Source organism: Takifugu rubripes, chromosome 10 (genome assembly GCF_901000725.2).
Source record: "Takifugu rubripes chromosome 10, fTakRub1.2, whole genome shotgun sequence".
In the NCBI taxonomy this organism is placed as follows: Eukaryota; Metazoa; Chordata; class Actinopteri; order Tetraodontiformes; family Tetraodontidae; genus Takifugu; species Takifugu rubripes.
Genome location: NC_042294.1, coordinates 5,286,692 through 5,426,991, shown reverse-complemented (window position 1 = coordinate 5,426,991; position 140,300 = coordinate 5,286,692). Strand labels below are relative to the sequence as shown.

The 140,300-nt window shown below is 42.1% G+C and overlaps 11 protein-coding genes and 4 long non-coding RNA genes across 37 annotated transcripts in view; 10 read left to right on the top strand and 5 right to left on the bottom strand.

The window, feature by feature from the left end:
- The first annotated feature begins 12,164 nt into the window (after positions 1–12,164).
- LOC115251281 (uncharacterized) lies at positions 12,165–14,812 on the top strand. Its single transcript, XR_003889855.1, has 3 exons — positions 12,165–12,262; positions 13,167–13,254; positions 14,296–14,812. It is a non-coding gene; the product is annotated as an uncharacterized lncRNA (long non-coding RNA).
- Positions 14,813–27,904: 13,092 nt separating this feature from the next.
- tfap2a (transcription factor AP-2 alpha) lies at positions 27,905–39,803 on the bottom strand. 5 transcript variants are annotated; one of them, XM_029842815.1, is made up of 8 exons: positions 38,089–38,328; positions 36,995–37,177; positions 35,306–35,725; positions 34,244–34,295; positions 32,931–33,156; positions 32,121–32,239; positions 30,507–30,648; positions 27,905–29,511 (listed from the first exon to the last, which is right to left on the bottom strand). In XM_029842815.1, exons 1-8 carry the CDS (start codon positions 38,137–38,139, stop codon positions 29,226–29,228), a joined length of 1,479 nt encoding a protein of 492 aa, XP_029698675.1. In that variant the 5' UTR covers positions 38,140–38,328; the 3' UTR covers positions 27,905–29,225. The 5 variants fall into 5 exon arrangements, with proteins under 5 accessions (XP_029698675.1, XP_003967954.1, XP_003967952.2 ...); XM_003967905.3 differs by lacking the exons at positions 36,995–37,177; positions 38,089–38,328 and adding an exon at positions 39,632–39,803; XM_003967903.3 differs by lacking the exon at positions 36,995–37,177 and having other exon boundaries at positions 38,089–38,321.
- Positions 39,804–41,782: 1,979 nt separating this feature from the next.
- tmem14ca (transmembrane protein 14Ca) lies at positions 41,783–43,345 on the top strand. 2 transcript variants are annotated; one of them, XM_003967902.3, is made up of 5 exons: positions 41,783–41,920; positions 42,275–42,359; positions 42,745–42,846; positions 42,922–43,009; positions 43,178–43,345. In XM_003967902.3, exons 2-5 carry the CDS (start codon positions 42,284–42,286, stop codon positions 43,233–43,235), a joined length of 324 nt encoding a protein of 107 aa, XP_003967951.1. In that variant the 5' UTR covers positions 41,783–41,920; positions 42,275–42,283; the 3' UTR covers positions 43,236–43,345. The 2 variants fall into 2 exon arrangements, with proteins under 2 accessions (XP_003967951.1, XP_029698676.1); XM_029842816.1 differs by lacking the exon at positions 41,783–41,920 and adding an exon at positions 42,048–42,072.
- A 104-nt stretch (positions 43,346–43,449) lies between these two features.
- On the bottom strand, positions 43,450–52,458 carry mak (male germ cell-associated kinase). Of its 8 annotated transcripts, XM_029842811.1 has the most exons (16): positions 52,348–52,458; positions 50,514–50,850; positions 49,523–49,577; positions 49,298–49,419; positions 48,248–48,330; positions 47,652–47,784; positions 47,398–47,569; positions 47,028–47,195; positions 46,282–46,506; positions 45,965–46,143; positions 45,735–45,874; positions 45,526–45,573; positions 45,430–45,456; positions 44,331–44,450; positions 44,117–44,176; positions 43,450–43,933 (listed from the first exon to the last, which is right to left on the bottom strand). In XM_029842811.1, the coding sequence occupies exons 2-16, from the start codon at positions 50,612–50,614 to the stop codon at positions 43,773–43,775; spliced, it is 1,794 nt and encodes a 597-aa protein (XP_029698671.1). In that variant the 5' UTR covers positions 50,615–50,850; positions 52,348–52,458; the 3' UTR covers positions 43,450–43,772. The 8 variants fall into 8 exon arrangements, with proteins under 8 accessions (XP_029698671.1, XP_029698669.1, XP_029698667.1 ...); XM_029842809.1 differs by lacking the exon at positions 48,248–48,330 and adding an exon at positions 48,742–48,821 and having other exon boundaries at positions 45,430–45,573; XM_029842807.1 differs by having other exon boundaries at positions 45,430–45,573.
- Positions 52,459–53,332: 874 nt separating this feature from the next.
- Positions 53,333–56,941, top strand: plcxd2 (phosphatidylinositol-specific phospholipase C, X domain containing 2). The gene is made up of 8 exons (XM_003967917.2): positions 53,333–53,435; positions 53,536–53,672; positions 53,802–53,921; positions 54,320–54,373; positions 54,479–54,634; positions 55,412–55,522; positions 55,695–55,825; positions 56,646–56,941. Exons 1-8 carry the CDS (start codon positions 53,333–53,335, stop codon positions 56,803–56,805), a joined length of 972 nt encoding a protein of 323 aa, XP_003967966.1. The 3' UTR covers positions 56,806–56,941.
- A 7,447-nt stretch (positions 56,942–64,388) lies between these two features.
- phldb2b (pleckstrin homology-like domain, family B, member 2b) lies at positions 64,389–89,919 on the top strand. Its single transcript, XM_029843203.1, has 24 exons — positions 64,389–64,402; positions 64,520–64,565; positions 65,638–65,761; positions 66,220–66,318; positions 66,548–66,631; positions 71,369–71,488; positions 73,698–73,882; positions 74,377–75,561; positions 77,635–78,012; positions 78,501–78,659; positions 78,793–78,930; positions 79,919–80,047; positions 80,802–80,957; positions 81,077–81,187; positions 81,267–81,341; positions 81,896–82,039; positions 83,085–83,228; positions 83,383–83,482; positions 84,248–84,398; positions 85,939–86,029; positions 86,215–86,361; positions 86,529–86,748; positions 86,852–86,937; positions 87,011–89,919. The coding sequence occupies exons 6-24, from the start codon at positions 71,434–71,436 to the stop codon at positions 87,149–87,151; spliced, it is 3,795 nt and encodes a 1,264-aa protein (XP_029699063.1). The 5' UTR covers positions 64,389–64,402; positions 64,520–64,565; positions 65,638–65,761; positions 66,220–66,318; positions 66,548–66,631; positions 71,369–71,433; the 3' UTR covers positions 87,152–89,919.
- A 196-nt stretch (positions 89,920–90,115) lies between these two features.
- tlcd4a (TLC domain containing 4a) lies at positions 90,116–100,683 on the top strand. Of its 2 annotated transcripts, XM_003967901.3 has the most exons (7): positions 90,121–90,609; positions 93,458–93,627; positions 94,436–94,525; positions 94,617–94,675; positions 94,804–94,898; positions 98,228–98,301; positions 98,425–100,683. In XM_003967901.3, exons 2-7 carry the CDS (start codon positions 93,473–93,475, stop codon positions 98,741–98,743), a joined length of 792 nt encoding a protein of 263 aa, XP_003967950.1. In that variant the 5' UTR covers positions 90,121–90,609; positions 93,458–93,472; the 3' UTR covers positions 98,744–100,683. The 2 variants fall into 2 exon arrangements, with proteins under 2 accessions (XP_029699064.1, XP_003967950.1); XM_029843204.1 differs by lacking the exon at positions 98,228–98,301 and having other exon boundaries at positions 90,116–90,609.
- A 3,217-nt stretch (positions 100,684–103,900) lies between these two features.
- Positions 103,901–107,737, top strand: LOC101078539 (beta,beta-carotene 15,15'-dioxygenase-like). Its single transcript, XM_003967915.3, has 11 exons — positions 103,901–104,109; positions 104,196–104,324; positions 104,439–104,568; positions 104,847–104,994; positions 105,066–105,219; positions 105,332–105,552; positions 105,656–105,913; positions 105,985–106,090; positions 106,166–106,260; positions 107,354–107,465; positions 107,558–107,737. The coding sequence occupies exons 1-11, from the start codon at positions 104,046–104,048 to the stop codon at positions 107,707–107,709; spliced, it is 1,569 nt and encodes a 522-aa protein (XP_003967964.1). The 5' UTR covers positions 103,901–104,045; the 3' UTR covers positions 107,710–107,737.
- A 672-nt stretch (positions 107,738–108,409) lies between these two features.
- pkia (cAMP-dependent protein kinase inhibitor alpha) lies at positions 108,410–111,465 on the bottom strand. Of its 4 annotated transcripts, XR_003889900.1 has the most exons (4): positions 111,374–111,448; positions 110,789–110,941; positions 109,649–109,835; positions 108,410–109,276 (listed from the first exon to the last, which is right to left on the bottom strand). XR_003889900.1 is itself a non-coding variant. In XM_029843168.1 (2 exons), exons 1-2 carry the CDS (start codon positions 109,806–109,808, stop codon positions 109,200–109,202), a joined length of 237 nt encoding a protein of 78 aa, XP_029699028.1. In that variant the 5' UTR covers positions 109,809–109,835; the 3' UTR covers positions 108,410–109,199. The 4 variants fall into 4 exon arrangements, 1 of the variants encoding a protein (XP_029699028.1); XR_964849.2 differs by lacking the exon at positions 110,789–110,941 and having other exon boundaries at positions 111,374–111,465; XR_003889901.1 differs by lacking the exons at positions 110,789–110,941; positions 111,374–111,448 and adding an exon at positions 110,401–110,504.
- Positions 111,466–111,912: 447 nt separating this feature from the next.
- zc2hc1a (zinc finger, C2HC-type containing 1A) lies at positions 111,913–117,049 on the top strand. Its single transcript, XM_011607841.2, has 9 exons — positions 111,913–112,033; positions 112,330–112,403; positions 112,816–112,929; positions 114,008–114,149; positions 114,355–114,497; positions 115,033–115,138; positions 115,305–115,380; positions 115,590–115,694; positions 116,126–117,049. The coding sequence occupies exons 1-9, from the start codon at positions 112,021–112,023 to the stop codon at positions 116,256–116,258; spliced, it is 906 nt and encodes a 301-aa protein (XP_011606143.1). The 5' UTR covers positions 111,913–112,020; the 3' UTR covers positions 116,259–117,049.
- Positions 117,050–117,072: 23 nt separating this feature from the next.
- Positions 117,073–119,294, bottom strand: LOC115251176 (uncharacterized). Of its 2 annotated transcripts, XR_003889714.1 has the most exons (4): positions 118,944–119,294; positions 118,212–118,803; positions 117,442–118,135; positions 117,073–117,371 (listed from the first exon to the last, which is right to left on the bottom strand). It is a non-coding gene; the product is annotated as an uncharacterized lncRNA (long non-coding RNA). The 2 variants fall into 2 exon arrangements; XR_003889713.1 differs by having other exon boundaries at positions 117,073–118,135.
- Positions 118,700–120,435, top strand: LOC115251177 (uncharacterized). Its single transcript, XR_003889715.1, has 3 exons — positions 118,700–118,815; positions 118,884–119,061; positions 119,208–120,435. It is a non-coding gene; the product is annotated as an uncharacterized lncRNA (long non-coding RNA).
- Positions 120,436–124,280: 3,845 nt separating this feature from the next.
- Positions 124,281–128,033, bottom strand: il-7 (interleukin-7). Of its 2 annotated transcripts, none has more exon segments than NM_001136148.1 (5): positions 124,281–125,276; positions 125,659–125,778; positions 126,117–126,200; positions 126,595–126,723; positions 127,748–127,861. In NM_001136148.1, coding segments are annotated over 5 exon segments (501 nt in total). In that variant the 5' UTR covers positions 127,751–127,861; the 3' UTR covers positions 124,281–125,111.
- LOC105416988 (uncharacterized) lies at positions 126,855–132,991 on the top strand. Of its 2 annotated transcripts, XR_964848.2 has the most exons (3): positions 126,855–127,561; positions 131,490–132,509; positions 132,651–132,991. It is a non-coding gene; the product is annotated as an uncharacterized lncRNA (long non-coding RNA). The 2 variants fall into 2 exon arrangements; XR_003889712.1 differs by lacking the exon at positions 132,651–132,991 and having other exon boundaries at positions 131,490–132,626.
- A 237-nt stretch (positions 132,992–133,228) lies between these two features.
- The window catches only part of ctnnd2a (catenin (cadherin-associated protein), delta 2a), a 143,008-nt gene continuing 135,936 nt past the window's right edge, over positions 133,229–140,300 (top strand). For 2 of the 4 annotated variants that reach the window (XM_029842435.1, XM_029842433.1), the window contains exon 1: positions 133,231–133,760. The gene's annotated coding sequence lies outside the window, so the exon portion shown is untranslated. Of the gene's footprint in view, positions 133,761–140,300 lie in introns of all 4 variants that reach the window. The other 2 variants (XM_029842434.1, XM_011607840.2) reach the window with 2 other exon arrangements.

The window sequence follows — 140,300 nt, the reverse complement described above, 5'->3', positions numbered from 1 at the left end:
AATAAGCCTTAATGTGTCCACGAGGCCCTCTAAATGCAAATACCTCCACACTCACTTACAAATGAGTTCTTCTGATGCAGGCTGCACTGAGCCCCAATGTCTGTAGATTTTGGTTTTTATTCATTGTGAAGACATATAGATCTGGAATTAAACAAACACAGTTACAAAGGCCCTTCCCAGTAAACTTTTAGCTGATGCAACTTTGTAGGGGTGAAGTCCAGATTAGTCCTTTTTGGGAGGTAAATGTAAATGTTGTTCCTTATCATTTTAACAGAAAAATTACTCCTTAGTAGACAGGCTCCCTTTCTGAAGCTTGATATTGAACAGTCCATAACATCTCTTGTGTTTACATAAGTAAATGTGTTATATTACACCCCTAACCCTGCAGGTGAAAGGGAAAGGGAGTGTGAGACAAAGATAAGAGAAAAACAGCACATTGTGGCAGTTACTGGCGCTATTACCTTTGAGTCTGCGTCTCAGCCCAGCCTGTCAGAAAGTAAAAGATGAATCAGTAATGTCATTCCCAACTTCAAATGAACCCGCTCTTCCTTTTATTCTGTCTGTGTTCAGTTTTGGCTCATTCAATCTGCCATAAGGGTGACAAACACAACTCAATCGATTGTTGGTGAGATCAGCAAATTAACAGCCATCTTCCTGCCTCCTCCTTTTGTTTCTTCCTTCAAAATGGACAGGCAGTGAAGCAATGGAGCAAAGCCTATAAAAACACAGCAGTCATCAACAAACACAATAAAACCCCGAACTAGAAAGTACTTTCCGAGGCGAGGGAGTATTGCCGCACCACTGTTTTTGCAATTTGGAGTCAGTTTCCACAAACCACTAACTGCTCTTAAATAGTGCTGTGCAGCGTGGATATTCTATGGAAAACTAGGTCCAGGGTCCCACGTGGGGGCCAGACACTGGAGTCACTGACAAAAAACAAGTGGGAGGGGTAAAAAGCAAACACAAAGTAACTATTGAAAAGATCCTCCCAGATTCCTGTCAGACATTTGCATGCATTACCAATGTGGTCTGCATGCATCCTCGCTGGTTCGCACGGCATCTGCACAGATGTAAACAAAAGTCAGCAGTGTCTATTTGCCACATGGACTCTCCACATGTTTCCCCAAAACCATCAAGTGTGCTGGCATGGAGTTCTTTCCTAAATCCTCAGTAATGCTTTTACAAAGACACAGCTTGCAATAGCAAGGACAGGCACACTTGGCACGCACACGATTCAGTCCAGGAAGAGCTTGGGCGGGGCTCGATTAAGAAGCCACTTTAAAGCCGTCAACTGGAAAGGATGACAAAAGTGATGACAGGCAGTTCAGCACCACGAATGCTCTTAGACGTGGCCGTTTTCTAACACAGCGCCAAGGTAGATTACGCTGCGGCTTTAGCGTGCGAATGTGTCATGGGTTAGGCTCTAAATGAGAGGATGATGTTTTAGGGTGTGAAAGCTGCGGGTCGGGTTCACCTTTTAAGTGGATCAGCCTCGTTGCAGCACTCAAGCGCCACAAATAATACTCCGGTCCCATCTGCTTTAGTCAAGGAAGCAAGACAATAAGTTAACATCTCTCAATTCAATCTGCAGCCACATGTCTTAAAAGAGACTAAAGGTCTTTATTTGCTGGATGGAAAATGATGACTGCCGCTTTGAAAAAGTCTTGCCGGGGGTTTAGAGGTAATTCCTGTTTTTGCTTGCAGCCACCATGTGACTTTTTGACCCCAGAAGGGTTAGAGAATCTGGTAAAACTGGATTGCAGAGAGACATTAAGACAAGAGCAAAATGTGGTCAGAGTTGATCCACGGCGACAATGAACCAAAAGTGCAACTCAGGCATTCCTGAGCTAAAGTTCTCCTCATCATCTCTGTTTATTTTCAAGTTGATAGATATAGATATATATTCCTGTAAAGTCAGAATTAAACTCATGGAAAATAGTATTTAATTAATATTTTTTTAAGCAATTTTTTACAATATTAATGGCTCATGTGATTGCTTGCATATGTATGTGTGAGGGTCATGTGACATGCACGTACTGTACATGCACACATGCTGTTGCCTTATTCCAATTCTCTGAACCCATCTAGCGGGTAATTTCTCCTCTTCCAGCACGGGGGCAGAGGTCACACATCAAAGCAGCCAATGATGACTGAATGGGAAAGGTTTCCATTTTCAGAGCCTGTGTGAGCTTGCTCCCCTGGATTTGCAAACTTAGACACACTGGATCTTGTCATCACAAACCCAATTAGATGGTATTAACACACATACACACATGCAATCCTAAGAAACAATCTACACGCTGACATTTGAAAGAGATAAGACAACGGTGGAACAGAATTTGTCCTCTGTAGACAATATGCATCATTTAAATGAGCTGTAAAATATACTATCTCGATCACCTTTGGAGAGCTGCCGGTTGCAACGTGTCACGTGTCCGCCATCTGAACGTGTCTTTAGTTCAACCATGCTGTTGAAAACCAACAAGGAAACTATTTCATTCAGTAAATACACCTAAATACAACAACCCTACAATGAGATTTCCTGCTCGTAACAGTCAGCCTGATGATTGTTTTTCCAAGAATAAGCTTTGTTGAACTTCTCAATAACGCAGGCAGAGCGCATGGCATTAAGACCCTATCACAACTGGCTTTTGATTGTTTGTTCTGCAACCGGCGATATGTAGAGGAATAAACAAGAGGCACGAGTGTGCCACGTTACTGCAGGAGCAGGTGTGCAGTTTCTGATGGGTATTGGCACTGGAACAGAGGTGGACAGTTATAGGAAGTCGTCTTTTCACGCTCGTCTGGGCATAGCCATGCGTGGTGCTAGGTTGGTAAAAAGCGCTGGTGGCAATATTTACAGATTAACGCTCATGGACACATACAGGACAGAGATACAAACACACGCACAAAAAGGTGTGTCTCCTTTGCATTGATGTTAAAGTAGCTTGGTATTTGTGCTCATGCTTGGCTTATCAGATTTCAGTAAAATTTACCTAAGGCAGTGTAACATACTGTAACATACACATACTCACACACACACACACGATAGCCATGACCTCAGCTTGATATCAGTCATCATGAATAATTTCTTTGTTTAAAAATAATAATAGAAATAATAAAAACTTGGCTTCAGACTTTGTAAACGTTGAGTTTTTGTTATTTGTTGTGTATTCAATGTGTGCTACTGTGGTATAATTATGCACCAGAGGCTGAATGCACAATCTGATCTACAGAAAACCTGTTTGGATTTTTTGAACCAATGTAGACGGTCCACTTAATTTTGCTTGGTCAAACAGCTAAAGCAACATTTTTTGCACCTGTGTGTTTCAGCAACCTCCTTGGCCGTTTCATGTCCTGGTTTTAAGAAGGCTTCTATGTAAATCTTGTTCATTTAACAGTACACATGGCAGTTATCCATGCTGTTGTTGCAAAGCCAGGTGAGTCAAGCTTCACCTAGCTGATAGCATCTTATTTCACATCAGCTCTGCCTTCTCGCCCTGAGGCTCTACCAGCGTTTATTTAACTCTAATCATTTTAAGGCATCTTCTCTTTACCGCCATCACTCAAAGATAGATGGAAGCAGATTGAGCAAAAGAGAAAAAACAGAGCAGCAGTGAAGGCCAGACTGGGAGAGAGAGTGAAGATAAAGAGAGATGAGGCACACCTTTTAGATCTTAAATGATGTGCTCTCTAATCATTACTTTGGTAATGTCCTTTTGCTTAGTGACTTTTTTTTATTAACAGAAAGCAGTTGAGACTGGAACAGTAACATGATGGGGTTTCTAAGGGGTGAAAGGTCAAATGATGTAGGTGACAGCCTGGACTTTGAAGTTTCGCAGCAGGTAGCCCACCTCCTCCCACTTTTCCGATCATCCCTGAGGCTCTCTGACTGCCCCGCCCCATCCCACCCCACCTCCATACACACACACACACACACAAACACCCAGTCTGTCTTTTTCAGCGATGCACTCAGCACACTCATCTCCCCTTTTGGTTCCCCTTTACTGCAAGTCATTGAATCTTGTTTTTACTTTTATCCACTCTCATCTTCTCCATCATAAGTGCTGGACTGTCCACGTTTGCCATGATCCAATCACGTCCGTCTGTTTTTAGTGACAGAACTCACTTGTGTGGGGGAAATTTAAAACCCGAGTGAGAAATAGGCCTCTTTGCAAAAGTGCCAAATATGTGTGTCTACATCCATCAAAAAAGTCATGTGTGCACACGCTCAAAGATCTCCATGTGTACCTATCACATACTGTACAGTCACATCACCATGCTTGAAGGTGTTAATCATGAAGCTGCTTGCAAACTAGCACATGACAGTGCCCAGGTCCTTGTGCAAGGCATTTCCCTGGAGAAGTTGTAAAAACCTCCACCAGTTCATCAAGTGGGTGAATGTAGTCAGCGGGTTGAAAAGACAAGGACGACAGATACGAGGAGCTAAAGAAAGGGGAGGACTACCTGACATGTTCAAGTCATTTCTCCACTTCTTTCCATTTTTTCCTCCATGGTGTTTTTGCTGCTTTTTTTTAACAGGGAATGTGATGATGATTTCTGGAATGGGCCTTTGTCTATGAGTCTAAGGCTGTTATGATGGGAGCTGTTTGGCTGTGATTTGTCCATTTGAATGACAACAAAACAGGTATAAATCATCCTGGGGGATGCTCCGCAGCGCTGATCCCGGGGTCACTGCCGGAGGCACGCATGCATTGCCCCAGGCTGCCTTGTGTTCCCTTTTTAGCCGACTATGCCTCAGAGGCCCAGGGGTTGTGAGGTGTCTAAAACCATCAATCATCTCCAATTCGAAGCTATTGCTACTATTATATTTTAAGATCCATGAAAAATGAAACCAATCACACATAATCTGTAGTTCTTATGTACAAAATCCCATTATGGCTTTATTGTTAGTTTTTAATAAAAAAAAAAAATCACAAACCCTGTAAACTATTTATTTTAATCTCAAAAATGTTACACTCATTTATGTAGCCCAGTGAGTTGTCTTCATGCCGAAAGACTAATGGCTGCTCTCTACTAATGCCTCCCTCTGTCTTGTTCTCTCTAACGCTTTTCTCTAACTAATGGACAGATGGCATCCCATTGTTTACTGGGCCAAGGTACAATGCCTTATCGGCCATGGTGGCGGAAACTGGGCTAGTGTTTCTGCTTGACCCAGCTCAATTCTGCCTCTAAAAAAGGAGGAGGGAAAGAAGGCAAGGAACAGTGTGGAGTGCAAAAGAATGGGTGGTAGCTGGAGATTACAGCAAAAATTGTTTTTTTAAGCATATTCTTCTGATCTTTATTTGCATTGGGTTGTAAAACCCAAATCCTCTCAACTCCAGAAGAAAGGTTCAAAGATTTTCAAATGATATTGTGCTGGTCATATTAACTAAATTCATGTTAAAAATATAAATTACACCTAAGAAGGAACACAAAATTAATCAAAACATTTGACTGGAAAAGTTCTCAAATGCCACTCGATTTGCTAATTGGGCTGCTCATTTACAGATTCTTGAACAATAAAATTCAGGACACGATGCCCATTTCGTTTCAAGGTTGGAGACAAATTGTGTAGCATTTTTGTGAAGCGAAATAGATTTGTTCCTAGATCCATTTAGCTGGTGAAACTAAAGGAGTCACTTGTACATCATTGAAGCCCTTAAACCCCCAGTTCCTCCCCTCCTTTTAACCCCTGAGGGTTGGAGACCTAGGGAACTTTTAATTATCTGCAGCTCTGGCTCTCTTCTCCGCTGGCCACTGAATGGTCAACAGGCTTTTTACTACTTACTGTGGCAACAGTCCCTGAATAATAATAGATAATGCAGTCAGCATGCAGAGAGAAGTGTCTTAGGGGGGCCAAGGCTGAGAAAGAGAGACCCACAGACAGAAAGAGAGATAGGGGTATCATTAGATAAGCCTGTCGCTTAATTAGCCCTGCTTCAGAAGCAAGGGACCCCCTTCCTGACGCTCAGAATGGCCATCAGACATTATCCGCGGTCGACAATTTTTTTATGGTCCCAAGCAGACTCCACTGATGGGATTGTTAAGCAGCAGGGAGGACATATGCTGCCAGGATGGGAACACACTGTTGTCAGTCAGTCACACATCGACAGAGGGTAAAAAATACAATTTTATGATGTCGCAGAGGCGGGACCCAAGATGTTTCACTCCAGCTGCTTGTTTGGTGTGGACAAGAGTGGTGAGCAGTCTGGACCCTCACCCACCCAAGTGGCTGTGTTGGGTGACCTCAAGCTTGACAACTTGTTTGGATTTACGGGAAGTGTCACTGCACAAACCAGTGTGGTGTTTTGCCTTTACTCACTCAGTTTTCAGATCTAGAATTGCAATAGAACTGTAGAGAGCATATTTTTCTGTGTGCAATTCAGAGTAAGCATGACTATTTGACAAATTATCACACCTTTTTCATGGAATATTGTTCAACAGCTCAAAAATAAAATGTTAATAATTAGACACAAAACAGTCTCCGCCTTTAGGGATTTGTTTAATTCTTTGTGTTGAAATAATACATTTTATTATCTAAGTCTATTGTACAGACAGAATTCAGACAATGAGGCTTTCCTATTTTAAAAAAGAAAACTAACTCCTACAGCAAGTTACACTTGGGGTATTAATTGAGCAGAATACATATTAAGAGCTTTGAACAGGTAATTTTGCTTATAACTTTGTAATGCTCACTTAGAATTAATTAGTTATAATATGCATTAGCTTTGGCTAAAAAGTCCCCCTTTCCTCACTAAAACACAAAAGATGCATGTTCAGATATTAACACACTTACATACACACACACACACACACACACACAGTGTGGTTGCTGGGCAGGCCGGGCCCTGCACATGAGAGAAACAGCTCCCAGATCTGCTCTGTGTTGTCTGAGTGGTTTATTTTTTATCTCACTGTCACTTTCTGAGCTCAAACATTCACGTCTGATTTCTCTGTCAATTTCTCTTCATTTTTATTTGTAATTTCCTCCCACTAATTTTGTCATCTTTGACACATGTTCTGGCTATGTCACTCCAGTGCATATATTTGCAACAAAGATATGAAGAGTGAGACTTGTGCATATCCATCTTGCTCTGCAGCTAAATGGACAAATATTGCTTGAAAGACAATCTGACATCCGTCTCAGCATTACAGTGTTTTTGCACAAGTTTTAACATGACAGCAATATTTTATACACCTATGATAGAGTGTTTCAGCAACACACCTTGGAGACTCTGAACACTTGGCATATTAGTGAGACATATTTTCAGACAAAGAGAACACACACATACACATTGTCCATGCACAGTCTACTCTCGGAGGAAGCCCATTGTGTAGAAAGGAGATCGATGGAGGGGTCAAGCCATGTCAGAAGAGGTGGAACATAAACAGGCAAAGGATTGTTTTCTGCATCTCATGCTCCTCAGCTGTCTAGAGAGGCTACTGGTCAGTGCTTTGCATCAGGTTGCAACCTTTCAGCACATGCAGAAGACAAATTTTCCCTGCTGTCTGTGAGAAAGCATAAATATAGAAAGGCAAATATCAGAGGATGAGGCTCTAACAAGCATTTAAAGAAACCCAATGTGCAGCCTCTGGTAAGTGCCCTTTAACCAGAAGACGAATGTCACAGTTCGAAACCACATCACCACCATGGTCACGTCGGTCAAATCCCCCAGCATCAGTGCTCGAGGCTTCAGAGCCCTTGGATACCTGATCTTTTTTTCCCTCTTAAATCACTCCATCTCAGATTTCAGCTGAGAGGAATGAAGTCAATATTTACTGTATAATGAGTTTTTTTCTGTATCAATAGCACTGAATTACCAAGGACTATTAGTACTTTATAAGAAAAATGATGTGAAATACAGTTCATAAAAAGGATATCCTGATAAAACATAAATGTTAATTTCATTTTTGATTAGAATTTCTTTAAATCCTACAAAGATCTGCTAATAAAGCATTTAATGAAATAAACCAAGTCGTGACCAACCTGTAGGCCTTCTGAAAAGTCATCCTCACTGTTACAACTACATTCATATGACAACATGCCGATTTTAGGCAAATTAAGAGATTTTAAGCATATTTGTAATGTGACATGATCTGTCCTCCCAAATAGGGTTCTGAACAAATCATCTCCTAACACTGGAAGAAGACAGCCACAACAAACCATAATAAACATTGCCATTTCATCTTTGCATAATCTCTTATAATTCACTGAAAAATTAAATGAAAAATATGAATATATTTGCAGGTCACTTATATCTGGAAGTGAACAGAACAATAATAACGTGTGTCTCCATCAAAGCTGATCCTGTATTTGCATTGTATTTATTCTAGATTATTTTTGGATGCTGGATCCATCTGATAATTGTGAGAAGGAGCATGTAGCTATCCAGATCTACCCTCCAACTCCAACTCCACAAGAGTTTGCTTTGTCTCACTTTTCTGCCCTGTGTTGGGCACCAAATAGGGTTGGTTTTGTGCATATCAGGCTTAGTTTCCTTGCTAGCCAAAACCTGCACACCTGAGGCTTAACACGTTGGGACAAAATATGCAGGCCAAGCTTAGCTCAGCTGAACTGTGGCCAGAACTGCCATAAGGTTAACGAGGCCATGAAACGCAATTATTCTTTATAAACCTACGAACCAAACTAACAACTCATTGGTGTCTCTCATGTGACCCTACAGGTGTCATGTGCACTGTGTCATATAGCGTGCATGGAGCCAGACAAGCACATGTTGTACAATACAAGGAGTTGAAAGGTTACTTGCAACAGTGCAGACGCATTTTATGTCGAGAGTCATTAAATCAGCTGTCAGGAAATGATTTGATAAGAATACCAGAAAATAGGAAGGGGTAAAGTAAAGACAACTCATAATGATGGATTGGTTGAGAGGTTTAGGGGGTTGGTTTGTAAGATATACCTTTTTGGTTTATTATTACATAGACTTCTGTCAATATTCTTACAGTATCAAGGTAGTCTGTGTCTATCTATCTGTCCATCCGTCCGTCCATCCATTCCACTGCTGCAATATGGCCTCATTCACAGTGTCACTATCAGAGCTTTTCCACACAACTATTAGCACTGCACATGGCCAACAAAAGTTATTTTCTTTCATTTTATTTTTTAGCTGCATTTTATTGCACTTTGTAAGCTGCTCAGCTTCAGTTGTTAAAAGCTCAGCTGCAAGCACGAGAAAATATTCACCCAATAGTTGAGGTCAAAATAACATTCACAGGTAGGCTAACGCCGCTATTTCACAAAGGTGGTCATAGTTGCCCTGACTGATGGCATTTGTTTCCTACTGATTCTCCCAGCCTTCCCAACATCCCCACGACCTTCCCCCTGCAGTCCCTTGAGGATGCCCCTTCCTTTATCAGAGAGTGTGTATGCAAGTGCCCTTTTGCATGTGCTGCATATCCAGTGCAGGTATCAAGCTGGGACAGCTGGGTCCAAAGGTAATGGTCAGGTGGCTGAAAGGACTCCTTCAGTAGAAAAAGAGGTAGGATGGAGGTGTAAAGGTCAATGTCTGGGTAGCTTTTTGAGGTGACTGTTCCAAAATCACTCTATCCAGCCTCTTTTACTAAAAAAGGAAAACCAAAGTTTTGTGAATCTATTATTTGAGTCCGTGTTTTATTGTGCAAGTAGGTGATTATGTGCACATGTGGTTCTTGGAATGCAAAGATAAAGAGCACAAACAAATGGTGATCAGCCTCTGCCTGCTAATGTTTGGGAGGTCAACATTTGACAGGTGGTGATAAATAGATGCTTGATAGTCTGTTTTCCACTGTGGCTTCTTCTGCATGAAGCCTTGTGGCTGGATGGATGGAACCACCCTCTCTTGAAAGATGATTTGGCTAGAAATTGTTAAACAAAGTGTCCAGAGAACACATATTCAACCACCATATAACATGTGTCTTCATGATTCTGCCCAGACCTTTCACCTAAAAAGTCATATACATATGGTGATACATAGTTTGAATTGAATCATCAACAAGATGTGATTCCAGTGTTTGGTTTATTTTAGTTTTATAGCTTAAAGAGTTTTGAATAATACAGCGGTTTAAGAAAATGTCCCTTATAATCTGAAAAATACACAATGATACATAAACAGGCCCTGGAGAGCACTATAATTTATAGGTTCATGAGCATCGACTTGATGAACTTCCTCTTGATAATCTCACTTAACATTTAGACCATGCAGCACACTTAATTCCACCGATTATATGAAGTGTTGTCTTCCCTGAAACCTGGACATGGTGGTGATTTCATACTCAGAGGTGTGGGACATTATATCAGGTAGTTTGCTGGCTTCTTCACAGAACACGCCTGAACACGTCTTGATTCAACTGACAGCCTGCACTCAGCAGACAGATCAAGGTGAATCTGCACCCGTGCTCTTCCATTTTTATTTACTCCCCCCCTTGAGATTTGAAGGGAATGGGAGGGAAAAGAAATTATTGTGTTGTCTGTTCTTGTAGCCAACTGCACATTTTGAGTCAGACAGTATTCTTGGTCATGGAAACATTCCTACTCATGTGTCACAAGATGTAAGACCTCCCCAATGCTGTGCTTTGCTGCCAACAAACCCCATTGAGGAAACTCTCAGACAGAGAAAAAGCTTCAAGATTGTCTTCTTCTTGACTCGTCTTATCGGGGCTGTGTTTTATTGTCCCAGCAAGTTTTTTTTTTTTTTTTTAGAAAGAGAAAGGCCTATCTTTGGACTATCATTTGACATCATGTACACATTCCTCCTACCAGATGAACCCTTGTGATTTGCTGTGTGTGTTCTCCCCCTTGCTATGTGACTCAATGGGCTGCTTTCTTCCTCTGCAGCTTCCCCCCCTCCATCAACACACAAATATATAGACTATGTCAGCCACAAAGTCCATTCAGCTGATGAGGACCACTAGCTGTGGGGGAAAAGGCCACCACATGATAGTGGGTATGGCTCCTCACAGAAAACCACCTTTTTCTGTTAAAGGGGAGGGGGGAACAGACATTGCTTTGTGGAGCATGAAGAGGGAGTCTACCCCTTCTATTAAAGGCACTGACACCCAGCTGCTTAAGCACGTCGGCCAAACTGTGGAGCATTGTTCCACGCATGCCTGCTTTAGTCACATCCCGTCCGCGATAGGCCCCCAATGATGATCAATGACCAGGCCTTGTTGGAGTGGCAAATGGTCTTTGGCACCCCACAGGTCCCTATACTGGGCCCACTCATCCTTTGACTGATTGCCCATCACTCTCCACCCTCTCCACACCCCTGGCCTGGAAGAGGCACTCAACCTGTCCCATCAGTTAAAACCCACACGGCAGGTCAGGGTCTCTGTGTTGCAGGTTTGCTGGTGTTGTTGTCGAAAACAATAAGACGCCATTAATTCCTCCACAGTGAGGTATACTTTTTATTGTCTGAGTTTGCTGTGTATAGGTCTGCCAGTTCCTGGGCTTCCCATTCTGTCTCCATTTTATGACAGCTTTTAAAAAGCTAATGTCTGTCATCTCATCTGTTTGGTGCAATTAAATTCTTCTTTTAGTGGTATTGAAAGACGGCCTCAGCTAACACGTCCATCAGAAGAGGAGCCGCATATAGCAGACATGCTCAGTTAGACCGGATGGTCATAAAGGTTATATTAATGGTTTATGTACCCCAGTGCAGCATTGTTAATGGCAAATGGCATTTACTGGGTGCTGCAGAGGAAGGCCATTCAATCCACTGTATGGTTTATCTATCATGTCAAGAGCTCAATAAAAAGCCTTCAGTAATATCAAAGGAGACTCAACACAATGGCTGTACCCCTGGGCTAGGTTTAAACATTCTCTTGTGTTCTATGTAAGAAAATGAATAGTTTATATTTTCAAAATCCGTCTGAAATTAATCAAATTTAATTCCTCTTTGCACCGTGGCTAAGTACATGCACACGGACCCAGACAAACACACCACAGTCGATCAATCTGTGTGTGCGTGTATGTGTGTGCGTGCGCGTGCGCAGGTTCACACACGAGGCAACAAAGCGGTCTGTACGCACTGAAACAAACCCTATTACAAGGGTTGTTTTAAATCTGCATCTGTGGAACAGCTCATGCGTGAACCAGTGGCTGATTTCATGTGCCTATTTGATAGTTTAGGGTCCCTTCATCTGTGGTGATGTCATCAAAGCGAGTCACCACGCTGGAGCGAGACCTCGCTGGCTCTGCAGCTGAGCGATCCCCACAAAGCTGGAATGAATGGCGACGAGGATAACGACAAGGATGATGGAGGTTATCGTGGAGTAATTATTGTGCATGGGGGACTCCGTACAATGTGAATGAGAAAAACAGAGATGTGGGAGGGTGTGTGTGTGTGCGGCGGGGGATTGTGTCACTTAATGTGTCGCTTGATTGAAGTGTGTAAGGTTCTGAGCTAATTACACCCAGAACCACAGCCTAGGAACAGATGCCGTACTTGTGCATCAATAAATGCTTATAAGTAACTTATTTAGGGCTGCCTGCCATGCAAGGAAATGGCATGACTTAAAGCACAAGTGCCCAGAGGCTATTCCCCAGCTCTTTGTCTTGTCATCCTGCATCTTTTAAATTTATTCACTGCTTCAAAACAACATGGGCAGACAGCAGGGAAGGGAGGGGAGAAAAGAAGAACAGGAAGGGAAAAAGATACAAATATTCACACGTTGCAGACGGAATTATATTTGTTATCTGAGTTGTCTGACATCAAAGAAATGCTGTCTTTTTTAACTGCAGAAGAGGAGTAGAAGCTTTTTTTAAGGCCAAGCTGACACAGAGATGGTCTTCAAAGTTTTAAGACAAATATTGTGAAATTTGAAAGACAAATCATTTTGACTTGAGCGTAGCAGGATACATTACTCTGAGGAGTCACTACTGTGTCTTACGGTGTTGCAGTAATAGGCAGCATTGCTGGTGCGTTTGGTGGCTTCTGCCTCATTTACTGTTTTATTTGGTGTGAATACAAGGAACCAACTATGCAGCAATGTGCCATCATCTTTGCTCACCACTGTGTGCGACACTGTCAGCACACTGTTAACAGAGTGTTTCATTAGACTCACATCCTGTTTTCTTTCTGTTTTTATAAGCTTGAAACCCTGTTACTCAGATCATGTGTTTGGATCCTGCAGTGCTTTTCAAGATGACTCCTAAATTGTTTCAGGTAAATGACGTGAACAATACTTGAGTCTTTACTGCGGTGCCAGATTATCTTGTGTCCCAAGATGCCATATAGCTGTGTCACCTCTTTGGTGAGTATGTGCTCTTTTGTGTAGTTTAACACTGGTGGACACACACATACACATACATACCAAGGTGCTCACACTGTTACATAACTTTGTGTGCACTTGTGATCATGTTTGAGTGTGTCTGCGTGCAAGCCAGTCTACTCTGCTCTGCTCTGCTCTGCTGTGTGTTGCAAGCTTTGCATAAATGCAGAAAGTGCTGCTTCACCCATTATTGTCTGTGCTGCGTGATGTAACAGGCTGAAAGTCCCCAGGAATTCTTGCTGGTTTCAGTTTACCCAGACTGACCAGAGCTTAAAACAAAATGCTAATTCACAAGAGAAGCATGAAGTTTCCCTCCAACCATTTGTTCTCCGTCTGAATACAAGATGTTTTGGAACTGATGATTTTCCAAAAGATAATTAGACAGGTTTGCATTTTTCATGAGATTAATTCATAGCTTTCTAATGCGTGGTTTGTAACCTCACACTGCATATATTCTGGACCAAATTAACATATTTGAAATATGTATGATCCTTAAAGAACATGCCATATGTTATCAGCATGGGTTCACCCATGTGAACACTAAATGCAAATGGCCTGTTTTGATTTGTTTTTGGTATAATAAGGTTTAAAATAACTTTATGTTGGAGTTGTCACACTGGCTTGTCTGCTGATGTTTATTATATGGGTGATGCAATATTCACAGCAATATCTGCAGAACACATGTGCATGCCAAAATCTTAGAACCAAAGTTTTTTTTGGGAACATTTCTTAAGAGAAAAAACCTAGAAAATACATTTTCATTGTATACATACATTCATGTTTGTTTGCATTACAACACACCTGTTCAGATTTACATGCATTCATTATTTGCACACAAACGCAACGCTGCATGCAATTAGTAGGTGCATTTGTGAGCTGTCATCTCCAGCATGCATAAACAAGCAAGGGGAGGAGGAAACTGTGCACACAAACTGAAAAACATGACTGTATTTTCCATGACATCACTCATCTGGGATTAATAGTGTTAATGTGTCTTTGAGTTTCTTCTCCTCTCTTGTCCAGGGCCGAAATCACATGGCTACAGCAAGGCACGTCGCTGTTTTACAGGGGTTCCATGTGGCCTGGTGCCAGAACCTCTGCTTTGCATTTCCTCCCAGGGCTAATTTATCACATCCTTTTCTCGCTCAGTCTTCTCTGGGGGGTGCAAGTGTTCCTGGGAATGGACCCATGCACTCCTGTCTGGTAAAACAGCAAATAATAAATATGCACAGATAAAACAGCAACTGGATTTTTATTGGTGTTCCTGTAAGTCAGTCCGTGAAATGGGTGAATGGACAACATAAATCTTTTAACTGTAGCATAAAAAGAGAATCAGAGTGGGGCATTATTTACACTGAAGCAGCTGGAACACACTTTCTGTCAGTGTGAAATAGATCAGATGGATATATTCTCAAAAATACAAAATCTGAAGCATCTAAGCAACTGACGACCGACCCCCTCATAACATGTTGCTTCATTTGGGCAGTGAATAAACATGCATGGCGTATGTGCTTCCTCTCTCAACCCAGCCCTGCTCCCACAGCTGAAACCACAACCAGCACCTCCAATCGCTGTGATCTAATTTCCTCTTTTTTCCTTCTTCCTTTACCTTTCCTGCTGAAATTGATTTCTGCTTGTTTGGTTTGGCAGTAATAAGATCAACAGTAGGATCATGTTTCAGTGGCATACTACTTTGAACCCCGGGCAAATGATTTGTCCAAACTTAATAATGGAAATACTTAGGATGTATTGGGAGATGTAAACAGTAGTTGTAATAAAACAGTGCCGGGAGGTAAGGGCTCCTTTAAGTTGCAAAGCCTTTACACTTATGTTGGCTGTACACACCTAAGGCTGTCCCCAAACAAAATGTATCCCCGTTAAGCGTGCTGAAAAGTCATCCAATGAAAGCTATTTATCTGGAATGCAGTTTAGACCATAGGACTTTTGCCCATTGACAACTCTCAAAATTGCATTGTGAAGCGTTTTAATCCCATTTTCTACACATAAAAACAGCACTTAGCTTTGATTTTATACTCTGGAGATGAAGACAATTGTATACTACAATTTAAATTTGCAAGTAAAATCATTTTATTTCACATGATAATTATTTTTGTGCCTTTCAATCCACTGTATATTTGCTTGCTCAAGTGAGAGCAAGTAAATACTTTCTAAACCCATTGTAAATTCCAGCTAACAAGTCAGACCTGTTAGGGATTTTCTCTTTTTAAATGGCCTTTTAAACAACATACATCTTAAAGGACAGCCTCAATAATTGGCTGAAGTGGTTAACATAGTCAACAGGCTTGAGTGAAGTTATGTCACACATGTGAAAGTATGTCACTGAATCCTTCATGAGTTTTGTTAACAGAGTGTCCTCTCACACCTTGTATGCATCGGTCTACTTACATTCCTCAAAGTGAATTAGATTAGTTTCACTCCATGCAGGATGGCTGAGTTACTCCCTGTTCTCTGCATTAGCCTTAAAGTGTATCCATTCAGGAAATACTTCATATCCTTTCCCTGCCAACAGATTTATTCTCAATTTTACAAAAATTGATACCATCATGAAAACTAGAGTGAAACAACAAGACCATCTGAAGGACATCAGACTTTCTCTCTTTTTTTTCCCCATTTAAGCTCACCTGATTGAGTACATTAAGACGACTGGATAACAGGACTAACAGCTGCAAAATAAAAGTATGTATACTTACTGACAAATGGATTAAAAATGAAGTCTATTGAACTTTTAAAAGCAATGTTTGAATGATAAGCCTTAACCATGTGAGCAGATGTGATTTGGGAGAGCACAGAGCCAATAAAGTTTCTGCAGCTGCGCTTTGTGGTGACGGCTGACCCAGAATAGACAAATTCATGGTGTGTTTAGTTTTGTATCATACCCACTGTTGTCTGCCACATGAGTCCTTGTGACTAGGCCACAGAAAGCCGATAAAAGCTTTTATGGTTACGCAGGGTCCTTGATAAGTTGTTTTCCACTCACACACACACATTGTCACTCACACAAGCACACATTTAAACACAGATACATTGAAATAACTAATTAGAAAAAACACATTTAAAATTACAGCATTTGCACGGAAGAGACGAAATAGAAGATTGTGGTAAATAGTAACATGTTTTCAGGCACTAATTCTTTACACACACGCTGTCACATACCAGCCAATAAAAATGGCAACTTCAGCTTCTGCTTGTGTTTCCGTACCAAAACTTGTGGATGATACAAGAAGAAGCTTTAAACTAGTTTAAATCTCTCTCGAGGCCCACAGCCACCAGCAGAGACAGAAAACAGCCAATTGGTCAATAGCAAAAAGAATGTAGCGGCTAATTTCTGATTTCCCAAATGCCATTTTCTCATGTTACTGTCTTTAATTTTGCAACTCTGTTGCAATAAACAAATGCAGGACATGGCCTGAAGGGGTGGCAAATGGGCAAAATAGAACCAGAGGCCAAACAACCTCAACAATTGTTACTGCAAGGCAAAGAAATATTGTGGTCGTTTGGTATCATATATTTTGGTCTCTCCTGAACCCACTAGACCAGAAATTTGGTTTAAATGTTAAATCAATCAGATCATGTAGCTTCACATCTGCAGACTTCCCTCATTTCTCATGTATAAGTCAAAGTCAGAGTGTGCAGGAAATAAGTGCAACACTAGTCATCATACTTTTCACTATTTCAACTCCAAAAGTTATATATTTGCATGAGCACATGTAATAACCTTTGAGAATTTGAGCTTTTTAGAAGCAGCAAGGAATGTTGCTGCTAGAAGTGCAACTGTTTTAAAATGGGAGCCAAAATCTGTTGTGTCCTGCCTCTTTATGGCAGCTTTAACTCTGGAGGGATTTTGCTTAGTGAGGACTCATATGGGGAAATCAAAAATCAAACAGCTGTAGAGGGAATTTTCTCAATAAAATATGACAACCAGAAAGAACAAACAACCCCTCTTCAATGTGGCAATGCTTGATTTCTTTAACTCTTTCTCTGGGGGAGGTTACCAACTATGAAAGTTGTTAGAAATAAACAGCAGGAAGACTCATAAAACACCTGTTTCCAGTACAGGGGCCTAAAAGCCAAAGTTGTTAATAGCCAGCCATAAATTGCTCACTCCATTGTTCTGTCACCAGGTTGCAGGTTTGCATTTCTGTGTCGGATTCATGACATAACAATCACTCGACGCCCGCCCTTTTCTACTCTGACATTAAATCTTTTCATGCATTAAACCCTGGCCAAATGCATATATCGTGCAAATTTTCATTTGAATTTTCAAACCTTTCCAAGTAATTTGGCTATTTTCAGAAATGTTCTCTTAAAAAACACCCTAAGATAAATGGTGCTTGATTTGACTACAATGGAGATTAGTTGTGGCCAGTTCAGCTCTAAAGTTGGTAGACCGCTGATATTAAAAAGAACATTTGCACAGGAAAATGCTGATTTATTAAAGCTGAGCTGCTGTTGACCTTATGTTGAGAGTTGGGAGCACCAGCACAGAAGGGTCTTTTTCCTAATCAGTCTTTTGACAACAAACACAAGCTGTTTGGGCCACAGAGAGCAGTAAACGTGAATGCTGGTAAAGGGCGAATTCACATCTGTGCCTGCGTAAATCTCCTCACCCCCTTATTTAAAAAATAAAACAGTCCTCTGGACATCTCAGCCTATTTGCTGCAAACCATGAGTCTGACAAGACAAAAGAGGAGGTAGAGAAATTGCAGGTGAGGGTGATTTGGGAGCAGTGAAAAAAGAGAGACAAGCCTGGACGGGACCAGAGGGAGACCTCTGTCCCAGCCATCTCTCACAGTCAGCTCAGATGAGGAGGATCAATGCACTGTAAAAACCTGCACAGCAACAAAAATGGGGGAGGAGGGTCGAAATCTGCCCATCACTCACCTGCAGTAAAGACCCGTCGTTATATTCATTCCCCTTCAAAAATGTCTCCTTGGGAAAAGCATTAAGGGGGATGTAAAGGCTACTAGTGCAGTAACCCTAATGCTTCCCCCAACTTATGAGTTCTTTGTTTCAGCTCATTGACTACAAAACATGACTAGTGGATACATTTTTGTTGCATTGTTGTCTCTCAGAGGTTTTTGTGGTTCTCTCAGGTTCTCTCAGATCCTTTTAAAAGAAACAACAAGAGCAACATTTTTGCAACATTCTCTGCCTGCTTTATGTTGGGAGGTTCTAATAAAAAGCCACCATGTGCCAATTGAGCGCCTACAATTAACAGATTAGGGTGATAAAGAGGTTGCATGACTGCGAGGCACAGGGCCGCCTCCCCGGGCCCTCAGGGCTCCACGATGGGCAGGAGCAAGAGAAGGAGGGTGTGCTGATGATGAAGGACCCAGATAATCTCTTCCTCCCTCCCCTCTCTCTTTCTCTCCCCCTTTTCCTTTCCCTCTCCTCGCCGCCCTACCCGACCCAATCCCTCTCACCCTCGTGCCCTCGAGCACCTTTTGCAAATACCTGCTCAATATTCTAGTTGGTGTTGTTGGGGGGTGGGGGGCATGCGGTGTGTCTGCAGAGGAGAGATACAACACACAAAAAAGCTGCTTGAAACAAAAAGCGGAACATCTGCTAAAGCGATTGCGAGGTAAATATGTTTGACAATTATTGTTTACAGTGACAGTGGTAACAGTTTCAACAGCCAAATCAAAATGCCACCATTTCTCTATTTGCAGTAAAACAGATGGGCCTACAGCGATCCATTAGCAACCTGTCAAACGCTTTGTTCGCAACCTACTTGTGCGTCTGAGCTCCTTTGCTGTGTGACTAAGGAGTGGTATTATTTGGGCACAATGATTACTATCTATTTGCCCGGCATGAATCTGATGCTGACTGCTTATTGTTTGTATTATATTTTTGCCTTGTTCTTTCTATACTCTCTTGTCTTTACTGTTTCCTTTCCAAGAGAGCAGCTTGAGTCCATATTTGCCCCCCCACCACACTCATATACACACATGTTACTGTATTATTAATGGCCATGCTCTCAGTTTTGCACTTTAAAGAACATGCATAACGATTTTTCTCTCGCTGTTTGTTTACTTGGCTGGGAAGATTGCAACACATTTGGGGCATTTCTTGTTATTCTGCTGTGGGTGAGATTATTCAGCAGTAGAAATTATTAAACAGTCGGCTCTTTTATCCTGCCATCTATATACTCATGCTACCTTGGAAGAACAATGTGAGCGGAATGAGTGAGCAGGAAAATCCTGGTCTTGATGAGGGATCCTAATCAAATTGGCAAGTCAAAATAGATATCCTGTTCCAGGTTTGTGAAAAAGACTTTTCATTTGTAGAGAGCAACCAAAGATGGTTCTATTATCCACTTACCCTGTCACTGTTTCTCCCCACCTCTCTAACTGCTCTAAATACGCTCAATCAAATATTGTGTTGAGAATAATTAACCCCAGAGCCCCCATAGGTTCTAATTGATGCCTATTAGAGGGCTGTGTGATTCCTGGATAAACACAGAGGAGAGAGAGCAAATGGCAGCGGTGTGGGGTGGAGGTTTGATTAGTAAGCAAAGTGTGGGAGCGATGCATACCGGGGTAACCAACATTTAATTATCAATGAGGTTTTTGCAACACTTTAGAGAGGCCCCAGGCAGCGTTTTCTTCAGTCGTAGTAATGGGCTCTTTTTAATAGAACTTGTGTTAAACACGGAGCTGCCACTACAAAACTTTGGCGTTCAGCCCTCAGTTGTGGCTGATTTAATTCACTGAAGAGCTGATTTCGGTTTCACATTTTGGAAGTGTGCAGCAGGGCTGACAGTGAGTTACACACACACACACACACACACACTGCGTTTACGTTTTGTCATTTGCATCTTTTTTATAATTTCTTTAGGAAAGAAAAAACTCTGAATGTGCAACTCCGACGCCTAAGTGTCATTTTCACATGTGAAAACTATCTTTAAAAGTAAATTCATGTTTTTTTATAGGATTTAAGACCCAGGTCTGAATTACCAGGAGTAGAGTATCACTGGAAACCAGCAGTCCACACTCTGTCATGTGGGCTCCCAGTAACAGCAGTGAGAAGTTTGTACATAGATCTTATTTGATTTCGTAGTCAAGCAATATTGAATTTTATTCTCACCATGAAACTATTAAGATTGTTTTCAAGATATAATTGCCATATGAAACTTCTGTCATACTATAAACTGGTGGTCACTACTGCTCAATTTACCATGTATGTTGTTGAATATAATGAGCTTGAAATAAATACATGGAAATGAATTCAAAAATATCCAGCTTGGGTTAAGAAGGGCAGAGAGTGGGGCTGGAGCTCAAGCCACATTCTCAAATGATCATTTTTGTCATTAGCCACAGAGATAAAAACTCAAACCCAAACCAAATGTTAAACTCACAACACGAACTTTCCACGTCCCCCCCCCCTCTCTCTCTCTGTCAGTCAACACAATTGAAACAAAACCTGAAGTTTTGTGATGTAATTGAAGGATCATGGGAGTTAGTGCAAATCTATTGCAGACTTCCTCTCTTCTTTTCTGACATTCCATCTGTCCTTAATCTGTGTTTCTCATTATCTTTATCTGTTATTTCTTTTGTTACATTTTGCATCCAACTAGATGATGATTTTATGTGGATAAATGAGACATATGTTTATATACACAATTATTAGCATACCTGGAAGCCTGGTAGAAAAACTTTAGTTTTTAAATACTGTTATATTCGTGGTATAAATATATAAATCCCAGAAAATCAGTACCTTAGTGTTCGGTTAGGTACTTATACTCTCTAAGGCCCAAGGCTCTTCTTTCTGACTGGAGCAAAGGTGCTCAGGGCAAAAGCAAAGCCCAAGTTTGACCCAGTTTTCGGGGGTTCCTGTTAGCAAACGGCTGGGACTCAGGGTAACCCTCCATCAACACCAGCTCCTGTAATTTGGCCGAGCATGTGCCAATCAAGGCAACCGCGATGACAAGCTCGCGATGACACGGCCATCGTCCTCTCTCCTGTCTTTGCTGCCTGGGCATCTCAAACTCCAGAAAACATCCCAGTGATTATGGCATTTCAGTGTCATGTGGCATGTTGAGTTTGGCCAGAGCCTTGAGATTGACAGTGCAGAGACAACATGTTTGTGAAATTCTCTGAGTTTATTGGGAAAGGTTGAAGTTTTTGGCACACAAGTCTCCGGTGTTATTTAATGAAACTTCTTTGTGGAAGCACGCTATCAGATCGCATTTACTTCCGTCCAAAAACAATGAACCATGAGTAAAAATGTTTCAAAAATTACGACTTCCGCGCAAAACTTCAACTGCATTTTAATATTGGCAGAAAATCTCTCTTTTTTTTTTTGAAAACAAAGCCTCGTGAAAGTTCACATTTTTCCCCCTCCAGTTTGAAAATGGCCTTTCCCATTTTCCAGCTGTCAGGAGGGAATCCTTTTTCAGGACCATCATCAGTAGAGAGAGAGAGAGAAAGAGAGAACAACACATCTGACAATCCACTGGCATGAAAGTGAGCCCCTCAAGCTAACAAATTCAGAGAGAAAATTACAGTTTTGCGCGTTTGTGTCAATATGCATGTCAAAAGGTAATTGGGAAATTGTTCTGGAATGTCAAGTCCTGTTGGCAGTGTTTAGCCTGTGGTTAGATCAAAACCATTTCTTCACAGGCTCCAAGAGGCCAGACCCAGCTACTTAGCCCTCAACCGTATGAGACACTCCTTTAAGATAATAGTGTGGCAGCTTATTGTAAAGTTATTACTTTATTATCAGATGCTCAAAGGATCTAGTGAGGAGGGCAGAGAAACTTTATTGTAAATTAGTGCTGTGAGTTAAAAGCCACAACATTCAATCAAGCTGTACACGATGCAGAACCAATAAATGATTTACTTTACTTGTGGAAATACAATAAAGTCAGAACATCAGTGAAATGATTACGTTGTTGGCTATATTTAACATGGGGCTTCTTCTACAACTAAAACTGTTGAGTGGCAAAATTACCCCTAAAGAACATATCTCTACAGTGACCATAATGTTAAAGAACACCACCATCATTGTTTTTGATATTGAATTTGGTCATTTTTTATTTGAGGGACTTATTTTATTTTCTCTGATTAGCATGCAGCAGAAATCAAGATGTGAATTTAAGGTTTAAGATGATATCATTAACACTGTTACCTTTAACAAGCCTTTAAAAGGCAGAATTACAAAGTAAAATAATATTCATAAATATTCCAGGAAACCCGCAGCTCCACATTTTGGAGATGGTCATATGATCATTGTTTAGTTGATGAAGTAGTAATGATCTGGCATGTCCTGTCACTTCTGTCACGACACTTCGTAATGCATCAAATTACTTGACTACACTGTACTGCACTGCACTGTGCTATACTATACTATACTATACTATACTATACTATACTATACTATACTATACTATACTATACTACACTGCACTGCACTACATGACATTATACTATGTTGCACTATAATATAACATACTACTCTATGCTACATTACATTGTACTGTTATATTATACTACAATACACTATGTTATACTATACTATATTACATTATACGATACTGCACTACACTATACTATATTATGCTATAATGTACTGCACTGTAATATACTATCCTGCACTACTCTGTACTATGTTATACAATATTATACTACACTAGATTTTACTATACTGCATTACTCTACACTACAAGTATACTATACTACACTACACTATATGATACTATGCTATACTATACGACACTATATTATACTATACTACACTGACTATACTATCCTATGTTATACTATACAACACTATACCATGCTATACTACACTACACTACACAACACTGCACTACATTATATCATACTACACTATACTGCACTACACTATACTATACTGTGCAATACTATGGTATAGTATACTGTATACTGTATAGTATAGTACTGAACTAATCAATGGGGAAAGTAGCCAGCTTCATGTGATCTACAGCATAGGATGATCTCTGTCACCTGATTCAGCCCCTTTTTTCTTCACTGCACAACTTTATTGTGTGTATGTGTGTGTGTGTGTGTGTGTGTGTGTGTGTGTGTATGTATATGTGTATACATACACACACACATACAATAAAGCAATAAATCTTTTCAAAACATCACATAAATAGGTGTTCCCGACACACATGTTCTAACATGAATTGAAACCACACTGAGGTGAAACAAAATGTCAATAAAACGTTATTTTTCTAAGCCTGTTTTTCTAAGCCAATCATATATATAAATATAGACACACATGCACACATATACATAAATAAAAACAACAGCAATAAACAAATCCTCCTAGCTTTGTTTTTATTTTTCTATATAATAATAATAATAAGAGGGTTGGAGCACAGAGTACCAACTTCATGTTAAAGCGCTCACAACTCACAAAAAAAAAAAAAACAGAAGAAAGAGAATGGGAAAAATAGGGAGAGAGGGAGAGAGATACAGAGACAGAGGCGGGGGGGTGTAGCAATCGTTAAAGGGCCAAACCAGTGAGTTGATTAGGTTGTGGAGAGAGAAGCTGCTGCGGCTTTCTTTGCACACAGACAGAGCCTAAGTCCTTTATCATGGGGAGGCACCGGCGTGGCCCGGAGCTATGGCTGGCCTGAAGCGAACTACCAGAGAGAAGAAAAAAGAGAGAGACGGGGGGGATGAGTGAGAGAGGAGGGGGTGTCTATCATCAAACTTCATAATAACGCTTGGGGTTTGCCACAGCTGCGCGGTGACCCTTTTATTTTGCAGTGATGGAACAGATAGCTCACTATGAAATAGTGTGAATTATCATGTCTATTAATTCAGTCAGACATCCACGACCGCCATTCTCTGCTGCTATCCTTCTGTACCCAAATCTTCCATCGCATTTTACCCATAGAAATATGTGATTCCGGTCGCTCTCTCGATCTTTTTTTTTAAAGGGTTGATAATCGGAAAAAATGCGAGGCTTGGTGTTGCGGCAACGTCCGTCACGATAGAGTTTAGTCACAAATACGCTATGAAATTATTTAACTGTTTCGGGGAAAGTGATTATATAGGCCAAAATATGTTGCATTTATCCCGCCTTTAAATATTCTGAAAGCTTTTATCCTTTAATGGGGCTAAATATGATTCAAATGCAGCGGCCTAAAACAGCTTATTAATATGAGCAGACGTCAATGAAAAGCAGTGTAAAACCGGCCTCTAGCATTCGGGACGTTCTGTGTCATGTATTTTACCTTAATAACAGCTAATAAGAATATCATTCAGAGCTATGATTTCTGTTTTAATGGCCAAATTCGTTTCACTGAACAGTACTTGGTGTTTGAAAGGCCGGAAATCGTCTAATGCGCTGTCAAAAGTCACCAAAAAGTCATTTGCAGTCATCATTGCTCACGCAACCGTTTTGCCAAGAACGACTGCCAACGTGGTGCGCTGTCAATATTAATGAAGATGGTGCTCCAAATATGATGACCTGACAGCAACAACAACACGGAGGGAGGGGGAGATGTGGCTGTGTGCTTATGAAGCGTGAGGGCCTGGTTTGATAAAAGGTCTGAGTTTGATACACAGAGAGAGAGAGAGAGAGAGAGAGAGAGAGAGAGAGAGAGAGAGAGAGAGAGAGAGAGAGAGAGAGAGAGAGAGAGAGAGAGAGAGAGAGAGAGAGAGAGAGAGAGAGATGATTGAAATGGCGTGTGCCTGGCTGACGGGAGCCAGCGAGGGACAAAGCCTCTGCGAAGCCACGGCCACTCGAGCAATTATTCCTCCACGCTGCATTTGGATTAGTGCAATGGAAAGAAGCATATGTTTGGCCTGGGGCGACACTCCCCCCCTGGCTGACTGCAGAGGATGCAGTGAGAGGCACACGGAGACGGGCAGAGAAAGAGAAAGAGGGAGGCTGACTAAAACTCGAAAATAAAAATGCATTAACCGAGTAGGGAACATTAACGCAAATTTAATCCGCTCCTATTTAGATATATATGAGGATACACAGGAGCGTGAAATCGACAGGCTTCAACACTTGATATGTGAGTGGGGGACAACAATGTGCTGTCACACACTTTTCCCCAAACCTCGCAATTACATGCGTGCAGAGTTTACGAAGCTCCCGGACCCCACTGTTTATTCACGGTCACCTAATGTTTTCTAATCGATTACGGGATGTCTCAAGCAATCAAGGGTGATTGGATGATTTGGTGAAATCACTGACCTCTCTTGGCTTTTGAGCCCTGGTTCGCAGAGTGGGCAGAGGGGCCCACGTAGGGGGTCAACGCCAGGCGGTGGGGTGGAGGTAGAGGGGGTCTCACAGCTCCAAATGACCAATAACGCCAGAGTAGAGGACAATTAGCCATTTCGCGCTTCAGCGCAAACTTTAAAGTCCCATAATTCGATTACACAGATTCCCATATCAAATGACATTTGGAGGAAACCCCGCGTGTTGTCCCAACCACTTATGAAATAGGGAGCTTTCACTGACAGTTAAGCGTTTTTTGGTCAAATTTTAAATCCTCTCTCATATATTTTCAAATCTTTTTTTCCTCTATCAATGAGAATTCTCTTCAGCGTTCACCCTTTGCAGGGGCATATATATTCCTTTCCTTAAAACTGCTGCGCAAAAATGATCAGCAAATGCCTCGATCCCCGTTAGAATCAAAGCCCCCTGTTTAAATGTCAGGAGGACGGCGAGGCTTTAATCAAATTCCACTCATACCAAATGTAACATTTTCGGCGGTGCAGTGAACAAATCCGGGCCTTGTAGGCTTTCTGCCATGCAGCTCCGCAGCATTGCATGCAAGCGCTCCGCTGGCGCTACAGGGTAAATTAGGCCATGCAGACTCTCCTGTCATCAAGCACTGACCGCAACAGCATGGGCTGCATATTTCCTGACCACAAACAGAACTTGTGCGCATGTTGGTTTTTTTTTTTTTTGGTTTTTTTTACATCTATTTGGGAAGTTACCGCGCGTTTAAAACATAAGCGTAGATTTATCATCTTAAATTTTATTAAAATATCTTTCATAATTATTGCAAGAGTTTGTCTTCAACGTGCACCACCGTTTGATTATTCGCGTCATCGCAAACTGTACAAAATATTTTTCAAATATTATTTCGACTCTTTTGTTGACTGTTGACAACAACAGGCCTTTCGCTAATTAATTACCATATACGATAATTAGGTCGTAATTGGTGTAGTTGAGACAAGCAGCACTTATGGACTGAATTAAACAAATTCGGAAGACTATTTCTCATGGCTCTTCAAATTCCATTACCCAGAAAGATAGAATTAATGTCCTAGAGATCTTCCCCATCTTATACCAATAAAGCGTAGAAATATCCTCCATTGTTGCGCATAGCGCTATTTCAAAAGCGTTCGTTTCACCCACCAAAACCTGTTTTCAAGCGCACCCCGATAAATATATTAAATAAAATTAGCATTAATGACACACATGTGAGGATCTTCCTCTTCGTTAATACAAATGAATGTTTTAATACGATTGTTTTCTCTTATAGTGAGTATTTATGCAACCCCCTTCCTCACATCCACCGTGGCAGGAGCAGCCTGGTAGTCTCTCCCCTTTATGAGTGAGCTATTGTGCCTGAGGACAGGATCCCACACACAAACTGAAGACTGAGCCAACAAAAACAGGGCCTGACAGACAATGCTTCGCTTCACCTGCTCCAGCAATGCGCATCGCAATTATGCCAAGGACATGTACAGTTAGGCTTCATTCACCCTCTTGCAAAACAACTGGCTCAAAATTTAACCAGGTCCAAAAAATGGTACAGATATTAAATATGGCTGGAAAGGGGATTGACAGAGCAAAGGGGGAGGTGTTGGTGGGGAGTTTACAATATTTTAAACTACATGGTTACCAGACAGTGAAATGGGGAAAGCAAGAAACAATACCAAAAAGCATATATCAGCAGACAAAAATCGCACCCCAGTCAAGATTGATTTGGAGCTGTGTAGGTGCCACTCCATCAATATACAATCAGAATCAAATGCTATGCAACGCTCTCTGCAGCCCTGCGCGTAAAATAAAGGCCATCATCAAAGTTACAGCCTGACTGATATGACTACATTTGACTCCCTCAACCAAAACACAGCAAAAATCCCAGCTGGAGCCGCAGATTCCTTATAGAAGTGCGTGTTTAGATCAGGATATGCGCATGAATACGACACACCGAGCGCCGATTGTCCATTGATTAGCCTACACTGAGAGGCAAACAACATAACAAATATTTGATGCACGTCTCTGAATAAAGCCTTAGCGCAGAATAAAGGCGAGGGTGCTAAATATAGCCTATAACAACCAAACATTGAACACCAGACCTATATACATCTCAAAGGGTTTTAGCTGGAGGGGTGGCGCTGCACACTTCAAACGCGAATATATCCATTGTTGTGCGCCATTTGGCCTGCACAAGATCCTGTGCTCTGAACTAGGGAGTTTAAAGTAAGATATTTTTTATTATACTTGAGGGAAACAATGAGTTCAGCTGCTTATTGCAAGGAGCAATCGTCAGGGGAGATTTAAACTCAATTACTGTGGCCGTTCAGAATGGGGAAAAACACAAGAGCGGAAAAAGAACAGAAAAAAAACACCCGCAGTGACTAAAAAAATGAATAAAAATTCGACATGAAGCGTATCAAATATTTATTTTTTTCTGGGCAACAAAGGACTATAATACATTGACAGGCATGGGAACTATTGCCAGCACATATCTATACAATACAGCTAAAACCGCCTCCAATTTTGGACACTATCGGACATAACAAGATATCAGGTGGTCCCAAAAAATGTGTTGGTTTTTTTTGTTGTTTTGTTTTTTGTTGTTTTTTTGTTTGTTTTTTTGAATGTCTTCCGACATGTAAAAGGGACAATTTCCATTTATTGCTTTTATGGTGCTTCAAGGTGAGAACAAGAGGTGAAACGTATTCTGATTGGCACAACACATAAAAGCTTAGTATAAAAACGAAAATAGTAACACACGAAAGAAAAAGTGTTCTCCTCTTCTCACGTACATCGTGTCAAATTAAAATAAAAACTGAGTAAGGATGACATATAGAGAGAAATGGAAGTTTATTTCTATTAAATTTGTTCACTTGCTTCAATATCGCCTCAACATGCTACAAGAGGGCTGAATTGAAATATCCCAGAGAAATAAAAAGTACCCCAAAAAACTTCTCTTTTCTAAGAACCATAAAATCACATGAAGAACTAACTGAATATTCAAACCCACTAAAACAGGAGGCACCAGATAAATAAAAAAAGAAAGAAGTTTCAACAGACGCACCATATTTACAATTCCCATTAAATTACACATAAATAAATATATACATACATGAACACTGATTCCCTTATATAACCGCGAATCGTGTTAAAATTCAAAAAGTTCAAGTTGGTCGCTTGGATAGAGTGAGAGTCTACAACTGAAGTCATGACATGAAGCTCTGCGGGATTTCGCTATGTTTTTCAAGTTTATTATTCACAATACTGATAAGAATTCATCCTCTTTTAACTTCTTATTTTTTCGTCACAATCGTAAAATTGAGCACTGGGGAGGGGTAGCTGGGTTTCAGTCCATTCGCTGCAGCTCATAAAAATAAGGGTAGTACATAAAAAGTCCTCTGGCAGAGGCACTACACCTTTTTTCCTCGCCGATGAGCTGTTGCTCTACAGCTATTTTTTTCCTCCTCTCGTCTGTTTTAAAAATAACTTTACGCATGGTTCAGATGTTGGAAGGAGATTCTTGCATCGTTTCCTCTTGAATCCAAAAAAGAAAAAAAAGTGAATCCGCGCAAGATCAGGAAGTGGCACGTTTAAATTTATCAACGTATTTATAAGGTATTTATAATATTTATATTGGATGGGGGAGGGCGGGGCGAGACGGAGATTTGTGGGTCGCTGTGGAAGAAGGGCCCCGGGGGCCGGTCCTCGATGATGGTGTGGTGGAAACATCACTTTCTGTGCTTCTCGTCTTTGTCTCCTTTAGTGCCGTTATCTGAGTGACCGTTGGGGTTGTTGTTGAGGTACATTTTGTCCATGGCTTTGATAGCCTCGGTCAGATAGTTCTGAAAGGCTGTGACGGCCGCGCATAATGCAGGGGCCCCGAAACCGTGGGAGATGAGACTGAAATGGGTCAAACAGCTCTGGATTCCCGGTTCAAGAATAGGCTGCGGCCGTGAGTTCCCCAAAGGCGAGCGATCCTGGGACAGCAGGTCTGTGAACTCTTTGCAGACTTGCCTAAAAACAGAGAGAAGGGCGATTTAATGTCTGCGCCGTTTCCCTGCGCGAGGGGGGGGGCTTAATGACCTGATTAAAAAAGACATCCCAGACAATGTAAAAAAAATAAACAAATATTTAAACTGTTCAACTTGTAGCCTAAGTCGTTTAAAAAAAGTGGCAAGAGACTAAAATCTCCAGCCATCTATTGACTTTTTCATTTCCATGTGACTAAAAATGCGTCACTGTTTTGTTTTCGAAAAATTAACACTTGGCAAAAGAAAATGAGAAAATGTCCCGCAGCTACAAACAGGTGGAAATTAACCTCTGAGCTAACTGGCAGCATATTTGAAAGTTATTTAAGGGAGTGGGGGTGGGGGGTGTTATCTGGGAATTAAACAGGCAAACACCCAAGAAAACGGGCTAAATTATCCGGACGCGTTTTAATGGAGTCACCTTAATCTTGGTGCATCTAACACAGTACACGGATTCACGTTGTGTATTTTCAAATGTGTTAAAAAAAATTGCGATGCCTTTTTTTAAAACAGCGCGTCAGTCTCCAGATGAGTGTGTCGCATTAGCCAGTTGGTTAATTAAAGCAGCAGTCTGTCATTGAGATTAAATGTAGGCCTCTGTGTAAAGACACCACACCGGTGTTTCTGATAAAGCGCAATTTAAAAAACGGAGAAAAGCGCAGTGGGAACGCAGATGAGAACCAGAAATAAGTCAGTGTCAAAGCGCACTAACGTCCTCTGAAGAAAATGGCCCAGACATTTTTATTGTAGGCTTCTTGTACATCAAATTCCACTATATGTTTAGAATTACGTGTATAAAAAAATGATTAAATCCACATCATGCAAGCATGGGTGCTCGGTGGGGTATTCGATATAAAATTGTATAAAATAGTATTAAATTAAATCTGCTAATCGCATCATTTTGAGCTTGACAAGAAGCACTGATGACAACGCGCGTGCGCGCCATACGTGCACTCGCAGAAATGTGATAATAGCACTTACTTCGTGGCCAGCAGCATGTTTTTTCTTTGGACTTGTTCGTTTGGGTCGGTGTGTTGACGGTTTACATATTCAGCTACCGCCTTGGCTGGAAACTCGGTTTCGCATACATAACCAAAATCTCTGGCAAGATGTACCGCCTCGCCTGGGAGAAAAAAAAGGTGCAAGAGAGGGATAAAAAGATTGAATGTGTGTTAAATGTGGTCACAACAAATTCAGACACTTCCAGCTCGAATTAACACGTGATTAGCTCTGGAGCACGGGCCCCGTTTATGCGCTCAGACAGCCGGTTTAGAGCACCTGTGTCTTCCCTGATGAAGATGGAGATCATGATGATGATGATGGGAGCGAAGGGGCCTGCTAGCAGTCAATACACGTCAGGCTTTATTGACACCGTAAGTGAAGAGAACGCATGAAGATATTAACTATATATCCGGGCATCCTGTTAAATACCAAGTCATTGACTTGAAATGAGAGAAAATCCAGCGTAGTTTAAGGTTGATTCCCTGAGTTTATCTTCTTTCTCCTACAAGACTCGTTCGGTTTGGGGTTTCGTTGTTGTTGTTGTTGTTGTTGTTGTTGTTTTGTTTTGGGTTCTTTTTGTGTGTTTTTTAACAATATATGCGGTTAGCAAAATCCAGTATACTCGTCTTCATTTAATGGAGCACATCATAAGCAATAACAGCACTTAAACAAACGCGTCGCTCATTCACTAAACAACCGGCCTCAATCAGACGCACACATTAACGCACGCAAACACAAACACGCGCGCCACCAGGCCTTATGACCCAGAATCCTACACTTCTCCGGAGTCATTACAATACAGTTCTAAATTTCTCAGGAGCACGATCGTTGCACTCGACTCTTCCGTAATAATGATTAACAGGAACCAATGAACCGTCTCAAGCTTTCACCTTTGGAAAACCGCTGCACACCAAATACCACTGCACCCAACTCCGCGCAGAAAATAGATTTCATATTTTGGTTCACTATGTGTGACTGGTCTATACCATAATGAGGCTAAAACGGACAGTCCTCCGCAAGTCGGTGTGGATGAGATGTTTGCGTATATATAACGACATATATTGAGGGTTTGATGTAAAACAATAAAAAAAAAACTCCGTTAAAAATGAACCAAAATATCCAGGGCTGTATTAATGCTTGAAACAATGCGGGATTAATCAACTCCTCATCCACGGGGGATACAAAGCTCCGTGGTGCCCAATAAACAGGCAGTAGACTACTCAATAATTAACTGGACCTCAGCACAAATTCATGGATAAACTAGGCCAGCCGTGGACCAAGTGTGCAAAAGCGAGGGCCAACGCTGCAAAGCCAGGAGAATTACCAGCACCATTCTCTCTCTCTCTCTCTCGCTCTCCCTCACTCTCCCTCATAGACAGACACACGCACGCACACACACATCCTTCATGCTTTATTACTTGCGCGGCAAAGTCGCTCCACATTACACGGATGAGCGCATATGCTGATTTCCAACACAGGGGAAGAAACGGGGGAAAGAGCGAGGGAGGGAGGGAGGGAGGGCCAGATCCCGGTCCGGAGCTAATATCGCGGCAGCTGCAAGAGTGAGAACGTGATTTACAGCGCCAGGCTCACCTTCCACTAGTGACGTCAGCAAGGTGACGTTGGCTGCTTTGCGTCTTCCCGCAGGTAGATTCAAGCCGATTTTATCCAGCTTCTCCCTCAAGGATCTTCCTCCGTTTTTAGACTTGGCCCTGTGGCACCAAAACAAAACACAAATTTGAATATATAAAACGGACAAGTAAGTTTCAATAAATGTATTGAGTCATTTCGGATTTATTTGGGAGCCAAGAGATATTTACCGTGACGTGTAAACGCGTCAAGCATGGGTCAAATGTGTTTCTTTCTGCCTAATTAAAGGATCAAATGCTTGCATTTTCCTTCCTCACCCCTTTTCGTGTCGTCAAGACAAGCTATAGATAATACTAATAAGCCCTTTTCTCCCCAGCAGACAAATACTGTAGAAAATGAATAAATAAAGGTCTTATCACAGGACTATTACTGGCTGCGTGTGTACAGCACTTCAGTCGACAGTTCACTGGAGACCAATGTTTTCATGTGTAATGTCTTCAGTGGGCCTATAGAGTTGGGCTTGAAAAAGACTAGGCCTGCATTAATTTGAGAGAAAGGAGCAGAGGGAGAGAGAGAGAGAGGGAGTTAATATGAAATTTTAAAGACCCCTCCTGCTCTAAATGCAGGCGTTAGGTGTCATGGTTGGTCGATTTTAATTATTCCTGGTAGAGAGAGAGAGAGATGGAGAGAGAGAGAGCATCACACAGAGAGCTCTCTCTCTCTCTCTCTCTCTCTCTCTCTCACACACACACATACACACACACACACACACACACACATGCACACACAGGTACAGACTGAGCAGCAACTCACCTCCTCAGAACCCCGCCGAGCAAGGAGGCGTTGAGGCACTCGGGCGGCGAGAGGCGTCTCTGCACCTCCGCTACCGTGACCTTGTACTTTGATGTGGAGCTCAGGAGAGACAGGCGACCCGGAACCGAACAGAACACCTCGTTGGGGTTTGTCACCCCTCCAAAAAGCCCGTCCTTGTTTATGGGGATGGCGGAGATATTGTTGTTTTTCGATAAAGAAACTGGACCTATAGGAGAACGATGAGGGACGAGACAGAGGGAGCGTTGTGAAACCCATTTCATTCATAAAGAAAATGCACGCGAATAATAATAAGAATACGAATAATAATACAACTATTTATAATAATTATAGTAGTAATAATAACAATAATAATAATTATTATTATTATTATTATAACGCACCGAGCTCCTATCGTTATTGCACCACCCAAAATACTGAATATCTGGTAAAGACTACCTATTGTGACAAAACGCCGTCGCCCGTGTGTGATTTCAAACCGAGTGGTGATCAGCACAGCGAGGCTTTCCACCGTTCTGGTGTGCAGGAGACAAAGGGGGACTGCGCGCCTTTGGATAGATCACTTGTGACATTAATGGCTCAGGAGAGCCTAATAGAGACAATAGGGGCTAAACGAACTCTTGAGATTGCTAATATAAGAAGGCAATTATCATGTTGATATGCAGATAGAAAGATTTTGGAAAAATAAGAAATGGGAAAGGAAAGAGAGGGAGAGAAAGAGGAAATCGTTCCAAGTTTGATCGAGTGCGCTTTGATTCGACCGGACAAATCTCTTCGAAAACCTTCCCCTCAGAAACCCCGAAAATCTGAACATGTTTTCCCCCCCATAAGTAAGTGATTAAACATTATTAGACCTGCATTACGGCCGGGTATTTTTATTAGATTTCTTTATCCGCGAAATGGCTCGGCATCTTCCTCCATACCAGGCCTTTGCGCGCTCCATCCTTTCATTTTTTAATGACCGTGCAGACATATATAGGCATGTTCCTTTGACCATTAAAACCCTCCAACGCAGAAGCCCCCCACCAACCTCCTCCGCTCATCTCTCGCTGCTGCCCCGAAACGCTGACAGTAAATTCCATCAGCGAGGGGGGAAAAAAAAGGTGCAGCCAGTTTTGATGCACTTGGAAACCATGTAATGAAAAATAGGCTACTGCGTATTAGGATCAGTCAGGCATTACCGCATTGCATCGTGTTCTCTCAAGCAGAATGGCTTGCGCGCGTGTGCGTGCGCGGGTGTGGGGGGGTGGGGGGCAAGCAGAAACATGCATGATATCCCGGAGAACATTGCTTACCTTTTTTAATTACAGTCTGGTCGGGAATGTGAACTCCTTGGTCCTCAACAGGCTGTGACACAAAATACATAAAAAAACGTGGACAGATTTAACAAAAAGGAGCAGAAAAATCCGCCTCGGTGCTGTTTTTCTGCAATTATAGGAGCTGTGCAGGAACAAAAGCCTGACACAATTAGCCACAATCACCCAACATGGAGGCTCTGGAGGCCCATACCTGTTATTATTGTCCCCGAGTGTTTTTAGAAAGTCGCGCTGACGGACGCATCGCACTAAAACTCAGACTTAACTAACGAAGCTGCGTCGCCCCATAATCCTGACCTCATTTCGCTTTCAGACTGGCTCTACTCACAAGGAAACTTCCAATCTAGATTAGATGTAATTACGGCAGCGCTGCCTATTAAAGGCCCATGAACTAATTAGAGGATTATTGGTGTTTGTTTCTGATTTTAAACTGGGGGGAATAATCCGTATAAGAACGACGGGTTATTGACAAATTGGCCTCTCATTTATCACGCAACTTTGCGTGATAATCGTAGCTCTAATCTGTACACAATCCAGAACACGCTTGTGTTTTTGGTGGATACAGGATGTATTTATTCATTACAAAATAACTCAAAAAGGATGAAACGCAATGAGAGAAAGCTTTACGGTAAATATCAAATCCATGCTGTTACTAAACACAGGGCACTGGAATAAATTCAATTACATGTGACAATCTTAAATTTTACTGTCAAATATCAAAGTCGTATTTATTATCATTTAAAAAAATGTTTGACGTTGTTTAAGTAATTTTGACACTTTTTGTTTCATTTTTCATTATTTTAGTTTTTTGTTATCATTTATGCATTAAGGTTTAACACGCCTCATCCGGGTATTATTTAGATAATTCCTATTAATAAAATACTTACGCTAGTATAGAAACGAATAATACTATTGCAGACTGGTTCTCTATATTAGTCTCTCTCTCACACTCTCTCTCTCTCTCTATATATATATATATAAGCAATGTGTGATGATCAGGGGGTACGGTAACCGCGGTAATCCAGGTAAAAGCTTTCTCACCTGAACGTCTTCTAAAGAGTGAGGTATTCCATGGATAGGGATAGAGTCCGACAGTCCCGAGTCGAGACCGTGGCCGGACGGTAGGAGCACTTCCCTGCGGTAATCCCGGCACAGCTGGTGGGGCAGGCTGCGGTGCTGGTGCAGCAGGCCGCTCTCTTGTGCCTGTCTCTGGCCCGACCAGCCGGGGTGCTGCGGCTGCGGCTGGGCGTGAAGGGAATTCAGGGAGTACGGGTCATTGACGTGCGAATAAGGGTCCTGAGACTGCGGATAGATAGGCTGGTAGGGTGGGGGGAAGTACGGGGGCTGGAAGTCCGAGTTCGGTGTGTGTGAGAGCGGTGGGGCGCTTGTGTAGGGACTCTGGCCCACGCCGCCCAGTTGAGGTAGCCTGGCTGTCCCGTTGCTGGTGCCGTCGTGACGGTCCTGTCAGAGAAACGACAATGTTTTATTTTAACTATTTAAATAATAATAATAATAATAATAAAAGAGCACGCACACAGGAAAGAAGAAAACTGTTTCCCATCTTACTGGAAAATATGGCCCAGGTGAAAGACAAAAATGGATTTCCGTTTATTTTTACGGTTTACTTTAAAATTAAACAATATATCTAAAATTGGACAAAAATGTAAATTAATTTTAAAATCTTACAAAGACTTTTCTACATAAATAAATGACATTGAACAGTTAGCAGTTCGACAATTTTTGAACATTTTTCTCACAGTGCCACAATATTTTTAGGTTGCTTTTTCCCAAACGAGTGGTTAAACGAAGGGAAGAATAAGGAGATTACAGCCCATGCAAACAAATATAAATATGTGACACGGTGATGCTTCAACTTACCATCGCGGAAAAACTGTGCACTAACATCTAAACGATTTTTGGTGCGATTCAAGAAGAATGTTCAGTTCAAAAAGACTTGAAGCGCTTCACAGGCGAGCAAATGAGATTTGACCAACAAAAAACACAAACCAACAAGGGGGAAAATCGGTGCCCACAGAAAACCAGAAAAATAAATAAATAAAAACACTCTTCTCTCCTGCAAGATGACGATGGCCCCGGCGATCAGATATGTGCCCCAGCGGCAGGACGATAATCCATCAGAAATAAAAGGTTAAATCCCCGCTGCAACTCATTTGGGACTAAAAATGCAGATATTCGGTTGTGCTGGTGGATTTGGGTCGGAAAAGTTCTCTTGTTAAACCCTCTTTCCTCCCTGATCTTCGAGCTATCACAGTGCTATACCGTCCCCTCGGTTGAGCTCATATTAGCAAAAGAGGCGCTTCTTCGTCTCCCTCCTGGACTCCTAGTAGAACGCATTCATGACTATTAATATTACAGAAATACTTAATAATAAGGAAAGAATGGCCGAAAATCGGGTGTGAACTGGAGGACGCAACTCAGGGCAGGAGTCTCCGCTTAAATGACGTCCATTGAAAGGAGGAATCAGTATATCTAATCAGAGTAGGGGAGAGAGAGACGGAGGGAGAGAGAAAGAGGGAGTGAGAGGCTGTGAGGGGAGTGGAGAAAGAGAGACAAAAAGAGGGACATTCTCTCTTGTCTGGCGAATCAGAGAGAGAGAAGGAGGGGGGCGTTTAAAAGGGTGCCAGGCCCAGAGCGCAAAAGTGAAAGAAAGACACAAGAATAGAAGTGGACAAGTGGAAGAAGTAACCATGGAAGGAAAACAATGTGCACCTCCGATTTGGGCGAAACTCCGGCAACAGACGACGCTCTGGGCATTCGGACCGTCCAATTTCTACCACTTGTCCTTTTGTTTTCCACCTCAGACTCCGACAGCGAAATGTCCTCCATGCTTCTGCCTGCCGCGTTAATCCGGCGTTTTCTCTTCAATCCCCCCAAACTGAGAGTCCCAACGAACTTTAACACGCAATAAACGAGTTAGAAAAAGATGAACGCGCCAAGGCTTCCTGGAGCCGCTCGGATCTGGCGCTCTGAACAACTTTTACGCGCGGTCGAAAGATCCTCGCTCCTCTTCCTGCTCACACTTAAACATTTTCATTACTAAATATTTTACAAGTCTAGCATTGCGACGGCATATTTAGTATTTGTTTCCTTGTCTAGTAAGATATGAAGCTTGACATTTTGATAAAAAAGGATCACAAGACGATCATGCAGGTGCGCGGCGTCTGTTTCCCTGTTCTCGGTCGTCTCTGTCCTCACAGAGCGCTACTGAAAACACGTCTGACTGGCTTCTCCACTCCCTTAAAGCTCCCAATTATTGCGGACAAACTTTGTCTAAGCACATATCAAAAGGAAGTTTATTCAGTCCACGCATGTACATTTCCACGCGTAATCATACAGCTGAAATCGTATTGTATTGTATGAAATGTATTTGATTCTGTTTAAAATGGAGAATATAATATATTTAAATATATTTTAGCAGGATGTGTTGGTAATTTAAAAAACCTTTTCTGATCTAAAAAAATAAAACCATTATTTTTAACCTAGTTTTTATTTTATTTTAAAACGCAATTAAACGTCGAAATATATTTTTCTTCTGCATAACATAAATACATTTCTGCATAGCTCCCATAGTGGCACACAGGAAAAAGAACATAGTCAATACGAATACGAACTTTAAGAGAAAAAAAAATACCACTATTGTTTTAAACATTTTAGAAATAAGTAACAAAAACCCCACCAGTGTTTCCATCCCGCTGCTCAATTAAAAGATTAACAGCTGTCAAAAAGTGACATAAATCACACAGAGGCTCATATCTCCAAAATAATTGGGAAAAAACGAAGCAAAGAAGAGATAAATCTCTTACCTCGCAATCTTCATATTTTATGTTATCAGTTAATTTCCAAAGCATTTTCATAGGTTGCTGAAGTGGATTTTGAGTAAAGCTATCGCCTTAGTCTTGTTTTCACTCAGTGAATTGTGCTCCTCGCTCACAAAAAACTACTTTTATTCAAGCTGTGGGGCTGCTGTCTGTCTTGCGCTCTGAGGTCTCCCTCTAATGGTAGAAGTGAGAGGGCTGGAGCAGCTCTGTAATAACTCTGGCACAGGGCCTCATTAGCATATCAACAGCCGTTTGAGTTCCCCAATCTGCTCAAACACAACACCAATGGATATCATTCAGGTGTGGGGGAAAAAAAGGTAAAGAACTCCTCATTTTATTTCTGCTGTGCAGTGAGGGGTTCGTCAGGGGGTCTTTATGTCTGGCGGCTGCAGTGTATTGTCATGTATAGGAACCTACATGCGTGCTTGGGACGTTCTTAGCCCTTCAGATGACACAGAAGTGCACGATAGAATAGAATAATTAAGGTCTTTCATTGATAGGATTTGGCAAAGAAAACTTTCTTGGCTGTGGCTGACACGTTTTCTTGGACTTTACTCCTGTTTAAGACGCGTCACTGTCACGCGCTCTGCGGCCCCCAGTGTTTTTAAACTCTCCAACTGTTATTTTAATCCCATTGACAACGCATATTTTAAGAGGCGGTGTTTCTTTTAATGTTATGTTAAAGATTCGCCTTTCTAAGAACTGGCTACCTGCATGTGAAGTGCTTTGGGAAGGGGTGAGGGGTCGGTGGGTGTCGATTAACACAACAACGTGTCTCTCTGTCATTTGAATGAGCGGCATGATTGCGCCTCTGCCCCTGTCGCCGGCCGATCGCTCACCTCAGCGCGTCGTGGGTCAGCAGACGCGTCGGTTGCCCCTGGAAAGGCGTTGGCCCCTCTCAGGGTTTTTTTATTATTGAAAAAAAGAAAAAACGGGATTACCATTTTTGGTGGGGCACCTTTTCACAGACAGCTGTTATTAATGAGAATGGAAGAGACGAAACTGGCTGACAATGACAGCTTTTTCGTGCGAGTCTGTCTGTGGTGACCTGCTCTGGTTGTCTCTGTAACTGAAACTAGAGTTTGTATATTCAATCAAGGGTCACAATTCCGCTCAAAAAGAGAAAATATGCGGGAAGACGCAAGGACAAGTTTCTAGTAGGATGCGTCGAGAGTTAACAGCACACCATTTTATTAATCCACAAAAATGACACATAATTGTGTACAACTGCAGTCTAACATGCACGCAATTCTTCGTGTTTTTATGTCAGTGTAATGAGGTGCACAACAATTTCGCCACAAAGCTATATTTCAAAATAAAAGGTCTTATTAACTTCAACTATTATGTGTAAGCTCCTACCGCGCAAAATATTCTGAAGGCTTTAAAGACGTATTCTGATCCTTTTTAATGGTTTTGTGTACGTGTGGTCGCTCACCTGATACAACGAGTCGACATTTTGACAGTTTTCAAGTTTTTTTTCCTCGCTTTTCTAAAGCTGCGTCTTTGTTTTCAAGCAAACACCACATACCTGCCATTCCTCCATTTTGCCCATCATTGACATTCTTTGTCTTCTGCTGCCTTCTGTGGGAGTTCTGGTCACTAGGTACTTTGATGCATGTATCTCATCAATCCCTCGGTCCCGAAGTAAAACTTACCTGGACTGGATCGCCTCACCTGGCCATAAAAACGCTGCGGGGCAACCCGCTGACGCATGCGCGTTAGGACGGGTGTGGACCAGAAGGGAAACACGGTGCGGGATAAGCAGGATAAGTTATAACTGGAGCTTTAAAGTCATTTAAATTGAATGGCTAATAAAATAATTATTTAAATCAAACATAAAGACAGGAAAAACGACACTGTAATCTATAACAACGCAACACAACACGCCGATTCAAGCGAGTCACAAAATAGCCTACTTATATTTAAACGTGACTGAGGAAGTAGAAAATCAATTTTGGTGCTCATTTGTTCATAATAATATATATTGTGAATCAAATATTAAAGTGTCAACCCACAAAGTCATGAATACCTTCTTTAAAGCCACATAATTAATGCAAACTCGTATAAATAATAGACCCGACAAAACAAAACTACACTAACCTAATAGCAAGAGTAACACAATTCATAATAAGCCCTTATCTGACATGAATAATAAAATTTACCTTCTATGCTTCTTCAATTTTTTGATAATGAAAAAAATAAAGAAATCTTAAAGGTTAACTGCCAATATCATTACTGTCACACACAAAGCTACTTAGCTATTGTGATGCTCATTATTTATTTATCCCGTTTATTTTTAATACACTCTTATGTGGACCCCTCCGGTAAAAAGCGAATCAGCCTCCCGCGCCTGTCACACACACACACGCGCGCGCGCACACACACACACACACACACACACACACACACAGTGAGAGAGAGAAAGAGAGAGAGAGAGTAAAGCAACATGTACGTTTGTAGTGTCCAAAGATGAAGAATGCATTCATAGTTCTTGTATCAGTCTGGGGTCTCTTAAACATCACCACATAAAATCTATTGATTTTTTTTTTGTCTATTGTTAACATTTAAAAACAAGTCTTCATGCTTTAAACGCAGAGGCGAGCGCACACAGACACACTTAGACACACACACACAGAGACACGCAAACACAGACACACAACCTGCACGGTTTTAAAAGAGAAAAAAAGGTGGGGGGTGGGGGTATCGTGGGGACCCGAAATGTTGTTTGGGGTCTGAGAGCGGGTTACTCCCGGACAACACCGGGGTCCCTCTGACTATGCGGAATATTTGTCTGGGGCCCGGTTCCACCACAGCAGCCGGCCCTTTGCAACGTTCAGCCCCCCGATACAGACAACTGTGTTCACTGGAAATCAGCAAGGCCGCTGGACAGTATGTTATTACGATTATTATTATTATTGTTATTACTACTACTACTACTGCTGCTGCTGCTGCTGCTGCTGCTGCTGCTGCTGCTGCTGGTGGTGGTGTCAGGTGTCAGATAGGTATCAGCTAAAGATGCTCCATCGGGTCGAAATACGTTTCTGCAGACTTTTATTGAGTAACATTCATGTCACCGGTATCCGTTGAATAAAAAAGGATTCAGCTCCTATTTAAGCGCTGTCCTCCAGACAGGCTATGTCTTAGCGCCACCTTGTGGCTGAAACAAAATATTTGAATTTTAAAAAACGCGTGCGCACGCATGGAGCACTTCAGCAAATGACTCCAGTAAACTCATGTCGAGGAAAAGAGTCACCATGCTTTTGTTATGTGAGCCTGATATATTTAGTATAAGACAAAACACATTTTGAATCTTATGGATTTTGCAAATAACTAAGACACGGTTTGGCCGAGCGTTCAGACAACACAACAATCCTATATCGCCATCTTGTGGTTGCCGATAATAGATAGAAGATAAGAAACTACTTTAACTCTTGAGAACCACACAGTAGCGATACATTTTTACATTGATAATTTATATATTTATTTTTGTTTATTTGTTTGTGACGCGCTTTATTATTATTTACCATTATCACTTATTTCCATACCTTCAATGTATGCGTAAAAAGTATTAGTAGTTGGGTTTTTTTAAACAGTGAAATCATTATAGTCATGTTCCTAGTGGAAAATTGGACAAAATTTGCATTCTTCTAAAATCTTTAATGATAAATTCCTAACTTAGGAACAGAGTGTGTCTTCCCAAAGCGTCAAAGACTACATTTCCCAGAAGCCACTCGACGGCGCTGCGTACGCTGATAATTTGGTGTCGGCGGAGAACAAACACCCTTGACTGTGACACAGGACAAACTGGGAAAAGAAGGTTTGCTCTTTTTTGTTTTTCCCCCTTTTATGACGCAGGACTTTAAAAGAGCTATTTCGAATTTGAACATCAAATGTTTAACGTGAATTTCACGTCAACCCTCCGCGCGTAATATGACCGTGTAGGCTGTCCAGGCTGCAGTTGGCCTCATGGTGTGTAGAAGACTTTCACAACATACGCACCAAAGCAAAGGAGCCGAAACCAACCTTATATCGAGCTTCAATGTTGGAGCTTCCGATAATCTTCTTTAATAGCCACAGCATTCAGACAATTACTCTGGTCGTTTGCATCGGGAGGTATTAATGTTGATTTTCTACGCAAATACTAACAATGGATCGACTGTGACTTTGACAGGAATCGAACATGTCTGTGGATTGGATCGGATATGGCTACGCGGCTGTGATCGCATCAGGGGGACTGGTTGGTTATGTGAAAGCACGTAAGTGTTGTACGGTCAACTTAAAAATCGATACCTCACAAAATTATCCAATCACGATGTGTTGTGGTTGTGATGAAATCCATATGCCTTGTCTTTTTCTGTTTCATAGAAATATCAAGCTGCATTTGTTATCCCTTTAAGTTAAATATGTGGTAAATCTAGGGTTTGTTTGTTATTTGCTTAGGATGGTTGGGATATAAACTGCTTCAGACATCACAGTGATGTGATTATCTTTTCAGTTTCATTTATTTTGTACTACTTTGGTGTGACAGAAGCAACATTGTTGAACTTTGAGATGTCAGAATGATACCAGTCTTTGCCGTTGTCTACAGCTGATCCTCAGTTTTGACTCGGGTCTTGAGCTGCTGTGTGTTGTTTGTTTCAGGTAGCATCCCCTCCCTCGCTGCAGGCCTTCTTTTCGGGGGACTCGCGGGCTTTGGCGCCTACCAGATCTCCAAGGACCCTGATAACGTTTGGGTGTCTCTGGGTGGGTAGATGACTTTGCGTTTTTGGTTTGCAAGATGTTGTGACTGACCTGTTGCCTCTGCGTTGTGTTGTACAGCGACGTCGGGAACTCTGACTGGAATCATGGGAAAGCGCTTCTATGGATCAAGGAAGTTAATGCCTGCTGGATTGATAGCAGGAGCAAGGTACTAAACACATCGTTGCATGTTGCGTTTGCATCTATTGGCGCAACTGTGTGTATCAATCAGCACTATATTTAATAGATGCTGATCATAGGTCACAATCTAAAGTAAAACTTGTCTCCTCTCCACTTGTGTTGACACGACATCTAACTATTTCTTGTCTCCTTCCAGTCTTTTGATGGTGGGAAAACTTAGCCTGGCGCTGCTCCAGAAACCTCAGCCATCTTAATGGAGGGGCGATTTCTGACGTGCACTTCATTAGCAGTTTCAGCAGCACACTTGACATTTTGTTGTTTATGGTAAAATGTGAAATAAATCTATCCTGTTTATATTTAAAAATGTGGTTCTTTTGGAGAGAGTTTCCATATTTCTGTGTCTGAAATGTGTGATGCTTTCTCACGTCATGCAAATGGGGGGGGGGGGGGGTCAGGCTTTATTGGTCTGAATGATCCTAAAAGACAACAAAAGGATCACACAAAGTTTCTTGTAAACTATTTATCTGTTGTAACAACTCAAAGGTCCAGTAGAAAAGGCGACTATACGACATGTAAAAAATGATTTTTCTACACTCAACGGCAGAGTTGGCTTGCAGTGAATCCTGAAACAAAACTGAAAAACGCCGAGGTCGTCCCACATGCAGACACGTTTCAACTTCATGGCAACTGTCAGGACCAAGTGGTGACTCCACACGTAGTTGGATTAGACTTCTTCTCCAAACTATCCCATAGTGGCATAAAAGCACAGCAGTTCAAGGAGCCTTGCTGAACTATCTATTTCCACCATATTTGGAGGTCCAGTCCACCCTGCCGTGGACCGGCTGTACAGCAGCAGCACTGCTCAGCAGGTTCCCAGCAGTTCTCCCCAGAACTGAGTAGTTGCTCCCTTTCACCTCTGTCCGATCTGCCCTTTTCTTCCAGGCCTCATAATCTAGGAAAACACAAGGGTCAAAAATCAAAGAAATCCAGAATGGAACTAAATGACTGGAGCCTTTATATTCCAGACAAACATACACATAAAAAAAAACTGTGGCACAGATACTAAACAGCAACAGACAACAGGACAAGCAGTGTGAAGGACAAAGCTAACCCTACCAGCAAATGTTAGAAATACCTTCATTACTCTCACTCAGACGTGAGTTAGATATGGGCTTATCAGAAGGAGACAGACTGGCTAAAAGAATAAAGAGAGGAGAAAGTTGCAGTTGTGAATCTTTGAATGGAAATAACAAAGCGGCGTGGCCGTTGTTGAGTACTAAGGAGCTGTTATTTCTACAGAAGATAGTGCTGAAGATCAGTGTATGAGTGGGCTGAGTCTAAAAACCTACTTGTATGCTGGCCAACCAAGGGGGCAAGTTGGATTCTCTGCCCCACGGAGCCCACCTCTTTCTTTTGGAATGAAGGCATATAAGCACTAGAGAGGTTGTATTTGGCGCTTACAAAGTTCCCTAAAAGGAAAGAAAGCAATCTTTCATTTCATTTCAGTGTTGCACCCTCGTGGAACATCCTTAAGGGACTCATCAGTAAAACGTAATGTAGAATAATGTAAATAATGTAGTGAAACCTGGATCAACAAAACAAATGTCGTGACCCGACTTAATGTGACTGAGCACGTAAGGGAGCTGCTACATATGCAACAGCTACAGAGGAGCCCATCAAGATTAACAGAGATGTTCCAGTGACACCATCTTTGAGATGAGTGAACCTCTAGTGTTCTTTGTTGTGGTTGTTGTGCAACTAAGGATCTATACAGCCAACAGATGTCTTAGATCTGTGCTTCAACTGTGTGTTTACACTCTGGCTCCCCCAGAGTGTTCAGCACTAAGCTTCTTTCACATGTTAAGCAGCAGATTACAAGAGTACAAGAACCAAGCAGGCTTCCTACAGATGGACCGGGTTTCCAGCTTTAGCATGAGAAGCAACCTGAAGGGAAGAAGGTAGGGACATATATCCAGCGCAGCTACATTCAAGTATAAGTGTGGACACGTCTTAGATTGCACATCCCTTCTTCCTTGAAATATCTATAGAAAGGATACATTTCTCCTGTATTACGTATTTCTTTAATGACAGCCTTTCCTGGTGGACTGTCTTTGGGGGGTTTTTTTACATCAAAGAAGGAGAAATCAAAAGATCAAAAGCAATGAATGAATCCATCCATCCACCTATCCATCTATGAATCTGTGAATCCCTTGAATAGGCAATGGAAAGAAAGAAACAGAAAAGTAAGAGAAGGAAGGGTAGAGAAGAAGGGAGTCTTGTCATGTCTACATGAGATATGACTGAGGCAGGTCTCATCTCTCCTGTCACAGATGCTGAGGCTCTCTCTAACAGAGCTCTTCAGATAAAGCGAGGTCTCATGTTAATGTAGATAAGCTGAACATGGTGAGAGAAGTCTTTAACAGCTCTCCTTCAGAAGATTGTCCTTACCAACATTGGCTCTGCTGACAGATAATCCTAATGGAGGAGCAAGTGGTTTATTTACATTGTTGGAGGAATTATCCCATAGATCTCGAAGCGTCATACCACTCAAATCTTTGTCCAAGGAAGACGTCCGATTCTTGCTGATCAGCCCTTCAAGCAACAAAGAAGTCACTGTATTACACAATCACTGGACTTCAATATCAATATATTTAAAAGATATCAATATTTTTTGGTATACTGCACTCATAGAAACCCGCTGTCAGGCATTAAAGCAGAAAATTAAAACTGATGGAGCCACTCTAAAGTCTTACCTGGTAAATATCGGGACTGGCTTAGGTAGTGCTGTCGAGCAGCAGATGTTGGAAGGTTGCAGTCTGGCTGGCTGATCTTAACATGGCTGGGTAACTTTGTGAGGGTGCTGAATGAATAGAGAGGTTCCTGGACCTTGGGCCTACACACAGAAGGGAAGGCAGGTGTCTGAGCATTGCTACACCTCGAACACATCTTATCTCCATGTAAGATACACTGTTAAAGCACTTACAGTGGCTGGTGCTCCTTGAGGCTCCTCTGCTCCTTCTTGGAGGTAGAAACAGACATTTCGGGGGGGTCAAGCTCCTCCCTGCTTTCTCTGGTTTTCGATTGTCCCCAGCGACGACGCCCATTCTTTAGCGTCCCCGTCCCACCACCGATGGTATTCTCACTGCCTGTAGGTGATGGTTTCTACAGTGAAGGATAGGGATAAGCAACAATTAAATCAACCCATAAATAAATGAAAATTACTTGCTCACAAGTGCTGTTTCATTATTATCTTTTACTGAAAATGGCATAAATATTGGATTGGATTGCAGAAATGCTCACTGCATTGCTGACTCCTCCAGGTTTCTCAGTTTGAGGAAGTGGGATCTGCTGAAGAGGCTGGTGAGGATGTTGCTGTTGCTTCCTGGTGTCAGTGAACACTTTGGATTCAGTGGGCTTGGGCTCGGAGAGCTGCTTCTGCGGGACCGGCCTAGCGTTTTTAACCTCCTGGCTCTGAGGATGGGGTCCTAAGATCTGGCCCACTTGGAAATATGGGTAACGCAGGGACTGGGAAGAAAAATGAAAAGCCACAGAGATTCGGATTCAGACATTTCTTGCAATATGTAGCTGTTCCACCTTTCACCTTTTAAAATACAAGAATAAACAATGATACTGCATCAATCTTTTTGACTTTTTGTTTCAGTTTTTGGTAAAATAATTCAGTAAATTGGAATAAATATTCCTGTGTTTATCCTGTGTTTATTATTCCTGTGTTTATTCCTGTGTTTTTAACGCTTCTTTTGTAATGGATTTCCTGTAGCTGTGCGCATCTGACACCTGTAAATAATGGAAAAGCACCGTCACTCCTGCTTGACAGATACCCACTACATCGTTCCCTCGGGGTCATTCAACTGTCTCATCGGAGAGTAAATTATATCTAACAACATAACGACAGTCACGATCAGAGACACACTGGCCATCAAGGGCAGAGTATCAGGCAATGGAAAAGAGTCCCAATAGCATGATTATGGGATCAAATCCCCTAAACAGGTTTCTACTCTATCATTATAAGACTGAGCCTTGTGTACCTGTACTGCAGTGGGTCTTTTTTTGGGGTCCCATTGCAGCAGGTCCCTCATCAAGGCAATGGCCTCATTACTGGCATGAGGGATGAGGGTCTTCAGATGGGTTGGAACACATTGGGGGAACCGGAAATTCATAGCAGAAGCGAGCTGGTAACCTTCTGGCCAATCTGTCTGTTGAAGAGACAGCAAACAGGAAGGTTCTTAGTTACTTTAATGTAGTGTTCAAATATTTTCAGAGAACAATACAAGACTATGCATGTTTGTGAAGCGTCATAAATAAACTAAAAGGAATTTCAATTGAAAACTGAAGGGATAAAATGGATGTTAGATAATAATAATAATAATGGGCCTAAATGAAAAGATTATCTTTCACCTTTTTGACAGTGCCCAGGACTTGGCAGATCTTAAAGATCTCATCGACTTCACTGTTTCCAGGGAAAAGAGGCCTAAGAGTGTAGAGCTCAGCCATGATGCAGCCCACAGCCCACAGGTCAATGGCAGAGCTGTAGTTAGAAGAGCGGAGCAGCACCTCTGGAGCTCGGTACCTGAACGGAGAACATATTTAAATAAACTTGCTTAGATGCAAAAGGGGCCACTGTGGAAGAACATGATGAGCAGCATTCTCACCATCTAGTCGATACATAGTCTGTATACGGAGGTTTGGAGCGGATCTCTCGGGCCAGGCCAAAATCTGCTATTTTGACCAGCTCTGGCCCCATGCACAACAGATTCTCAGGTTTCATGTCTCGATGGAAGAAACCTGTAAGAAGAACAATATCAGTATAATGTCACCCTGACTAGTTAACAATTCAAATCAGCCGGCATAAGTAGAGTAAAGGAGCCGATGTGTATTTGGCTTCAATGAACTCATCTCCTCTCGTTTTCATCTGTCGGCTGCAGCGATGGTGAAGAGTATTCATGATGTAAGGATAATCTTTTTAATACTTAGCAAATTAGATGGTCGAAATCTGGGAGATGCTGCTTTGTTCTTGAATTTCTGTCTTATGGGTTAAAGTAAAGATCTATTGATGGAACTGTTGATGAGTGAAATGACCAATGCCAGTACATATCATATCCTAGAACATCTCTGCTAAGTAAGATGCACCAGAGCTTACATACGTAATGGGGTGGCGTTGGGGTTTAAGCTGTGGCTCATGCAAAAGGTCCCAGATCAAAACAACAACAGAAGAAAGAGAGGAAAATGTATGAGGAAAGCTTCTTACCATGCTTGTGTACAAAAACCAACCCAGACAGCACTTGAAACATCATGTTCCTAATTTCATTTTCTGAGAACATCTTGTTCTCTCTAGGCGTAAAGCAAAGAGAGAGAAAAGAGAGGGGAAAGAGAGGGAAAAGAAAAGGGGAAACAAAATTGAACAAAGAGAAATGATGAAAACTGCATTTGTTGTGGGTGTGTGGACGTGCAGCTCGAGCCTGAGAGGCTGCTGTCAATCCGTGTGGAGAGCGAATGTGCACGTCTGACTGAGCTTCAGTGGGGTTTCTTTCCTGTTTTCAACATGCAGAATCCACACCAACCCATAAAGAAGAGCATGCGAGGAACGAGATGAAGCATTTGGTTCACAAACTGCAAGATTGTCACCGCTCAACTTTTCTAACGTTACCGTACATTTCAAATGTGTCAGCTACCTAATGAATCTTGCAGTATTTGACCATTTGTTTGTGATTGCAGGGCACATTGGGACGACGAGACACCTACCATGTTTGTGAATAAATGACAGGCCTTGTAAAATCTGAAAGCTTATATTTCGACTCACTGACTCAGGGAACAGTTTTTTTCTGTAAACATAAAATCGATAGGTCCTGCTCAAAAATGAGGTAAACCTTTGCTTTCACACAAGCAAAAACATGCAAGAATATGTAATTACAGTATCTCCAGAGTCCATTCAAGGGCTTTGTTGGCTTTACAGAGGTCATTTTTTGGTGTGCGCCAATTACAGCGCACAAAATAGCATCAGACCTCTCCAGCAGGAGGTTTCATTCTTTAGGCAGCTGTGAGCAAAGGATAGCCTGAAGGCATGGGCACATTTAGGAAGCATGGTGACAGAAATATAATATATATCACGCCAAAATGACATCCCTTCGGATTATTCAAATTATGAAACAAGATAAATCCTGTCTGCTTTCAGGTGTGTGATTCAGTGGAGACGACGCCTGACAAGATGCTGACAGTTTCAAATTGTAGAATTCAGAGCTTTTCACATGTGGCAAAAACATCTGAAATTCAAACTAGTTCTTGTTTGTTTGGTTTTTACCTGTCCTTCATGAGCTGGTAGAGGTTTTCCTTCATATACTCAAAGACAAAATACAGATGATCGTTTTCTCGGATAACCTCTTTCAGTTTCACCACGTTGGCATGGTTCAGCTTCTTAAGTGCCTGGTGGGACAAAAATATAAATATACATTAAAAAAGCAAATATGCTCCAGCACTCCTATCAACAGTGCTCAAAGAAATCTGCTCCTATGATCACCATCCATACCTTCACCTCTCTTAGATTCATACATTCCTCCCATGAATAAAACTTCCTCTTCATTCTGTTAAAAAAATAGGTAAAAATCACACATGAAATCTGAGTGTTATTGCATGTCGTACTGAAACGGCCAACTTAAACGGTCAACTGTGGGTCTTCATTGATCCTTTTAAAGGTTTGTTTTATCTTAATTTCTGCTAACTTTAAGTTCAAATCTCCTAAGAATCTTCATGTATTCCCATGGTCTTGTCAAACGTCATCAATCTCTGCCCAAGTACAACTTCAATTCTGAGTCTGCAACCTCCCAAGTAAGCTTCAAATATCCTGGGAGTGTCCTGGATCAAGCAGACAGCATCAGGCCTGACTTGTGTGCTCTTGGCACAGCTGAGTATCCAACCACCTACTCTCCTCATTCACACAGACAGACCTACAGTCCTGTCACTGCATCACTGGCACATACTGTGACTCCACCTAAACTGACGTGAGACTCCCTGGATGTGGTCGTATCCGCTTTTCTTCCCTGGACATCAGCCAGCTTTCAGCCCCACCGTCCACAAATCAGCAACCTGACTCAGCTCTCCACTTTCACTCCTTTTGTGTATTGTCTTGCAGGGTAACCCAACGATCAGCTGGTGGACGCCACCTCCCCGGTTTCTCATCCATTATTGATCCCTGCACCCATGCTGGCGATAGAAAGGGATGCGTGCTATCTCTCACATTTAAAATATAGTAGTTTATATTCCGTGCTAAATGCCATACATGACATTAATATTGTTGTGTACAGCTCTGATGTCTGCTCCGTGTCTTTTTTCCGATTCACCTTTTCTCTATAATCTGAAATGTGTTTATCACTTTGCTTGCTTGGCTTTTATTGATAGTGTTACATGCAAAGTGCTAATTTCAACTCTTTTACCTTTTACTACTTCCTACTGCAGCCAGGGTCTCTACGAAGACGCAGTTTCATGAAAAGAGATTTATTTTGTTTAATAAGCAGCCTTACCTCTTTATAGCGACTAGTTCACCAGACTCGTTGCTTCTCCCCATCAGCACGCTGCCGTATGTGCCGTCACCCAGCTGCTTCAGGGTGGTGTAGCGATTCATTATCCCTCAAGAGGCTTTTCATCCACTTGTCCACTTGCTTTTGTCATGAAACCAGTTATGGGCTGTCAGCGATGATTGGTTGGACCAACATATTTTGCCTCGATTGGCCACAATGAATCAAGACTCTTCAGTTAGACAGTTAAAGATGATGCTCACTGATTCTTCCAGTAATCATGTTATTACGCAGGTCAGCTCCTGGGAGCAAACGTCCACCACAAGTTCCAAAATTAGAAGCCCTTCAGGACAGGAAGACAGGAAAGAAATGGAATTTAAAGGCACAGTTTACAGCAACATTCATCATTTAGATCAACAGCTACAGCAGTGTTATAAAGACCCTTAGACGGTGGTTGAGGACATGGCAGATCTGCTCTCACCGTTACCTCTTTGTTTTTTCTGTCAGAATATTTCTACAAGTTTTATCCAGTTGTCATGGTCTATTGTCTGTATGTTTGTTATTTATTTTGATGAATGTGCATTTTCTTAATCAAATAAATCAATAAATGAATGTGGAATGGTTAACTATGTCAAATATTTCACTTTCTTTAACTGTTTCTAAATATGTTTCATCACTTAAAGAAGAAAAATGTGCATGAAGTGTGCTTCTCCACCTGTGTGTCTCCACCATGACAACCAGGGACATGACCCAAGGCAGATTAGGCCTTGGAGATGGAAATAGGATGTTACGTCACACTCTGTTATCCACTATATCTTCCTCAAACACCTGCATCCTAAGAGGATTTGACTGGCACCTTGAGCCAACGTATGATTTTCACTCATTTATTCAGTGGAGCAATAAATGCTTTCCATCTGATTTATTTAAATAATCCTTTTGGTAAAGTGGGGGTCCAAATGGCAATCTGGGAAGGGAAACAGAAAACTAACTCCAGCCCATCATAGTACATTAGAATAAGTGTGCTCTATTGTAGTTCTCGCCTCATCTTCTTAACAGTTTTATACCTTGTGGGGTCATGGGGAGGGTGCATTTATGAGTGAAGGCAGGTCCATCCCCAGATGAGTTGCCAGTTCGTTGCATGGCCCTATGTGAACATTTGTGGGTTCGGTGCCTTGATCAAGGGTACCTGGGCAGTGCTCTGAAAGGGTTCTGGCACCTTCCCCTATGACAGAACACCTTCCATGTTTTATCTGCAGTGGGGCTTGAACTGAGAACCCTCAGCCCAATTCCCAACAGACTGAGCTACCACCACCCTGTTGGAGTTCCTGCTAATGAAAAATAGACTGCAATAATCTAAAGTGGATTATCGTGCAAGAGGCTTTATATTCATTTAATTAAGAATTAATCAGCACAGTTATAAACATGCTTCTTTGGATAAAGCACATGTCTAGATCTTTCTACTGTAAAGTATGTACATTTGAATGAAACAATAAGCATTAGGACAAGAACAGAGGTCAGTAGAGTTGGACTAATCTTCCACATGGGGCAACCTGTTGTGGAGGGATTTAAATGAGATTAAGATCTTGGCAACCTGACCCCCAAGAAGCTATTCAAGGTCAATAAATGTAATAGTAAAGCCATTCAGGATCATTTATGGATGATAAAATAGCTTAACTGTGATAAAAAAAAAAATTGTGATAGAAATTGTGGTAAGTTATTAAGATTCTGTGTTTTTTAAATCGAAGGTCTGGTTTAACTAGCAAAAGTTCAGTGCACTGTAAAATCTTCTACGCTCTCGTCCTGAATCTTAAGTTGTTGTTCAATTAAGCATAGGACTCACCATTCAGTTGTTCTTTCTCCGGTGTCATGGACGGCTGAACGACGTTTCTTTCCATAAAGTGAACGTTCCGTTAACGCGTGTGGCTGCACGTATGAGTGTTCCCATGGAAACAAACATAAACGCAGCGGTTGCTGGGAGCCCACTGATGCGCAATGCATGATGGGACTGCGGTAGCATTCATTTCGCTTGCAATTTATAGCGGTTCTGTTTAATATAAAAAAGAAAATGTAATATATCACCTACGGATGCACACAAATGTCACAATTTATAAAAACATTTTGAGTATAATTAACCGAGTGTGACTTGTTACCGTCGTTCTAGCTCTGTATACGGTGCAGTTAACATGTTTTACCACAAGGTGGAGTCCTTGTTTATCTTACTTTACCGTTGGAGCGTGGATATATTTTAACTCTTTTAAAAAACAAAAACAATTAGCCTCATTATTATAATGGAATTCGATACTTTATATATAATATACCTAATAAAAGACGAAGTATTTATTTTATTTAATATAGCGGTTAGACTGTAATTCACCAACATCGATTCATGACACAGCAAATGAGTAGCCTAAATTATTGCTATTTGACGTATAGACACAATTGCAAGAGTGCATTTATTGTAAGTAGATATGGATTTAAACAAAAGTAAACAAAAGAAATAGCGTCATCGCACGGGCAGAGGGCTTGGGTGTGAGCGTGTTGGGGGGAAGGAGGGGGGAGATAACGGGTGGAATTTTCTTCTAAGAGGATTTGACCATGGATGAAGCTATGTGGACAAATGGTGCACCCTGACGGTTTGCAGTCGCTGGACACATAACATGACAACTGGTTTCAGAGTGGTCGGAGTCAAAGGCTGATTTCTGCATTAGTGACATTTCAAGATGATGTATAGCCTTCATAAAGTGGAAGATCACAGGGGTCTGTCACAGTTATGGCACTTGCACTGGCTTTATAAAGGACGCTGTTAGGAAGTCCAAGACTCTGGCATGAAGACCCGACCAGCAGGCATCGGCAGTGCCAATGCCAACTGGATGGGTTCGCTTCCCTCCAAGCTGAGTGCCATGCCTCTTAAACATCTCGCTGTGCCAGGTAAGTGTGTCATGCTTACGGATTTTTGGAACCATGAACCTTGACCCCTCCAGGAATGTGTAGCTGTTCCTATCGATGCAACAATTGAGCTGTCATTTAGGCTCCCATGACTCTTTTACCTACTGGGTGGATGTGCACGCTCCTGTGGGACCTGATCAGAAGCTGTTTGTGAAGTACCTGGCCATGGTGTTCAGTGTCCTTGCCAAGAAAGTCATGGTGAAGTGGTCCATGACTCAGGTAATTACTTTAGATCTGTCCAAGTCCATGCAATACAAAATAGATATTTTCAAATCTTGCATATTGTAAATATTTGCAGGTATTTTTTGCATTGTGTTGCAATACAGTATCTACTGTCATTATTCATAGAATTTGACATTTAGAGAGCAGCTGGATGCAGGAATTCGCTACTTTGATCTCAGGGTATCCTCCAAACCAGGCGAGCCTGGAAATGAGATCTACTTCATCCATGGCCTATTTGGCCACAAGGTGAGCAGTCGAGTACAACCTTCCTATCGCTTTTCCAACTTACGTTTGCTTTTCATCGTGCCACAAGTCAGACATCTTGTAACTCTGCTGTAAACACTTAACATTATTGCGGTTATAATCTCTGTTGTTTGCCTTCTTTCTTTCTATATTTTAGCTGTTGTTAATCTGTTGGAGAGGGGCTGTGTTTTCATTTAAAGGTCAATCTATTAATTTTTATTTATATAGTGTCTTTTACAATCAAAATTGTTTCTAGGCGCTTTACAGAATCCCAGGACCTAACCCCAAACAAGCAACAGTGGCAAGGAAAAACTCCCCTTTATCAGGAAGAAACCTTGAGCAGGACCAGGCTCATGTAGGTGTGTTGCATTGTTACCTGTGAGCTTTGTTCCATTTCACAGGTGAGGGATGGTTTGTTGGAAATAAACACCTTCTTAAGCAGACACAGGAAAGAGGTGAGAAGCATCTTTAAAGGTATCATTTGGTTTCCAGATGCATCACTATGTCAGCAAATATGCAAAATTACAATATAAATTATTGAGATTTGATGTGTGCTGCAGGTGGTGTTCCTAGACTTTAACCACCACTATGCCATGGACGCAGCGCACCACGTCTACTTAATTAACACCTTACAGGAAGTGTTTGGGAGCAGACTTTGTCACAACTGCACAGTGGACACCCTCACACTGGATTACCTCTGGGACAAGAAACACCAGGTCAGATTAGGATACATGTGCATTTGCCTTTATTATCCCTCTAGAAGAATTTTTAAAAAGCATGCAAGTATTAGACCTCTTCCTTACTAAATTGTTGTATTTCCTTTGACTTTCTGTGCATGTGCAGGTGATTACACAGAAAAACAAGCAGGTGTTGTGGCTACTGGACAGCCCCTCGAACCTGTGGAGTTGGTTAATCCCTGCCACCCCTGACTCTCCTGGACAGGAATTAGTGCTACCTCTTATCCCCTTAACACTACTTCCACTATCTAAGCCGCTTTTCCTCTTTCATAGCATTTATCCATCATTATTTTTTCCATTTCTTCCTCTGTAACATTTGCCTCTGCCTTTCCCCAATATTCCATAACATTTTCTGAATGTCACCTTTTGTCAAAGTTATATTTTTGTTATCATTCCCACAAATGCACACATGCATACTAGCATTGTTAGCATTTACATTTTTCTAATGACGTATGGGTGTCACTGAACTGTTGGTCCAATTCCCTCTCCTATGACCTTAATCTCCCTTAAGCTTAGATGGCAACAGGTCGACAGTTTCATTAGCGTGGAAACCAAAAGACTTCTGTTGTAGTTTCACTGTTTGATGTCTGGGTTAGGGCGGAGCAAGCCTCTAAGACTTTATTAAGTAATATAAAGTCATATAACTTAGCCTGAATATTCAGCTTTGATTGACTCAAGGGTGCAAGGTTTTGTTTTGTTACCGCCCGTTATTCAGGGCAAGAATAACTGACTGTTGTTCGATTTCTCTGTCCCCAGGTGATTGTGTTCTACCATCATCCAGCAGCTGACGGTGTCCCGGTCATGTGGCCTGGTAGTAAGATTCCTGCTCCGTGGGCCAACACAACAGAGCCCAGCAAACTCATACAGGTCAGAAGAATTCAAACTCGGCAAAGCGCTCGGCTGACCTACACCGAGCGCTTTTTAATGTCACACGACACAAATTCTGTAGGCATCTTTGGCTTTGGGATTTTTCCAACTGGATATATCGGTTATTGCAATTAAATCATTTATTAATCATGCTTTCTTTGTCTTATTATAGTTCCTGGAAACAACATTGAAGGAAAGAGATAACGGTGGTGCGTTTCATGTGTCTCAGGCCATTCTCACACCCAGAGTTAATACAGTGGCCAAAGGCTTGCTTTGGGGGCTCCGTAACTACCTAGTGGAAAGGTCAGTGAATGCAACCAGTTGCTTTCAGGCTCTGACTCTACTGGAATAATTTGTGGCCACATAAATACGATTTATTTTGCATTATTACATATTCCAGTTTGCTTTTATATTATTTTATTTTTTACTTATAGTCAGCTTTTTTGGACTAAGTCGAACCGCGGTATTCAGTTTTAGATGTGTCCAACAGAGGGCAGTAAACTGCAAAAACTCGCGGGAACGTTCATGAATACAAAGAAACCCCTAGTTTACATGCTGAGAGAGATATTATTATCAGTTCTTAACAGCTTGACATCAGTCTTCAAAATAATGATGCATTTTGGCAAATGAATAGCAAAAGTTATCCTTGTTGAAGTTCTTCTGCTCTTTATAGTTCCAGATTGAGATGGTTGAGATGGTTTAATCTGTTTATACTACAGCAGGCTGCACAATTATGGGATTTGCCTGGTCTTTGAGTGTAGCTTCTTTGGAAATGTTCTAACATTATATGATTTCATGCCTTTACAGTTACAGGATCAAACCTAAATATGTTTCACATCAGGTTGTTTTTGACTGAATTTGAAATCAGAGTGGAAATCCTGATTCAGATTTGAACTCACTGTTCACTTACATGTGAGGGAAACAGACGCCGGTGCCAGGTCAAAGGACCTCAGCGCGACAGGAGGTGCCCTAATTTTGCACTTCCGAGGAAATGTCATTGTTTAGCGCCACTGAGTGCAAACTCTGACTTCCTGGTTTTGTTCTGCTGGTGGCTAAGACAGACCATAGTGTTTCAGGTTGGCGACTGGTGATACTGTGTGTCTTTCTTGTCCTTTGACTTTAGGAACCTCCCAGCCATCATGTCCTGGGTTGAAGCGCAGAGGCCTGGGATGGACGGGGTCAACATCATCACTTCAGACTTTGTGGAGCTCACAGATTTTGCCAACATTGTCATCAAACTCAACAATTTGCTTTTGTCTGAACAAGGCCACAAAGCAAGATGACAAATGTTTGAACAACAGGACAAATGTGCGATGGTAATTTGTCACCTTCTTCTGACCATGCTGGGAGAGTCACACTGTGTGTTGATTTCCTTATACATCAACAGTGGTTAATATTTTGTCACATTAAGATAGTCAGGTAAAGGGATGACCCAGACAGGGGGGGGGGGCTCCGGCCTGCTTCTTCAGCTGGATGGGTGGGAGGCTTCTAGGTGGCATTCCAGCAAATTTGAAGAACTTATTGTCCAACTAGGGAATTTTGAAAGACTTTATTTTGAAGGGACACTCCAAGCGATAAAAGTCCAAATCAGGCAAAGAACTCAGGGCTGAGTTCACAAGGCAGAGCAAAAGGGATTTGTTTTGCAGTTATAATAAGATTGATTATATCAGTCATTCCACTGCCCTGGCATCATTTCCAGAGTCTTTCCCAACATTCCACTGGAAATACTGGCAGGGGAATGTTGTCCACTGCTTGTGGATGTGTGTGTGTGGGTGTGTGTGCGTGCGTGTGTGTGTGTGTGTGTGTGTGTGTGTGTGTGTGTGTGTGTGTGTGTGTGTGTGTGTGTGTGTGTGTTTCTCCCCCAAAATGTCAAAAAACAAATATAATTTATATTAATGTTTGATGTGTGCAGATAGAAAGGTGGCTGGAACAAAATTTAGGTACTCAGAACAATGTGTCCAAAAACTAATGACTTTGTTGACATCCGATATGAGAAATAAGCAATTTGTGCATTTATCAGTGGATCTTCTGCATATATTTGTTTCCGTGGTTGGAAAAGTAAGCCACATTGTTACAAGAAAAGCTCCCTGTAAAAGACTGTAACTGCATCTGTTGATGGGTGGTAGGCTTTGAAATGGCTAATTGCAGAGGGGGCCAACTATACAGGAAAAAACAATCCCTTAAAACCTAAACATATGTACAGCTATAAATTTTTCTTTATTGTTTAACTACATATATTTACACAGATGCCACCTTTGGGGGAAATAGACTCCGTTTTATTACTTCAACTTGTCCAGCAGATTATATGTACACAGGGCCAAAGAAAGCAGGCTTCAGTTAATGTGTGTTATGGGGCTTGTGTGTGCCCAGTGACATAGAGAGTAGTGAAAGTAGAGTACAATCATTCTACACTCCTCCAGATGGAGTAGGATGAGAGCATGTGAGGGAATGAGGGATAAAATCCAGCTGGAGCACTAACAAACAGAGAAGGCAGACAGAGTTATCTGGAAAGCAGATTTGTTTCTCCTCTCTCTCATGCTTCTCAGTGGAAGTGTCATTAGCAGCAAACTCAAAAAAGGAATTCTTCCCCTATCAAATGTTTCTTCTCTCTGCTTTCTGACCCACTTGTGTTCAATTGACTGTGCACATTGTTGACATGGTTGATCGTGGTCACCAAGGATTTTCAGCTATACACAGGCACACACACGCGGAATCTATACAGTCACAAGCACAGGCACTGTAATTGAGGAGTAATTACACATGCCACAACAGAAAAGTTGAGGGCAGCAGCTAAGAGTGATGGAGAGCATTCCTTTGTTGTTTGGATTGGTTCTCTCTCTCTGTCTACACTGTTATTGCCTCCAAGAGTTTCAAAGGAGTAAACTCTAAAGCCATAATGTCATAAAGCACCATTTGAGTATATATTTGCTAGCTGAGGTTCTTGGAAAATTCTGTCCTGTTGTGTCCAGGGCAGATACAAGACAGAGCAAACTGTCCAATGGAGACGTCTTGGCGTCTTAACAGTTTCTAACATGGAAAACTTGCTTTGGCAGCTCATTAGCAAAAGTGCCATTGCACAAATGCCTCCTATGTTGGAGTTGTGCAGGTGATGTTGCAGAGAGTAAGACAACCTATGGCAGTAATCTAAGGTGTTGTCATGTGTCATTACACACAGAGGAGTGTGTGCTCTATTTTAGGTCCTGATGACTACAGGACAGAGACAGCTGCCAAACTAATTACATAAAATGTGTGGATTGCATGACATTAGCCTGCTTTGGGCGGGTTAGCTAAACAATAAAAGACACAACCCAAAAATAGAAGTACATAACTTGAAAAGGAATTGTTTGTGTAAATACAGACCATACAGTAAAAAAAAAGGAAAAAAAGAAGAGCTTTTCTCACAGCAAGAGCCGGTACAACTGGGTAGCTCCAGAGTTCCTGCTCAGCCTCCTGGGATCACATGGCAGCCATGGAATTCACTTGGAATGCTGTCAAACATTCAGCAGGGCTTCTCAAAGCTTGCACTCCAGGATGAGGTCACTAGGAAGGCTTCGGCACTGCCGTGCCGTAGCAGGCAAGCACTGAGGCGTGATGGCTTGGGGACCTCTAGACACACTTGAGTCGCTCAAGTGTGTCTAGAGGTCAAAGAAAGTGTAGAACAATCGTTATCCCAATAGAGTTTAACTGTTCTTATTTCTTTTAGATCATGTTAACACCTGCCATGGTTTTATGTGACCTCTGTTATGAACAGTAAAAAATGCACAAAACTCTGCCAAATAAAATGACCCACTGATATTGAAGTGTTGGCACCTCCTTGTGCCTTTGTGATGTCTGGAGACGTCTACATGAGCAGACACGTAACTGAGATTTTTCAGATGGTGCACAGAACATTTGCAACATGCAGCATGTCATAAGAAAGCAATTGTAATAAGAAAGCAGGTGAGGCACATCATGGAAAAAATGTAAAATGAAAAAAAAAATACTTTATGTTATATTTATTCAGTTATTTGCACTTTAACGTTATTTCCCAGCTGACCTCCAGTTTTTGATTATTTCTACTTCAAAATCGCTGAATTTTATCCTTTACTGGTCAAAATCCTGACGCAGTGCGGCAGCAGCCAGATGTGCCTCATCTTCGATTGCGCGCCGACTGGGCTAACTGTGCTAGCATTCTCTGCAGTGAGGCCGTATTGCTGTCTCTCTCTATGTTGCTATGGTAATGTTAATATATGAACTAAATTTTCATAGTTTAGCTGATGTGCCTTTTTCAACAATTGTATATGTGTATAACGTCTTTCTTGTAACGAGCGATCATAAAACGGCTGTCATGAGGCACTAAGTGATGCGTGCAATCCTCCCGCACCACGGTAGGGGGCGGTCACGCGCGATCCCAGTAGTTCTTTTTGCGACTCCTCGCCGCAGAATTAGAGACAGCAAGATTTCAGTAATTAGCAACCCAAGTGTTGCCATCCCTTTATTTCTCCAATGTCTCGACTTATTTTCTAAACAGAGGATTACATATCCAAACAAACATGTTTCTAAACTGGATTTTAAATCGAAGCAGAAGATAACAATTAAAGGAAGACCAACGCCGGGACTAAAGGGTTTGCTTCACACTACGGTACAGAAGAGGACTGATTCCTACCAACATTCTCGTCATTCATTAAACCATAAAATTTCTTCATGCTCCTGATTGTTGGTTCTCTTCAGTGCTGCCAATTATACACATTAAAATAAAGTCTTATTTGACATGTTTTTAATCTCCTGTTCTATCTTTGAAAAGAAGAGGTCGATTAAAAGTGCTCGAAGGCTGATTTGTTGCTGTTTTATTTGGTTGTTGCTTTGTAGGTTTCCCAACTCGCTTCCACTGAAAGGTCCAGCATGTTTTGTAAAATAACACAATAATATTCATTATAGTGCAAGAAGACAAACAAACTCATCACGCAAGGTCATTGCTGGATTGGACAGTTACGATTGTAATATGCGTGTGGCCGATAGGGGCGCCAGAGGTTTTCATTCGTGGCGTGTGGTTGAAAATATATAACAGAAGAAATGGTTATTCACATCTGGATTAATGGTGCAAATGGACGGTTGTGGTTTATTGGCCTTCGGTTAGAGGAAAAACGAGTCATCATATTCGCAGAAATACGCACGAACTGTAATTATAATCAGCACAGGCTTTGGTGACGCGGAACAGTTGAGGGGCGGGGGTGAGACACCATAAAAATGACTACCCCCCCCCCCGCGTCATTTTAACACGTCATAATAATATACAGTATAACATAATATAATAATAACACGTCATAAACACGTTGTCATAATAATTAAAAAAACAAATTTCTATTTTTCTCCCTGGGAGAAACAAAAATCATAGTTAAAAGGAGTAGCAGCGGCATGTTCAGAAACTATTGGAACATTCCAATAATTTATTTGACCTTACACATTTACTATTAACAGATTCTCTCCCTCTCCCCTCTCTCTCTCACCTCTGTTCCTCTTCTTCCCCCCTCTCTCTCCCCTTTTCTCCTTCTCTCCCCCCACCCCCCCCTCACCGCTCTGTTTCTCATCTCTCCCCGCCTCCCCCCTCTCTCTCCCCTCCCTCTCTCTCATAATACACATATTCCCTCCCCTTGCTTCTCTTCCAGCTGTTGGCACATTCTTCCACCTCTTTGCGATTGAACGTGTTTGAAAGGAGTGCGGGCGTGTGTCTGAGGCTGGCCTTCACTGAGGGAATGAAAACTGTCGGAGCAGTGACAGAAAAAATATCTATACATTTAAAAAGGAATAGATTTAAAACTTTTCTAGCGGCATCGCCATTGCATCCTTTTTTGCAGGATGACAGAAGTCTCCGGTCCCCTCGCAGCAGTGGTAAGAACATAAATATTTGCTGAAAAGTCCAAGAAATTACTTTTATGATTTCAGGTTGTTCCTGGATGAATTTAAATGTTTTAACAGCTTGGGAGGTGTTCATTTCTATAGGAGACACTTTAACACTTTATAACAACAAATATTTCATGCTCGTTCAATCTTGTTTGTGGCTCTATGTACCTATAAGTGCACTTTGAAGGCCTGATTTTAGGGATAAAAAAAAAAATCAGGTATGCATGTGACATCAGCCCAGTGCTCTAAAATGTGACAGCATCTGTCAGTGTGTCACATGACCTTCATACTCGAATCTTATATATTAAAGTGTTCATTTGGTGAAATTGTTGGTCATATGGTCACCTGTAATGTTTACTTGCACCCTTGACACTCTCCATGTATAGATTAACAAAAAAAAGAGCTGGAGAACACACCTGGAGACTGTGGATGTGGTTTCCCTGCAGCAACACAGACATCATAATAGTGACATACTGTAAAAGTGTGTGTGTCGAATGTTGGAGGAGGAAGCAGTCTCAGCTTAATTTACCAAGTAAGCTAGCTCAGCTATCAGCTCAGACAGGATGTGCTTTTCCTGCTTCCTCTGTAGACACTTCTAGAACCCACAACCAAACCAAATAACTTGTCCATTTGGAGGTTTGCTCCCCCAAACCAAGATTGTGCAGTGAAGTACGTTCTCGCTGTCTGTGGCCTTCAATGTGGCCATATGGAAGGACACCAGTCTATCAACATTGCCAACATGTTTTCCTTGGACCAACCTTCATTTTAACCCATTTCCTCTGCAGGCTTCCTTGTGTGTTTATCAGGTATGTGTTAGCTGGAAGGTCTAACAGAAGGAGGCCAGCCACTGCCAGGGCTGGAAAATCTCCCTCATATTTCAAATCCTTTGCAGCAGCTCACATCACAGTCTTAGTGCAGAATTGGAAGACCTTGATCCATGAAATGTACACGTAGCATATGAAGCATTACATGAGGATGACTGGGGTTCTATACACTAATCTAGAGATTTAAACATGTATAGTTCACAAAGATGTAAGCTAAATCATAAAATATTGTGCTGTACAGTTATCTTGGTACACAAGTACAATAAAACGCCTCTATGTTGTCAGAATAGATGTTTATGGTTTATAGTATTCACTAGTTATCGTGGTGTAGTTCAGCGAGCTCTTTTGACCTTTGTCCTTTTTTTCCTATCTGTCCATCTTGGAGCCTTTAAGCTGCAATGTGTGACTACGGTGATGTCTGCCCCTCTACAGCTCTCCTTCATATACAACCCTCCAGGGACTTGATCCCCTGCATATGGCAGTGGAATGAACAGGACAATTTCCCAATCTAAATTTGTTAAGAAAAAAACATTTTTGATTCACCTGCAGCAATAGCAGCTTCATTTCTGCAGATGCAAATAGGAGCCTGAAAGAGTTCAGGTTGGGAAAACAATGCCAGTGGATGTTTGTTGTGATTGATCAAAGGCTCCAAAGTCAAGTTGAGTTAATAATCTTACAAGGTTTTCACCAAAACACACTCTCTTCTCACAAAACACACACTTCCTGGACAAGAGGCAGAGATTAAAGTAAGTTTATATGACAGAAGAGTTTGTGTTGGGATGTAATGTAGCTGTGGATGGAAAATCACATATAGATTCCATGTTGATTGTTTAGAACAAATATTATTGCACAGAAAATATGAAGTGAGGCAAAGCTTAGCAAAAGATGACCCCATTTTTGCCGATGAGTTGCTCTGTAGAGGGAGACAGAGAGACTCTCCATATTAAACAGCATCTGTGGTACAATGGTGGCTTTGTCAGGTGGGGGGAAAGGGTAAATCTGGAATGTAAGGGGAGGGGATATGAGGAGAGATAAAGGGATGAAGAAAGAGACGACAGGGAGGGACCAGCTAGACAAAATAACGGGCCAAGACACTTATTGAACAACAGGAGAAACCAAGTGCTTGTGACCCCAGGGGACTCAGGTGGTGTTTTTATCTCACATTTTCCACAAGAGCCCAGGCAATTTTATATGTTTCTTTTATCTCGGTTCAGTGTATCCTTTGTATCTATGCATCATCTGTGTTTGAATTTAGCCTAAAAGTGGGAAATTTGGGAAGATTTGCAGCTAACAAATCCATGAACTTGCCAACAAAAGTGTCCAGAGCTCAGGTTATTAAGATGCAGACAGTAGCAGCAATGCTGAAGGTAAACAGGCAGACACAAAACAGATGGGAAGAGCCTCAACACAGAGCCGAGAGGACAGAATAAATAAAAGAAAAAGACAGGAGAAGGTAGGACGACAGTGCAGGATGTGGTCTTGGAGCTTTATGAGTTCTCTACCCTTCCATCCCAGTCTTCTTCTCTCTGCATCCTCGTCTTCTGAGCCTCAGCTGTTCCACAGATGGAATCACAGCAAGACTGCTATGTTCCCATTTTTACCGTCATCCTTGTCATTAAGATATTAAATTCATGATCTCTTGCGTCAGTCTGATCTCACCCTTGCCATTATTATTCACACTTTGCTCTTATTCACTCCCATGAGTCGGTGCTAAATGTTCTTATGTACAATTGAGCCATTGTATTGTAACAAAAAATTGCTGCTCATATCAGTAAGAACTAATTACATTATCTTAAAAATCCAAAAATCTCTTTTAATTCAACGTTACCTACATTGACCGTCCCAAAGGCACCTGAATACTCCAGATTAAGCGGGTTCTGATAGCATCTGTTTTGATGTCCACAGATCAAACTTCAGGATAACAGACCTGAACTCTGGAAATCCGACAGCTACAAACAAGCTCAATTTGAGCACAGCAATGGCAACAACTTGTCTTGACCTGCCCTGACTCACCTGATGAAAGAGGGCAGTGGGGGAAAGGGGTAACAGAATGGCACTGAGGATAGATTTAAGAGAATAGAGTCAACAAATACCAAATTTTCTGCATTTAAAGATTCCTTTTGTGAGCTATATTCACTGTTGTGATCGAGGTCCTGGTTGCTGCCTGTCTAGGAAGGTAATCTGATGTTGCCATCATTTACTAAAGGTTTGGTGTGTGGCAATGACAAAAATCAGTGGAATGTGGGGGCTCCTATCCTCCTGGTGTTTGAATTTATTTCTCGTCTGTCTTCAGAAAAGTTGGTTTGAAGACATTCGGGGGTGTCAAAGCAAAAGAGGAAGTAAGTTCAGGGGCAACACAAACACAAAGAAAGCGCTGACTTTAAAGCGCTGACAATAATTCAGACTTCCTGGTGATCAGAGGCAAGAAATAATGACAGGCATTACAAAGAGAAATCTATAGATAAGGGGAAGTAATGACAGGAAATAGAAACAGAGAGCATTGTTATTACAGTATTAGAGGATCATGAGGGTAAATTAAGAGAACGAGGAGACAGACAGGAAGATGACAGAATGTAGAAAACAAAAAAGGAAATGATTTATTGACACTGTAATCTTCTTTTGGTGAGAATTATTTTGTTTAATCAATGGTGAGTGTGCACTCAACTCTATAAATGCATGAGCAATAAATTCCCAACTCCTTTTACCTGGAGTGAATTGAAGGGTGCTGCAGGGTTTGTGAGGTCTAACATCTTTTAGGAGCTTTTGGTTCTAGTTTTCTTTTGATCTGCCTCTGTGTTTTTATTCTGCTTCACAGTTTTAGCCTCCGTTTTTTCTTTTCCTGCCAGGCTAATCATGAATTTTCTCTTGGAATCCACCTTTTTGATTAGAGAGTTTCCACAGCGAAATCTCACTAGTGGCCTCTAGAGGCAAATATGTCTATTACACCCATAAGAGAACATGTTTATTCTCTTTTGTCCCAATTTCAAGAAATGAATGTGTTAGAATCATCACAAACCGACCTTTTTATATTTGATAAGTGTCACAGGAATGTCTCATCGTCCTTATGTACTTTAGCTCTTCTCATTTTCAACTTGATATCACAGCAACACAAATAGAGATATGATAGGAGATATTATACTGCAGTGAGCAATCTCACAAATAAGTAACAGTCATATCTTACACATAATATATACCTTACACTTTACATATATACACAAAAGGAAATGTAATCTACTAAAATCAGGCGTTTTAAGGCATGCTGTTAATAACTGCAGGACTCTGAGATGATCTTCCAGTCAGAGTCTGATGACACCTCTCCTCCTGAGATGAAATTAAGAGAAATGATGGCAGTAACTGTTCTGAAAATTACTTTTTGAGAGTGAGTGTTTCCACCCTGACGGATGCTTGCAGGCTCCACCTCTGGATTTGATTGACACCGGGAAGGGAGTGAAGGTCCAAACAGCTAAGCCCCATCTTGTGAGCCTGGGCAGCGGGAGGCTTAGCATAGCAATCACTGTGCTGCCATTAAAAGAAGGTAAACAGTAAAGAACACACAGTTCAGTAAAGAACACACAGTTCCCCTTTTAGTTCTTCAGGCTAACTACATATATTTCCACAAATCACTGGTGCATGTCCCGAGTGACTGTTATTCATTGTTAGTGGGGTGTAAATTATGGCTTAGTCAACCTTATATGAGGGTAACAATGTGTTCAACCCAAACAACACCCACATAAAGTCGATACGCTGTGGTTTTGCGATATTGTGAACACAGAGAATGCGCTGATTATCTTAGGCAGTAATTACCACAGATGGACTATATGAACTCAGGAGAAGTAAATCCAAGCCATTTTTTTAATAACATGGATGTGTTGAGTAAAATATAGCAAATGAGCACCATTTTTATGCCTGATGATTCATTACAAAAATCTCTTTGTCAAATATAGTTTGAATTAGTCATTTGTTGGTTTTTGCATTTTTTAATTATATTTTCAGGGGTGACGCGCATAGGAACGGACACTGCTCCAGTCCCTCAGGATATCATTGTCCAGGGCCCAGGCATCGAGGCAGAACACTGTCTGATCATCAATGAAGGTCACTTCTCTCCTTTCAAGATGGACTGATAATTTTGTCCTCTAAATGAAGACAGTCATTTTATGTATCCTGACACTTGTTCTCTTTGATTAAGAATGATAACATTTGATAGTGAATATAGACCTTTGGTATTCAACAAAAAAACATCAGATAAATGAAGAAGCAGGACAATTATATCCAGATTAGAGCTGATCTGTGTGAAGGTATGAATCTTTTGCATATAAAACAGGAGGGGTGGTGACTCTGGATCCATGTGGTCACCTCTGCAGTCTGGATGGAGCACACGTCACTGTGCCCACACCACTCACACAAGGTGAGGCCCATCACTCATACCGCCTTCATAAGTGTGACCCTAACGAAATAAACACTCTCATATCTGCAGTTTATGTCTCTTTCATTGCCCTTTGAGTCCTTTTACTTCAGCATCTGGCTCGGGTAGATAGGTAGGTCTTTGTTAGACTTGTGGTTTTCGACTGTCTTTAAATGAAGTACAAAAACTATTGTTTGATGCTATTTTCATTTTACAAATGTAATTCACATTTGTGAATTACACTACCGAATTTTGTATTGATCAGGGTTATATAGAATCTTTGACTTCTGTTTATATGTTCAAGTGTGAATGAAAGAATGAGAGCACTGTTGGCTTGTGGTTTAGTAAAGTTTCATTGTGTGGTTCAGTCGTTTGGGTTAAAATGGAGCTACGCATGACAAAGGGCTGTAGAGTACTTTTGTGTTTGGCAAATTTTCCATAGAAGTACAAGCTTGTGTTGATCAGCACACCACCACATGGTTCTATTTGGATGGATCTGATGCAGGCGTATCATTGAGGTTTGGAAGTGTGAAGTTCAGATGAGTCACAACTTCCAGCAGCTCCAGAAGATTCTGTACTCATCACAATTTGTTGCAGTGGATGGCAAAAAAGCTCAGATGTTTCTTGTCCTTGAGTTCACCCCTCTGACACGGTTGTGTCAGCTCTCTAATATCTCTTGAGATATCGAGATCTTTTTCCTTAATCTTTCCTCTGTCTTTTACTGCAAAGTTCTCCCCGTCTCATGACTTTTCCTTCTGTAACTATTTCCACTGTTTTCAAACACTCCTCCCCCGCTCCAAATGGTTCGTGCCAGCTCTGTCTGTTCATCCTTTCTGTATGTGCTTTTCTCCTTTTTCTCATGTGCTCTGGTCATTTAATGTTAAATATTGACAGGCCTGTTTTTCTTGCCTCAGCGTCTTGCTGGTCCAAATATTGACAACACTTGTTGTAACTACAGATAAGGGGAATGACGTGCTGGGGTGAAGAAAAGGACAAAAAGAGACAAAAGAGGTTAAAGTCAAAAGGAAAAAAAAAGGGGGGGGGGCGGCAGAACTTTCAGGTCAGCTTAATAACTAAACACATTATATGGAGATGATTATCTGTGTTTAAGAGGGAATGGGTACTGTTTCTCAGATTGACCTTGAATTCAGACTTTTTGTTCTGTAAATAATATGATCTTTATTCTGAATCAAAGAACTCACAATCAGAGACAGTGTAGCATAGGCACACATTGAAGGTCTACTGCTTGCAAAATAATTGCTGTCAAACTTTGCATGTACAGTATATATTCACATTAACCTAGAGCCATTTGGGATTAAACACAAATGATTAGGCTACATGTTTTCCCACTATTTATTTGACTAAACCCTGCTTTCTGTCTCCCATACCCAAGATCAATGTGTTAAATATTTGCAGATGACCCAACAGTGGTTACCTTGAAAGAGTACCCCTGAGACTTTTTTAAAGTAACATTTACATTTTTTAAGGTAATCTGCAATCTTTACATGACATAGTATTTGCCTCAAAATTAGTTATGCGGGTCATCAAGACGTCGAAACTTCCTGAGAAGGCCAATAACTTTATAAATAAACTCGGACAATAAGTAGTACAAAATAAAAAAAAAAAACAGCTTAAAAATTTTTTTGCACGGTTTTCGTGCACACTTTGCGATCAAATAGTTGGGAGTGGGGCATTTTAAAGGAAAGTCCAAATAGAATAGAAATATATGGTTTGCAGACAAAGGAAACCTGAGGGGGCGTGTCACAAATACCTCAGTGCCTAAAAGATTTACCAACTGCAAATGGGGGTACCGAATTCTAACTCGTCACTTGATGTGCGTCTCTAGATGATTTCAGTCACAGCTTTTATTCTTTTTTTTATATTTGTTTGTAAATACTCTCTACATATCGGTGGGGATCCATATGTCGGTATGGATTGTACTTCTTTTTTTTTTTAAATCGGTAACTGTGAGTTCACCACCCCCCTTTGTTCCGTGAGATAGTACAGTCCTGGACGCTGACTTGTGGATGGTAAATCAGGCAACTTTTCTGCCTCACGGAGGGAAGACGTGGTGGAGTCTCTGCTCTGGAGGAGAGGCCACATCAACACGCACAGGGCAGCTGCACACATACCTGCCCTCGCTTATCTGCCCCAACATACACTGATGGTTGTTAGGCATAAGGGGGCAAACTGGGCCGGACTCCAAAGGTTAGTTACGATCTTTTCTACTTTGCATCTAGCAAAAGCATCTCTCTCTCTCTCTCTCTCTCTCTCTCTCTCTCTCTCTCTCTCTCTCTCTCTCTCTCTCTCTCTCTCTCTCTCTATCTATCTATCTATCTGATGCAAAAGTTACTCAGGTTACCAACTTTCCTTTAAAAGCACACTTTTTAATGATGTTTTTCTGTTAGTGCAGTAATTGAGTCCATTAAGGACTTCAGAGGAGGCCCTTAAATCTTCATTGTAGTCGTGTCCAGCTGACGTTATTGATTTTTCTTTGATAAGCAGAGACCTTTGTGATTGGCTGAAGGAGAAGACAGAACATATGTGAGATTGCATCTGTCAGTGATCACTGGGCACCAGATCTTTGCTCCAGGGTCGATCCACTGAGCTGATCCATGCGTACTTTAAGGATTTGAACAGGAGGCTGTCCTGTCTTGGTCTCTTATTGCTCAGCAGGGGAGCAGGTGACAATCACTGCTCCTCAATATGAAGAGCCAGATCTGAGGGAAAGCTTGATGTCTGCACCATTGACATGTAAATGACCTCGGCGCCTCAGAGTCATGCATTAGCTGATACATTCACAGGCTGGTACCTGCACATGTGACAAAAAGAAGTAGCCCGTGGCGATGAGGATAGGCCGGTGGTTAGGATACCTGACACCTGAAAACAAATCCTGTCTCCTTGTTCTCAACACTATTGTGTCTGCAAGTCGACTTTTTCTCTGTGTCTAGCACATTTTTTGTGTTAAAGTTGTACTTTACAAAACAGACGAATAAGAAAAGCTTACTTTGTCATCAATTTTAAAGGCAGCCGTGTTTTTAATCCACATTCTAGTCACGATGTGATAGAAGGATGGCTAATGCTTTGGGGATATCAGTTGAGATGAAAGACAGATGATTCCTTTAGCCTAGAACCATTTTAATATGTTTCAGAGACACAAAGAGAAAGACAGAAAGAGAATAGCTCTGAAGGATCAAGCTGTTTTTTTTAGGACCTAACTGTTTAACCTCTGTACTCAGAGAGGGCTAAATTGTGGCTTTGGAGGCCAATTTATAAAGACTAAGTGAATTTTTTGCCCAAATTGCTTTATTTTTCATCTTCTTTCATTTATTTTTACCTAACAGCATTGGGTTTCTGCTCTTATAACATTGTGGTAAGCATGTTCACTCGGATCTACACTTAAAAAATTAGCTCCAGATGTGATAATTCTCACGACATCTGTGTCCTCAAAGACTCTGAGGTCTGACTTTGTAGACTTTAAAATGATCCCATGAATGTACCGTAGGATATACTGTATATTGATGTTTGTTGTTTTTTATGAGGTTTTTTAAGAGGAAATGGATGTCTGGCTTTGTTGCAATGGCTAATATGCTTTGCTATGGAAGGAGGATTTTGGTGTCTTAGAACACACAGTTCCATGCACACGTTATGTTGTGTATTTATGTTGTGTTAGAGAGAGGGAGGATGAGAGGATGAGCCAGGGTTTTCTGTTGCTTACACTGGTGGGTTGCAAACAAATTAGGTTGACACAGTGTCTATTTTAAAGGCAGCATATGGTGAGACCGTTGAGGGTAGGAAATTAGATTTTTACAAGAGCTCACTGCTGTTGATGTGTGCCTTGTGCCAGATTTTGAGCTGTGAGCAATTACACGGAACTATTGGATAGCATATTGACACACACAGTTACTGTATACACATGTACTATATGGATGACCTAGACATACATCACTCATGCCAGAGTGTAGAAACAAATCGTTCAAAAAGGAGCGCAGTCCGGCTGGGTAGACTCAGCATGGGTTTTTTAAACTGTTTTTATAGGTTAGTTCCACTAGTACAGCACAAAATTCTCACTCTTGAGAAAAGAAACGCTCTTTGGACATTTTAAGGAATTCCCTAGATGGGTATCATATCTTTTATCTTATTCACACATCACCAATATGCTTAGATTTATGTATAATTTTGTGATTCACATAAACTTGAAGTGGTGAGAAAAGAAGTGATAGGAATGAAAGTGAAGTTGTGACTTTTTTTCCATTCAGACTCTTCCATTTGCTCTCGCTCTTGCCTCAGCGGTTGTGTCTGACCTCAAGTCGCAGGAATCTGAAGGAACTAACGGAGCTGGTTTGCTATGATATTTGTCTGAAATGTCTCCCTGGGATCCAATAACCACTTTTCCCTTCCTCCGTCCACTCTTAGGGTTCTACGTGCCTCAGGCTGGTGTTTTCTCTTCTCGTTCTGCATTAGACGTTGCATATGTCAACAGGAGAACTGTCCCTCTCTTCCTTCCCCTCTGAGATATTTGGACAGCTGTGGCTGAGTGTGTGTATTACAGGGGTTGTGACCCTGACATCTTGTTTAATACCTGGCCCTTTCAGCTTAATTGATAGCCAGAGTAAAGACAGCCGTCAGCACTAATCTGGCATCATGCCAGTGTGTCTGGCTGTGAATAAACATGCACAGTTCACACACATTTAAAGCTACCTAGTCTATAATTTCTTGTTATTATCTGTTTGTTCCCAGGTTATTCGCTGTGTCTCGGAAAGTCCTATTTCTTCCGCTTCAACCACCCCGAGGAGGCCAGCAGAATGAAGAGCATGCTTCCACCAAAGAGTCCCGTGTCTGCTTTGGCTTATAACACAGGTAGAGTGTACACATCCATAGGGAGATGATCTGTGGTAAACCCCCAACCTTTGAAGGAGACTTGAACCCATTCCTTTGTTCTTCTTTAATGCCCTTGTTCTTGTGTTCACCTCCCCCTTCAATCTACTTTTTGCTTTTTTTTCTCTTTGTCTTATCCTGATTAAATATCATGAAAATTGCTCTTTCCATTCTAAAGTTAGGATGTTACCACTACAGAGGTGTGTGAGGTATGGAGAGCATAAGCTAATATTGCTTTCTGTCTTTTCAGATGTCTTTTACAAACATATGCTCTCACTGTTACACACATGCTGAAGCTTAAACGTAAAGCACATGAAATGCTTTTATCATCTGTTGCCTCCTGGTACAGCTGGATTCTCTTGACGCTTCAGTGATTGATTCCTGTGTGTTAGTGCCATAATCTTTGGACTCTTTGCCCCTCCACACACACACACTGTACAGCAGAAAAGAAAATCTGCACCCTGAAAACTGAAAGAGAAACATAAAGCTACAGGAAAAAGCAAGGCATAGAGAAGAATAGTCAAGAGGTGGCCAGGGCTGCAGTATAAATCTGCCCATGTATGGACACAAGTGTGTTTGTGCGTGAGTGTGTGTCTATGTGTGTGAGAGATCTTAAGATGCCTAAAATTTTATGCCCTGTTTCTCTCAACCATTTAAGGTTTTTTCCTCACACGTGCTCATATTCACCTTAGCTGCTCTTCATAGTTATTGAATATTTTACTGGTGTATTTTTGAGGCCACATTTTTGGATAGCCGACGTTCTTTTCTCAGTCATCGGAAGGATTTTTTTCTGTGTTGGGATGTGTAGCACTTAAACACTGGGTGGTCTTGGCTTGTACATTATAGCACCTTCTTTTCCACATAAACCCACAGACACATTAAAAACTTTGGGTTATCCTGTCTCAGTGCTTTTGAGGATAATAAGGAAGACTGTACATTGGAGTCCTTTGTCCTATTGCACGTGTCACTTCTAGTGTACATCAGCAATAATTTGCTAAGTAAAAATAGATTGTCGGGCTCATTTGCTGTTTTCAGTAGGACGTAAGTAAAACTGACTAATTTGGGGTTTGCGAGGCTCCCCACACTGCTGAAAAGGCTAAATAAAAGCTTACAAAAGGGCGGGGAGCCTCTTGAGGGTCTTGCAGTACATTTTTTTGGTCTTTTTCATTTTCCAACAGCTGACTCAACTCAAGAAAAAAAAAAGTTTGTCTTTGATATAATGGATGGCTTTGTCTGAGGTTGTGTTTGCATTCACTGTGTGTGTGTGTGTGTGTGTGTGTGTGTGTGGCGGGGGTGTTGTTCTGCCAAAGATTTGTTCTACTCATAGCTTTAAATTCAGGTGCATACTTCCTCCTCTCTGCCAGATGGAATGCATGACACTGCTATGTAGCCCCCACACAGAAGGGCTGGCAGCATTATCAAGGGCTCAAAAGAGATAAGGGACCATCGAGACACACACTCTATCAGCTGAGGACACACACACACACACACACACAGTTGCTGAAGAGTGATCCTCCAGTACCCCGCACCCCCCCACCCCTCAAGGCTGTTGCTAAAGCACCAACACTTTACAAGTACTGTAAAGCTGCTAATGCCAATTTTAACTAATTGTGTCATTACCTTGACATAGCTCTTGATATATTTTCTCTAACAACATGTTTATGTGTGGTTACAGATGAAAAGCTTGGAGGGGTTGAAAAGGCCTGGTCACCCCAGATTTGGTACTTGTCCCCAGATTTGGGGAGCCCTGTTATAAGGAAAGCTTTGCGAGAGAGGAGGAGGATTTTGGGGAGTTTATTGGGGAGTTTGGAAGGGAGGCCAGTCTGGATGTGATGAAAGCATGGATCCAGGTTTCAGTAGTGGGAAGGAAGAGATGGAGGGTTCTTTAAGTGAACTAAGATGGTTGGTGTCCTGGTTCATGTGCTGTAGTGGGTATGTCATGTCCATTGTGAGAGACAGCTGATTGTAAATGTGAAGATTTTAACCTGATACCTTCGTATGTCAAGTTTAGTGGAGAAAAAGTTGGGGATGTAAGCAAGGCGTCGTGTGGAGAGGGTGATGTGTTGAGTGAAATTCAGGCAGTGCAGCCTTTCCTTTTTGTTTGAATGAAAAATAAGACCAAGGTTTGTCCCAGGTATAGTCGTTACTTAAGTGTTTATGTCTGTATTTTCTTTCCTTTATCTTTCCACAGATTACCAGAAATTTAGCAGTGATTACGGCCATTCAGTGGTGGGTGGGACCAGCAGTGCTCGAGGCATGAGATCAGCCTCCGAACTCCGAGATTTGATGGACACCCTGCAACGCAAGAAGATTGCTCTAGAGAACAGCCTCAGAGCTAACGGCAATGGCAACCCGTCCTACTTCAGTGTGACGCAGGTCGGCCATGTCTTTACTCTGCTTTCTGTGGCATTGATTAAACACAGCTTGCTGTCTGCGCAGTTAGCCGGAATAGTTTGTGTCCTTAACAGTTGAAATTCTCCAAACATTGTCCAAACACAAAGTCCAAACATTGGTTAGCAGGGTTGATTCCTTGGTACATTCAGGAAATGTGTTAAGAACTTCCTGATTTTTAAGCTTTTCTATAATTGTGCAGGTGCTTTTGAAAAGTTGTAATAGTCATTCACTTCGTCAAGCTGGAAGAGGTTTTCTTGAAGTCTCACTGGATTGATAATTGCATTGTTCAAGTTCCATTTTCTTATCGAACTGGCTAAAGCTTCTATTGATTGATCATTTTTTGTTTTTTGTTGTTATTATTCTCATTATATGTATCAATATATGTCAATAATATATCGATTTTTATCAAATGATTATATTATTAGCCAAATGTGCATGCATTAAATATTTGCCTCCCTTTTTCATCTTAATCTCAGTCCCCCCCAACAACACCGACGGCCAGCCCTGCCACATCCTCATCAGCCTATCAGGAACAGCCGAGGCGTTTCTGTAGCTCAGACCGTCCACCGATGGCTTTGAAACCTGCATCATCTCTGTCCCCTGGACGAAGATCTGATCCTTCCTCCTCTCTGACCTACCGCACCTCCACTGGTCGCAACCAGGACAACTTTGCTAGTGACAGTCGCCGACTGCACACCTCGGGCTCCACTACGTTATTGTCCATGTATAATGGCGGAGGCTCCTCCATTTCCGTCGATGGTGGCAACAGCTTGGTCGTCCCTCATCCGTCCTCCTCAGCAGCACATACTCCATCAGCAGGAGGTGCAGTCAGCATGCCGTCGAGCCCCCGTCTTGGCCGTCGGAGTGGAAACCATGAGCCGGCCACCAGTCGTACCAGAAAATACTCTGCAGGTTCGCTGAGTGGCATGATAGGAGGATGTCATAGTCGCTCCCTGCCACGCCTCTGCACATCTCCAGCTCCTCGTGAAAACAACAATGGCGACACAGCGTTGTCGACTCTGCCTCCACGGCGGTCTGATGTTGTTGGAGGTTACAGATTTAACAAAGACTTTTACAACAATAATTATCAAGATGAAGGCCCCAACTTTAACCACAACACAGGTAGTTCCAGCAGGAACCAGAGTCAGCCTTTAACTCAGGGAGAAGGTGTCGTGTCCATCTGCCTTTCCAGTCCAAAGAACTTATCTTCCACTGGTCTCCCAGTGACTCCCACATCATCCCCCCCTGATGTGACCATCTCATCCAGATCAGGGGGCTCTTCGTCTCCCCGTGTGGCTAAAAAACTTAGTCTGACCTCCAGTACTTCTGTCCACTCCACAAGTTCTAGCCCTTCAGAGTTGGACCAGCTGAACTGCCAAGGGCTTTCCTCAGAAATGGAGTTATATTTAGGGGACAGGGAGAAGAGAGGAGCAGAGCTCAATGGTGCTCTGGGGCTGGAACTAACAGAGAGGACAGGACATGGACCTGCAGTAGGGTTGGGTGAGAGAAGGCAGTCATTTGGAAAGGTGGGAATGACCCCACCTGTGGGGCTTAGGGAGAGAAGGGGGAGTATTAGCTCACTGAGTGGAAAGGAGGAACTAACAGACTATCACCAACGGCAAAAAGAAGAAAGACTCCGTGAGCAAGAAGTAGAGAGACTGGTGAGTTCTATTTGGCAAGAGTCAGTTTTAACATTGATTTTTCCTCAGCTGTTGGTTTAAATGTCACTTTAGGGGTAAATAACATTGTTTATCCTGGGATACAGAAGACTGCTAACATTATCTGTATAATTTGCAGTGATGTTGAGACATAAAGGCTTTTAAATTGTTACAATTGCTAAAAGTGAATGGAAATGAAAAGTTTGTTTTTTACTAAGAGGTTGATTCTGATTTGTAGTCAAATACTAACTTGCAAATGATGGATTGAGTGACGAACTCCTACACATGCATAGTGTGGTTTCCAAAGCATCCAGCGGTTAGCCAAGCAAAGTGAACTATTCTTAAACCTGCATTTGGATTGTGTGCGGGCTTGTGGAGGTCCACCCACTGTGGTTTGCACCACTGACGAGCCACAAAACACATCAGTCAGATGCGGTCGAGAGAAAGCAAGGCTATTAAAGGGCAGCGTCGCAGCGTAGCAGGTGGAAAAACACACATTTTCAGCATATAATGACAAGTGGACTAAAACTTTCACAGGTCAGTCATCATATCCCCCTTTACATAGTTGTATTCTGGAAAATAAACAGATCATGTCACCATAAGAATATTTTTCGGAAAGCTGGACAGACAGTCCCCCTAAACCTCACTGCAGATTTTGAGCGTGGCTTTTCTGGAAGAAGTTGAAGTAACATTTGCAAATAGAAGACTTCAGATCTGCCTTAACCATTTGATAAGAACTGTGTGTCCATGAAATATTTATTTAACCCCAGCAATGCTGCTTTCAATATAGTTTGTCTTACAACCTGCTTTCCCAATAGTAGCTAAACTTTAGAAAGACAGTTTAATGAAATAAATATATATTTTTACTGTTTTTGTTTCTAAATTGTACTTCAAAATATTTTTAACATGAATAGTTGAAACAAATAGTTTTATTCAACTATTGTAATGCTATAAATTTAAGCCAAGAAAACATTTGCCCTGACCAAATCTGCCCCCTACTGGCAGTAGGGAGACCTACATTGCAGCGATGCGGATTTTTTTCCCCCACTAATTAATATCACAAGATTTAGGTTATAGCCAAAGTGTACTTTAAAAGGCCTCCCTTCATTTGGATCTACACTCTCTCCCTCTAGAATAGAATATGCTTTTTTCATTATATGCTTAGTTATAGTTGGGAAGGTTTCAAAGAGGCTTGTTAGAACAGAACAAGGCGACAAACTGACACGAGTGTGCGTTGGTTCATTCTCTAAGTGAGGCCTTTATACCTGTTTGTGTATGATATCTGTAATAGAATGCCTTAGCTGGATGACATCTCCCTGTTTTCAACAGATTGAACCTATTTTTTATCTGCCTAACTCAGTTTCCTGTGTTTGGAGTATTTGGACACATTCTTGAACATGTAACATGTCTTGTACTTTTGCTGTCACAGACACAGTTGACAGCTGTTCACCTTGTCATTAACCCGTCTCCCTCTCTTCTTTCTCTCTCACTCCCTTTCCATTCTGTCTGGTTGACTTTTCTTCCCACCTCCTGTCTCAGCCCGGGCTGTTATTACGTAGGCTTGCAGTATGGCTCACATTCTTTTCCCTTCTTGGACGTTACCGCTGGAGCTTCTGTAGCCCAACATGTGTAGTTGCTATGTTTGTGTTCTGTCTTTTGGACGCTGTTGGATGCAGCATTCCTGCTTTTGGGATCTACAAATGATCAATTAAATAAATTATTCTGTTCGGCATCCAAGATAAAATGGCACTGAGAGCATTTTGGACTACACAACAAGGACGATTAAATTAGGGGGAGTGATGTCTGAGATGTTTTTCCAGGTAACGTTTGTACAGGAAACTTGGTTTTTCTTTTCTTGAATGATTGCATTTATTTTAATTGACGAGGAACTGATCAATGGTTAATTTCTTTAAAATCTTATTTGATTCCATTCTTTTACGAAAATGGCTTAAATTCTGCTGCTTAAATTCAAGCCTGGAGTACAAAAACAACATCCTGAATGTCTCCATATTTGCACATGTTTTACTTTTAGTGTGTGTGTGTGTGTGTGTGTGTGTATGTGTGTGTGTGTCTCAGGAGCGCCAGCGGCTGGAAACCATCTTGTCTCTCTGCTCAGAACTGGGCCGGGCTGAGGTCGATGTGGGTGCCACAGTCACCAACTCCACTTCAGCCGTGGCTGATCTGCGGAAGATCAACCAGGAGCTGCAGAAGCTGCAAGTGACCGACGACAGTGACGATGATGGGCTGTCCGTCTTCTCAGACTCTCTGACTGTCAATGGAACCACAGAGAGGCGGCACCGAGCGTCCCAAGGATCAGAGAATGGTTATTATGATGACCTGCAGGTTCGATGCAGGCGCAGCAGCGGCCACCCAGACAGTCGGGCAGAATCACCTGCTGTTACTTTGCGAAATTTTGCCCCTTCACCCTCTCCACGTACGCAGAGGCCCCACGAGGTACAAAAACCACCCTTAAGTCAAGAATCATTCAGAATAAATATGACAAAATTTCACACATACTCTGAAACTACTTCTTAGAAACTCAATCCTTTTTTAAATAATAGAACTATGACTGACTTTTGAGATCTGCGAATCATTAATTTTGACTTTTCTTTAGCACCGTGAACGGTTAATGCAATATATTGTGGCTTATTAAGAGTGCGGGGCTGTTGCCGCGTAGCATTGGCTTATCGTGAGATGTGTTTATGCTCCCTTCTGGTTCTGGGAAACACAAGCAGGATCTTTCTGCCTGATACTTGCAAACTATCAACATGACACATCCTTACCACAGACGCCACACGAGATATTTACAGCCCATTTATTAAATTATCGTAAGCTTGGTGTTACTTTTTGAAAGTGACAGCTGGTGTTTGTCCCCTGCCCCCCCTGCATGTGCACACTTTGTTGCAACAAGCCAGAACAAGTTGTGAATGACGCTCTTTCAGACTCTTCATGATGCAGCGCTACTCCATGGCCGGGACATTAGGCCTTCAGAAGAAGTGAGGAGCATAGAAGAAGAGAGGATCCAGGTGCTGAACAACATTGAGGAGCTGCAGCAAAAAATCAAAGAGTTAGACAACCAAATGGAGGAATGTGCCCGAGAGGTAAAGATTGATATTTAAAAGAATATTACTTACTTCATCCATTTCCTGTTAGGCGAACACATCTACTCGGTGAAGATCTTGCATTGTTATAGAGTACTTTACATGTTTTGATATAATATCTTACTCATCCAAGGTGGAGGTTGAGCAGGCTCTGGTGGAGGCTGAAATGGACTCAGAAGTAGCTGGTCTTCAGCAGGAAAAGGATGCTATGGAAGCCGTGCACGATAAGATGACAGATCTAGAGACAAAGTCCCAGCAAGAAAAGGAAAAGGTAAATAGCCAACTCCACTTTACTGTGGAGGGGGGCAGAAATGGGATGTTTGTGTGGAGAAGCGCTGGTTTAGATACGAGAAGTCATGAAAACTTTGAGAGTCTGGAAATAATATGCTCAGGTATGCTGAGCACAGGGGTTGATGGCAACGTTTGGTTCCTTCCAAAAGAGCAGTTGTGCAGGGGCTTTGAAAATATTCTCATAAATGTAGGGGATCATGTGACTAGTTGTTGGCGTTAATCCTCTCATGCTGTCACTGGTCCAAATATATATCTGTTAACACTGCCCTCTTACACTTCCCCCAAGGAGGACAGAGGGGGTGGGTGAGGAGGTGTCTTTATGGACAGTGGTTTTTGTATTTAACTTAGCTTTTGTATTTGTGCAGTTTTATGGGGCCTGGCTACTGTTTCTTGAGCCACAGTAATTGTATAGGAACATTAACCAGATGCCATCAAGACAATCCTGACTTGTTGATGGTAGGTTGGTCTCGCATTGAAGATTCAGTCTGTGGAAGGAAAGGTGAGGCGAAGTGCCCACACAGGTTAGAGACGCGTGCTCGCTGATACTGTGGCGTTTATAAATCTACTCACATTCATTCTCAGTCATTGCCCTCTAAACCACAACGGAGCAGAAGTAAAACTAATCAAGGTCACACCACCTCCATTGCTTCAGTTCTAATAAGGTTCTTTCTCTAACCTTTGTTTTTCTCAAGCTTCTATTACACTCCATCCTTGTAGGCTGATCTCCCATGTCTGGTTGCCATAGCGACTAACTGTGGCTCCCCAGTCCCACTAACTCTGCCATCCTCTCTCTGTCCTGTGTGTGTGTGTTTGTGTGTGTGTGTGGATGTGTATGTATGTGTGTACAATCATTTCTCTGTATGTACACATGAATAAATGTGTACCTACATGTTTGTTGTGGGCATGCATGTATGTGTATCTGTGTGCGTGTGTGTCCGTCTGTGTGCCTGCACATGTGTGTACGCCAGGCGAGTGAGTTGCTGCAAGCAGAAAGGGAGAGAGTAGAGAGGTTGGCTCACATTGTTGTTGAGCAGCGCTCCCAGCTGGACAGCTGCCCTGAGGCCACCAAGGAGCCCCTGCAGGAGCAGCTGGCCAGGGTCAGTACACACACTCACACACACACACACACACAGGCATCCATATGAACATACCGTACATATGATTGACGATGTAAAATTGAGGTGCCGTGCATGTATGCTGTTAGTAGGAACCAAGAAGTTCAGTAGATTAGCAGATGTGGCGTGAATATTGAGTTATGGTGACACAGAAATGGTATTTGTGGACTGCTGTCCGTCACTACATGTGTGATGCTTGCACACTTGGCTTGCATGGAACCATTTCCACCATTTCTCCTCAAGCTAACATGCTGTTTGCTGCACGTCCACGTTTCAGTTATGCAGCCGTCTCAGTCTTTCCATTAACTCTTTGTGTTGGTACCAGGGTGTGGTTGTCCTGTAAAGGGTCTGATGAACGTCACGGGGGGGCTAGATGTGAGCAGCGCGGATGCTGGCTGAGATGGGGGTACAATGACTCGTTCTAGCAGACGATCACATGCACCAATCCAGGGGAGCCTTCTTCAAGTGCATGGGTTTGTGTGGTTTCTTTGCAGATCTGTTCTGTTCTGTCTTTTGGGAGATCGCTCGTGTTGTGCGTTATGTTTGCATGCTTCTTCAAACCTTGGAAATGCTCCTCCAGAAGTTTGCATGAACGACTAGTTGTGAACTTGACAGTGGGGTTGTGAGTCATATTTTCCATGTTAAATGCAAAGGAAATGGGGTTATTTGACCAGTGTATATTCATATGTCCTGTCTGTATAGCTGCGTGTTGTGTTTTAACTGTGTTTCTGTTTAGGACTGTGAGGTGCTGGAGATGGAGACCAAGCGTTTCGAGGACCTGGAGTTTCAACAGTTGGAGCGTGAGAGCAGACAGGATGAGGAGAAGGAGACACACACACAGCAGCTCCTCCGTGAGATGGCAGACTACCAGCGCAGCTCCGTTAATCGCAAGGCCAGTTCCCTGTTGTCTGTAGGAACATGACATTTAAAAAAGAGTGAACACACAACGTTATCACCTTGTCATTTTTTCTGTTCCACTGTGTGTTGAATATGTTTTTAAAATACTTACAGGAACGACTAGCCACTCTCAAGAAGCAGGCCACCCAGATCACTCAGCAAGCTCAGCGCGAGAAGGAAAGCTTCTTAAAAGAGAGGAGCAATCTTGAGGAAATGCTGCAGAGGGTATAATGAAAATTCCGCTTCTGCTTCAGAAAAATGCTTCTAGGAATTTGCCAATCTTGTTTTTCATTTCATCGATTAGGAAAAAGAGAAACTAGCAACACTGGAAAGAAAATATTTTGACCTCACTGGTGGCCGGGGCTTCTGCCTGAGGGAGGTAGGTTCGATGCCTTTCACCCGCTCGAGGGCTTGACCCTCCTCATTTACGAAGGTCAGGCTTCCCTCCCATGCAGGCCAGGATAGAGGCACCTTTAGCAGTGACTGGTGTGACACCAAGACTGTCATAATAGCCCCTTCTGTCAATGTCTGCATCCTCTCTTCCCTTCTGTCCTCCATTTTTTCCAGAGCAATGCTGAGGTACTGTTTTCTTGATTTAGTTACAGGTTTCCTCTTTTTTAAATGATAATCTTCCTGAGCTAGTTTCCTGTTTCCTCTGCAACTTTCTTTTTTGTCTTGCATGCCAAGAGAAATAATTCATTAATTTTGTCCACATTTATATTGTTTTATATATTAAACCTGTGTTAATAAAAGCACTGTGTATTTTCATACACTTTATGGCTTTTTGAAGTTCAAATCTGCTAAAAATCACAATATCCTGCAACATTTTAACGACTAATTCTTGGGTTTGCCACCAAATCTGAAAACGGCTGACTCATTTCTTGCTGTGCTTCACCCATTTCCTGTGGTCCTTTTCTCCACGATGCTTTCCAGGGTTATGTCACAGTCAGTGAAATCAATGAGCTTTACTCACAGCTTGGGGGGGACCCTAAGCCCGTCACTAAGCCCACCTTGGCCAATGCTTCCCCTGAGTCTGAGATAAACACCAGCGACAGCTCCAAGTCCCTGAAGTATGAGGTGTGTGTTGTGCTTTGAAGGGAACTGCTGTGTGGTGTGCTGCTCCGTTTTCATCCTTCTTTACACTATTTTCTGACGCTGTATTCTATTTTCTTCTTTGCAAAGCTCTGTCATTCCTCTTCACCTGCCTCTTGCTCCCCTTCTTCCTTTTCTATTCTGAATCCTCGCCCCTCAGCTAAAATGGTCTCTGTACACTGGCCAGAAAACATGGTCTCATACCGAGACCCCTCTCCTCTCCCTGACTCTCCCCCGCCTCCACTTCCTGTAAAAAAACGCTGTCACCGACCCAGGCAGGTAACGTGTGTGAGTGTGTGTGTGTGTGTGTGTGTGTGTGTGTGTGTGTGTGTGTGTGCGCGCGCTTGCATGTATCCAGTTTAATAGCAGCTATGCATTTGTCTTTGTATGTGAATTTCATCAACCAACACAGTTCAAAGTCTCAGTCTGATGGTTTTTTAAATGTTTTTAACCTTTTTATGATGAGCTTAGAAGATAACGCAAAATTAGCTTTTCATTCTTTTGAAATCATTGATACGATTGACCATCAATTGGTCATTGAGTAGGATAGGATTTTGGAAATTTTATCACTTTGGTAGAAAGACCATTAAAGCAGCTGCCCTTGAATGTGTCTCACAGCATCATGGAAGATAGTCAGACAGTCAGACTGGTTGGCTCCAGAGTCTGTGTCGGGGTGGGGGCAGCTGGGTAAATGGAGGAAGAGGAGGGAGGGAATTGACCTGCTGCCATGTGAATGGGTGTCATATTGTCTGTAAACAGTCCCAACACTGTTGTCCTCCGTGCCAGCACTTGTGGACTGTCTCTTTCCCAGTCACATGACTTGGTCGGAATTAACTGTTGTATAAACAATGTAAAATCCTTAATCCTTTATCAACCTTGTAGAATTGCGCCTTGTTCAAAATATATAAAGAACTGCCTACCCTTTGCTGTTTCTGTATAATCTTTCATTAAGTTGTTAATATTGAAACTGTGAAAGTCCAGATAAGCATGTAAACTCTTCTTCTATGTGGTTTTGTGTCTACTTGAATAGCATTTCCGCTCACTGGAAGAGAGGAGAAGGTCTGACAAGGAAGGCGGCTCCCATCTGAGCGATACATTACCCAGGAAGAAACCAACACCCGCCATGAACCCCCAGTTCTCCTGTGCAACTCTGGGTCGCAACTTTCAAAACAAGGTGCATAAACTCTCGTACGCACAGATGACAGCAGTGGTTGCTTAGCTAGCTTTTTTACTTCACTGTGTTCATCATATCGCATACTTAGGATGCAAGTGGGGCTCTTTTGTATTGAAATTTCATTCTGCTTCTGCTCATTTCTGCACATTCCCAGTCCCACCCACCCTTGGTACAAAGCACCAGTTGTGGCAGCATTCTCCCCAGGATGCTCTCTTTATCCAGCAAGGAAGCCGAATCTCGACGTCTACATAAAGGTACATGACACCTCCCCACGTGCACTGTGACCTAAAATAAAGCCATCTCTGGCTCCATGATTTGAGAAGGAAGAGTGGATAAAAGATGGACCGAGCGTCTTTGCAAGGATTAAGATGGAAGTTTGTGTGTCAGCAGTTTGAAATCAGTTGTTCGTGGCATTGTTAGTATGTTGGAAACGGGAGAGCTTTCTTTCGACACATTAACCAGCCATTTCCCTTCAATAGAGCCCCTCCTGAACCAAAGTTCTTGCTCCTGTGGTTTAATGTAGATTTAAAGCTCCTAAAAGATAAAGAAGGATTTATTACACATAGTTTTTATTCTTTTTTCCCCCCTAGGCTGCATCATATATGGGTTTAGTATTTTAAGACAATGGAATGTCTTCACTGTTTAGTGTGTTTCTGCTCCCATGGGCGTCGTGTTTGTGGCCCATCGGATGGGCGGGTCTGCAGCATGAGGCAGATGGTATCAACTCTTCATCTCTCTCTTCAGCCTCTGAACTCTAATGTTGTCGACAATTCTCTTGCTACTTCTGACAACATCTTTGGACCTACTAAATATATTTTAGAAGCAGAAGCTCGTAGTGTTTAAGAGGGCCATCATTTGCTCACCGGAACCCATAAAGATCTATAGTGGCGGCACTTATTGAGCCAAATTTGAATCCACCTGCTGTCCCAGATGGAATGATTCCGACAGGTATGCGTTGTGCAGATCGACCTTGGTTTCCGCTGCAACTCCTTTCTCTTTCTGGGTTTTTATATTTCCAGGTCAGCCTGCCTCTCGAGCAGCATCCCAGACCAACGTCTACCTTGATGCCTTCGGATTCCGTGACAACCAGGCCTTCGACACCATGAGTCTGGACAGCACCGACTCCATTGAAACCAGCATCTCTGCGTGTTCACCAGATAATGTTTCCAGGTGAGGCATTTGCTGACCGAGCAACTCACCCTGATTCGAGATATTGAATCACTACTGTAGATTCCATCACATCCTAATACACATCACCTTGTATAATATATGATATAATATCTAGGTGTGTGTACACTGCAGCATTTCAGTGGTGTGTTGCAGGTTTAGTATAAACTGGGAAAGTGAGAAGTGTGTAGCACATGTATCCCGCCTTTCCTGGTCCTTTCTTGGGACATAAAGTCTGTAGGAAGTGTGTGCTGTATGAGTTAAGATGCTTCATTTCAGTTCTGTGGGTCAGGTTACGGAATAATGCGTGTGCTTCAACCCCCCGGTTCCAAAGAACTGGGCAAATAGGAGGTATATTTGGGGTCCCCTATTATGCACTGAAAACATGTGTTCTTACTTTTCTTTCCCCCCTTTTTTGCAGTGGTTCCCTCTGTCCCCTCTCCTTGTTTCTCGAAATGGTAGAGTCTCTGCTCTGCAGATGCATTTTTGCATCATCCAAAAGTAGCGCGGCTTTTTTTCTGGAACACGTTGCTTCATAATGTTTCATCTGGAATTTACTGGCTCTGTGTTGGAACATGGATCCATGCTGCTTGAAAGCGGTTTTATTATTCATCTTGCCAATGATGCCTTGTGTTTTCTCAAGATGCAGGAGGAGTAAAAGTTACAGATTTGAATAGATTTGCGATGAGCCAGTCTATAATTACTATGAGTGCAGTTTCCTCTCCTGGATGGAGGTAAGAGAATGGCGCTGGGATGAAAGGGTGACTCTTAAACCAGGCTCGAAGAAACAAACTGTTAAAACCAAATCAACAGCTTGCCGACTTCACTGACTTTTCCGCCAGTCTGTCAGTCATGTGACTGAATGATAGTCTGATCATTTTGTGTAGCTAGTAAATTTCAGTTTGACAAGCGGAGAACAAGAGGGAGACGTGATCGTTTCACAATTCTGTCTTGATTTCTTTTCCATCGATTTAAAAAAAAAAAATCATCAGGCACTATAGGGTTAAATCCCTCTTTTGTCTCTCCTGCGTTTCTACCTCAGAGTTAAGAAAGTTTCCATGACAAACATTTACCGACTGTAGTGGTACTGGGGAACGCATTTCATCTGCAGACCATCTGCAGTCTGGGGGACCTTAAACTGGGATATCTTTCAGTCAGGAAAAGGAGATGCTTAGATTGCTTCTCCTTCCAAATGCATTTCCGCACACATAAACAGAAGGAACCTCAGGAGAGGAAGCTTCCTTCCCGGGAATGTTTATCTGAAGACTAAGCTCATATCTGCTAAATGTGGAGGTCTGAAAAATTCAATGTAATGGAATACGTTTGCATCTCTTCAGTCGCCTTACAACAACACTGACCAACACATATTGTCTGAAAATAGTTTCACTGGGGTAAGAAAAATGGATCCAACTTCACGCTTGCTGCTAATCTCAGCAGCTGGGATTGATTAACTTTGCAGCCGCTCCAATACATGAGGTAGTGATTTAGCTCCATCCCAGTTTATATTATCTTTTGGTGATTGTTGTGTGTTTGTGTGCTACAGTGCCAGCACTGCCAACATAGCCAAGCTGGAGGAAATGGAGCGCCTGCTGAGAGAAGCTCAGGCCGAGAAAAGAAGCCTGCTTGAGCATAAGGTCACTCCAAGAATACGCGTTGCTTTCTTCTGTTCATTTCCTAATAAAACAATAGAAATGTAGCTTTTCTTTTTTACGTCTCATTGAGATTAGTGCCATTGTTTTTAGATCTAATGGACTTAAAGCTGTAGCTTTAATCGCCAAGTAGTAGGAAAAAACCCACTCAATTTCTCCTGCTTGTTCAGGAACGAGAGATGGACATGCGAAAGCAGGCCCTGGAGGAGGAGAGAAAAAGACGGGAGGAATTGGAGAAGAGGCTTCAGGAAGAGACGAACCGGAGGCAAAAGCTTATCGAGCGTGAGGTGAAACTGCGAGAAAAACAAAGGGCACAGGTGAGAAAAGTTACATAAATACCCGGATGGAACATTTATTCTTTGGCTTTCAAATTAACCTGTTTTTTATTTTTTTATTTCATATTTTCAACATGGCAAAATGCTCTTCCTGAAGATATGTGCTGGTTCTTATCTTTTCTGTCTTCCTGTATGATTTTTATTTCCAGTCCCGGCCGCTGACCCGGTACCTGCCCATCCGGAAGGACGACTTTGACCTGCGGGCTCACATTGAGTCGGCGGGCCACAGCGCAGACACGTGTTACCATCTGTCCATCTCTGAGAAGACCTGCCGTGGCTACTTGGTCAAAATGGGAGGAAAGATCAAGACCTGGAAGAAACGGTGGTTCGTTTTTGACCGCAACCGCCGCACACTCTCCTACTATGCAGGTAAATTGCACAGCGGTGCACTTGTAGGTGTGTTTCGATGCACCATATCTTTTAAAAATGGAACTTTGATTTGCGTTTAAATGTCCTACTCTACATCTGGCAGATAAACACGAAGTCAAGCTGAAAGGAGTAATTTACTTCCAAGCTATTGAAGAAGTCTATTACGATCACTTAAAAAACGCACATAAGGTGGGTTTTAACATGTCTGTTCTGTCTTTAAAACATGCCCAGTCTCACTGTTTTCTTCCTGTCTCTGGTCCAGAGCCCAAATCCCTCTCTCACCTTCAGCGTAAAGACTCACGACAGAGTTTATTATATGGTCGCTCCCTCTCCTGAAGCCATGAGGATCTGGATGGACGTGATTGTTACTGGTGCTGAGGGCTACACCCAGTTCATGGTGTAGGAAATAGGTGGCAGTTTTCAGCTCATTAATATATTTTTGACCTTTTTGAATCAATAGACTGCAGTACAGTAGAAATTGTATTAATCTAAGACAGCAGCCTTGAGTTATGTGATAAATGTGCATCATTTCACTCAGCTCTGGTGCCAGATCCGCAGCGTATACGATCAATCATAAAGTATTGTCAACATCGGCACCGGTCTAGCACTGATGCTAATAGAATGGGCATTTCCACCTTTCTGGGCTACAAGAAAAAGTGCCATAAACAAGTAAGTTATGGGCTGTTTTTCCTCAATAGCTGGCGTTCATGAATAATAATGCATGCTCGTTCAGTGTGATATTCTCAGGTTTTGATGATGGACAGTTCTCTTTAAATCATATAACTGTGTAAGTCTGGGGCCGCAGAAGTGCCTGTTTTGTAAGTTTAGAACAAACTTACTTTCAGTTGAGGCCGCACTGTTTTTATGTACACGTTAAAACTTGGGTGCACTTAAACACTCCTGAAGGTTGTTGTTGCAGATGTAATCATTAACTATTATTTCTATATTGTTAACCTGGGTTTACAGTAGTGAGTCCATAGGATAAAATGAAGCTTGAAACAATTATAAATATACATATTAAAACACATAAACCTACTTTTAAAAAAGTGAGCTGAAAAAAATAAAGTAGCAACAATATTGTACATTTTGCTTTAAGGCTCTAGTCTAGTTTTTTATGGGTTTATGGGTTTTTTATAAGATTGACACAATTGTCTCCATTTTATAACATTTTGTGTGAAAACATTTTGTAATACTTAATCAATTTCTAATAATTGCATCTCAGTGGTACCTTTGCTCCCTTTTAGTCATCAGTTGTGACTTACTATTGTGCTGCTTTGCCCAAACACCTTTATTACATTGTTTTATCACCACTAAATCTGTCCTTAACCTTTCAAGCTCCTTGATGCACGTTTCTTTTAATATGTAAAAATCCACCGATCGGTGCCTTTGTTATCTTAAATCCTGACATTATTCTTTTTTGGGTTCTGTTGACCAAAGTACACAAGTATGTGTTGTAAAATGTTTCGGTGGCCTTTTTGCTTTTAATTATCTGGTCAGGACGATGACATCATTTTACATTGGAAGCAATTATCGTCTACCAGTTACAAGGGCTGTTACATTGGAAGCTTCCTTCAGCATTTTTTAAAATAAAATTTTATGGTGATTATACTGTATTTATACCAATACATGTATCTTCTATTGTTACGTACTTAAATGACATCATTATATACTGTTTTGAGACAAGTCAGTATGCATCCACAAAAATAAACTATATTGCTTTAGTTACCTTCATTTACTTCATGATATCAGTTCATGTGAGATTTATAATTGCAAACTGTACTTGCCCAGTCAAACAAAACTTGTCTGTCAACTTGAATATGATGTGAAGTTGATGAAGAAATGTTTTCTAACAGAGACATAACTGACAATATTGTTGAAGACCGGAACATTGCATCAAATTGATTTATCATGGGACTGATTTGGGGGTCACTATTTGATTCGTTTGTTGTGGCGCCCCGTGTGGCTGATGCTGGTACTGTTAGTAACCACACTAAGTTCCACATTTTCTATGTTCTGTGTGTTTTGTCAAACTTCAACAAAATGGTCAATCATCAACATTAATCACCTAGTGGCCAACAAAAGACCTTACAAAACATTTTCTGGTTTGTATCAAATTATACAAAATAGAAACTGATTTTAGTCAGGCAGTCAGTGCTGTCAGAGATACACCTCTATGCAGCTCACATGCTGACGTTATGAGTAATTTGGGGGTATGCTGGTCTTAAATCGTCCTCTTTGGACAGGTTTAATACTCAAATCATCTTGGCAAAAAAGTGCATTAGTGACGCCAATGTGGAAACCTGGTTCCCCACCAGAGAAACTGTAGTTTTAACATCCAAACTGCACAAAAGAACGGGAGATTTTCTCCAGCTGAGGCATAGGTTTGTAGTAGAAAGAGTAAAAGGAGAACAGTTGTGATCAAATTATTCCCAAAAAATGATTTGACTTTCATTTCAACTTGTAGCATAAAGTATATTCTTGACGACTCTTGCTGGTCAACACAGACGAGTTTCCCCATTAATTGGGAATTTAAAAAAATATTTGAAAACTTTTTTTTTTTTAAAAAAGGGCAATATTTTACCCCAAATGCACTGTGGGATATAATTCAACAATAATGGCATTTCAAAATCAATTTGTGAGCAAAAATGCTGTGCAACACTGTATTATTCTTATTACTGTTATTATTATTGTAGTTGTTGTTAACTTCTTCCGGGTTCTATTTTACAATATCTCACAGTGCATTCTGGGTAAAACACGAGACAACTCTTGGCGAACGAGGCGTACAGCTTCATTTCCGCAGGCTTATACAAAACACGCCCCAATAAAATACGCCCACACCAAAACACGCCCCTCCATTGTGGCCCCTCCAGTGCTCTCCTGCTGCCAGTGCAACGGTCACGGCTGCGGTACTGTGTGTGTGTTCAGTGGGAGCGTGTTTAGTCGAAAAGCTGTTTTTAGAAATAACAAGTCATGTTATCAGTTACTCAGATTCGTTTACAATGTGCGCTTTTAATCTAGACATCTCATAAAAAACGTAAAAGAAAATAAATAGAGGTTGAGATGAGAAATGTATTAATTCTAAACATGTTTCATGTGGCCTTAAAGAGGCCATGTATCAGGCTGCTTCTTATGGAAGGCTGTGCTGTGTCCCTGTAATTCACACTATAAAAACAATTACATAAACAGAGCTAAAAAGCCTACAACCGGTTTGTTTCTTTTTTGTGCCAGTAGTGTAGCTTTGTGTAGTTTTAGCTGTTAATTTTAAAAGAAAGAGTAGAACTTGTCATTTAACTTGTCATCTGGGGGAATTATTGAGAACGCTGCGTCCTATTTTGCATAAATAAGATCTTGCACCTCTGTGTTTTATGATATATCCTAGAAAAAACTGCAAGACATGGCTATAAATAGCCCCCATGTGCGTGCGTGTGTGTGTGTGTGTGTGTGTGTCTTTAAGAATTCAGCTGTAATTTGAGAGAGGGAGAGCGGGAGAGCGAGAGAGAAAGCTTTCACACCACCCACCATCAACCTCTCTGTCATCATTTTTTGCAATCGAGCGACGAGTTACGGGATCGGATCTGATCCGATCCGATCTGATCTGCGCTGCAATTATGCGCCTTTCTCCTCGGATGCGCAGCTCAGTAAACACTGGGAAACTGGTCCAGGCGCAGAGCCTCGCCGCCGCCGCATAACCCACTACTTGTTAGCGTGTATGTGCGTGCGTGCGTGTGATCACCAAGAGGCCCGTCTTGTTTATCCGGAGTGAGCCGACATGGCTCCAGCTCAGCGTACTCGGCTTTGCGATCGACCCCCGGAAACCAGCTGAGGAAGCGAGGCGCAGATCATCTCCATGAGCCTTCAACGGTTTGTCCATTTATGTCTTACAGTTTTCCCCACACAATTGTGCTGTTTTTAAAAAAAAAAAAAATCTCACAACACATTTCACGAGAGTCGGAGGAGCGATGAATTAGCGGTACCGTGATCGTTCGAGGCAAACATCTGTGGCAGTGATCATGATCTATCGACTGTTTGTCGCATCTGCCGGGGGGGGCTTCACCGTACGATCCGGTCTAAATACATGTTCGGTGGCACAAACTCGGCCAAAAATACGTGGGGGGCTATTCAGATTGCCTTTATTTGTCCCACACGGGGAAATTTACAGTACATTTACATTAAGAATGGGAAGGGGGAAAGGTTCACCCCATGCGCAGGCGCAGCTAGTTTCATAGGCGGTCAACAGTTCTCCAGGTGGAGATGAAGAAGATTATTATAAATAAAGCCCCTATTAATACCCCACCAGCCACCCCCACATCTGCTTTGATGCAGGACACATCCATACACGGGTACTATACACGAGGCAGCTAGGACTTAGTGGAAGGATACTTTTTTTTAGCAGAGTAGTTACACGGCAGTCATTACAAGTCATGAATAGATGCTGCAAAATGACTGTCCGGCAAGTTGGTCATAGATCTGGATGATGGATCAGACTGTGATCAGGTTTGAGCTGGACTCTGATAGTTCAGATTGCAAACATCCAGTTTTTTCTCCCGACAGGAACTCGGCTGCAGGTGGATTTTAATGTCAGCAGGTGTTGTTGTTGCTGTCTACTTCAGCTGTTTCCTTTTACTACTCTCAAGCTGACCTCTGTACAGTTTGCCCTTGACTGGGGGGCAAACATGTTGCTAAGACAAAGCTTTGCTTAGAAAGAATGACTAAAGGTGTGTTTTACATGCACATCCAGCCAGAGGCACAATAGAGAGCCTTCTAAGTGCAACTCTAATGTGTTTTGGGTGCGTTTCAGCCACTAACTGTCCACTAACTCCATATAGCCAGACAATAGAGGACGACTCTGGACTGGCCTTCATGGTCCCTGCTGGCTTTTTCTTTGCCGCTGCAATAAAAGCTGGAAAAGAAAGACCTCCAAGGCTGTATCTCCCAGGAGGGATGTGTGTGTGTGTGTGTTTAATAGACTTAAATGTGCTTTTAATGGAAACATCTCCAGGCTGTAAATGTCCAAAAGACCAGGCCACATGCAAACATCTGGATGTAGTTGCACAGGGACTGGCTGACGGTGGATCTGTGCCACTGACACACATTTTCTAACAACAAGGCCTTTTAGATTTGGCTCTATAGATTGATTTGCGCGTGATCCAAAAATGTTGAATGGAACTTTATCAGTAGATTCAGGTCATGGGGGAAGTTTTATTTGTAGAGCTGTTTCTTTACACCGTCCAATTATGCTCCCATCATTTTCATTTCATGCTGCTCGTGTTCTTGACTTTTACTTTTGCTCTTATCTTTCCAAGATCATGACAATGAAAGTATAACAATGATCTGATTGTAAAGGTTTTAACCATTTACACAGGATGTCCTTGCTGACAGATAAAATAAGGAGAGCTGTCTTCTATTACGTGGAACGAACTAACCAGATCTATTCCTTCACTCCTTCAGCATTAAACATGTGTTTGTTCAAGTCCAGTCTTCGGTGTTGCACCTCAGTTCATATAGCCCTGACACAAATCTATGTTTTACAAGCAAACACTGCAAAGTCCAGGATGGGCTGAAAGAGAACGTTCATTGGGCTGTTAGATTTGATGAGCGGTGCAGAAAGTGACCGTTTTGGTCCCTGCAAAAGAGTGCGTCTTGTTGGAGGCTGCTGAAAGGACAGTGGCTGTTTTCTGCACACACATGGACATTTGATCCTTCTGTCCTCTGTCTGCAGACCTGTCCTTCCTCTGTAATGTCATATGAGTAAGCTGCCTATTCATGTTTACTGAAAGTAATTCAACAGTCTTTGACCATTATATAGTATCTCTCAAGAGCAGTCGATACTATCCCACCGTCTCTGTCACATTGTGTCTTGTATATAAGGCCAGAGGCCCCGCCCAATTGTTCCTGGGTTACACACTGACAGAAGGTGTGAACCTATGGGAGATTCATTCACCTCCATACTTTGTACCGTGTCATATGACTGGATTCCTGCTCATGGCCAGTTGTCATAACCGCTTTGGTTTTTTTGCCCTGTAACCTTGCTAAGCTCCGTCCTGTTGCCTGGCGACTCCTGTCTCAGCTATAACACAACTAAGCTAAAATCCTAACTCACAAACAGACCTTTGAAGTTGTCAGGACCAGGCAAAATGTCCTGGTTTCTCCAACATGTCCTCATTTTGCTAGTAGAACACGTTATATGTGGGAAGATCACAAACACGGAGGATTAACCAAGAAATTAAGGGGTTGGGCATCAAGGGGCCAGACGGGGCAGATGCAGTTTCTGGGAAGATGTGTAGTAATCTTAATAAGCTCAGCGTGACCTTTGCCAAGTAACTAGTCCCAGCTCTACAGCTGCCTGTGCACATGCTGTAAATGTTGCGCTATATCTGTTGAACATCCATAGGATTCTGCAACTTCTGGGCCCTTTGATCTCAAAGGTCAAAGGGACTCTGCATCCAAGCAACATACTACTGTACAGTCCAACTCTTTTCGGCAATATAGCAGCTGCCCTCTTGGAAGCTTGTATTGATTCACTTCAACCGCGGTTAGAAACTGTGGAAACAAATACAAACTAGAACGTAAGATAGTAAAAGACACTTTTGTGTGTCTTTTGGGGGTTGGGCCAGAGGCAAACACTCACGATTTTCATGCATTTGTCTCGTCAATGATTTATTGTCTTGCCTGTGCAGAAGAAGCATGGGTAACATCTATTTCTCCGCAGCTGAGGCGCGTGGCCATGGACCCTTTCAGCCAGCTCATCTTCGTCATCTCGGTGACCAGTTTCCTCATTTTCCAGTGGCTCTTTCACAAAGGCAGTCCTTGGGTGTCCAAGCGCATCAGCCCCGGCTTCCTCAGCCTCAGTGACAAGCAGAAGGTGGAGTGGAACTCAAGGTGACCCTCGAGAGCTCTCTGACCACAATGAGTTTGAGCTGGAGTGTCCAAACCAGTCCTAAGAGGGCCTTCTGTCCCAGCCAATCCTGCTGAGTTACGGCCCTCGTGGGACTGTTTTGGACACCCCTGTCTCAAACCGAGTCCATGTAAAGCAGTTGGTGGAGCTGATGTTTAATCCATCTCCAAAAACACACTCAGCGACAGTCTGCCCACATGTTTCCTGTCACGCTGCTCCCTGACTCACCAGAACTGGTTTTGTTTGGTTCCTGCTGTCTGATAAGGCTCTAGTATTTGAACATAAGCTGCTTGTGTCGTCTTATCTGCCCATAATGTTTCTGTGTCTTCAGTCCTCACAATGTAAAGGGCATCAACTGGGCATTAAAGTATAGTTTGCTTCCCTTCTTTGTGCTCTGTGGGCCAACTCTTACATTTATTAATGTATTTGGATATCACAGCGGGATTATCCTTGTCACATTAAAACAACACAACTGTGATCTCTGTAATAGATGAAGGAAAATGAGTCAGAGTGCACGTTCACACCAATGATCGGAGCGTTTGATCAGGCTAGAGCCCCACATCCATTGTTATGGGAACATGGCAGATCCAGTTTGTATCAGGCCAGATAGTCAGCAGGGACCTGCCTCAGATAATCAAATCAGATCAATCCTTTCCAAAGATGAGACTTTAATGATCTATTTAAGATTCCTGACTTTGTTGAGTCCTTTTCTCGGGCTGTTGACAAGGACAGCTGCTGACAGAGCCCCCCTGTATCTCATTTTCTGCTCTAACTGTTGATTGTTCATTCCAGGACAGTGTCGACGTTTCACGCGATCCTGGTGGGAATCTTCTGCCTTTGCATCCTGCTGTTCGACGATGCTGTCAATGAAGACCCAGTCTGGTGAGAATCATGCTTTCAGTCAGTTTAACGTCTTCCCACCCCGGGTGGACCGGTGCTCCATTAAACCCACTTCAACCATTTGGTTTTACAGGGGAGACCCTACATTGGTGAAAATTAACGTTGCCATCACAACAGGCTACCTCATATCTGGTGAGAGAAACACACCACGAGCTGAAATAAATGTGGCAACTGTAGGATCAGATTGATCCAAATGTTCAGACATGTTCAAACTGTAGGTCTGCTCCAGTGACACGCCTCCTCTACTCTTTGTTTTCCAGATCTGCTGCTAATATTTTACTATTGGAAGGCGATAGGAGACAAGTTTTTTGTAATTCACCATGTGGCAGCATTGTATGCTTACTACTATGTACTGGTGAGTGCCCTATTGTCCAATAGCAGAACGTGCAGGCAAGATGGGAAGGAGACGACCAAGAGTGAACAGCTGCGCCCTCCCACGCTTGGCCTTCCAATTCAGCATTACCAGATCCACACCTATCATACTGATATGAGAAAGGCCAGGGTAAGGTCAGAGGTCTTAGATAAAGAAGCCCTGAGGGGGAGGGAAATAATCAATGAGAATACAGAAATAGAGTCAGATATCAGTGGTACGGATGATTTGGCATCTTTTTAGGATTAGATTTAAAACTAAATGAGATTCAACCTATGTGCTCAAGAATATTATCAAAATGTACGAAGAGTATGAGCAAAAGTGTCAAATACTATATATACTAATGGCACTAGAAATAAGGATTTCTTTTTGAGGCACATAAATGCCAGATTTTATACCTTGAATTATATTGCAAACCCGTTAAAGTAAAAGTGGTTAAGACCTAAGGAAGCGCACCTCCAGGACCGGCGCTGTGCTCCGATCAGGAGCGCCGCCGTTACCTCACCCCCATCAGACGCGGCCAGTGGAAACGTATGGGTGCGCGGCGTCGGGCCAGATGAGCGCTGCTGTTCACTCCTGGTTCAGCCCAGGTCACCAGGGTCTGCCAATTATTACAGAGATGAATGACGATGGTATTTTTTGCATGGAATGCTCAAAGATTAACCTGGCTGACGACCCCGCCTCCCCCTCCCTACCCCCCCTCCCCCTCCCCCTCCCCCCACCTTGCTCCTACAGTTTCCGTAGTTGTTTAATTTTTGTTGTTGTACTGACTCCCTTTACTGTTCTGCTGAGCTGCCTCAGCGCAGGTGAATGCGTCCCTGCGCCCGCCGCATGCATGCCCTTCCAGCTCTACGCAGCCAGCCTTTCTTTCCCTGCATGACCACAAACAGTTTTTTTTTAAAACTGCCAGTCATTTTTGGGCCTACACGAAACAATAAGAGGGGAAAAAAGGCCTTTTTAAAAAAAAAAAAAAAACAGTGTCATTGAACTGAGACCGAGTGTGTCTCCCACCAGTTACAACTTCACTGCTCCTATGACACTTTTTATTTCTATTCTTTATCATTTTGCTGTCGTTAAAGTGTCAAGAAGGTCATTTTATGCCTCAGGACTTCCTGTCCTGTCTCTTTAACTTCGAGCTCACATGTAGTCTGCTTAGCTTTGGCCTCATTCTTGCACTAAAATGGAATCTAAGATTTTTCCATTCCTATCGGCAAATGACAACACAAACAAGAGCAAGCAGGATTTTAGGTTTCCAGCTTGTGTGGAAGCCCTGCAGTTCAGCTTTACTCTTCATTGTTTTGGTGATGATGCATATATCCTTTCCATGTTCGCTTAAGAATAACACAACATAAAAAGAAGTTGTTTCTGAGCGGAAGACCATACTGTTACTGGACACTCATGGCAGTTTTCCTCACACTAGGTCTTAAACACCTGTAGAATAACCGAGTCATCGCTTCCTATTTCTTACTATTTCAGTGAAATTCAACATTTAACTTTGCAGTCATGATGTGATTAAAAAATCTGTCTTTTATTTCTTTTAGATTTAATCTCATCTTTGTCAGATTCATGTCGAATGTGTTTTAGTGGCGTGTTTAGTGCACAGTGAATGCTACAAGCTTGTGTATGTAATTGTTGCCAGATTAGCAACTAAATGCTAACAAACCTTAAAAAAGGCAAAACGTGACAATTTAATGCAGTCATTTTCTAATGCAAATACAAATTGTATGCAGACATATGTCCTTTTGCTTGATGGTACATTAAGACTGGAATTATTTAAAATGGAAAAAGGTAAATCAGCTGCATGTAGTCTTCACAGTGTTGTCTTGCTTCTTATTTGCTTCTGACTGTAGTGGTGTTCTTTCCTTTCTAATATATCTGTGTGTCTGTCCTGTCCATGTTTGTCCTCTGCTGACATTAACATAAACGCCCCCCCCCTTCAAACCCCACATGCAAAAACTACGTGTCATCCAAAATGAGCAGAAGGTTTGCGTGTTGCCGAGGAGGCCGAGAGCAGGTCTAGATGGGGATTTCTTTATTCCTGTCTTGTCTGCTGCTTTTGCTGTTGTGTTGCACTGAGCAGATATGATGCCCAGTCACAGTATGGACTTACCAGTTCCTAGAGGTACTAGCATCCTCCTGCTGGCTGGAAAACAAAAAATGCACATGTTTGTGTCACCTGTAGTCTGTTTCACCGAGCAGCTCTTATTTCAGAAGGATGGTAAGTTTTTCTCCTGCCGTGGACGTATGTCCACCAGACAGCTTTTTAAAATCAATGCAGTGATTTATTTATTTTTTAACTTTAACCGATGAGCTGAAATAAACATACAAATCACATTTAGCTTCTTTGTTGCAGAGAACACATGAAAACCATTATTTTGGGGGGGTTAATGGCACAATTATAACCCTGTTATTCTGTTGTAGCCTATGTGCTGGAAGGTAGGTTAACGCCATTTCAGAGTGGGAATCAAAACGTTGTGATGATGGTTGATTAGGAGACATTGTGCCAAGGAATAAGGAGCTCATTTCAGCTTTGCGTTCAGTGCAAAAGGTGCTTTTAAATGTCTCGAAGATGATCTCAAACAGAAAACAACTTGGGATTCGGGCCCTGATCATTTAGAGAATGGCAGGTAACGGTTGCTTTTTGTTTTTTCCTCTGCATGGCTTTCTGTTGCTCAATCCGGTCTGGTGTGTGTACAGTTGTTCGGTGTGTACACAGTGCAGTACAGTGTTGTGTGACAGTTGACATTTGTGATATCAGCTCTCTGATGAAGTGCTAAACGTCAGCTTGCAGTTGTAGCGGCATAAATAGTTGCCACATCTGTTTTTAGTCTTGGGTGCCTCTGTGAAAAGGTTGCTGTTTGATACACACGCACACACTGTATTTTCCTGCATGGTTTCATGTACCGGTAATTTGGATTGATTTTCTAATTGGCACAAAGATGTAGCTACATTAGTCAAAAGCATTCGTTGTTTTAGCGTCTTTGCTCTGTGTTTGGGCTTAGAAAACCTACCATTGTAAATGACCAGGCTAATTCTGGCGCTAACGGGTGAAGGCTCTTTTGTTAGATCTGACAAAGGCTAGACGCCTTTGTCAGATCTAACAAAAGAGCCTTCACCCGTTTTGGTATTTGGTAAGGACATCTAATTTTAGGCCAATTTCACACATTGGTGTACTGAAATCGGAATCCCCACGTTGCTTTGGCTCTGCAAGCTCGGCACTGGCGTCACTGTTGTTGATTCAAATGCTTTGCTGTCTTCTTTTTTTGTCCCTTTCATGTTTCCGTTGTCTTCTTGTTCTTGCCTCATTCTTCCAGGGCCAAGGAATGCTGCCTTATTTTGCTAATTTCCGTCTGCTTGCTGAGTTTTCAACGCCGTGCGTGAACCAGCGGTACGTACCTGCTCACAGATGATCAGGGCTCTGTTGCATGCTTCCTTTCATCCCGTTAGTTTGCAGAGATCATCTTAATGTCCATTTAGACTCCTTTGTTATTAACAGCATGTTATGTTTCAGCTGGTTCTTCGAAGTGCTTGGTTATCCCAAGACCTCTCGGCCCAATATGGCAAATGGCATCGCCATGGCAGCAGTGTTTTTCATGGTCCGCATCGCTGTCATGCCAGTCTACTACACTCGCATGTATGGCGTCTATGGCACGGAAGCCTTCTACCTGGTGCCGTGGGGTGGCCGTGTAGCCTGGATCTGCTCCAGCATCTGCCTGGACATCATGAACATTATGTGGATGCACAAGATCGCGCGCGGCTGCTACAAAGTTCTGCGTTCAGCACGCCAAAGCAACGCCGCTAAGCCTCAGGAGAATGGCAAGACAGATTAGCCGTGAAACAAAGACACCAGCCGCCCCGGCGGTGGGACGCTTCCGCTTGGGAAACCATGCCTGGACTGACGTCAGAGGGCTGAATGTGAAGACAAGTCATTACTGAAATGTACCGATGGACCTCTCAGCTGGCCGACCTTAAGCCATGAAAATGACCTCCAAGCAATATTGTCTGTGCATGGCCAGCTACTTTCCTCTGGAACACTTTAGCGTGATAAACAGATGAGGTCATCCTGGGATAATATACAGTCCTATACACACATTTTCAAAGCTTAATCTCTTCAACAAAATACCTTTTTTGCTATTTTCAATTTTTGCCATTGCCTGAGGATGAAAGAAATGATTTGATGATGATGATGTTGGTGAAACCTTGAAACCTTGAAGCCCTTCCTCATGTGTGGTTGGTGCCATAGAAATTGCCTGAAGAGGCTAGCAGCCTTCCTGGGACGGGAGCTGTGTGGTTGGTGCCATCAGAAGGAAGAGAATTGTGCTCACCATCTCCCACTCTTGTTAATTTAAGTGTTTCTGCGGAGAAACCAGCCTTTTTTGTATTGAACAGCCTTTCAGCGGTTGGCTTAGATGTTATCGATGCGCACGGGCACCAGCACACTGATCTCAGTTCTTGATTTTGTGCTGCTGGGGTCATTTAGCTCTGTTTTTTATAACTTAACGTGTGCTGAAAAGGGAAATCTGAATGTCACCTTTGCCACGTTTGGATACTGACATGAAAGTAATAGATGTGCATTCATGCTAAAAGCATTGCTCTTTTACTTTCCCCACATTTTGCAATAGAATATTATATGTTCTTCCCATTTAAGATACCTTTTTAGTTTTTAAAATCTCCCCGTCTTCAACTTTTGCAGGAATGCAAAGTCAGGCTAAAGCTAGCATGTCTTTTCTTTAAAAAACAAAAAAATACAATACATATTTCAGGTCTTAATACATGTAAATGTTGCCAGTATCTATTTATTGTCACTGCGAGCGTGTTGTTTGTGATTTATGGTCCATTCACGTAGGTCGTTTTCAGCGGCTATGAACAAAGTTAGGTTCACATGAAATGTGGCATTTTCAACATTATACTGACGAGAAAAGGGGAAAGTCAAAATGCCTTTTGGTTTTAAGTGTTAAGTTCCTCATCAAAACTGGTCTAACGCACAGGGATTCTTGTTCTTTTGTTTTTAACGGTCTGATTATCGGTGAAGCTGTTAAGCGGTTTTAATAGTCTTTATTCCAAAGATTCGAGTATTTTTCTGTCATTGCCGCCACACAGTGAAGATGTTTTAGATGGACAAAAAGGGAATTTGGGTTAATAGGCCATCAGGAGTGGACGGTTTGGGATCAGTAACTGTATGAACGAGCTGAGCAGGTTCCATTTCTACTTCAGTGGACTCAAAAGGAACTAGTGTCTTCTAGTGGCTTCGTGTAAGGTCATGCATGGGCAAAATGATCTTCATGCACACTCTATATCTGCATGTGGTATTGCATGGAGGTTGCGCTGTAAAGAAAGTAGCATATACATTTGACCAATTTTGTTTCTTGGTACATGTACATAATGTTTGCTTCATACTTGTACTGTTCTGCTTGTACCGTGCCACATAGTTTAATCCACTGTCGAGGATAACGTCATATTTATTATAGCAATGGGCCGAAAACATGGGTAAGGAAATACTTGATTACTCAGCACAACTTTTACCAATTTGGGCAGTGCAAAGAAACATTAATCCTATGAGCACTTGGCATTTTATGCATTCTTTAATTTATGAATCCAAGGGAGGCAGACGGAGGAAGAAACGCTGATGGTGCCAGCAGCTACTGACGCTTGTGTTGGTGTTTCTCTTCAGACATGAGTCACGGGAGTGTTTAGTGACATTCTATGAATGTATCAGACAAGACAGGGGTCACTTTCTTTTGTTCTTTGCAATAAATACCAAATTAACTCATTTGTGTTGGATTTATTTTCGCAAACATCTGTGAATTCAGAAGAACCCTGAAGTAATTTTAGCTCTATTGGTGAAACAACAACACTCAGTCAGATGAGATATTGAAAATTGTTAACTAGGATTAAAGTTTCATTATTTACATTTTCATTTAGCAGCTGTGCAACATCCATCCATCCATCCATCCATTCTCTACCGCTTATCCGGGGTCGGGTCGCGGGGGCAGCAGCCTAAGGAGAGAAGCCCAGACTTCCCTCTCCCCAGCTACCTCCTCCAGCTCATCCGGAGGGATCCCCAGGCGTTCCCAGGCCAGTCCAACGTGTCCTGGGTCTCCCCGGGGGTCTCCTACCGGAGGGACATGCCCTGAACACCTCACTAGGGAGGCGTCCAGGGGGCATCCTGACTAGATGCCCAAGCCACCCCATCTGGCTCCTCTCAACGCGGAGGAGCAGCGACTCTACTCCGAGCTCCTCCTGGATGGCAGAGCTTCTCACCCTATCTCTAAGGGAGAGCCCAGCCACCCTACGGAGGAAGCTCATTTCAGCATGATTTTGTAAAATCAGAAACTTTTTAAAATAATAACTTATGCCATTTATTTCTGAGAATTAATTTTTAACCAAAATCCTTAAATAAGTCATTGGATTTTTATTTCACAGACTTAATTTTAATACTAATAATTACTATTATTTGATTTTTTGGCAGTATGCCATTGAGGGGCCAGTACCAAAGAGGCCCTGGTGGTTTGAGCCGCATTTAATTCTCAGGCCATCCAAAACCAGGAGAAACACGAGTGTGATACAGCCAGAGTGGATCTAGCTGATCCCACAGCTGTGTGACAAAGTAGCCAAGATTATTAACTTATATAACCCATAAATATAACCAAAAAGTTTTGATCCTGATTGGAGACCTATTGTTTACACAATTTTACAAACATGATGACTATTACACCATCAAAATCAAATGTAGTGCTTCAAAATTGACACTAGAGGAAAACAATCTAAAGACGGGAGTGGAGAGGAGAGGAGAAGAGAAAAGGAGAGGAGAGGAGGAGGGGAGGGGAGAAGAGTAGTACTCACCCACCTCTGTCAAACCGCTCTAAAAAGGTCGATTCTTCAAATTGTTTTAGTTGAGAGGAGGGCCATGTGATTTAATCGTGCAGGAATATTGCGGCAAATCGACCCGGCCATCAGCGCAGAGCAACAAAATAACACACACAAGCACACACAACACAAGCACGGACTCATAGAACCACACAGGAGCGCACTGACCGACACAAACACGGAGGATCCTGCAGGGGTGCAGAGGTCAGTGTTGCACCAGGGAGCTGACTGAAGTAGAGCTAGATAAGAAAGAAGACAGCACAAAACATATTACAGAAATAAAAGGAAACCGTCAAAAAGTAAGGACTATGTCCAGGGAAGATCAAAGGTCCCGCCTCTCAGCCTGGAGAGGATTTTCCAGATTGATTGTTAAAAGTAAGTGCTGTTTTTGAGAGTACCGAACTTGTTTCCAGGTTCGAACCAGGTTCCAGCATATCGCAAAGACGGATGCTCCATCTCACTTCTTCTTTAGCCTGGAGGGTAAAAACTTACAGAGGAGGATGGTGCACTCCTTGGGGGCTGACACGACACGTGCTTGATGGCCCTGCTGAGATTCACCAGCAGGCGATAGATTTCTCCAAAGATATGTACAGAAAAGAGTTCTGGGAGGAGCCTGAGGTGGAGCTGTCCTTTTGTAGGAGCTACCTCAGGTGGGTGAAAAACGCAACAGGGAACTGGAAGCTCCACTGTCAGCTGAGGAACTGAATGTGGCCCAGCACGACCTGGGTGGCGGGAATGTTGGTGGCTTCCTTCAGAAGTCCTTCTGGCCAGTTCTCAGGGAGCACCTGTTGCATGTCCTGAGGGAGAGTCTGAGCTGAGGTCAGCTTCCACTGAGCTGCAGAAGAACTGTCCTCACCCTCCTCAAGGAAGGGGCTCTGCAGGACATGCTGGCAAGCAGTGTCCTTACTGTGCACCGATTGCAAGCTGCTGGCCGGATTGTTGCCGAGGAATATCCATGAGGACCAGATTTGAAAAATCACCCCACTCTCTCTCTTTCTCTCTCTCTCTTCTCTGGAGCATCCACAGGTTAATTTTCATATATGGTCAATGCCTGGAAAGATGACTTTAGGATCTCAGCCTGTGGCCACTGCCCTAACTGAGGTGTCAGCCCCCCACATCATAACTCTCTTTCTCTTCTAGCGCTCTTACGGGCATTCAAAAGTTGGCCCCTGGAACCTGTTTGTAATGAGGTCAGAAGACGTCAGCGATGACCTAAGTAGACTCACTCCTGCGCTTTCCTTAACTTAGATGTAGGTATTGAAGGCAGCACTCTCCTGGCCTCTGGTGCCACCATTAGTCTCAGAGTTCTTTTAAAAACATGTAAGGCCAGTAAAGGAAGACGAAAGGTTGCTCGATCATGTTTTGCTTTTATTAAATATGCAGGACCCTCTTTCAAAGAAATATTAAGATGGGTACATAATGCAGTATCTGATTATCTCTCAGGTCTGATGTCTGCTGAGTGCTGATTTTTGACAGTGTTGTCAGTCTTTAAAGTAGACTTTGATTTAACCTCATTGACCCTGATGATTCAGCTTCAGATTTAGATTTGAACTGCAGCGCTGTCCCTGTGTTTTTCCCCCTTTTTCCAGTTCAGGTAGGGACATAGATATCCAACTTTCACTTGTGCCACAGTGATGACGAGACAGCGATGAGCTCAGGTGACCTTCTGTCCGTTAGCCCGTCTCATGTTCTAATAGCTCATGGACAGAGATAGGCTGCCTCCTTTCTGGGATGATTAGATAAAGATGCTGAAATGTTCCTGCCTCTGAGCTGTGATGATGGATTTTACAACCTAAAGCAATTAGGGACAAGTTCTAGATATCTAAAGAATTGCAGACACATACGTGCACCTAAAGAGCTTTTGGCTGCATTAAAAATGCTGATCAATAAGATTGCCTGACTAATTTAGGTCAACGTAAATCAAGATAAGGCTGTAAACACTAACATTGAGGACAAAGTTTAATTAGAGAGAATATCACTTAAGGTGTAATAGCCCCAATAAAAACAAATGATTATCTGGGCATTTATCATATAAATGTAAAGACTTAAAAAAAAAAAAAAAACAACAGTCTGGCAAAAATATTACATCACAGCTAAAAGCATTTCCATCTGCCTGACCAATAGGATTTAAGATGAGGGGTGGTTACCTCAGGGCAAAGATAAGAATGGCAAAAAAAAGAAAAAGCCTGAGAGGAAGGGCTTTGCTCTGTTAGAGTGTGGCACATTTACACACTCGCCTCTGCACCCTGCCACTTCTCCGTCAACATGACCACGAACTTCACAGTGAACGCGGTGGAGAGCCCCGAGGAGCACAGGGCTGAAGTCAAAGGTAGGAGCACTTTACTGGCAAAATTCACTCACCAATAAATCCACACAGCCTGCTTAAACAACAGAAACACAACATTGTGGTTGCAGGCACCATCCCCAGCTGGCTGCAAGGCACGCTGCTGCGTAATGGCCCAGGCATCTTCTCTGTGGGAGACACCAGCTACCAACACTGGTTCGATGGGATGGCCATCATGCACAGCTTCACCTTTAAAGATGGTGAGTCTTTTTTTCATTAACCAGCCGTCAAGTGATGTGAAAACTATCATTTCACTTGTGATGTAACGAAACGCAAATGGAAAGTAACTGTTTTTGTTATTGTGGTGGCCACAGGTGAAGTGTCCCACAGAAGCAAATTCCTTAGAAGTGACACCTATAATGCAAATATGGCTGCTAACAGGATAGTTGTGTCCGAAATGGGGACGATGGCGTATCCAGACCCAAGCAAGAACTTCATTGTCAAGTAAGCAGCTTTTAATTAACCAATAATTGCAACTTTGGAATTTTTTCCAGTTCTGCAGAGATTAACTTTAATCATTTATCATTTTATGACTCAAATGTGGTAGGAATTTGGAAAAAATGAACACAAAGTGTTTTATTTCAGACTGCGGTAATAGTTTAAAATCAGTCTTAAAACAGACGCTTATTTGTATCATTGGTGTATGCTGCAGAGTTTTGTGCTCGCTGTGTTCCCTGACTCTTCTCTTCTCAGTATTTACATTAATATATCTTCTTTTGTAGGGCCATTACCTTTCTCAACCATACAATGCCTGACTTCACAGACAATGGTGCCAGCAATTTCATCAAATATGGAAACGATATTTACGCCACTTCTGAAACCAATTACATCCGCATGATCGACCCTGTGACGCTGGAAACCAAGGACAAGGTATGAAAACCTGCTCCACCGCTGGCCTGTCTCCTCTTGGAGATCATGCTTTATCACCTTGATTGCCATAGGTGGACTACATGAAGTACCTTCCAGTGAACCTGGCATCATCACACCCCCACTATGACAAGGAGGGCAATGCCTACAACATGGGAACTTCAATAGCAGAGAAGGGCAAGACCAAATACATGCTGTTCAAAGTTCCTGCTGCTGCAGCAGCCAAAGGTATTTGACCCTTGTTTGGGTTGTGACCTCTTTCATTTTCAAGCTATTTTGGCAATTTCTGCCAGTTCTAAGGGTTTCTTGAAAAAAATAATGTTGGTACTCAACCCTGCAGACCAAGGCAAGAACACCCCTGCTCTGAAGAATGTAGAGGTCATTGCCTCTGTCCCCTGCCGGTCAATGCTCACACCCAGCTACTACCACAGTTTTGCAATGACAGACAACTACTTCATCTTTCTCGAGCAGCCTTTCAAACTAGACATCCTCAAGATGGCCACTGCATACATGAGGGGAGTCAACTGGGCGAGCTGCCTGAAATTCTGTCCAGAGGAGAGTGTAAGCCATCATTGACAGAACTCTGATTTATAGCCTATAAATGATGCATTCAAGGAAAAATTGACCACCATGATGGATTTTGAACTCCTTATTTCCTCACCAGACTCTGATCCACCTGATAAACAGAAAGACTGGCAAAGAGGTGGAGACCAAGTTTCACACAGGATCAATTATTATCTACCATCATGTCAATGCTTATGAAGAGGATGACCACGTGGTTTTTGATGTCATCGCCTACAAGGACAATCACCTCTATGACATGTTCTACTTGAGCAAACTGAAGGAAAACACTGGGAAACCTGATGAAAACTACTCCAAACCCAACTACAATAGATATGTACTTCCTCTAATCTCAGACAAGGTGGGCGCAAGAGGTCACGTGATAATTGTGCTCATGTCTCCACTTTGACCTTTTAAAATGTGGCTTTGCAGGGCATTGCGGTTGGAGAGGACTTGGTGAAGCTCCCAAACACAAGAGCCACTGCTGTGAAGGAGAAAGAAGGCAAACTGTTGTGCCAGCCAGAGGTGCTCTGTGAAGGTAAAACCACCGACAATTCACATGTCTTAGTTGTTAGCTAAAATTTAGACTAAATGTGTTTGTGCTTTTTAACAGGCTTTGAACTACCCAGAATTAACTATGACATCAATGGGAAAAGGCACCGTTTTGTTTACGGGAACTGCGTTGAGCATTCAGTCGTGTCAAAACAGGTAAGGTGTTCTGCACTGTGCAGTATACTGTGTACAGTGTTAGCATTAGCTAGGCAACCGGAACAAATTCCATGTCTTTTCTGCCTCCTCTTCACTGAGTGCACTTATGCACCAAGGTCTGTGAAACAATACCAAGAAGCAATAAACACAATGTTTTATATCTGTATATTGTATATCTCACTAGATAGTCACGCACCATAAGTGTTAATGGCACTCCACACAGGAAGGTGTGAAAGGAACAACCTTGGTTTAAACAATTGCATATTTGTGCACGTTCCCACTTGAGACAGACTCAAATAAAAACACAGGGCTTTTTATCTTCATTACAGTGGGAATTTTAGCCATTTTGGATGGAAGTGAAAAACAGGATGAACAAAGGGAACAATGCAAAATCTTCCTTTGAGGGTCACCCGCATTGGCCCCAATTTAAATAAGTAGTATTGTGCCATAGACTATAATCCAACTGTGTTTTTCCTACTAGTTTATGAAACAAAGACAGGGTCAGCTCATCATTCTATCTATAATAGGAGAAGAAAGCTTCAATGAGGAACAAATATGACATGAAATGTGAAAAAAAAACAAGTTGTCTGACTGAGCGTGATGTCGAAATGCCTTAAAGGAAGTGTGACTGTATGTTGGGGGAAAGGCTGGCCCTGAACACTTCAGTAATCAGATAATAGTGGACAAAGGTCACCATTGCTGTGGCATTGCACGCTTCTGAAAACAGCATTTTATGAGCCCCATATATTGAGAACTGGGAGATTATCTGATCTGGTAAAGATGAATAGTTGATAGAGCTCCTGACTGTGGAGAAGAATGGAGAAACGGATGGGTTACTCACTGGTTAGAGACCAGAGAAAGAACACATTCAACCATCAGAGCTAAAATTATTTTACAGGTTCATAATGTAAGAAGCATAGTGATATTTCATCAGATCAATCGAAACATGAGATTTGCTTCAAAATCACATCAATGATTTTATGATTATGTGTTTTTTATGATCCGATGACACGGTCGCAGATGACTGTGGGTTTCTTTGGCTGCTGCACTCGATGCAATTTGTTGCGAAACTTACTGTCTCTTCTCTGTGAAGATTGCAAAGTTCGACACAGAAAGTAAAGAAATGGTTTTCTGGACTGAGGAAAACTGCTGGCCGTCAGAACCTGTGTTCGTCCCCAGACCAAACGGGGAGTCAGAGGACGACGGTAAGGACGCGGTGCAGCCGCATCACATCACCATCACGTGATGAAACAGTTTCTCCTCTGATGAAACCTTTTTTTTAAAATTCCTTTTACAGGTGTGGTCTTGTCATCAGTGATCAACACCAACCCGGGCCAGTCATGCTACCTCCTGGTCCTGGACGGCAAAACGTTCAAAGAAGTGGGTCGAGCATACGTTGGTGCCAAGTTGCAGAAGGACATGCATGGATATTTCATCCCACATGCATAAAACCCCTGTCTCCCAAGGCGTTCCATTCTTTCTGGTGTCTCTCTGGTAGTTATTTTACCCCACATTTTTAAATATTATGGTTTATTGATAGTGCATGGATCAATACAATTAAAATGCCTGTGCGATGTAATTCCCATTATTCTGTTTTAACACTGATGTTATTACTCCTCACCGAAGGTTTCTCATATCTGTCACTATGTTTTTATCATCAATTATCGGTGCTTTAGGACAATTATGATAAATTATTTTGACCTTCTTTCGACTCTCAGTTATCTTCTCAAAGTCTACTGTGTTCAACTCAGGGTTATTTGGGGATCTGCACCTGTTTTACAGGGACACACACACATATATATATATATATATATATATATATACCACCCTGACAATGCATTTTGTTCAGAATAACAATATCTTAGGTCATAGATGACAACGCTGGAACTAATGAACAGTGTAGTTTTCAGTTATTTGAGGAATCACAACCTTGCGTAATACATCACTAGACTGACTCGCATTAATAGTTCATAATCCAGAAATACTGAAACGGAATGTTTTTACTGCACTTTTTTTACTTTTGGGACCACATGGTGAGTTGTTACACATTCCTGTCATCTCTTCCAAAACTAAACACCACTGGGAAGGCTTGGGACAGACAGACGGACGGACAGACGGACGGACAGACAGAGGCAGAGCTACCATTACATCACTCTCAGCTGGGATCTTTATAAAGTTTTACTGAAGAATTTCAAAATTTACAAGTGTTTTATAAAAGAAAAACACCAATAGTTTAATAGTTACAACTTAATAGAAACAATATCACGATGCATTATCATTTAAGTGTACATGAGTGCCATCAGCATGGTAGCTTACATTAGTTGTATTCACTGTAAACCAAGCAACACATCAATACTGAACTTCAATGGCTACATTAAACGCTCCATTTCCAAAATCTAGAAAGCATGTTTTCCTAAGATGGCACCCCCTAACAAAGGTTACCAAATAAGCAAATGATACCATATATCTCTTATTCAAATGAACCTACAAAACATTTTTATGTCCAGTGAGGTCATATGAAATTCAGTGGAGGAAGAGAGCAAAATCCATTGGCTAAAATAAATTAAACCAGTCAATAAAGAGTACCGAATGAGGCAACAGGAGGGGACAAATGTTAGTGTATGTTCGATCATTGCCAGTTTCCCAGTATTTCAACTTCACCAGATAAGAAAAAATAGATTTCTGCCTGTCCTCCAATTCCTGAATGGCCTAGGCTTTATCTTATCTTAACTTTCACCTTCCTTATCTCCCTGTCTTAGTTGTTTTGGTTATTAACATTTCACTTAAAATCTTAAAACAGCAAGGAAATCTAAGGCCTGTGGAGGAAAGCAAAACACACAGCACAGGATCCAAGCCATGGTGCCCATAGCCAGAGATCATAATGGAGGACGGCGTCCATTTAGGGAGCAGTTAGAGCAGAAAGGAAGTTTGTCCACAAATTAGCTGCCGTCATCTTGAGTCTCCTTCTTTTTTGCTGCCGAGACCTGACTCTTCTCTGTGTCTTCTCCTTCATCCCCTGACAAACAGAAAGAGTCAGTTGTGTGCATTAAAACAACACAATCAAATAAGAGAAACTCTTGTATGAACTGAAATCACCCATCATGCTCTGGTTTCTACATAAACAAAGCTTTCCTGTCCCTCATCTATCGATCTCAGCAACTGCACTGTAATCTATCTGCATGTGGAAGAAAAATCTATAGCAAACATCTGATGAGTTCTGGCTCCCCCTGGTGGTCGCATTGAAGAATATGACGTTATTTCCAAAATCCATGGTCAATGTTGGCGTTTACGACAATGCACGCCCTTAGCTAAAGTAGTTATGAGTTAAAGCATTAGTGAATTCAGTTTCCACGTATGTTAAATAATCAGGCTCTCTGAGCTTTCTCACCAGACTGGTTGATGCTGAGCTGTGCCAGACCCTCTGACAGCTCAGTGGGTCCAGTGGATCCAGTGGGTCCAGGAACTGCAGGGATTTCATGGATCGCATTCCTGCGGCCTGATCGACGAGAAGCAATAAAGTCCTCATAGGTCGCCTCCACATCCGTCATCGCTAACACATCTCACCATAGCAGGGTCTGCCACACACACACACACACACACACACACACACACACACACACACACACACAAAGGTGTAATGGATGAATCAATTGTAAGTGTCGAAGGTGTGCTTCGCGCCCTTGTTTAATACATGAACTACTTATTTTATGAGCTAATCCCTGATTAATCTGTTTTAATCTGTGTCTACTGGAGAGAAAGGACATGGAGGGAGGGCAAGAGGACCGGAGGACAGATTTTTTTTTTAAGCACAAACTGTGTTTGAATAGTGGTGTAGGACTGAAAGCCAAAAATGTAGTCAAAAGGATAATTATGGCAAGTGGAAGCGAGGGGGCACTATATTGAAACGTCATCCTGCCAGTAAACATGGAGCAAGGCAATGTTGCCACGGAGATTTAGGTTAAACCCCCACCATTAATATTCGAACATAATGTATCAGTCTGACAGGAATCTGCCCCATTTTCTTGATTTAAAGTCCATTAGTCTAAGATTGTAGTGATTTATGATACAATTTAATGAAGACAGTTTGAAAATGCTCACTCAGTTACTCAGTTATTTGGGAATAAAAAGCTTGAGGCTCACACGTGTTACTGTTTGTTTGTGTATTCCTGCTGCCTCCTTGTCCATCATTAGAGATGATTCCCATTCCCATAACCCTAACTCCCAACCTCAACCTCAATCCCCACCCCAACCCAAAGTCCCCTAACTAACCCTTTACCCCCCACCATGATGATCTAATCTGCAGCTGTGTTTGGTTATAATCCATTAAATATTCATTTGGCTAATTCTTTTGGCCAACTTAAAGGCAACTTTGCCTGCCCATAGTGGAACCTGAGCTCAGTCGAGTTGAGCAACATGATTTGCAGCAGAAGCTAAAATCAAACGTTACCGAGGACGTTATGTGACGGCCTGCATTTATCTGTTAGCAAAATGGTTGGATGGTTAAATTTTGGTGACGTTCTCAAATCACCATCTGGATTCAGGGATTTCTGGAGCTCCAGAAAAACAATCAAAGAGCAAATGATAATCAAAGGATCTGTGGGACTTTGACTCTTGATCTTCCAAGGACCAAGGCCAAGCAGCTCATTTGCCTTATCTCACTGTAACAGCTCAAACCAGACATCTGTGGGAAAATAAGCATAGTGAAGGTCTGCACATTGATTGCTTTTCTAGTATATTATATGTCTAGTTATATATATAGATAGATAGATAGATAGATAGATAGATAGATAGATAGATAGATAGATAGATAGATAGATAGATAGATTTATCTATCTATCTATCTATCTATCTATCTATCTATCTATCTATCTATCTATCTATCTATCTATCTATCTATCTATCTATCTATCTATCTATCTATATGAGAGACTCTGGAAGGATATTGACAGTATTTGACTATATATTTTAAAAACACATTATGAACTGCTCAATATGTGTGTAAAGCCTACTCATATTGCATTAACGCAGTTGACGCTATCCACACAGACATTTTTTAGGATTGTTGTAGTACAGGGCCATATTGCTAATATTGATGTCATTTTTAGCCAACTACCTGTTTGGGGTTTAAGGCTTTCCCGAATATTCGCAGGAACCAAACCAGCTTGGAGTCCACTTTCCCCACTTGCACTCGCGATAGGATTTAACAACGCTCCTTACTATAGCTTCCGGGTATGAATTTCAAATTAAAAGTCGTATTTTGGGACGCGATAACGTTCCATTTAGCCCTTTGATTATTATTTTAAAAATACTTTTCGTCAATTATTCCGCGGGTCAGACTCAAAGTAACCGTTTAGGGCATTTAAAATCGTAACTTTAAGAGGGAGCGAGGGAGGGGTGAGCGCAACATCTGGCTGTGAACGACCCCATTCAAACGTCACAAGGCTTCAGTCTGGCACACAGATTCTCCAGATGTTGCCTGCTCTTGCACGCACACTGAGCTCTTTGTAATCTGTTAACCCTTTGCAGTTGATTTAGGATTCAGTCCAAATTAACCATTAACAAGACCTAGCATAATAACTATAAGACTATGAGTGAGTGAGATTAGTATCACGACCAGCATTTTTGTCAAATCAGCTTGGCAATGTTAATGTAGCGCAACTGAGATTTTGGTTTTTGCGAAACCGGAAGTGAATAACTAATTTCTCTTGCTTCCGCTGCTCTTCTGTGGCCGCCCCATAACAACAGAAGTATCAAAGAATCATGATGTATGAAGGTGAGTGGAGCTTTCGTAAAGGAATTATTTGGGCTCAGATGTAGACGCATCAAACAGATACACAAATCTATTAGATAAGAATGACTTAATAGCTACTCATATTTTCCCATTACCCATATATTTGAGATCACCAAAATGCTAGGTAACATCAAGAATGTAGCTGAGCAGCTTTATGTGGCTAGTTAGCATGATGCTACATAGCGGCCTGTCAAGTGGTCATTAGAGCTATTAAAGGATAAATACACACACAAATAAATAAATAAATATATATGATCACAATGAATCTTAATTCACAGATGAAAACACTCCTGCCAATAAGGGTTACGAACAATGCAACTCGTGTAAAAGATATTTCAACCCAACCGTCCTGGTAAGAATACTTATTCCTTCGTGTAAAATATTTGGTTTTCTTATAGTTTATATAGTTATATTTGAGCATAGAAATAATCTGCAATAAGTGTGACAATCTTTCCCACAGTTCCCATCAGCTGATTGTATCAGCTGGTTGTCGGTTTCTGGTACTCCGGGATCTTTTATGCTCCTATAAATAACTTTTAATGGGAACTATTAATGAAGTGGCAAAGCTTGGTTTATGTTTATGTGATCTTAAATCTCTCATACCCTCTCCTCCCTTCCAAGTTCTTTAGCTATATACAGTGGTGTGTCAGGAATAAGGACAAAATAGCACCAAACAAATAGGAAAATATGACTGCTCAGAGGAATGTTCTTATGCGTGTGAAGCAGCAGGCTACGTACATTCTAAGGTTTCTATCGTCCTACAGACCCGGCATGCTCAAATTTGCCAGTCAGTGGCGAAAAAACGGAAGGTGTTTGACTCAAGTCGACAACGAGCCGAGGGCACAGACATCCCTACGCTCAAACCTATGAAACCAAAGGTAAGGTGCTTCAGTGGATGAAAATGTAACCTGGCAAAGATGAAAAATCTAAATTTCATGTGAGTGTCATTCTATTTAAACATTGTCAGTAGCACAGTTCACGCACTGGAACCGGGCTATGTCACTTGCCATCCTATATAATCTTTAAAACATTTATGGCTAGCTCTTTACGCTTTTGTTTTCTTTAACTTCAACAGTACTGATCATCTTACCTGCCTCTTCGGTTGCACCAGTTGGTTTAACTTTCAATCCTTTTTTATATCCCAGCTGTAATACCACAACCATAATGACATAAAGGATCACTCATGCTCTCATTTTTATGGGACTCATTAACTAAGGATGAAACATATGTTACATGTAATGATGAATTAGTACATTTTGAGAGGCCTTTCTCCACTGCAGGTTGCATTTAATCACAATTAGGACTTAAACAATCAGACCAGGAGGATTCTCACATTGACCAGAAGTCACGTTCCCAGTCCTCTAGGTATTTTCTGTTTGTGGTTAAAAGATCTGAGAAGTGGGTGGCCTGAAATCACAGACCTTTATTATCATGAAGGATGATGGTCTCACTGGAAGCCCTGAGCTCCAGCAACCCCTGTACACCTAGATTTCCTCTCTGGCAGATCACAATCAGCGCTGGTCAGGCGGAGCACCTCACGGCCCAGGGCTCTGTCCTGAGACCTCTGCTCTTCACCCTGACTCATGACGGTGTCCCCAGGGTTGACACTAACTATTGTGGAGTTTACATGTGGCACAACAGAGCTTCATCAGGCAGTGACTGAGTCAAACACAATTTGAAATAAGCTTTATTTGTCACGTGTGCAGTGAAAGGCGTTTAAAAAGATCGTCCCCAGGTCAACTGCTTGGAAGCAAGTATGTCATATATCAACTTAATGATGTTGTGGGAGGCAGGGGGGATGGGTGTGGGTGCACGTAGGTGTGTGTGAGTGGGTGGGGGGGTGGCATCATGCAACTGGCCCTATTGTGAGAGCACCCTAGTTGTCGAAAGCTGCAGAAGTGTGTGGGTTGTTGTACACCATCTATATAATAATTCTCTACATTTCATGCATTCCAGCCGGAGCCCCCTAAGAAACAATCAAACTGGCGCAAAAAACACGATGATTTTATTGCTACCATCCGGGCCGCCAAATCAGTAGCTCACATCATAAAGGATGGTGGACCGTTGCCACCACCCCCTCCTCCCACGTATGACCCAGGTAACACAGATGCATGTGGCAGGGGTCACCAAGCCAGAACTACAAGGCCTGCTTCCGGGCTGGGTTTTCTGTCCGACCCTACCCATGACAGCACCTGGATTGTGGGCCTTGTGGGACTGGGTTGAAGGCCACTGATATAAGGGATAGAAAGAGAAGAATGAGAACATTGCTGCATGTATAGAATGTGTATCATCTTTTCTTTTAGACTACATCCAGTGCCCCTGCTGTCAGAGGAGGTTCAACGAGAATGCAGCAGAAAGACATATCAAGTTCTGCCAGGAACAGGCGGCCCGTATGCCCCAAAGGGGCAAAGTAGCAGATGTGAAGAAGCCTCCTGCTCGCACCCAGGTAGCAACCATGATCCACTCAAATTATTTTTCAGTGAAACGAAGTGGAGCCAGCTAACCAATGTAACCAGTGAGACAAGAATGTCAACTAAGCCTCTTATTTTGACCCTGAAGAATTTTTTGTGGCACTGGGAATAAATTCAGCTTTGATATTTAAAAGGCTCAACATCAGAGAGAACCCAGAAACTTTGCCTTAACGAGACATAATCAGCAGGGTTGACCTTACAGAATCACTTCATTTCTCAGAAATAGTTCACTTATTGTTTGTCCCTGTGACTCTGACCACTGTATCCCTTTCCCATGGACGGTACCGTGGTAACGGCAGAGTTACGTAACACCTCGTTCAACATCAGCGAATGTTTTGCTCATATTTGGCTTAATTTGCTCAGAAGTTTGAAATTCTCAAATGCACTCCTGATGTGGTTTCTGAGGCCTCAGTTTTACTAATGTCAAAGGATCAGGGTCCTACTGAGGCATCCTTTTTAATATCTTTGTGCAGCATTGCCTTTTAAAAACTCCCATGTGTCTTTCTTTAGTACAAGCCTCCCGCACTAGTGAAGAAGGCCAACCCAGCTGCTGCACCCACCGTCCCTCTGGCCTCCTCTCGTTTACCCCAGCGGTCAGGCCTTGGACAGCCTACTGGTGAGGGAGCAGCTACCTCGTGTTTCCGAACTTTGGTTCTCTTTCGTTTCATTCTCCTCGGGGTCGTCCTCTCACATGGACGCCTGTTTGTCCTTTCGACCACAGTGAGATGGAAACACTTTACACAGGCTGATTTTCTTATTCATTTCTTTGACTTCTGCTCCAGGAATCCCCTCTAGTAAGGTCTCTTATCCAGCATCCACAAGGACTAATTCTCCGGGCCTCACAAGTCCTGCATCAGGGTCAGCACCCACACAGAACATCTAAGACTTTCTTTTTCTCAACATTATCTGGATTCAGATCTTTCACATCAAGTTGCACTAAGGTGTTTGAGCTTGTCTGTATTTTTTGGTGCATCAGGCAGCTGAAAGACGCTTTGACTTGTGTGCTGGTGTGCTCAGCGCGAATAGAAATCTAACCCAGAAACACATTTTTGTTGTTTTGTCATCAGCATAGGAAATAACAGCAAAATGATGAACTCAGGCAATCGAGCTGTGAAAAGCACTCGATCTAGAATAAGTCTGGACAGGAAGAAAACGGACTCCAGCATGTCTAGGTAGGCCCAACACGCTTGCATCATAAAGGTAATGGATCAACTAACCAACCATCCAGCTCAGATATGTAATATGAAGACATTATATCCTGAAAGAATTTCTCTAGAGATGACACAGCATTACACAGATACACGCTTTGTTCATTCCAAAAACAAATAATACAGTGCTTAATTAACACTTTATCAATCTAAAAATGCAGATAACAGGTCTGGCATCTTGTTTATTAATATGTACAATATGCATTTGCTCAGTTTCATATGGAATGGCGGCATTATCCATCCCTCTGTGATCAGTGACTCGATTCATGATTGTCCTGTTTTTAATGCTTTAATAAAGAAAGTATCACACTTAAATCTGGCTGCACAGTGATAGCAACTACACTGACACTCAGTGGGCGGAGATTGTTTTATTAACTTGTTTTTTACATTTTTAGGGAAGATGTGGCTGAGAATGAGCTCGAGAACGGGGGGATGAAGAGCAAGTTTTGTCACGGCTGTGGAAGCAAGTACCCTGTTGAAACTGCAAAGTTCTGTTGTGAGTGTGGCATCAAGAGGATGTTTATTTGATGGATGTCAGCAGAACAGGATACAAGGACTTCACCGTCCATGATTAGAAAATAAATGCTTGATTGACAATAAGTGCTGAGGTGAAGAACTGGGTGTAGATTTTCAGCTAGTTTTCCTCTTTTTCCTTCCAACAATGCATTCCATTCAAGCGCAATGTGGTCAACTACTGATAAGAAGAATAAGTGGTTTGAAATATGGTGACTTTGAAAAGAGATTTTCTTTTCGTTTTTTATTGTTTTTACAGGAAATGGTCCAAATTGAACAAGCTTGTAAAATTCAACCTTCTTTTTGGATTTAAGATTGTTACAGTTAAGGGTCAATCATTTCTAGACAAATGTAGCATTGACTTCTCCCGTTATATGCCCGCTTATTTTATACTTTTTTTTCTTATTTATATTCTTTTTAATAATAATAAATAACAGCACCTTTTAATTGCATACTCAGAACTGTACGAAGCCTACGTGTACCTGGATGTCACCAATAGCTTTATCCTTGACAGTGTTCTTATTCAGTCAGTATTCAATGTATTAATTTATGAGAATATACACCAACTCTATATTCACTTTACATACCAAGTATTGTGGATTTCTTTACGCATAAAAGACACTATTAATGTTAATTAATTCTGTGGTCAGACACTAAAAAGAAAAGCTTCAACATGCTGTTAATTTTAGATGATCTTCAGGAATGTTTATCGGACATGAACTGAAATGCTGAAACATTCCAGACAGGCTGACCGGTTGTTTTAAGGCAGTGAACTTGTTTATCCAATAAATAAATGTATCAGCTGATTTCATGAGTGTTTTTGAAAGATCTTACAAATATAACCATTCTGTAAACACGTTGAGGTAAAATTAATATATAAAACACTGTTAAAAGTAAAGATATCTAAAACACATCTGCCCTGTCAGATAAAAACTTATAGATTTACTCATTTTACAAACCAAAATTAGCTTCATGGTATTGAATTTATCATTCCCTGGCAAGAACAAAGCTGGTGTGGAAATGTTTCTTTATTCTACAATAAATTCATATACCCCGTATGGGTTTAATAAGCAGGCATCATTTCTTTGAGGCACCAACAGAGGGAGCCAGAGCTGATATTCCAGGCGACTAAACCAAAAGTGAAAGTAAAAGAACATTTAAGCAGCCCAGAGTCTTCAAGCCAGTTTTCCATATGTACCTTTGCATCCTCTAACTATGGGTCCCATATAAAGAGGCTTGTGGGGGGGCCTTCCTGGTAAATATGACGAGGCATCAGTAGTGCAGAGAACAGATTGTGTGGCGAGTCTGTAAAGACTGGACATTTGTAGGGAGAGTTCAGTCCTCCAGTAGAGAAGAAATACACTATTGTTGGCTGGGAAGCTAAAAGAGAGTGACAGCTTCCTGCCCAGCATAACCAGTTTGACTACACAGGAAAAAAAGCACAAAGTCTGATTTCAGCTAAACATGATTGATCACAAAGGGCAACAATTCAGTGCCGGTCTGTTGAGGCCTGATACTCCACATAAGCTTTGGTTTGTTCTGTTCTTTGGCTCTTCCATATCATTTCAATATCACCCCAAAATAATTGAACATAAACAGCTGGATGCTCTGTGAAACAAAAATTAGGACCAAATTTAAACCCAAACTTTTCAAGTTAACACATTTTGTCCCCACATATCCTCCCGTGACTGCTGTCGGTAGCAGATCTTCCCAGGATCAGCATGGTTCACGGAGTCAAATGACCACATGCATTAGAAAGGTCTCGGCAGTACTTCAATGTTGTTGTTTACTTCAATGTGTAAAAAGGGAAATAAACAACATTGAGTTAGTGTACCTTGAGCCAACCTGGCACTCTGAGCAGATCAAAATATTCTGGCTATACCTTCTGTTCCCTGAAAAGGGGTAGAGCACATGTTGAAAGGGATAGTAAAACGTTACATAGCCTATGGAAGACACCTCCATCCTCACCTTTGAGGCAGATGCTCTGTGGTGAGACCAACAACAGTGACGATCACTCACAGATCCCCATTTTAACAAAGCCCAGGAGGATTCCGTGTCCCTGGTAAGTGTTCCCCTCCCTTCCTGCTTTATTTGGATGCAGTCTAACCTTTAAACCACCCAGAGTGAGCTGGGGATGACAGGGATGTACCAAGAGGGAATGCCACTCATTTGCTTTGCAGAAGACAAAAGGAAAAGAAGTGCAGTCTTAAACAAACAAAACCTCATATCAACAGACTCATTTGGATCAAACTGACCACAAAGAGCCTCCAGCACCAAAGCCAAAGGCTTTATTATGGGCCTGAGCCTGCAAACCCCTTATAAGGGAGAACCTGGCTCGCTCACCTTCTCGAGCACCAACAAACTGGAAATGCATGTACAGCAAAGTTCCAGTCCACATGTGCGCTAACGTTTCCATCCAAACATGGGTATTGGGTGTTTGCTCTGGATGCAAACATCCATTTCTACCCTGCCAAAACCGCTACCACCAATGGGGGAAACCTCCATTTTGTCACCAGAACACTGCCTCTGGAGAGAAGGTCTGGTCCCAGGTTGAAGCAGCCTGGAAGAGAGGGTGAGACAGATTCAGCAAAGGAACAAGTCTTTCAAATGGGTCTTAGACCAGAGGCCCTTTGTCCTCAGGCACAGATGAAGCCACGTCCTTCAAGGAGGAAAAGTGGAGTTCTGCTGAGCCAACGTCACCTTAACCAGTACTCCCAGAAGCTGGGACACGTGTACACAAAAGCCCGGCTCTGTCAATGCCCTCCTGGCGGACAGGACATGATGATCCTTCTCATGTAGGGAGAAGCCACACCCTGGGGTGAGTCACACTCAAAATTGGGAAGACTGCCGGTGGCTAACACCAACGGGGCCAGTTCTGCTAAATTAGTCAGCTGTAGCCCGTAAGCGAAGCTAACTGGCAGCACCTACTTGGATTGACTCGGAGCGGTGTTCTCATCTCTCAAGGTGAAGAGCGTGAGATCTGAATAATGACGTGCATAGACATACATGGAGGAAGGGCCTGACAGAGGTTACCAAAGGTCATTTGTCTTCAAGGTGACCAGCAGGCCGTGCCAGGTTGTGATAACCTTAACAGCTTCTGAGGGAACCATCTGAAAGGGAACTGGCCACTGGGGATTATCTTCTTCACCCTTCAGGCTTCTTGTTCTATGATAGGATTCATGTTTTTATAAGTTGTTGCAAATTATACATATATGATCAAAGAAGCTTTGACAGCGGATCTAGTGATCAAAGGTCTCAGGAGCTTTTATTTCAAGCTACAACCAGTGCAACTGTGGTTGCATTACAGGTGCAATCAATATCACTTGTGGTGTTTAACTTCAACCAGTCAGCAACAATGGAAACAAATACAGACATCAAGGTAAGATATTAATGAGACAGGCCTGTGCGTGACTGCATGGAGTGTGAGGGGGAGGAACAGTCAGGTTCTGTGGAACTGCGCAGTTTTACTCTGTTAAGCCTTAAAGTTGACCTTAAACGTAGGCTTCATTAGCATGACCATGAGTTCCCTAACAGGTTTGTTTCGAGGTTAAAAAATATCCCACTGTTTTGGTAAATCATGGCAGCTAAACATTGTTAAGGTGGAACAACAGTGAGAGATTTTGGTTCTTGTGAAGCCAAAAGTGAATAACTTTTCTCTTTCTTCCTCATTACAACAGAAGCATCCGGAAATAACGGAGTACAGAGGTGAGAACAGTTGTCACAAATGAAAATGTGAACCCATATTTTCCATTTTGGTTGGAGCTCATGCTAAAAGATTCTAAGCAACATCAGGCTGAAAATGTGGCTGAGCAGCTACAGTACATGGGACGAGTTAGCTATGTTAGCATGGTGCTAACTAATGGCCCAGGCAATAAGTCATAAGAGCAATGAGAGAAAAGTTACACACAAGGTTGACACACATAGACGTGTGTATATATGTAGCCTACGTATATACAGTTCACACTCACTGTGACCCTTAATTCACAGATGGAGATGCTTCCACAGAGAAATTGCTTCAGTGCAACACCTGCAACAGGTCTTTCTACCCAAAAGTCCTGGTAAGAATAACTGCTTGGTTGGTGTTAAGCTTGTATATTTTTATTACGTGGTATAAGTTGGTAGTTGTTGGTTTATGTTCCTATAAATAACTTTCAGTGGGAAAGTACATAAGTGCTTTTTAAATCCTGACCAATCATCATCTCTCCACCCATCTGAAATCTAAAGCTTTATCCCACAGGAGCCTATTCTACCTAATGACAAATTAGACGGTTCCACCAAAGACCAATGCTTGAATGTTTAATGACTCGCACTGGAATAATCAATTACACTTTTCCTAAGTTTCAATCCGCTTTATGTTGGTCTTTCACTGTAAAGTAATAATGTACGGATTTTTTTGTGTGAAACATTCTGTACATTATGGCCATAAAGCCCTCAGTGAGCTGAGACCTCCAGCAAGCAGCTCATTTCCCCACACATTGTGTAAGAAACACCATGTTACGTAACATAGTAGCTTGCTTTATGATCAAAGGCCTTTGGCCTGATCTTTGGAATATCAAAGTTCAAAGACCCTCAGGAATCCAGAAAATCACCAAAATGTAATCAGCTCTCCCTTGGTCCATTATCAACGTACCAAATGACTGCTAATATGGAGCAACGGGCTAGATTTTGAGGCGTTTATCTACCTACAGGAGAGGCATGCTGTCATTTGTGAAAATGCGGCAAACAGAAAACGAAAGGTGTTTGACTCAAGTCGACAAAGAGCCGAGGGCACGGCCATCGCCACGCTCAACGCTTTGAAAAAGGTAAGGCGCTTCAGTTATGGCAGTTCCTTATCATGATCGCAGAACATCTATTAAAACGGAGCTAGATTACGTGCTATAATCTTCAATCACAATATTTATGGCAGGCTCATTAAGCTGTTGTTTTATTCCACTTCAACAGTACTGTCCATCTTAACTGTCCCTTGGGTTGTAACACATCACTATAACTGATTTATAAATGACAGGTTAGCACATTACACTTATCATGGGCTGCCACGCCCAACTAGCCACACTTCTCTCCCATTGGCTCCCATCTGGGAAAAAATGTTTGAAAACTGAAAAAGCCCCGCATTTAACTGTTTCCAACACTGATTCACCAAATCAGATGGAAAAAAACACTGAGGGCGCCTTTATCCAACAAGCCCAGACACGATATCGCTGCTAAGTGTTTGAAATTTGTGTTGGAACTGGTGGCAACTGTACTTTGAATCGTGACGGATGTCAGATACTCTTGCCAGCTACTGTGGTGGCGTGGGGTGGGGTGTGTGGGGTGCCGGGGGCAGAGGGCCAGTCCCACTTTCTGTGGGATTATCTACTTTGTTTTGTCACTCTTCAGAATGTTGGTTCTGGACTCAATAAGTCAAAGCTCAGTACACATTAAAGGACAATTCCAGACAACTTCAGTTTGGGTCTATAGTTTGCTAATATTTTTTCTCAAAGAATGAAACTGAAGATTTTTTATTGCTTTTGTGCATTAGTTTTGACTCACCAGGACTCACAAGGTTAATCTAGACTATGTTTGACAGCGGTCAGGTGGGTAATGAAACACACCAGCGGGTCTGTTTACTTCAAGAAAGCAGACATGTTTATAGAACTGAAGAAGCCTTCTGGATAGAAGGCGAAACGTCTTCAAGAGAAGAAACCCAGTCCAGTTGACAGAGAAAACTACCTTGGACATGTTTATAAAAGTTCGCCAGGGATCAAGCACAGGCCAACATAACCACTTTATCAGCAACACCATGGTGAACCATACCAAACGATCTCTTGTGGAACTCTTGATCTCTTCGCCATTCAAGCAGGAACATCATATCATGTACTTTCTGTGAAAGCTACAGCATCGCCATAGAAACCATTCTGACCACGTGCATTTGTGAGCATCATGAAGGCTGCAGATGAGAAGAGGGGTGAGGACAGCAGGAACAATCTCAGGGACTTCCCTCCCTTCAGGACAACAATTACCAGGGGCTTCTCATACTCCCAACATGGGCTCTGGAAATGTTCTGCAACATTTGGTGCAGAAACACCAGGTTCCACAACAGCCTTTTTTGATTAAATTCTCTCTTCAGGTTTCACTGCTGCTCTATTTTGATTGGCACTGCAGTCGTGCACACTCACTGTAAACTGAATGACAAATAAACTACATTCTCTACATTTCATGCATTCCAGCCAGAGTCCCCTAAGAAGCAACCAAACAAGGATATTATTGTTAACCCCCGGGTGGTCAGAACATGCTCCTCCATCATTAAGGACGGTGGACCAAAATCACCCCCACCTGCCACACCTGACTCAAGTAAGTCAGGTGTACAAAAGCTCAATATTTATATCGTGTGTTAAAGGGGAAAAAAAGAGGATTTCTTGACTAGAATGTGTACCATCTTTTCTTTTAGACTACATCCAGTGCCCCTACTGTCAGAGGAGCTTCAACAAGCATGCAGCAGAAAGACATATCAAGTTCTGCCAGGAACAGGCTGCCTGTAAATCCAGGAAGGAGAAATTAGCAGATGAAAACAAGCCTCCTGCTCGCACCCAGGTAGCACCATGATGCACTCAAATTCTTTTTCAGTAAAACAAAGTGGAGCCAACTAACCGATGTAACCAGTGAGACAAGAATGTAAACTAAGCCTCTTATGATGCTTTAAAAGGATCAGGGTCCTACTGAGGCATCCTTTTTAATATCTTTGTGCAGCATTGCCTTTTAATTGTCTTTCTTTAGTACAAGCCTCCTGCACTAGTGAAGAAGGCCAACCCAGCTGCTGCACCCACCGTCCCTCTGGCCTCCTCTCGTTTACCCCAGCGGTCAGGCCTTGGACAGCCTACTGGTGAGGGAGCAGCTACCTCATATTTACGAACTTTGGTTCTCTTTCGTTTCATTCTCCTCGGGGTCGTCCTCTCACATGGACGCCTGTTTGTCCTTTAGACCACAGTGAGATGGAAACATTTTACACAGGCTGATTTTCTTATTCATTTCTTTGACTTCTGCTCCAGGAATCCCCTCTAGTAAGGTCTCTTATCCAGCATCCACAAGGACTAATTCTCCGGGCCTCACAAGTCCTGCATCAGGGTCAGCACCCACACAGAACATCTAAGACTTTCTTTTTCTCAACATTATCTGGATTCAGATCTTTCACATCAAGTTGCACTAAGGTGTTTGAGCTTGTCTGTATTTTTTGGTGCATCAGGCAGCTGAAAGACGCTTTGACTTGTGTGCTGGTGTGCTCAGCGCGAATAGAAATCTAACCCAGAAACACATTTTTGTTGTTTTGTCATCAGCATAGGAAATAACAGCAAAATGATGAACTCAGGCAATCGAGCTGTGAGAAGCACTCGATCTAGAATAAGTCTGGACAGGAAGAAAACGGACTCCAGCATGTCTAGGTAGGCCCAACACGCTTTCATCATAAAGGTAATAGATCAACTAACCAACCATCCAGCTCAGATATGTAATATGAAGACATTATATCCTGAAAGAATTTCTCTATAGTTGACATCCCAGCACTACAGAGAAACACGCTTTGTACAGTATTGGAAAACTGTTCATTCCAAAAACAAATAATACAGTGCTGAATGAGCACTATATCAAACTAAAACTGCAGATAACAGGTCTGGCATCTTGTTTATTAATATGTACAATATGCATTTGCTCAGTTTCACATGGAATGGCGGCATTATCCATCCCTCTGTGATCAGTGACTAGATTCATGATTGTCCTGTTTTTAATGCTTTAATAAAGTATCACACTTACATCTGGCTGCACAGTGATAGCAACTACACTGACACTCAGTGGGCGGAGATTGTTTTATTAACCCGTTTTTTACATTTTTAGGGAAGATGTGGCTGAGAATGAGCTCGGCAACGGGGGGATGAAGAGCAAGTTTTGTCACGGCTGTGGAAGCAAGTACCCTGTTGAAACTGCAAAGTTCTGTTGTGAGTGTGGCATCAAGAGGATGTTTATTTGATGGATGTCAGCAGAACAGGATACTTTATGAAGTAAGCATTGTTTATTTTAGATAGTCTTTAGGTGCAGATGTAATCCAAACCCCATTTCCCATATTCATCTCTCCTAAACTGAAATATTCCAACAGATCTTCTTGGCTGACTAGTTTGTCGAAGGGAAGTGTTCCTCTATATTCATTCAATAAACTGTCAGTTGTTGAGAGACTGTGAAAAAGATCACACAAATATTACTGTTTTGTAAAATAGAGACTTAGTATTGTATACATTTAAAATATATCTGCTCTATCATAGAAAAATCTCAGATTTTCTAAAAAAATACACATTTCACAAAACCATTTGCTTATATTTTAGCTTAAATTTTATATTCCCTGTCAAGAAAAGAGCTGCTGTACTTGAGATGCTTCTTTATACTACAATAAATGCATATACTGTATCCTGCATGGTTTTAATAACCACCAACAGAGGGAGCCAGAGAGCTGATATTCCAGGCGATGTCCTTGTAATAGCTGCAACTAAACCAAAAGTGAAAGTAAAAGAACATTTACGCAGCCCAGAGTCTTCAAGCCAGTCTTCTACATGGAGCTTTGCGTCCTCTAACTATGGGACCCATATAAAGGGGCCTGTGTGTGTGTGGGGGAGGGGGGGGGGGGGGGCTATGACTAGGCATCAGTAGTACATCTGTGGCACAGTTTGTGTGGCTTTCTTGGAAGTTCTCCAGGAGTCTGGACAAATACTGGACATTTGTAGGGAGAGTTCAGTCCTCCAGTAGAGAAGAAATATACTCTTGTTGGCCGGGAAAAAAAAGAGAGTGACAGCTTCCTGCCCAGCATAACCACTTTGACTACACAGTACAGGAAGAATGTCCAGTTTGCCCTCAGCTGTGTGACAGCCTTGAATTTAGTATTTCATAGCATTCAGTAATGGAGGACACAATTGCATTAGCTTTGCAGAGTCTTCTTGTCCAATTTTTTGTTTTTTGTTTATGCGATTTCCTCGGCCTCGCTGTCTTCATCGACACACTCGTTTTGGTTGTTGTGGTCTGAAATGAAGATGGATTTTCCGATGACATTTGGAACACCAAAGAGAAGACATCAAAATGAAGCAATGCCTGTTCCGCTGTCCCTCAAAGACTCAAATTCTGATTGTGCTCAAACCCTGATGCTCTGAATAGGTCACGGATTGTGCTGCTCTGTGACTCAGACCACAGCTATCAGCTTGAATCAACAAATTTATATGAATTACACTGTCACCATTATTTTTGTTCCCGTTTTATATTTGTTCCATCTGATAAAATGAGTAAATATCAAAAGAAGACCCAAATATGGGAACAGAATTAGTTTATTTGTTAGACACCGTCAGTTGCCATTTTTCCACTGAATAGTGACATTTCATGAGTGAAGCATCTGTATATTTATACTTACGGCTGGGGCATCACAGGGGCACCCTATTGAGCGTAAGACAGACTCGGTCAGTCTCTTCGTCTGGTCTAGATTTAAAGTTATCATTCTGCAGGCTAGCTTGTGCAGGGTGTTGAGCTCATCCTGCAGAAAAACGACCAGAAAGCTTCGCTCGTAAAGTGTTGAACAAGTTCAAACACACTGAAACCTCATATTTTCGAAAAAAATAAAATAAAGTCTGATTATGTATTTTTTAGTCTATTGAGAGACACATTCCCTGCAAATTCTCAGTCATCTGACTGGGATTTGATACTTTATCCTTGACATAATGTGCTGTAGGATGATCTCTTCAGGCTAAATCTCATTTGTGAAGCTGAAGGACTCCAAAGCGTTTTATGTTCCCTTCACTCTCTAAAGAATAACATTCCAATCATTAATTATGAAGAGGAAATTCTCCTGCCAAGAACAGAATAATGACCTACTGAGGTGTTGGGGGTGCAGTTTTCTGCCTTGAATCTCAGCTGCGGGCACGATATTTCCTGCAATGAGGCTGAGATATTTTCTCTCTTCAACAAACAGGAAAGAAACACAAGTTAGGAAGAAAGCTTTTTTTTGGGCGGCTAAGCAACTAATGGGACTCAGTGAACCTTGTTGGGGGGCAGCCAATAACGAGCACATCGATAAGCTTTATTGCAGAGCAGGATTACAATAAAGTGCATCAGCTGTTGCACTAGCTGACATTTGCCTTGTAGTTTTCACGAGACCTTCTGTAATTCAAAGCAAAAGTTCCGGATTTTGTCCAAAAATCGGAATATTTACACAAATAGTGAAACTCATCCTGCATAAAGTGTCTCGCCAAGCTTTCAGTTGGGAAATTTGAGTAGAGGGGTGATGAATGGATAAATATATATATATATATATGGACGGACAGACAGACAGACGGACAGACAGATCTCTTACTGTGTTGTCAAGGTCAGTTTTCACAATTGCGTTGTAAAGTTCGGCCGCGTCTCTGAGAAGCTGATTTCTGTCGCAGGTCAGAGACTGAGGTAGAAGCAGAAGAACGAGGAGACTGATGCAAAGAAGCGGCTGCAAAAATCAAAACGTCAACGTCAGTGTTTGAGGCAAGGAGGGGGGGGGTTAAGAGAAGAGGGACAAAAAGGGAGGGGGAGAAAGAGAGGGAGGGCATTCACCACATTTTATCTTCTGTAATATCTGTAATATATGCTACGTGTGTGGTGGTGTGTGTGTGTGTGTCCGACCGACCGACCGATATCCATATTTTAGCACAGGCGAGGGCCGTTCCCATTATGAAAGTGAAGTTCACTGGCCTGGAGGCCCCGCTGCTGGGTGGTTTGTCTTTTATTTTCCATTCTTGCTTTATTATTTTTAGTTCATTAGTTTCCACTCGTCATTAGTTTGGTTTCAGTCTGCCGCTGCCACATAATCTGACTGGATGTAAACGTCCTCCATAGGTTATCCTCAGTGAATAGTGGTGTCTAAATAATAACTGGGTCGTCGAATAAAAATAAACACGAGCGACATTCTCGCTTCGATGGATGATTACACAGTGCCAACAATTGTTATTTGTACAATACAAACAAGGTTGAACATTAAAAGAAATTAAGTAATGGATTCAACTACATTAATACCCTGTTAAGAGTCTTTTTTAAATACAAAAACTCGTCTTTTGTGTCTCTTTACATGAAACGAGTGAAGCGTTAAAACTTTCCAAGCCTCGGTTCCTGTAATCACTGGAAACACAATTCCCGTAAAACCCTAAACTTTCGGTTTCCTATTGACTGGAGCAACGGGAAGTCAACTACGCAGAATTCCCCAGAAAACAAGCAAAGTTTCCCTGCACAGGTTGAGCTCAGTCAGTCGCTGGGAAGGACGCCGGGACAGATGCGCTCGCCTACCGCTGCCGGTGAGTTCCGCAAATCCTGATTTTTACGCGCTCACACGCTGCTGGATTTGGCAAAATCTACTAAACTGACCTGTTTTCAGCTTTTAATCGGGAGATTTGTGGCCACAACAGCAATTTACTGGGTGCGTTACCGCTTCTGGCCAGCCAGTTCCCCTCCGCGCCCAATGGAACATTTCCCGTACTTACCATTGGTCATTCTTCATTCATGTTCTTCACGGGTTCGAGTTGCAGAGCTGACATATCTGGATTGCTGCACAACTCTTCCGATTTGGTAGCTTTGACTTGAAAAGCACGAGTCGCCCAGCACCGCTGTTACTGGATCTCACGTTGTGCGTAACGCGGCGCGGCCACAGCATGTGATTTTACTTCCGTCCTCCCTGACAGGGCTCCTCTCGGATAGACGTAACAGACACGGGTGGTCAGTCACACCTGTGCTTCGACGTGCACGTACACTGACATCTAGATTATTCTCCTAATGTAAACAGAAGAGAGCGGATCAGTCAGCAAAAACGGATACATCAAAAGACATAAAAGTGCACGGTCAGCGTTTAATTCCAGAATCCATTCATTCATTTATTCATGCACATTTTTAGACTTTGTCCCTGAATATCAGATCACTCTTTAGTCTTGGGGACGACGTGGAAGAGTTTGAGCCACTCTTGTGGAACACCAGCAAGTTTAAAACCGCTTGAGGACCTTCATCAAATCCAGTGTTGGTTTTAAATTACCTTTAACATTTCCAAAGGAAATTCACTTTCCCTAATGTGAAAAGCTTGTTTGCATTGTGTGAGCATTCTTCACTATATGTGTGCCACGGTTATGTTCACATGTGCCCCATCTGTGTCCACGGAACATGTAATAAAACATACATGACTTTGAACAGTGCTGTCTCTGTCCATTGCTGACCTGACAAAACTATTATAACTAATATATAAGGACGTGCTGTAATGACAATAAACAAAACATATTTATTTATAGTGTGTATTATAGTCCATATTGTTGCTAGTTAGAGATCTGTAGACAAGTGGATTCCACGGAAGTAAAGACGAGGGTGTGATGTTTTGTCAGGTTGGCATTCTGTAGACGATGTAGTCTTCAAATGGGTCCCAGCTAGTTTAAAGTCATGTAACAGTGCATGTGTGAACATACTTGTAGCGCACATAGAAGCCCGTATTAATGAACACAGCAGGAAGCACCATGTGAAGCTCACATTGCAGCTACACTGTAGAAAGTCTGTTACTACCTGCATATATGTATGTTTAGCAAAAATGAACACTCTTTTTCTTTTTGGATTCAGCTAATTCCATCGAGTAGATGCCATTTATTGTGATAATTGGTGGTGAAATGTTGTTTTATCATCTTTGAACTGGTGACGTTCAAAACAATGAAATAACACTGAAGCAGCTTTAAATAGACGTAAAAAGTACGTGATTATTAACTATCTTATTTCTCAATCCTAGTTAAGGCTTAGTTTCAAAATAGATTTATAACCCTTTAAATCAAAGTTGATGGTGTTTTAACAAAAGTCAGTTTAAAAGTCAGCTGGCTGAGGAGAGCAAAGAACCTAACCTAAGACTGCTCTTATCTAAACTGTCCTATCCAAGAGCTGAGAGGAAATAATAGAATATGGATAGTTATGTATCTTGGATGCGTGGAAACTATTCAAGGTCTTTGACCATTAAAGTGCCTTTTGGAACAAACAAAGGCAACAAGATGACAAGAGACACTCAGAGAACTCTGGTTACACCAACATTAACATTAGGCCATTTTACAGATCTGTGGCATAAATATCTAAAATCACACTTCTACTTTCTGCTGAATGAGACTAAATTTCCTGAGAGCCGAAGAAAAACAAAGAGAAACAGATTACAGTCGGTGGAGTCTACATAGTTTTTCTGGGGTTACAGGCGGTGGGTCAGGACAGCCAAGGTCTTTCATCCGTGAAAAGTTGCCAGTGAGCAACGTGGGAAAAGGCAGTTTGGGGTAGAATCAAATATCATCTAGAGTAGGAGAGTGAGCAGAGATGATGAGACATTTAAGCACTTAACAGTACATCACAAATACCCTGGTTTATTTAAATAAAGTGTTTTTTCACAAGAAATTCCAATTTCATTATTGGGAAGGTCTGAATATATAAATCATACTTTTGTAATTTGTATTAATTAAACTAAAGCTAAAAAATGCTCTTATACCTGTGTGCTGGATGTTTCATGTATGCTAATCATTCAAATGAATAGATCCAACATTTAAGATTTTTAAGGAATGTAGACAACTGAATAAAACTTAGTTAAAATAAGAAAGCAGTTTTTTTTGTAAAGAAAAGTCAAGAGATGCCTTTTTGATTAAAGATACTATCTCCAGTATCTTTAGTATTTCTTTTTCTGTCAAATAATAAAATACATTAAACTGAGAAAATATTAATATTCTAGCTACCAAATAAAATTAGCAATATAATTATTTTAGTAAATTAGCAATAGAATTATATCCTTTCTTTAATAAATTAATATCGGCCCTAAATCTCGTGGAGGAAGTGAAATCAAAGTGGTGCTGGGAAAAGGAGATAAATGTTGAAACGCTGCCCACTTGAATTAGTGAATCACCGTGGCGTTGTAGAGAAAACTTTATTCCAACCTTATTTTGAATTTAGCAGGAAATTATGACACAAAAATGCTGAAGTGAGACTCAAAAATGTGGAATCTATCGATTCAATCAAAGAAATACAATGTTACCTTGTGAGGGCTGCTGCAAGTTCTAGGTTCTATGATGAATTGATTTTGTTTAATCGGTCTGTGTGTGTGTGTGTGTGTGTGGGTGTGTGGGTGTGTGTGTGTGTGTGTGTGTGTGTGTGTGTGTGTTACCATGCTGAAGTTCACAGTAATTAAAGTCATCCATCAGGTTTTGACAGCATTGCCGGGAAGCACTGCATCGTGACACTAAAAAAGCTGTCCCTGTTACCATGACTACAACAATCAAACACACAGGTGATGTTTCACAGCAGGATTCTGTTTGTTGCCTGGTGTGTTGTGATTCACTTGCAAACTATGCATGGGTGGAATAGAAGCCATGCATGTGTGCTCGCTGCGTTTGGTCTGTGATATGTTTGGTTTTCAATTCTTCTGTGTTGATTGTATATTGGGAGAAAAGGAGAAGTAAGCGTGGAAGTAAGCTGCCAATATTTATTGGGTCTGGTTAGCTGGCTTATTTCCACACATCCTCTCACTTTATGAAAGAAAGTCCTTCACAAACCAAACAAGCAGGAAACGAAAGTAAATAAATTGCATTCAGGTATGAAAACTGCAGCTTAAGACTTTACCATGTGAGTTTGGGCCTGAAACAAAACCAACCCTTTTTAAAAGGGACAGAACGATGATGAAAATTAATTCTGTTGAGTCAGGTCTTTTACCCACAAGCCTTTTAGATAGTTTCCAGCCAGTTGAGTTGAAAAACTGTGATTCTGTAGCGGTGTGCTTTGGTAGTTTCTGATGAACGGGATCACCGGCTCTAACCTTTGCTCACTGCACGTTTGCCTTCCTTTACACCATTTTTTTTCTGGATTTCTCTGTGACATGTGATGAAGCCACCACCATAATCGGGAGGCTAAAAATCCAAGTGCCAAGAACAGGAACTAGCTTTATGACTCAGGAATGATGAAACCTCGTCTGTCACCCCTCCTTGTGCAACAACCGCCGTGCATGTGTTGGATGGGATGTGTGTTGCTGTCATAGCTACAGTCTTTATTAAGCACGGTTAAAGTTTCTGCTGTTGCAGGTCAGAATTAATTGTAGTTGTGAATATTTTTCTTAAATGGTACTTTTTTATGCACATAACACAGATTTTTGTTATGATTACCGGTAATTATTACCATGTTTTTTTTGTTTGTTCAATTCATATATTAATTAAATGTTTCATTTTCTCTTGTGAACACCAGAATTTCCAACACCTGAGTACCAGCTGGATCCGCTCCCTCATCCTGGAACAGTCTGCTTGGAGCAGACTTCGTCCTCTATGAGCGTCGCCTGGCAAAGCCAACAATCCAGACTCTTCTCTTGTCCTGTTAACGATGGAGGAACCAGCTCCAGAGCTCTGTCAGAGCAGGAGGGACCCTCTCTACCTACCCTCTAGAAAACACCGCTCTTCTGAAAGCTCCTGTTCTCCAACAGCACTTATTTCGCCTCTCTCATCTCCTTCTCTCCTCTTTATAACCCTCTCCACAGCTCTGCTCTGGTAGTTGGTAGTTGAACCAGGTTTCGGGCTGTTAGCTTGCCTTTTATTTACATGGCTCTCAAGTTTATATTGGCTTAATTGTGGCTCTCAGTTAACTGCTTTCCTCGGAAGAGAATCTGGTGCACATTTGGTGCTGGTGCGTCACTTTTTCCAACCAGGTGCATCCAAAGCTTTTCCAGAGGCCAAGAGCCAAGTGGAGCCAAGTCAGACCCACGTCATTAGGTGGTCACGTGACTATGTGTGGTGCGATCTGCTGGTTGTAGATTTAAAATGGCGGTTCATAGCTTTCACTGTTGGTGTTTTTGGTTTGTAGCCCCTTCAGCATGACCCACCTCACCACTGAGTCTTAGACCAGGTCCCCTTTTAGCCCAGCTCGATGCTGGTGTTTGCATGGAACCGGTTGGGAACCAGTCAGTCAGTCAGTCAGTCAGTCAGTCAGTCAGTCAGTCAGTCAGTCAGTCAGTCAGTCAGTCAGTCAGTCAGTCAGTCTGTCTGTCTGTCTGTAATTAGAATTCTTGGACCCCTTCTGTAATATCAGCCTCATTAAAAGATTGATTGATTGATGGAAGTAAAGCAAATAATTATGTTGTCTCAGTAACTTTTATTTCTTCCTTGTGTTTGTTCAAAGATGGGGGGTCCGGGTCTTATGGTGCCCTCTAGTGGTTGGATGGTTCCCAGTCACCCTCTTAAGATGAACAGATGTGATGGCTAAAGCAGAACGCTGGTATGAAACTTCTGTCAGGTTAAGATAATCACTACATAATTCATACAGTACAAATATGAGTATGATCTGTAAAATGTACATATATCAAATTCAATAAATCAAAGTCTGTTTTCCAAAGTGTTGTTTTTGTGTATGATGAAGGAAATGAGGGGAATGAAGAGATGACGGAGTACATATCTGGTGATCTAAATCCCTCAGGGAGTTGGTTGCCATGGTGCCAAAGAGAGCACACGATAAAGGTGTGGGTTTAGGGGTGGGGGTGGGGGCTTTGGTGCTGAAGGAAAAAAGATGTCCCCTAACCTCAGGAGCCAAAAATACAATTTTAGGTCTTCAGCTGGAGGCTGATGGAGGATGCTTAAAGGTCAGCAGCTGCTTGGCAATCAGGAAACAAACAAACAAAAAAACAAACTAACTAACTGACTGACTGACACTGGGAAACATTCTGTGTCAGATAGATAGATAGATAGATAGATAGATAGATAGATAGATAGATAGATAGATAGATAGATAGATAGATAGATAGATAGATAGATAGATAGATAGATAGATAGACAGATAGATAGATAGATAGACAGATAGATAGATAGATAGATAGATAGATAGATAGATAGATAGATAGATAGATAGATAGATAGATAGATAGATAGGTTAGATAGATAGATAGATAGATAGATAGATAGATAGATAGATAGATAGATAGATAGATAGATAGATAGATAGATAGATAGATAGATAGATAGATAGATAGATAGATAGATAGATAGATAGATAGATAGATAGATAGATAGATCATCACTCCCAGTAACCACCTCAGGGTGGCACTCCGTATCCTTGTTAGACAGCAGCGCGGCGCTTGCGCGCGCACGTGCGTTGAAGGGCGCGCGCGAGTCGCCGTCTGCGTCCTCCCCGGTGCCGTTACCTCCCCGTCGCTGCAGTGCTTCGCCGCTGTCCTCTTTCTCCCTTTTCTCTCGCTTTCGAACCCAGCGCCTCGCCTCGTCCTTCTCTTCTTTTTTCTTCTTCTTCCTCCTCCTCCTCCACCTCCTTCTCCTCCTCCCCCCCCCCCGCGGTTGCTTCAGTCCAGCGTACCGGCAAATGGTCGCTCCATCTCCGGCAACTGTGCACGCAGGACGCAGCGGCGAGGCGCACAGCTCCTTTCTCATCTGATCTTAGCGGATTGATTTGAACCGGAGGCGGACCAAGAAGGGAAACGAACGAAAGCCGGCGGCTGCCAGTGACCAGGAGCTCATTTCGGTAAGCTAAAGCCTTTTCTGTCATCAAGTGGAGTTTGGATTTTAGGAAGAAGGGAAGAAGAGGCTGGCAGGTTCGGCACTGTCTCTAGAGCTCGGGGGAAGACGCGGTCTTGCACATTTTTGGTGATGTGCAGGAATATCCAAGCGTGAGTCGTGGAGCACTGGATGGGGTTGCAAAAGTGCTGCTTTTGTTTTTGTTGGTGCGGCGTTTCCACACCAGCTGGACGCTGATAAATCATCCATTCGCCGTGCGTAAAAGCGACCTGAAGGTGTGCCAGAACCACCAAAACAACACTGCTTGCAACTAGGTGGTGACATTTGTACTTGCAGCCTGAAGTTGTACACGATACAAAAACGTGGAATGATAAATAAATGTTATATCCAGTATTGTGTCACAGGTATAAGCTAAGGACAGTGCTTCTAGATGTTTCCCAGGTATGTGCGGGTATATAAGGGTAAAGAGTCCATACCTTTCCCACAGCCTTACATGCACGTTGATCAATAGATGGACGCAGGAGGGTGAGTGAGCGAGCCAGCGTTGGTCATCTGTCAAGGGCAGACAATATCCATCAGATGATGTAGAGGAGAAGAGGAGGAGGGCTGCTGTGAGGCATGCTGTGGGACCATGTTCACCCTACTGAGCATCTGCACTTGTGCACGATGGCCCATTACACAGCAGCTACGTGTGCATCACATTATCCTGCTGTGTCTTCTGCTCTGTGCCGCTTTCAAACTCTTTCATACGCAGGTACGATAGCAACAAGGAGAATATGGTGGTGCACAAATGTACAGAGAGATTTATTTTTTTCCGGACTTTTTCAGGAATTCCAAGCAACCTTCTTGTTGCCCAGAAGCAACACATCTTCAGGAACTTCATTACATTTGTCATTGTTGCAGGATAAGAAGCATTAAAATATCACTGTATGTCTCCCTCACACACACACACACACACACACACGCACACACACACACACACGCTCCAAATGCACTCCAAATTTCCTAAAGATTAGCTTCCTTTATGTCCAGTAAATGTCTCCAGTGGGCATGAAAAGCCTTGTCCTTCATTGCGGACACAGATTAAGCTAATTCACGCAGCAGCGCAGCGCTAGTGCTTAATCACTCTGCTGTGCCGGCAGAACAGAACAGAACAGTCTTTGTACTGTAGTAGCTATGAGAGGGAGAGCGAGCAAAGAGAGGAAAAGCTAGCCACCGGTGCCTATTGATCCACCAGAGCGGCTTCTGGCAGACTTCCATGGGATGGAGTGCTGACAACAGTCCAAAGATGTGCCTGGATGAGCTGGACCAGCAGCTGCTACAGAGTAATGTTGATAAAGGGGGAGAGCGTTTAAAGAAGAGTTACGCTCCCCGTAAGAAAGCAGAGCAAGAGCAGGTCAAACACTGTAGCTGCTCCAGTTCTTGCTATTATTTTTGACCGTTTTTCTGCACTGCTCATATAGCAGATCCACTCTGCACCTGCCAAACTTTTGTTGTACAGAAACAAGGATGAACATTATATCTATAAATAAATATAGAGCTCGGACATGGGTGGATTGCTGTAAAGTCGTCAGATTGTGACTTTGGACCTGGTAATGCAACAGACACATTTAAGTGAGGCTGTCATCATTTTCATAATTAATGTGACAGCATCACACACCTGCTCTCCCACTACAGCTACAGCCTGTCAGTGAGCAAATCTAATAATGGTAAACTTGACCTCCGACCCTTCATATTGATTTTCTGCCGCTTGCCTGTTTCCAGAATCTCCTGCACATGCCGTGTTGGACTGGGGGGGACACGAAACACTTGTGTAGTATTGTTTTATTAACTGAAGCCACCTTTGAAAATATACCAATGGCTTTTCTCCAGAGGAAGAAGACACGGATGTGATGCAGCTGGTTCGGGAGCTTAACCTGAGGGCTAACCGCTAACCTGAGCTAAAGATATCCTCATCTTAAGTAGTCTCCTGCTCCTGTTCATTTAGGGTCTATCACAGTTGTCCTAATGGACACAACCTATTTTAATCAAAAATTAGTTTATTCGTGCTGTTTTAAGATATAAAGAAGTGTCAAGAACAGGCACGACTTAACCGTGGAAGATGTACCACCATCTCCAGGAGAAGCAGAGGGATAAACTTGATGATGATGTGCTTAAAGTGTGGCTCTGCAGGGTGTTGTTGGGGCTTTCTGTAAAATAAAATCTGACTGAGCCTCAGGCAGCTGGCTGACATTTGATCTATACTCGCTCCGCGCATTGATTTCATATTCATGGGGGCTGGGGAGGCGCTAATTGACAGCCACAGCGTGCTCAGCTGACTTGATGCTTGAGTTGCTGGCGGGACGCCTGTGAGTTTGTTTCATGACGTGAAAATGTTCATCTGCTTGTGCAGTCTCACACTATTCCATTACTGTGGGATATTTTAGGAACATGAGTTTTTCTTTCTTCCATCTCCTGCTTTTCACACTCGTTCACACTTTCAGCCTAAAAATTTGTTTGGGATGCAGAAAGTTTGATTTTTCATTCTCATGAAGTTCCAGAAGTGAACCAACCCAGAAGAGAAATGCAACGCTGGCAGGCGGGTGCGTGCGCTACCTGGATCTGAATCTGATGGAAAGAACCCATCGATCTGTAGCAATTTCACAAGTGGATGCTCTTAACAATTTAATGGTGATTGAGAAGGTCTTTTAAAAGCCAAACACTGAGTTTTCTCAAACGGAACATCACCACTCTTCTATCAATCTGTCGTGTGCCTTTCAAGAGTTAAAATCAGGACAGCAGATCTTGTTATTTCATCCTGAATTAAGTCCAACCGCTTGGAACGGAGTTTTTGCTGATTTGGAATCTCACTAAGGTCATTGATTATTTGGCCATAGATCTCCTGAACATAGGTTACAGCTAAACATGCACGTTTTTAGCCTTTTAGCAGCTTTGCCTTTCCCCCAGAACTGGGCCCCATATTGACGTGGTCTGTGAAGACCCCAGTAAAACACTCACATAACATTTCAGTTGTATTATTTCCCATTAATCAAAGGCAACACAAATGTTTTTTTACTCCACTTTTTTTCCTAAACTATTATTGATTTTAAAAGACAAGTTAAAAATCCCACTATGATAAAACCTCACGCTGACATGATTAAACATTATTTAAATGAATGAGTGTGACAGAATTTCCCAATCTAATGTTGTAATAGTACAGCGTTCTGGAGACCCCACCGTTGTTGTGGAGACCCAGATGAATGAGTGTAATTTAGGCTTTTCTTCATCATATGCTCGCCGCACGCAGTGTATTTATAAAGGGAGCTCAATCTTCAGCCAGAAGGTCAGATGTCAATGACTCTATTCCATCACCAGAGTCCTTGAAGCTGGATGGAGGATCCATGTATGTCAAAGGATGGCAGGTCATCACTGGACCTTTAGCTTATTTGTGAAGAAAGGAAGCAATGAAATTATGCTCCTGATGTTGGTCCTCTGCCTCTCTGTGCTAGTTATATATTATATACTATTATAACATCTATATATGCTAACAGGACTATTAAAAAACAAAAACAAACATCTCAGTATTTCGCTATTGTCTCACTGTTGACTTTTGCATGTTGAGAAATGAGCTTTCATCAAATTATGGTCAGAACAGCCCCAAAGTGGCTACTTGGGAGAAAGTTTAATGATATAAAGAATCAATAACATGAAAATAATGATTATAGTAATTATAGGGTCTATATTTACTCTTTTCAGTAGACACATTTCTCCTCCTTAGCACCTTTGCTGTTTAGATTACAGGGAGCAACCATCTATGCTCCCTGTAATCATCATGTAGCATCATTTCATCAGCTGAAAATGGGATGGATCCAGCATTTTGAGGCATTAATTCATCTTATGCTATCAAAGAAAAATAATACATGTCAACAAGAAGAATCCTTTGAATTGACTCCTCAGTTTGTACTGCAACGCTAGCTTGTGTTCGAGGGAAATAATGACAGGAACAATTTAGTGTTTGGTTCTTCCCCCTCTCCAATCAAATCAATCTTTATTTATATAGCATCTTATACAATCAAAATAGTTTCAAGGTGCTTTCCAGAATCCCAGGGCTTAACCCCAGACAAGCAACAGTGGCAAGGAAAAACTCCCCTTTAACAGGAAGAAACCTTGAGCAGGACCAGGCTCATGTAGGGGGGCCCTCCTGCTGGTGGCAATGAGCTCACTGCAGTGGGGACTCCCTCTGTCAGCACACGTTTCCACCAGGGAGAGCAAAAAAATTAAAGGTAATAGAAAGGAAACGAACGATGAGTTCAAAATGAAGAAAGACAGGAAGTCGAAATGAAGAGTCTGAAAGACAGCAGGAAAACATGATTAGTAGAAATAGTGTAAATAGAAAAAAGTAGAAACCAAAGAGGAAGTAAAAGGTGATGTAAGTAAATACCAAAACCACCTCCATCTATAGATTGATCGTTGTTGAAGCCTTATGGTGCATGTGCACGGCCCAACACTCAGCACATCAAATCTGCGGTTGCCTAGCTATGACATCACTTCTGCACCTGCCACATTAAACTTGCAAAGGAGAGTAATAATTGGCTCAGCTAGCAGGTCTCCTGGAGTTAATTGAGCTTCATCGAAAAATCCATAGCCAGAGCACATCTGAGCTCTATTTCCCTGGGTAAAAAGGCAAGCTTGATCATGCATAACTTAACTTTGAACATGCATCAATATTGTTCGCGTCCAAGTTTCACCCCATGGTATTTTTGGATAGAAACACTTCTGCGTTGTGAGTTTTGTGCTCCAAATGATGGTCCGGTGAGTAGAATTCACTTAAATGAAGGCAGTTAGGAATTGTGAAAAATGCTAAAGGACCTCTCAAGAGCCACTTCTACCTAGCATGTCTGCTGAGCCGCAGCTCACAGTGAAATCGTCAAAGTAGGCTCCTTGAAACTGCTGCACTTCAGTGGTTTTTGTCCTCTTTTCATGGGAAATGAAACACAACCTTACATTATCTGCAACATGTGGAGCGTGGACGCACAGGCGTGAATGTTTCTTAGGGTAAAATAAGGTAGAGAAGGAGAGGAGGGATGTTGGTTCATGGCTTCATATTGTCACTCTGAACAGCAACATGTTATTATCCCTGGCTGATCAAGTGGGAAATAGCGTGTTTTGTACCCTACGAACACCTGTGAAATATGAGCAATGTGTGTCTGTGTGTGTGTGTTTAATGTACTTATTCCAGAGGATGAGGACGCACATTTTGCATTTCACTGCTGCGAAAGCACCTAAAATAAGCCCAGATTGATGACAGTGTGATGAAACATAAGAGGATTTGTTATCAGCATCATATTTCATGTTTTTCTATGGCAGCAAAAAATAGTCTTGTGTTTAAATGTTAAATGAGCCATCTGTAATAGTCAATGCTAATATCACGTTGGAATTATTGTTTTACGTAGAAAGACAGCTCTATACAGTAAGTTGGTGCAGAACGTTCGTTGGCCCCAAACTTCATCCACACGTCACCTCCTCAAACAGCTCCCGCTTCCAATTTACTTCTGCCTCGCTTTTTAAAATTCTGCTTCCTAACCGAGCTCCTCCGTATCTCAGAGAGCCTCTCGAAATATAAACAATCTTCGGTACACTCTGGTCATCCCCCACTCCCCTTCTCGCCGCTCAATCTGGTGCTGTGGGACCCCCCCCCCCCCATCCCCGTTATCAGATAAGCTCATTTCATATGTACATTTCCCCTTTATTGTTATATGTTCCCGTGTAATGTGCGGTGACCTTGAGAGTTCCTCTAGACATCCGTTCCTTGTATGCCTAACCTTCAATTAAAGCAGCAATTTGTTCTGATTTATGATCTTCTCAGTGTTGTTAGTCGTGGACCACATACTGTGTCTCTGACACCATGTCCTTTAAGCCATGTTTATAGGGCATCGAGCCCATATTTTAAAAGTAATAAAATTCAATCAAACGAGTTCACTTGGAAGTGAATGTGGGATCAGGTTTGTGAAGTCTCATGAAAGCGCCATTAAAAACATTTTTTAGAATAAAACTATATGTTGGAAGTTTACTACTGGTTATATTTGGATTACACACACACACACACACACACACACACACACACACACACGGGAGGGGAATCTCTCTTAAAAGCTTGAGGCCATCCATGCAGTGTAAATGTCATACCTGATGCCTGTGGTCGGATCAGCAGCCAGCCCATCAGCACCACACACTGATCCTTATCACCTGTTTATTACTTTGGGCACTTCCAGCTGTCACTCAAAAGCTTCCTCACATCTGGAGAAAAACTCAAAATAGAAAAAAAAAGAGGTTTGATGGAAAGGATGGGAAAGGCTGAGACAAAAAGCAGAGAGAGAACGCCACAATGGCCCCTTTATTGACTGAGCCACCAGTTTTATTGCCCCATGTGCCAGATTTTGTGTCCATCTCAGTCGCCAGCAAACAAATGAGGAGGAAACGCAGATCAGCAGATGGGTAATATGAGACAATGTGGACACGGTTCGCTGCTGGAGGCGGTGAAGTCGCAGGACAAAGATGGACTCAAGAG

Coding starts and splice junctions, on each gene's coding strand:
- plcxd2 (XM_003967917.2), top strand. CDS start 53,333: ATGAAGACCCGACCAGCAGGCATCGGCAGTGCCAATGCCAACTGGATG. Junction 55,523..55,694: donor AGCCCAGCAAACTCATACAG/GTCAGAAGAATT, acceptor GTCTTATTATAG/TTCCTGGAAACAACATTGAA. Junction 55,826..56,645: donor CGTAACTACCTAGTGGAAAG/GTCAGTGAATGC, acceptor CTTTGACTTTAG/GAACCTCCCAGCCATCATGT.
- tfap2a (XM_029842815.1), bottom strand. CDS start 38,139: ATGAAAATGCTTTGGAAATTAACTGATAACATAAAATATGAAGATTGC. Junction 37,178..38,088: donor TAAAATATGAAGATTGCGAG/GTAAGAGATTTA, acceptor TGCGTGTTAAAG/TTCGTTGGGACTCTCAGTTT. Junction 35,726..36,994: donor GAGTTTCGCCCAAATCGGAG/GTGCACATTGTT, acceptor TTTCTCTGACAG/GACCGTCACGACGGCACCAG.
- zc2hc1a (XM_011607841.2), top strand. Junction 114,150..114,354: donor TCCTCCCACGTATGACCCAG/GTAACACAGATG, acceptor CTTTTCTTTTAG/ACTACATCCAGTGCCCCTGC. Junction 115,381..115,589: donor CTCACAAGTCCTGCATCAGG/GTCAGCACCCAC, acceptor TTTTGTCATCAG/CATAGGAAATAACAGCAAAA.
- tmem14ca (XM_029842816.1), top strand. Junction 42,847..42,921: donor TAACGTTTGGGTGTCTCTGG/GTGGGTAGATGA, acceptor TGTGTTGTACAG/CGACGTCGGGAACTCTGACT. Junction 43,010..43,177: donor GGATTGATAGCAGGAGCAAG/GTACTAAACACA, acceptor GTCTCCTTCCAG/TCTTTTGATGGTGGGAAAAC.
- mak (XM_029842807.1), bottom strand. CDS start 50,614: ATGAATCGCTACACCACCCTGAAGCAGCTGGGTGACGGCACATACGGC. Junction 49,578..50,513: donor GAACTAGTCGCTATAAAGAG/GTAAGGCTGCTT, acceptor TTTTTTTAACAG/AATGAAGAGGAAGTTTTATT. Junction 49,420..49,522: donor TGAATCTAAGAGAGGTGAAG/GTATGGATGGTG, acceptor TTGTCCCACCAG/GCACTTAAGAAGCTGAACCA.
- il-7 (XM_029842413.1), bottom strand. Junction 125,682..126,116: donor ACTGCACCCCCAACACCTCA/GTAGGTCATTAT, acceptor TACGCTCAATAG/GGTGCCCCTGTGATGCCCCA. Junction 125,277..125,658: donor GCCCCTGTGATGCCCCAGCC/GTAAGTATAAAT, acceptor TCTTCATTTCAG/ACCACAACAACCAAAACGAG.
- LOC101078539 (XM_003967915.3), top strand. CDS start 104,046: ATGACCACGAACTTCACAGTGAACGCGGTGGAGAGCCCCGAGGAGCAC. Junction 105,220..105,331: donor TGCTGCTGCAGCAGCCAAAG/GTATTTGACCCT, acceptor TCAACCCTGCAG/ACCAAGGCAAGAACACCCCT. Junction 105,914..105,984: donor TTCCTCTAATCTCAGACAAG/GTGGGCGCAAGA, acceptor GTGGCTTTGCAG/GGCATTGCGGTTGGAGAGGA.
- tlcd4a (XM_003967901.3), top strand. CDS start 93,473: ATGGACCCTTTCAGCCAGCTCATCTTCGTCATCTCGGTGACCAGTTTC. Junction 93,628..94,435: donor AAGGTGGAGTGGAACTCAAG/GTGACCCTCGAG, acceptor TGTTCATTCCAG/GACAGTGTCGACGTTTCACG. Junction 98,302..98,424: donor ACGCCGTGCGTGAACCAGCG/GTACGTACCTGC, acceptor GTTATGTTTCAG/CTGGTTCTTCGAAGTGCTTG.
- pkia (XM_029843168.1), bottom strand. CDS start 109,808: ATGACGGATGTGGAGGCGACCTATGAGGACTTTATTGCTTCTCGTCGA. Junction 109,277..109,648: donor GCTCAGCATCAACCAGTCTG/GTGAGAAAGCTC, acceptor TCTGTTTGTCAG/GGGATGAAGGAGAAGACACA.
- phldb2b (XM_029843203.1), top strand. CDS start 71,434: ATGAAGAGCATGCTTCCACCAAAGAGTCCCGTGTCTGCTTTGGCTTAT. Junction 82,040..83,084: donor CCAAGTCCCTGAAGTATGAG/GTGTGTGTTGTG, acceptor CTACTTGAATAG/CATTTCCGCTCACTGGAAGA. Junction 86,749..86,851: donor CACACTCTCCTACTATGCAG/GTAAATTGCACA, acceptor TACATCTGGCAG/ATAAACACGAAGTCAAGCTG.